Source organism: Akebia trifoliata, chromosome 4 (genome assembly GCF_017979445.1).
Source record: "Akebia trifoliata isolate Shusen 1 chromosome 4, ASM1797944v1, whole genome shotgun sequence".
Classification (NCBI taxonomy): Eukaryota; Viridiplantae; Streptophyta; class Magnoliopsida; order Ranunculales; family Lardizabalaceae; genus Akebia; species Akebia trifoliata.
The window spans coordinates 33,837,081-33,981,259 of record NC_141378.1 but is presented as its reverse complement, the minus strand read 5'-3'; the positions used below and the strand labels follow the sequence as shown (position 1 = coordinate 33,981,259).

Below are 144,179 nucleotides of genomic sequence, written 5' to 3'. Positions count from 1 at the left end.
TGTTTGGAATGAGCTGATTTTTTGTGAGGATGATCTCTGTGATGAGGGGATCATCTTGGCAAAAAATCATCCCATTCCAAAACTTCTAACCCCATCAAAATTGATTTACAAAAATTGGATGGTCTAAAATTTTTAACTTGTAAACATGGGACTAGAAGTTTCATGATGAGCTGATTTTTGGCAAGCATGATCTCCTCACCATAGAGATCATCCTCACAAAAAATCAGCCCATTCCAAACATTTTTGCCCATATAAAACAAAATGGTGTGTCGTAATAACCCGACCTATATATATATAGGGTAGGGTTATTTTAACAAAATCCTAGACAACATTCTAGACAAAGTTTTGTCTTATATGGCTAAAAAGTTTTGGAATGGGTTGATTTTTTGTGAGGATGATCTCCATATTGAGTAGATCATCCTCACAAAAAATCAATTAATCCTGAAACTTCTAACCACATGAAAATTTGTTACAAACTAATGGTAAAAAATTGACGGTTCATGATTCTTCAACTTATAAAGTAGGGTTAGAAATTTCAGAATTGACTGATTTTTGTGAGGATGATTTTCTTATTATAGAGATCATTTTCATAAAAAATCAGCCCATTCCGAAACTTTTAACCCATATAAGACAAAATGTTTTGTCGAAAATGTTGTCTAGGATTTTGTCAAAAGAATGCTACCCATATATATATATATATTTAAAAAATGATTAAAGTAATCTTTTTTAAATATTCTACCTCCTTAAAAAGCAAATTATTTTTCTTATGTTTTTGTTAAAAATAATAATTAAAGCAAATAATTTTTTAAATATTAATAATAACAACTCATATGTCTTAACCACACGTCTTTAATTCTATTATTGGATGCCTTGAGTTATATACAGCTAATAAGTACATCACACACACGTCTCTATATTGAAACCATCGATTGATACTTACGCAAGGCTAGCTTTACAACCTAAAATTTCAAATCTTACTAAGGGTCATTGAGCTCACCTTGTGGCATCCAAAAACATGATCCGATGCCACAATGTTGAAGAGGAAAAAATTCTATGAGCTTTGGAAAATGAATATTTTTTTAATAATTATTTTCCACAATTGAATTTTTATTTTAAATTAGAGAGTTCCAATGAAGATCGATAACAGTCCATTTTCAAAACCATTAATCAAGCCCAATTTGATTTTTTTTTTTTTTTCGGATGTGAGTTGTTTAACAAGTCTAAAGGGTGAAATTTCAAATCTGACCAAGGGTCATTGAGCTCACCTTGTGGCATCCAACAACATGATCCAATGCCACATGTTGTAGTGGACAAAACTCTACGAACTTTAGAAGTTCTATAGTCGTCTACTTTCAAAATCATTGATCGACCCTAAAAAATTATTTTGAATTTGTGTTTTCCATGAAATCTAGAGGGCTATGGTGTTGGATTACCAACGTGGTAATCCATTTGAGCTTAAGGATCCTTAAGAAGAGTTAAAATCTTACTAATTGGTAGGGAAAGTATTTTTCTTAAATCTTTGAACCACGGTAATCTTATTAAATTAGTAAGATTTCAAATCTTACTAAGGGTCATTGGGCCCACATGAATTCTCACATTGGAAATCCAACGCCACAGCCTTCTAGATTTCTTGGAAAAATTCATACTAACAAAAAATAATAATCTTTTTTGGTCTTGATGCAAGGTGTTGAAAATAGATGGTTATCGAACTCCCAAATTTTAAATTAAATTTATATGATGAAAATTAACATGTTTTTTTATATTGAAATTATATTTTTCAAAGTTTTTAGAATTTTTTTCCTCTACAACCCTATGGTAACAACTCAAGTTTTTGGATGCCACAAGACGATGCATTCTGGAAATTTAGCTTATTTGAAATTAATAAGAAAAATATTTTTTATATGAAGAAATAAGGATAGTATGGGTGTTTAATCTTTTAACCTGATGTGGGTCTCATTCCACGATAAAGTACGGTTCGTTTGGAATTTTCAAAACTCTAAAGGAATCATTATAATAAAAATGCATCAGATAAGACTATCAAATAAATCTCTCTACTTGAAATTGATAAGATATTTCTAATCCCAAGTTCGCATATCAAGTAATGTCACTTCGAGGCAAAATGAACTAATGTCCAATTATCATCAAGAAATTTAAACTTTTGAATTATATTTGTTGTATTATAATATCACAATCAAAATGTGTCAACAATTTACTTGGTACAGGGTCAGTTTTAGTTTCTTCATGATTTGCTTTTACTTTAGATCATATGTATCAAACACACAAGTTCAATACAAAAACATGCAATCGATAGAATAATTTATTTTTATCTTTTAATAATAATCATTAACATCTTGCCTATTAAAATTCAAAGCTAAAATTCTTTCTAATTACTTAGGACTATCAACGGATGCTTATTGATTCGGATATAGTAATATCCGAATCCGAATCCGAATCCGAATCCAAAATTTTTATTTGATATCCGAATTCGAATCTGAATCCGACGGATGTTTTAAAACTCTATTCGATTAGAATTCGAATAATTTGTATATTAAAAAAACACAATTTTTCCTTATCCAATTGATTTTTCATTATTAAAAAAAACTATTACATATTATACTATGTATATAATAAAGAAATCAAGTAAAATAATATATATATTATTTTTATAAAAATAAATAAAATAAAATAAAATATATTATATATTATTTCGAATCGGATATTATTAGATTCGAAATGTTAATATCCGTATTTGAATTCAAATCAGATTTGAATTTTCGATTATCCATTGACACTCTTATAATTACTATGTAGATACGTGATTCTCTATTACGATGGCCACGTCTACTATGGTTTGGAGTCGTCACCATTCATATTGTAAGTAGGTGTGAATGGTCACCCGATGCACATGTTTTGAAAAATGTGTCATTTTTAGCACGTAGTGATTTGCAATAGATAAAGTACCGATCAACCTAAGATCGGGGTAAGTGGCTCGGTTGGAGAAAAGGGAAGGTGTTAGACACCCTTTTCTCCCCACCATGTGGTGGTAACCTCAATTCAACTTGGCAATTTTTTTTTGATGAAAATAAAAATAAAACAAAAGTGCCACATGTTGATAAGTTGTACCTTAAGTAGGGGTTTGCTTTTGACTTGATTATATGATCATTCCATTGATGGAAATGGTCCTTATAAACCTTTGCCTTAAGGATTACATGTGATTTGAAAAAAAATTGACTAAGGTTGAGGGTCAATTCTCATGAGTGGAGAAGGAACCACATACCTATTGCCTCAAAATAATTTAAGAATTAAAATCAATTTTATTTTGAAAGTGGTTACAACCCTTATACTTTCGATCGAACCGAAGTCCGATCTACCAAAGACAAGTGAGGGGTAACATTACGTCCTAAGTTTTTCTAAAATAAAATTAAAGAGAATGAGGGGAATAGTAAAAGATGGATATGGAGAGGGTAGAGAGAGAGGGGGGTATATTCTTTTGACCCACCTTGAAGTTTCAAAGTTGCTTTCTTTCTTCTTCTTCTCCTTTGAGTCTTCTTGAGTTCTGAATAGAATATGAGAGTATTGGTTTTAGAAGATTAGTGTGAGAGGAGAGAAAAGATGAGTAGAGAATATATTGAGTGAAGTATTTTTTTTGTGAGACTTGGTAAAAGAGAATTGGTAAGATTTTTGTAATGAGAATTGGGCAGGGGAGAAATTGGTAAGACTTGGTAACCATTTTTGAAAGGGGAGGGGGTATTTATAGGTGTTTGGAGGATATTTTGTGGATATAATGGGGTAAAGTGTGGGAGAGTAGAGAATGACACATGTTTTAAAGGTGGGGGATATGAAATTAGGTGTTGGAAGAGGGGTAATTATGTAATGAAGGTAAATAGGTTGTGTTTTGATCCAAATGGTTTGGATATTATCCAAACCATTTGGGTGGAGTGTTTGGTGAGGTGAGATGATGGGTGTTTAAGAAGGTAGTTGATTGATTGAGTGGTGTTTGGTTTAAGAGAATAGAAGGTATAAGATGGTGGTTGAGTGTTTGGTGAGTTGAGGGGAGTAGGTTTTAATTAGATTTTGGGGGGCTGAGGGAGATGGTGACATATGGTAAAATGTGTGAAGATTAGATGTTTAGATGAATTGATGGGAGAAAATAAGTGTTTGATTTGAGAGGATGGATGCAGATTTAAGTTGTAGAGATGAGTTTATAGGGAATGATGATGATAGATTAATGGGAGGTATGATGATGGTAAGTTAGGGGGAGGTGTGAGTTTGAGGTGTTTGATTTGAGAGAATGGGGGTTTATAGGGAGTAATGAGGGTATGTTAGGGGAGGGTGTGAGTTGATGTGTTGATTTAAGAAAATGAAGGTTTATAAGGAGTAATGAGGGTAGGTTAGGGGAGGGTGTGGGTTGATGTGTTTGATTTGAGAGAATGAAGGTTTATAGGAAGTAATGAAGGTAGGTTAGGGGGAGGTGTGGGTTGGAGGTGTTTGATTTGAGTGAATGGAGGTTTATATGGAGTAATGAGGGTAGTTAAGGGAGGGTGTGTGTTTATGTGATTTTTTAGAGAAAAAGTGATGTGGGTAGTTAATTTTTTAGAGAAAGGTGATGAGGTAGGTAGTTTGATGATGGAGGTGAGAGGGGGTGATGACATGTGTCACCTTTTGATGATAAAAGAGTGATTGGTTGATGTGGGTTGTACTTTATGGGTTAGGGTTGTGGGTTAGATATGAATTGGATATGGGTTTGGGTTTAGGGACATTAGGCTTCGGTTTTAGGATAAGTTTTGGGTTTTAAGAATTGGTTGGGATTATTTTTTATTGGATTTGGGAGGGTGGATACGTTTTAGATTTTTAGATGATATGAGATTAGATTTAGGTTGAGAAATACCTTTTATGTGACTTGCGGGTTCGTGGGCCTTAGATGGGTTTAAGTTTTTTCAAATTTAGAGATGGAGCGGTGAGGGTAGAGGAAGTGATGGGTGTCCCAAGTCTCATTTTAATTTTATCCATTTTTTTTTTTTTTGAGGTTTTGAAATTATTGGATTAATCAAGATGTCACGTATTGGTAAATTAGACTTTTTAGGCTTGTTGGTGAACTTTATTGAAAATTTGACATTTTTTATTTTAGAAGTAGAACGACGAATATTGGGAAAGCGTAGGGTAGGTCGAGTCCTTTTGGTGGGCCCCCTAAATCATTAGGAGGTCTTAGGAGCTTTGATTCGATCAAAATGTCACTTTTCAATGACTTAGGCCCTCAAGGTCCGTTAGCTCATTTATTTGAAAAATTGGTATTTTTGAATCCTTTCAAGTAGGGGCCCGTTCTAATTGGAGGCTTTACATACTATATAATAAATAATTTTAAATAATAAGAAAACAAAAAACTTAATAATTATAGATAGAAAATTACAATCAAATAACTTCAACGGTCGGAAAAAGTTTATCATTTAAAAATAAGTCAATTATTTTAATCAAAAGATTAAGAAAAAATATTAATATAATTATATAATAGTTCATGTGCAACGACATGTGCATTTTCTAGTATATATATAAATTATTGATTCGCCCAAGAAGATCATCTATTGTGAGAGATCTCGAAAATCCCACTACATCATGTATTTCAAAGTATAGGAAATTTTCTCCCTAAAGTTTGAAGATAAATTAAGGCAATGAATTCACAAGTCTAACCAAAACACGTTAGAGAAAAAAACATAACAGACAACGAAGTTTGAATGCCCATATGGCCTTACCTACTATTTAAGATCCCGGGCCATCACGCCGCCTTATAAAAAGGTTTTCTTTTTATTTCTAGATTCCAGTGTTGTACTAGCGAATGACATACTGACACGTGCAACAAGATGGTTTGTTCCCTCAAATTTTGTTTTGAATGATTTTGACATACCCTCCACGTTTAGGTGAATGAATTAGATACCCTGTGTTTTCAAATCATGATATCTCTTGACCATGATCTAATGGAATATACTAATGAAAATGACTTAAATACCCCCTTCTTTGACATGTAACTTAAAAAAAAAAAAAATTATTTTTTCTTCTCAAACCTAATTATCCTTCAACCTTTTAGATGACATTTATTTGTCCACAATAAGATTTTATATATTTCAAACCTTAGGAACAAGATATGATTTTTGAATAAAAATAAGAAATTATGTAGAAAAATAAAGAGTTTTTTTTATTTTTATTTTTTTTCTAACAAGAAACTAGATTACAGTTGAAATGATGGATTGAAACATAGGTTAAATTGATTTAATTTATTTTAGAGGTTGTTGTGCTCCAAGATGACTTATCTTGGAAAGTAATAACAGCACCCCATCTCATCAAACTAATAGCATGACTGCTTAACATCTATGATTTCTAATAAAATAATGAAAAATGACATAAATAGTCTTATCTTCTATGACCCATAACTTAAATCCTTTAATTTTTTTTTTAAATAATTATTTTTTTAGTACAAAAATTCTCACCTCCACATTGAGACTCAAGGCATTGTCAAATCAAATTTGCAAAGAATCCTCGTTTAAGCACTAATGTGAAACTTGTTAAATAAACTCTGATGCAAAGGTTAAAATCGAACTAAATCAATTACCCTAGAATAAATATATATGTACCCCTATTTATGCCTGTGGATCTTCCTTTTTAGGCATTTTTCTATATGCTTCTTTGATTTATTTCCAAGAAAAAGTTAATCATGATTTCTTTCCTAGTTGAACCTAGTTACGATCTTTTTTCCTTTTAAGAATCAATATTGATCAAATCCCTTGATCTTCTACTATCATCCTGGGATTATGGTATGGTACTCTTTCTATCATCCCTCTAAAGTTATTTGAGGACAACTTATGGCGTCTTTCTTTCAGGATGTCTTTCGATAGGTCCTCTAAGGATTATTCTTGGGAATACTACCATTATTCATGTATCTTAAGATTGTTCCTAGAGATTTTGGCATTGCTAGGAAAATTGGATGGTTTTCACTAGTTACAAGTTTCTGCCCACACAATCTTCAACCTCTCTTATTTCTATGTAGAGTTATTTTAATCCATTAAACGCCATAAATCCACACATTTTCAAACTCACATTAATCCTTTATGGAAAATCCTTGATTTTACCATCCGTAATTCTATAAACTTAAAAAAAAAAAAAAATCTTATTTTTAAATTTTTTTGGTTGAGTTTTAGAGAGAAAAATCAAGATTTTTTGGTTAGAAATTAAATAGGGTATTTAAGTCTTTTACCATTATATAAATACGTATCACATATATTTAAAAGCAAAGGACTTTCAAATATTAAGCAAAGAATGGAGGGGCAAGTTAAAGTTATCGAGAGAGGGGGAACCATTTGTCTATCCTTCCTCCTGTATTTACTTCCCACGTGTCTCTTAAACATTAAAATAGTAGAATTTCTTTAAATAATTGTACTCTTATACAAGACCAAGACCAGAGAGACAGAGAGACAGGATTCCCCGATCGATCGTTCCTCGTGATTCTACTTTTTCTCTCTCTATTACTATATATATATATATATATATAAGATCTAAGAGGAAAGAGGAAGAAGAAGAAGAAGATGGCAGGAAGTGATTTGCATAATCCGCTTCTGGAGAGAGAAGCGGATATCGATGAAATTACAAACTGTGGACAGTTTATGAAAGAAGCGATTGCAGAGAACAAGAAGCTATGGTACTTAGCAGGTCCAGCGATCTTCACATCCATCGCTCAGTACTCTCTTGGAGGAATCACACAAGTATTCGCAGGACACCTTACTACACTTGAACTCGACGCTGTTTCCACCGAAAATATGGTCATAGCTGGTCTCGCTTTTGGAATCATGGTAAAACTAACTTTTTTTTACACTTTATAATTAATTTATTTATTAAAATATATAAATCTACATGGATGAAATTACTAAAATAGATTTTTCGTTTAAAATGATGATCCATTAGAAACATCTCAACAAGATCTTTACCGAATCAGGCATTTTTTTTTAGTGATTTGCTGCGTATTTGCCTTTGTGTCCTTGTATTGCTGAATTTGAGTTTAAAGTAAGGACATTATAAAATTATATAACTGTTTTGGTAAAAATAATAATTACGAAAATGGGTATAGAACAGTTTTGGTAAAATATTTAAAAAAAAGACAGTAATACAAATATATTTATGTAAATATGCTAATTACCTTACCGATTTTATCTGACTTATCTTTCTTTGGTATAGAAATATTTATTATTTTATAAAATTAAATTTTTTTAACCATCTATTATTAAAATTAGAGAGCTTCTATTGGCACTCCAACTTTTACTCATTACACCATCTATTAAAAAGTTCAATTGATGAGAACAAGTAAAAGTTGATATTTTTGTTTTTTTTTTAGATTTCTATTAATTAGATTTAAGATTTTATATGGCTTCATCGTAATCGTGTTATAATGCTTTGTGACGTTGAAGTAATAACTTTTGTAAAGATTGCTATAAATAATGAGAATTTCTATTGCCACACCAGCTTTGGGTTAATGTCACACCAACTCTGTGTTGTGCAATTCTGGGTGATTTAAATAAGAATTGGTGTGCCATCAACAAAAGTTGGTGTGGCAATAGAAGTAGCTCTCTACATAATTTAAGAAAGATAGCTGTTATTGTTACATCAACTTTTACTAATACCACACCAATTCACCAAAGAATTGCACACAGTTGCTTTGGTGTTAGTAAAAAAAAGTTGGTGTCGCAATTAGTGTGTAATAAATAACATTTGGGGTGACAATAGGAGCTCTCATAATTTACTCAGTTCTTATCTTTGAATCTCGGCGAATCTTTTGACTTTTTGGGTCACGTGAATTGGATGATCTTAGAAAATCTCTAGAAAGGTCATTATTAGGATAAGTGCAACAATTTTGTTGACCTCTCCTAGAAATTATACCATGCCTCCTTGTACCACATCAATATATAAGCTTGGCTTGGCCCGGCTCATTTAGCCAGACCGTGGCTTATACTCATTTAGCCAGACCGTGGCTTATACTCCTATATCATATCTTATCTCAACTGTACGGATGTACATTCGGGTAGAACCGAACCGAATTATCGAGTAATGCTGAAACTGAAACCAAATCGAAAATTATGGGTTTGGTTTGGGTTTTGTACCAAAGGTAGGATCTAAGATCGAATCGAACTGACAATTTCAAATTCAGTTCGGTTCTGGATTCAGTTTGAATTTTGGTAATTTTCGATTTTTTTTTTTAATAAAACATTATATACATGAGTTACAATAATAACTTATAGGGACAATGATTACAATAACGTATACAGATAATGATTATAAAAGATATATTTTTTGAAAATATGTATCAAAAAGTTCCCTCTAAGAAAACGGACTCTTTAGTACCCAATTTATCAAATACTAGTCTAAAAAGGATTTTTGAACTGAAAACGATTTGATCTATGTATATTAGATTTATTAAAATATATAAATAATTTTAATCAATTAAAACATAATTCTAAAACTCGATTTGAATGTTTATCAAATTGATTCAATTGAAAAATTAGAATTCGACACAAATGAGTCAAATAAAATTATATTTAATTTCATTTTTATTAAATTAAATTAAATATTTTTTTCACAAAAATATTAATAACAAAATAAATTGGTCAAGTTTTTTGTTTGACTCCCTATATTTTTATATCAAACACCTTGTAAAGTTGTTAAAAGGGTATTTCAAGTATTTGTTTTTTTAAACAAAATTTCAAAAGATTCTTAATAGACTAACATTTTATTAAGTGGGACTTAAATGGTTGGTATTCTTTAATAGGGGACTATTAGGTACGTATTCTCAACAAAGAGTCATTCTCCCTAATTTATATAATTTACTTTATATATTTTAAAATATATTTTTACCATAAAATAATTATTTTGGTGTTGTCAATTGTATAATATATAGAATATAAAGATAGAACATTTTGTTTTCTATTTGATAACTATTTATGACAATAAAATAGTTACTTTATCTTTAATTGTACAAATCATATATATATAGAAAGAAAAATGGTTATTGTGTTGTTGCCTATTGTATAAAGTATAAAACATAAAGATACAAACAAAATTTTTTATTTGTAATTATTTATTACTATGAAATAATTAATGTTTTGCTTATTGTATGAAATATAAAATATGAAGATAGAACTTTTTTTTTTAAATATTTGGTAACTATTTATTACATAAAATAGTTACTTTGTTATCAATTTCTAAAAATCCTATATATAAAGAAACTTTCTTTTGATTGGTAAATATTTAGTACTACTAGTCAATGTGACGGACAATTCAAATTGACCATCTCCTCAAATTTCTTAATTCTATATATATATATATATCCCATAGTCTTAAAGATAAGCTAGGGTGAGAATATAATATCACCTATTTAGATATATGTTAGAAATGTTGAGGTAAGCTAGGAAGGAAGGCGGAGAAATATTAGAAATAAAGATTATCCTTATCTTGCTTAGGTATGAAAATGTTGGAAATCCCCTTGGCAAAAATGAAATTAATGCAAAATCTTACCTTTTTTAGTTTTATCATTGTATTAGAATCACGGCCAACTCCAATCTAGCTATCACATTGGCCGCGATGGTCCTAGGTCTCATCCCCCCTCCCCCCTTTTTCATTCTCTTAGTTTTTTTCCCAATAGAAACCCTACACTATAAATTTACAAAACACCTAAGCTGCACATTCTTTTTTTTCTTTTTGATAAATAAATGATTAATGATTAGTAAGGTGAAGTTGAGTTCAAAGAGATTTGAACCTAGGACTTGGGAACAACATTCCACATGTCTTACTAGCTTAACTAAGTTGGCTATTTTTGATAAATTGGATATCATCCTTCGTTAATCAGATAAAGACCAATGGGGAAGGAATGTCAGATCTCCAGGTGTTATAAGTTATGTTGGGCCCACATTTCAGGTTTTTTGTCCCAAAAAAAAGCTTGAACTATGGCCTCAGTTGTGGGCCCAACATGACATATAACACCAGGTTATGGATAAAATCCTTCAGACCCTAACAATGTGGTTAGGGTATCCGGTGACAGCTATCAAGGAGTCGAAAGATTTCACTACTATGATGGTTGATGAGTTCCCTATAGCAGGTCCATGAATAACAAATGAAGGAGAAATGTAAGAGGGTAACCAAAGAAGCCTTACAAACCTGTGTGGAATACAAAAACACGTAAAAGAGTTCCAAGGAGAAACTTGATATCCAAAACAAAAATCTAGATAGTGGAATAATAAAGGTAAAATTATTCAAATCACAAGTACAATTAGCTGATATTTGAATTTTTTTTTCAAAAACTGAAGATAGCCCTTTCATATTAACATAGTGTGAATGGAAACTTTATTAAGACCAATTATAAGTTCCCTTGAAAAAGGGGAAAATATCCACGCTTATAGAAATTTGCTAGCTGGCGTCTTGCATAACACACTTTACTAGTTTCCCTTGATGATAGCTAGGCCAAGGGGAAAGGTGTGTGCACCAATAGGGTACCCCGCCAACGAACATCACATGTCGTACAAATATAGGGTAGCACCTCTGGGTCCCAATAAGACAAGTTAGCTGGTTATTACCCCCATTCCACATTGGCTAATGAGAAGAAGAAGATTCCACTTGGAAAAGGGTCTTCCCCAATGGGCATAGAGGAGGTTGAGGTGGCTCTCCAGATAACCTTGGGGGGAGGCCATATAAGGATCAAGATCCCAGAAGGGTCAGATGAGCCTATAAATATCCCCAGGGTAAGGTGGGAAAAGACTTAGAGAAAAACTAAAGCACTTATCCATGTAATCCCCAATAATTGTATTCAGACCCAATAGATATAGGAAATGTTGTATATGTGAACACCTTTGTAAAGCTCACTTAGTAATTTGATCAAACACTTATTGGGTATTTCACAAAACACCTTATATGCCACACCTTTAAAGACCTTGTTTGATAATGGCAATAAGGGATAACCCAGCTAATAGTAGCAAATGCAAAGAAAATAAACAATCACACAAAGAAAGAGTAAGAACACAATACTCACAACACGAGATTTTACGTGGTTTACCCAAAGGCTATGTTCACGAAGGTATGAGCGTTAGAACTCGATTTCACTATGAAGAAAATGGGGCAAATTAATACAAGGAAACTCCTTTATCACTTAGCTTTACCTTCTTCTAGATCTTAATCTTCTCAAACCTCTCAACCTCTTTGCGCTATTTTTAAGCGCTTATTGCTGAAAAAAAAAATTCAGCACTATTTTGATATTGAAAAAAAGTGCTAAAATGGTAAACACTTCGCTTTTTTGAGTACGGAAAAGTATGCCCTTATACTTAAAAGGATATTACCTCTTATATCCCATGGATAAGTATATAAGCACCCCACAAATTAACAAACTCACACCGGCCAAATTATTTTATCTTATATGGGTTAAAAGTTTTGGAATGAGTTGATTTTTGGTGAGGATGATCTCTACAACGAGGAGATCATCATCACAAAAAATCAGCCCATCCCGAAACTTCTAACCCCATCAAAACAAGTTTAAGAACCGTAAATCATCCATTTTTTTGTTTGAAACGATTTTTGACGTGGTTAGAAGTTTCGGAATGGGCTGAATTTTGGTGAGGATAATCTCTAGACCATATAGATCATCCTCACCAAAAATTTGCTCATTCCAAAAACTTTAAACCATATAAGACAAAAAAAAATTGGTTATGGTGTGGGTTGCCCTTATTAATTCATAGGGTGCTTTTATAATTACACATCCTTCATTTCCATTGAAAATTATTCATCCAAAATTAAGTCCTTTTAATGTTGATTTCAAATTTTGGTGACTTGTATGACATTATTGTTTTTAATTTGAAATGTGTTTGTGGACTTTTACAAATAAAAATTATTATTTATAAATTGAAAATTTGAGTATTACTTATTATTTAAAAATGAATTGTATTTTAATTTTATAAGGAATAATATATTTTATTATGTTTGATAAGAAATAGACATTTGAAACATGCAAACAATGTATAATATGATTGTAAGGGTAAAAAAGACAAATTACCAGTTTCAACAATATGTAACAAACATGATTCAGCATTTAAACAAACAACTTTTTTAGCATTTAAATTCAGCACTTATAAGTTTCAGCACTTAATGCTATTCAGCACTTATTTTTTTCAATTTAACAAACAACACCTTAGACTTTTAGTTACAACAAAAGAAAATAAAACCCCTTGTAGAAGCACTACATAAGTGGGCCACTTACATAAATTACAAGCCCAACTTAAATTACCTTGGATTGACCCAAAAACACACACACTTGGAACGGGCCTAATTGATTTTGAGCCATACTTCAACAGGAAACACATCTTTTCTATCAAAAGATTTGAAAATATTAATCTTGATTGAACTTTTAATCTTAATATAAAGTTGAATGGTGAAATAGGAATCATTTTGCTTACCCCAATATACGAGATAAGGCCCATTTGATGCTAAAGATGACAAAATTTGTGTATGTACTTATTTATTTTTTAATATATTTTTGACTTCTAACCATAGAAATCAAACATCTCTCTTTCATCATGGTTTAAAGTTTCTTATTGTCTCGGCTGATATATTTTCATTGACCTTAAAATATTGAATATTTTGTTTTGTCTCACAATGTTTTGGTCTAGACACTCGGATTTTCCCTTGGACATTGCCTTGAGACGAGATTTTAGAAATTGTACCTCATTCTTGCATCTTTTGATGTTCTTATACTTGTCGTTGCTTTTGTAAATAAAAAATGGTCAAAGTTGTTTTATTTTTCTTAATCTTCATTCCACCTAATTATTCTCTTAATTATCTTTATTTTACCATAAGTTCAATTAACAACAATACTTTTCAAAGGTGTTGGAGGCTTACACCTTGAAGCTCATCCCAGTTTAAAATGCCTCCGAGGCTTTAAGTATAAGCTCTTTCCTAACAATGTATACTGAAATTTTGATTTAACAGCTAGGAATGGGTAGTGCACTTGAAACACTATGCGGGCAAGCATTCGGTGCAAAGCAACTACACATGTTGGGTGTGTACATGCAACGTTCTTGGGTCATCCTCAACGTGATGTGTATTGTCTTGCTACCGATTTACATTTGGGCGACCCCAATTTTGAGGTTCTTTGGTCAAGACCAAGAGATTGCAGAGCTCGCAGGGACCTTCTCACTTTACATGATCCCTCAAATGTTTGCTTATGCATTTAATTTCCCAATACAGAAGTTCTTGCAAGCACAAAGCAAGGTCTTGGCTATGGCATGGGTGTCAGGGGTGGCACTTTTGTTTCATATCTTCTTGTGTTGGCTACTAATAGTGCAATTCAAGCTTGGATTGCCGGGTGCAGCGGCCGCGCTCAATATATCTTGGTGGATTGTGGTGTTTGGTCAGTATGCTTATATAGCTATGGGCAATTGTCCAGGTGCTTGGACTGGATTTAGTTGGAGTGCATTTCAAGACTTGGGTGCATTCGCTCGGCTCTCCGTTGCTTCAGCCATCATGTTGTGGTATGAGGACTCTTTCTCTCTCTCTCTCATACTACAAGCCTCTCAAATAGAAAATATTCAATGATCCTAAATGATCATTTGAACTGTAAGAAAATTTGTTTAAAAAAAATATAGTAGTACGTAAAAATATCCATAAATGGTATGAAAAAAATATTAAGTGAAGAAAAGTAATGTATTCCTTTTTTTTTTTGTTGACAAACATAGGATTTTAGTAACGAAAGAAAGGAGATCGATAGACCTAAAAAGAATGAGAGAAGAATGCTAATAACAAAAGAAAACTGATGTTCACAACAGAATCCAAATGAGGTTACTCCTATGAAGTCTCATTACAAACTCTCGTGACCTCAAAATTCTTAAAGAGTCATGATCTAGAATGGTGTCCCGTTCGTATAACAAAATAAGGTGTCTGCGTGGCACATGTTTATTGAATAATAAACACATTGGTCTGTGTGCCATATAGAAAAATGACTTGGTTAGGAGCCCAATGTGTCTCAAACTCCTACCAAAACATGTCACGTAGACATAGGAACGTGACACCATTCTGGATCCTGATTCATTCTTTAAAGGTCAAAAAGAAGAGGAGACCCATAGCACTTAATTATGATCACATCTTGGATTGATTTCTCCTTCCCTTCAAATATGTGGTTCTTCCTTTCCCTTCAAATGGCACAAAATCCTTTATCTCAATACATGAGAACAATTCATACCAGCAAATCTGCTATGAAGGAGAATCCAAAAGTAATCAAACTCAACAAAATATAGTTTTGAACTATGTTGATAAATGTATCTACTAAAATCTGAATTCTCTTATTTTTGCAGTCTTGAATTCTGGTATTACATGTTCCTTGTGGTGTTAGCCGGAAGCCTTAGGAATGCTCAAGTTGCTGTAGCTGCAATATCCATCTGGTAAACTTGTGATAGAAAGTTTGGTTTGTCGTTCGATTGTTATTTACAAATCATCAGCATATATCTTTGTTAACAATGTTTATGTTCGAATTCATGGCAGCACCAACCTCAATGGATGGGAGTTCATGATCTTCTTAGGGTTTAATGCAGCAATCAGGTACGTGCAAATGCAATATCACCCAACTTCCATCAAAATGATTGTGAATCCTCAACTCCACTTTTCCTTTTGGTCAAGTGGCACAATCAAACCTCATCCCTCTAGGGTTCATTGCTCACCTAATTTCTCATCACAGACTCTCTAACGCTTGCCACGTCAAGCCTAACAAGGCTAATTTTGTAAATTGGGGATACCATTCAATACATGCAGACTCATTAATTTGATTGCTAGATCCTGGATTTTGTGAGAAAAAAAAATTTGGTTCATGGCATGTATCATAGATATACTTTTTTTCTCATGACCAAATTTAAACGGAATTATATTTGCCGTCTTATCAATGTAACCTTCTCACAAGTGTGGAAAAATCACTATAGGATGCTATAGGAAGAAAAAACTCTCCAGAGGATCTGTTCCCCTTGAACGTTTATCCCAACTCTGTTTTCTGGGATTCTACAATCATCTGGGTCCATAGTGACAATATTATCTGATTTTTTGAAAAAGTCACAATTAATTTGCCAATCTTGCAATGGGCATTTTAATCTTGACTTATTCATATAACTTTGAAAAATATATTTTTATATTATTTTTGATAAAAAATTTAGTAATTTTTTGTTTAATATATGAAATATACATTTTTTTACTGTCCATAACTAATAGTGTGTATATATATATCCTCTGACTTCTGCCAGTTTTTACGCATTTTTTCCTACTAGTTGAGAGTAGACTGGAGACAATGGTTATAAAACCTGATATTTCGTCTACTCCTCACCAATACCAAGTTGACTCATCCTAGTCTTGATTCAAACTATAGTCAAATCGTCTTAAAATTATTTTTCATAGATATAACATTCAATTACTAATTATTATTTTTAATATTCTTTTTATATGAAAAGCACATTATCTGGTTTATTCAGCTGAATTTTCTTTAACTCAACTGAAATTTTAAAAATATTGGGCTAGTCATATTAGATCTCAGACAAGTCAATGGGAAAGACGATTCACTGGACGTTCATGAGCAATATTGAGGTGATTCGCTGAACGATTTTTAAAACCATGGTGGAGATTTACATTCATAGTGATAAAGTGTATTATATAACTGATCCATGAATAACAAACTTTTAATGTGAAGTCTCCTTTCTAGTTGTTTTTTTTTTACTCGATTTTATACAGAATTTTTCCCACATCAACCAAGAAAAAAGAAAGTTGAATAAACCTGGTCTCGAGGCAATGTTCTCGACCTCACATGTGCTCCGTGTGTAAAGCATTTGTTTTACTAGAAGCCAATGACATGGATATACCAATCAGTCTGATCTTCGATGTGTAAGTTCAGCATTGTGGGTGGGCCAAAATTTGATGCGATCTGTCCTTGTTACAGTGTGAGGATTTCAAATGAACTTGGAGCTGGAAGGCCAAAAGCAGCAAAGTTTTCTATACTAGTAGTGGTGCTATCTTCAGCATTGATTGGCGTTGTATTCCTTGCTCTTGTCTTGGCTCTTAGAAACGTTTATGCTCTCCCCTTCACCAATAGCCCCGAAGTCGCCAGTGTTGTCTCCAGCCTTGCTGTCATCTTCGCCATCACATTGTTACTCAACAGTGTTCAACCTGTTCTAACAGGTCAGACTCAAAAGCCAACAACACTTTACCTTACTTTTGTTGCTAATTGGGCTGCCAATGGATCATATTATACCTGAAATCTGATCTGTTTCGATCCAATAACTAAGGGTCGGGATCAAGGATAACCAATCCCATAATTTATCGGATCAGTTTTGGATCAATTATCTTCTTATCCGATAAGGACCCAATCCAATATTTTATTTAAATATATGTTGATCGAATTGGGTTGGATAAGGACTGATGTGAAAATATTGATTTTTTGTATCGGATCCGGAATGATACATTTAAATCCGACTGGGCCTAATAAATTCCTTATTAGAAAATTTTCTTCTAAAAATTCGAAAGAATTCGTTGAATAAGTGAGCAGTGAATTATATCTACGAAAGCATTGCTTCAACTTCAATTCCTTATTGAAATTCTTATTAAACATTATTTTATTTTTCATTTCTAAAATATAAACCTTCTAGAGTAAAAATTTTATCCTTCAACCTTAACATTTTATCTTCTTCAACCTTCAAATTTCAAGAACAAGATGAGGTTTTTAGAAAGGTTGAAGACGGTGGGTTTTGAGGAACAAACCCAAAAAATATCATTTGTATAATTCTAGAAATTTTTCTGAATTTTTACCGAAACTTTCATGACATATCTGAATTAATGTATGTGATGCCTCCCGAATAATTACCAAATCCAAACTTGGTTAATTACGATCATTGGTGTTATAATTGATATTAGATCAATGATTTCAGTTTTGTACATTTTGTTGTTGCAGGTGTGGCTGTAGGGGCAGGTTGGCAGTGGTTGGTGGCTTATGTGAATGTGGGGTGTTATTACATCATTGGCCTTCCTCTTGGGTTCTTACTTGGTTCTAAATTGAACATGGGAGTAGAGGTAACCCTCATCAAGCTCACCTCCCTTGCACTTCATCACTAATTATCATGTCTTAAATGCTATTAACATGCTTCGTAAAGCGCTAATATCAGGAATATAGCTATGCTCCTTGTTAAATGTTGAAGCGTCCAAGTGATGCGTAATGTAAATTTTGTATGGGGTGACCTATAACCGATACAAAATTCATGAAAAATTCTCTGAATAAGGGACCGACCGATTAAATAAGTGAATCAAGGACTTAATCAGCAATTTTCCAATTAATCACCACACTCCTTCAACCTCAAAATTCCATCTTCTTCAACCTTCAAATCTTATTTTTGTTATTATATAATTGGTTGAAGTTGGGAAGCACGACCTCATGACCTTGGAAGCATACCTAGGTCGCTGACCCACTGCTACACCTCTCAGGTGGTAAAAATGAAAGCCAAAAACAACCTTCAAATCTCAATAACAAGATAGGGTTCTTAGGGAAGTTGAAGTTGATGGGTTTTTGGGAATAAACTCAAGAACAGTATTTGTATAACCCTGAAATTTCCCCGAATTTTTTTCTGAAACTTCCCCAGATTTATCTTAATTAAACTGAAATGAACTCCATTGAATAATTTCTGAATCCAAACTTGTTACTATGCTACCTGTAATTTCAAATAGTGCAAATGAGATATCCATTGCTTTGGATTGGTTAAGATCCCCTGGTGATTCAAGGATGTTGATTGGATTGGAGGGATCGACGATTAATTGCACTAATTGGATGGATTTGAACATAAAAAATAAAAATAAAAAAAAACTTGTCCTTATAGGACTATACTTTTCATGCATGTTCTTTATCATCTTAATTGAATTATTTTATAAAAGGGGAGTGAATGGGTTTGAATAATTGGGCAGGGTATATGGGCTGGGATGCTCACTGGAGTGGCCTTGCAAACCTTGATCCTTACGGGCATCACTCTCAGCACAAACTGGACCAAAGAGGTCTCTCTCTCTCTCTCTCTCTCTCTCTCTCTCTCTCTCTCTCTCTCTCTCTTTTTCTCATGTTTGCAATCTTCCATTCTCTGTATGCAGGCTGCTTTAGCAGATTCTCGAATTAGGCAATGGGGAGGTTCTGTGATCCCTCAAGTTGAAAGCAACAAGGTAGTGATCAATTTACTTTTGCTCTAAAAATGTTAAGTTATCAATTTCAAGCTATGAGATTATTTACTTGGTAGCTTTTCCTCTTAGATTTTCAAAAAAAGTTGACTGATTAAATCGACGTTTTGCCGATTAATCTCCTCCCTCATTCCCCGGCTTTTCAACTGCAATGTTCTGTCTTCCTCAACCATCAAATCTCAATAACAAGATAAGGTTTTTAGGGAGGCTGAAGTTGATGGCTTCTTAGGAAGAAAACCCAAGAAAAGATAATTTGTATAGTTCCTGAATTCTTTCCAAAACTTTTCTGGATTTATCCGAATTAAATCAAACTGAACCCCTTCCTAACCCAAACTTGGTTACGATGGTGGATGTAGGCCTAGCCAAACGATGTAAATCTTGTGTTTCTTGATTTTTTTTTGTTTGTTTGTTTCATCGCATACGTCGCCAGTTCAAGGGATCAAACAGGTTCCGATTCTCGATACATTGATATTAGAATCAAAGTTGCCTGTTGAGAGCCTTATATAAGAACTCCAACCGGTCTTCAAATCTCTTAATATAGAAATAGAGGCTTCCAAACCAAATTCCAACTGTTCTTCAAAATGAAGCTAATCCGTCTATATGTTCTAGGCATCAAATATAAAGGGGAGAGAGAATATTTGAAGAGCTCATTCTATCTTTGATCATCTTTTTTAAATACCTATTATATCCTCTCTTTTCATCAATGTCATTTTTGACATTTTTTCATGAAATATGTTTTAACTATCATTTTTGTCCCATACCTATTATATTCCCCTTTTTATTTTGTGAGTTGATGAATCGTGTTTTAGAGAATGAATAGAGATTTAAAGAGGTTAGAGTTCAAAGTGGGTTGGAGTCTTCAAATTTGAAGATGTCCATTTGAAGACTTGGATTGGAGATGCTCTGAGGATAGCTTGCACCCAGTCTATAATGACCCTCTGTAGAACCCTTTTTCATCAATGGCAGCTTTTATTTTGTACAACTGAAAGTGAGAAGTATTCTCTTTTAAAAGTGGGTTGAAACTTGTCATCTGGAGAGAACAGGTGGGCAAATATGCTCTCGCCATGTATAAAAAACCTAGCCTCCATGGGAAATGAAATCTGGTGTGTCAGTCCAGAGTACTACCCCCCCTCATATGTATAAAACTAAACTATTTTTGGTTTGAATCTGACAGGATTATAATTCTTCTAATCATGGAGAGGTGCGAGTCTAAGTGAAACGATAAAACGTCCAACTGACCACCATCAAGGACTCAAAGACTAGATTGCAGGAGAGATCACGTGCTTCACATTTTTGTTTCCAATGATGGTGAACACGAATGATATTTCTATTTTGTTTTGATGTTCAAAATTTGATGAAAAGGAGTGTACTTGAAACCTTAATGCATGGATAGGCGACAACATCCTTACTTTGCCACATTAATGAAGCTATGACTCTGCACTGTTATTGTTGCTCACGTGTGATTTTACCCGATACTACTAGACATGGGGGCTTGGAACAAAGAACAACCAAGCGTCAAAGAGGATAGAAAGAGAAATGCACCTTGAGTGAGCTCAGACATCTCAGGTTGCTCACATGGTCTTCAAGAATATTTTTTTCAACCTGATGAACAATGTGTTGCAACAACAGATGGCACCACAAGCAGGCTAGGCTGCCCAAATAATCAAACATCATCATTTTTTGTGGTGCCTTTGATACAATGTAAGGTAGACGGATCGGATCGGATCGGATGCGTGTGTCCCTCTTTTATGTCATCCCATACATCAAATGCATGGATCTTAGGCAAGCTTTCATTGACATAAGTGCATCCCCCTACATCGTTCACTGGTCATTCTCGATGCCATCAGAATCTCTCTTGTGCGATTAAGTAATTCCTTACGTAGGAATCAAAATTTCAGGAGTTCCGTATAAATTTTATAGATCAAATGAACCCTGAGAAGTCATAAATGAGCCCACGTATCCAAATAAAGATCATTGATACATGCCTCATACAACTTTGGTTTGGAGTTTTCAAGGATAAATCCCATCGTCCAACAAGTCTAAGGGATTTACATTAAATATTGAACCCTACACCCAAATAAATGAGATTGACTCACCAATAATTTATAAAATCCTTAAAATTGTATTTAGACTAAATTAACCTTAAATCAACTAATCAAATCTTTAAAGTTAGGGGCTTAGTTGAAAAGTTAATTTATCTTAAGTCTATAAATACCAAACCCTTCCTCAATTTCAAAGGGGGGGGGGGGGGGAGAGAGGACCGGATTCCCTTTCTTTTAGAAGACAGAAGCTCTCCTTTTAGAGAATAAGAAACTCTCAAACCCTTTTTTCTAAAGACAAAGTAAAGTTCTTCATGAGACACTCGAAGTTCAACTAAAGAGAAGATCAATAAGGAATATAATTTATTAGATTTGAACTCAAGATCCGATTAGATCTGTCATTTTTAAGTTTGGATCAGATCCAATATGATATGTGTATTGTCCCGGATCTAATCTAATCAAAACAAACAATATTTTTAGATAAATACTAATCACGTCTGGTTTGATTTAATAAAACCATATATAAACTTAATACACATTGCAAATATAAAAACGAAAAAAAACTATACATATGTTTATATATCATTTATATATTCGAGACGCAATATCAGATTGGGTCCCTATTGGATGGAAAGATGGTTTATCCAAAACCAATATCAACAAGTTAATGGATTGGATCTATATTGGAAACCAAATCCTTGATCATCTGAATGGATTGGTTTTTCAGGTCTAAATGAATCCATTGATAGATAACACGACAAAAAAAATGGAAATTAGGAACGGTTTATAACCGTTCCTAATACAATTTAAAACGGTTCCCAGACTGTCTCTGATCGAGGTCGTTAATGAAAATTTAAGGATTTGGAACGGCTAAAAACCGTTCCAAATTTCCAAGCACTCACAAAAAAATTACTTGAACATCGGAATTTAAGACATCACTTTATAAAACCTGATGTCCTAAATAAGAGACTTTAAACATCGATTGCAAACTGATATCTAAAGTGGTCATAAACTGATATCTACAATATTTTTAAAAAAAATTAGTATTATTATTTTTTTTCTACTCACATTAACAAATCTACTCATTGGGAAACGTTTGGGCTTGAAAACCTTGATCACTGGCTCAGGGATGTGAGCCGGTTCAGCTAACAAGGGAGTTACATTTGGTAGAAGGGAATTTGTTATAGAAAAGATCACCTCAATGATTTGATCCAACTCAATATTCAAAACTTGATTGAACTGGGATTCATTGACGCCATCCCTCGACACACAACACATTATTAATCAACAAATAAGAAAGATAAATAGAATAACTAGAGATAGAAAATTCTATTGTAGTCATTAAGATCAAACAAGTGATAAGAAAATATTATACTAAATACGAATCTTAAGAACAACTTTGACTTTATTGTCATTCCTTATTCTCATCCTTTACAAGAACATATTATTAATCTACTTTGAAATATTTCACAAATGCCAACTGAAAAGTGTAAAAAATAGATAAATAAATAAACAAATAAAAGTAATTGAAAATTATAACCTGGCCAGGCTTCCTTTTCCCTAACTAGTATAGAAGTCCACCAATAGCTCCCTGAAGTTGAAAAAACTCGTGCACCCTCACATCAATCCATATAATAAAACTAAATTGTAGAGCATGATAAAAAAAATAATAATTTGAACAAAAAATCAACTGATTTTAAAAACCTTTTGTTATTAAAATTTGAGAAAAATAAGAGAAACTTAAAAGAACTGTACTTACCGAACTATGCTTTCATCTTCTGTATCAGAAACTTTCTTAAATAAAGAATCTATCATCTCAACCTTCGGTGATTGTGTCCTCACCAATGCTCCATAACGAGAAATCAGTGGCCAATTCCTTGAGCTGACAACCTAAGAATTTGTCCACAAATTGAAAATAGTACCAAAATGTGATTATAATCAGGCATATTCCACGTCTACGGAAATATAAACCGAACCGTGAAAAAATACACAAAATTTACAAACAGACTCGATAACAATAAGTAATAGATGAGCAAGCCAATGTTCATTATGCTACTACACGATGGCAAGACAAAAAAAGGACCTCTTGGGTAACCAAAATCCAAACATTTGGAGGATTTTATCACAACTAATTGCTTTTGGATGGTAAAGTCATGAATTAGTAATCCTCGGAAAAAGGGTTGCTCAATCGGCCACAACCAACGAATATTTGGCTCAGATTAGCATCCATGTGTCCACACACGCAACTACAATATAGACTAAGAGGATACCAAAATAGACTTTTTGTAAACCAAGTGTCCTTACCTGCTGTCACCAACAAAATCACTGGAAACCACGTCATCTTCGGTGTACCCCAAGATTCCCTTCATATTACCTTCAGACTCTTCCCTGAGAACCCAAAATATGATAATATAAAATTAAAAATCAGAACAAAAAATATCCCCCAAACAAATAATTGGTGAAATGCAAGTGCATATGAAACAAACACTAAATTGTTCTTGACAGGCAATAGCATCCTTAAAAAATAAAAAAAAAACAGAAATCTATCCTACGTTTATACGATTTTAACGCCTACTAAATGAAAATCCCTCTTTAACTATTTCATCAAGGATTTCGGAAAGTAAATAATTTTAAATCCCTACATGAATAAATCATTCTAGACCGAGTTAAATGGTTTATCTTGTTTGAAACAAGTTGACTAGTCCGAGACAACTCGGTCTGTTCCATGGACGAGACGAGAGGTCAAACTGAGTTTTGAAACCATGATTGAGTAAGCAGTTTCTCACCCTTGTCTCTCTTCAATAAAGTCATTCAGCTGCTGCTTCAGTTTGACCACCTCTTCCTCCTGTATAACAGACATACCCAAAAAAACAAAAATAGCCCTCAGTAACACAAAAAGGAAAAAAGAAAAATAAATAAAAAATTCTCACAAAATCGCCAAATCTAACCTTTACTAGGGATTCTTCACTGTGGAACTGAGCCTTCTCTGTTATTTTGTGCACTTGTTGAAGATCCAAGAGTGACTAGATTGAAAAGTAGAAGGCAGTAAGCATAGGTAGGAAGATAGTGCACTGGATTTACACGGCACAAAGGACCCTAACACAGTATTCTTCTGTTTACACAAACTAAGTTCAAGATAATGAAGATGAACGAATTTAAGGAATAAGGCATAAGTCATAATCTTACAGCATAGTTGCTCATATCCAACTTTACTCCCAATAAATCACGAATTACATCATGGGTCATGCTCTCCGCAGCAGCTAGTCTAGCATTCAGCATGAAATTCAAATTTAGAACAATGGGTGCCCGTCAAAAGGTGAAAGGAAAGGTCATACCAAGGGGTGTGATCAACTTACCTCTTTCTGTCGACTTGCAGCTAATCCTTCAAGCTCTTTGATTCGAAGCCTCCCCGCAGTAAGCTCCTCATCCTTCTCAGAGTTTATTTGATGTGCTAAGCCCAATCCAATGCATTTAAAAGGGGAACCCGATCCTCTAGACTTTGATGCATTTTTTTCTAGTTTAGTTGATGACGAGTTTGCAAGGTGGGAGGATGCAGGTTCGGGTTTGACTTGTTCAGCCATGGCTTCCAATGCTTTGAACTGGTTTAGAACCGATCAGATTCAGAAAATTAAACAAGGAAAAAATATATCTTGCAATCTTCATTTCGATAAAGCGAAGAGTGATATATGTTGCTCTGTAAATCATTTGATATTTAGGCCCTGCTGGGTACAAAGTAAATCATTTGCAAATGCAAATGATTTCTTAGAATCTAATTTACAGATGTCTGGTTATTTTTTTCATTTAAAATTATTTGCATAAGCCTCTTAAATGATCTGCGGGGCAAAACTTTTGCATTTGCAAATGATTTGCATAGTACCAAGCAAGGTCTTAATGGAAATCATTTAAAATGCCCTTGTCTTCAATTCTTGGCAAAAGACCGCAGAATTTTTTTTTGTTTTCCCTAAAAAGCCATTGTCTTCAACCTCAAGATTTTAAAAAATAGTAGAGATCTAAATGACTCGTTTGTGAACATGAGGCTAAAATGGATAATGCTGAAGTGACATTCTTGGTTTTGGGTGGGGGGAATCATGATGCCCACTCCAGACAATGTTACCCCAGCACGACTCAGCTAAAATTTTATTTTTCAAGGCTTCTTAAATACCACTGTTAAGTAGCTTATAGTGAGTATCGTTGGACCACCTTTTATGGTCAACTACCCAATACCTAGAACATAAAATGTTCCTCAAAACAACTCTCCACCAAACGCACACACACATGTTGGATGTTCATGTAAATCACCATAACTTAAGGTTATGTATTTGATATTTAAAGTGCCGTCCCCCACCATCCCAATCACAAATCAATTGAACTTACCTGTTCTTGAACTAAAAGCTAAAAAGAATTATATTATATGATTATTGAAGAAACACTGTACCTGGATGCTGTAACCAGTGCAGCCACAATATAGTTTTTCATCTGAGATGGCAAGGCACTTAACATGTTTGTTGAAGTTTATGTTCTTTGGAACTCCACCCCACTTATATACCTGCAAACAAAGAATTTGATTAAGGAAGCGTACTTGTTTCAATTGTTCCAACAGCATCCAGACCATTGATGACTAACCTTAATCCAGTTCCTTGAGAAGCAAAGCATGCAAAGCTGGTATTGGCGACCAACTCGTATACTGCCTCTTTCACGTCGTAAATCTGAACACAATGAATTCCTTCTGGTTTGATTTCCCAAACCCATAAATGGTTAAAAATAATTATTATTATTTCGTGTCTATTCCGCCATGTTACGAGGAAGTGATGATTCTTTTTCTTCGTTCCTGTTTCTTGGAATCTCTTGTTTGTAGCATGTATATTAATAACAGATTTATGTGAAGAAATGGAGATGTCTCTATCACACTTTCTCCTCCATATCTGAAACCAACCCCATCTCTCATTCTCTAACCCAAATCATTCATCTTCCCAAACTAAGCAACCTCTCTCCTTCTCTTCTTCTCACTTCCTTCACCGAATCCGCCATTTTAATAAGGCCCTAACTCTATTTTCCTTTCATTTGTTGCTTTTTTTGGAAAATAAAAATGACTCAGTTCTTCCGATCTAAGTCATGGAGATGTCTCTATCACATTTTCCTCATAGATGAAAAATATCAAAATGGTCACTTACCACATCTTGTACCTCCAAATTAGCCAAGGATGTTGATTTCAAGCTTGTGTCTGCCTTCTCCCTGACTGATTAAAATATAGTTAATTAGTGAAAAATAACACAATTAAAGTAGGAAGCCCAATGTTCGATGGCCCCTAATCCATGGCCATTTAAACCATATATCATCATCAAACCGTTACTCCAAATATTTGGGGCCAGCTGAACAATCCATGTCTCCACATTCAATTTTAACTGAAGTTATGTTTTTTATTAAATCAAGTGTCTTCATATCTCCTCTCACTACCTCGATCCATATCCATCTAGTCTTCATCTCACTCTTATAATCATCAATTTATATGGTTCTGTCTTATTGGTCTACAATTCACAAATGCATCTAAACACATGTATATTAACAATACTAGAGTATAGTAGCTTCAATTCTACAAAATTTCCTCTGACAAAGAAATATGAAGTTTAAACAAGATCAAATTGATATACTGAACACATTAAAAACATATTCAAATGAAACAAATGCACGATCATCAATGCTGATTTTCCACACACACAGCAAAAAATATAAATAATCAATAATGAAGTTGAAGGATACATTTCTCAAAATCTTTTTTATCGGCCAAACTTAGCTTCTTATGGGATTGGGAACAACTATATTCAAGGTCAACTTCTTCAAGAACTACATGCTTTATATAACTAACTAATCTCCAACTAATTCTAAATTGGCAGATTGTGGCAACAGAATAATGTATATAAATTGTAACTGAATTATAAAAGATGCATTGCAAATCCAAATAACACATCTAAATTGTAACTGAATAATAAAAGACACATTGGAGTGCAACAAAAAACTGTTGTTGTGGCAATAATAGTTCACTTTTCTTATTAATATTTTTTTAAAGAAAATTAAATTAAAAAATAATAATAAAATAATAAAATTATGAACTAGCACATGGACTCTTAACTTCTTGGTCGACCATTCTTATGGGTTGTTAGACCAGACCTCACTGGTGGGCCCATTACCACATACCCAGATGGATTTCAAGATAGAATAGGTCACCTTGGAAAGATAGTAACATGGGCACCACAACAAAAGGTGTTGGCTCACCCTTCTATTGCTTGTTTCTTAAGCCATTGTGGATGGAACTCAACCATGGAGGGAGTGTGCATGGGAATTCCCTTTATATGTTGGCCCTACTTTTCTGACCAGTTTATTAACAAGAGCTACATCACTGATGTTTGGAGGGCTGGTTTGGGGTTGGAACCAGATGACAATGGGATCATATCAAGGGAATAAAACTCTTGTAAAGAAAATAAATGAGGCTTTTTTCTTGAACCAGTTTATTATAGTCTTTGTATTTCATTGATGATAGTTCGTAACAATAATGACACTAACCTCATTCCTTAACTATAATGAGGCTCTTTTTTTTCCCGCATATTTTGGTTATTGTGCTTGTTGGCATTCCCCCCTGCTAGAGCTTCAAATGTAATTGTTCCTCATGTGCATTACATAAATATAACAAGGTGTGAGCATGTTATTTACAAAGCCAACATTGCTGAGAATAGAAAACCATTGGGAGTTCAATTTTTCAAATACTTCAACATCTAGGATTTTGTTCCAAAAACTGTATGGACCCATCAACTATTCATGTTTTCCAAAAAAACACAAATCAATCAAGGTACCAATGCAGATCCACAAATTTGAAATGCACCCATATCGATACAACGTTACATATGCCATAAAACATACAATACAGGTGGGAATTGAAAAACTGTTACCTGACCAGCAAGAGCTAAAGCATCAGTAACTAAAGAAACAGCCAACCAAACTTGCAAGCAAATTTGATGACCAGCCATAGATAAAGGACCCTGCCATGCAGCCACAAACGTTGCTAATGTCATAGTTATAAGAACAGCCACAGTTCTGCCTATTTGAAAACCACCTACAAAAATGGATTCATATTTCAAATACCATATGCTGCGAAAAGCACAGAGATCTCTGAACTATATAAAATTAATTTTGTATAATTCTCTCGATTTAGCTTTAAATGCTTCTGAAGTGATCTACCAATGTAAGCGAGACTTCTTACGAACTATCATCAATGAAATACAAAGACTATAATATGATACACAGATTGACAAACACCTGAAACAATCTAAGTTGGGTGTCTTTTCCTTTGTTGGATTCAAGTTCACCTTCATCAAAACTAGATATCTTCCTAAAAATATAAGAGTTACCCCTTACACTCTGAATGACTCCGACTTAGTATACATGTGGTAGGTATGAAAAAATGATTAATCGAAGAAAAAAAAGATGGAGATAAGCCTACCAACTCTTTGAGTCGGCAAATGATTTCAACATGCACAACCTCCTCTTCTTTAAAAAAAAAATGGTTCATTTGTTGTTGAATCCATTCTCCTTCGTTGTTGCTCTAAACCAAAACCAACACCCATTCTAAAGGATGAATAAGCACTGACCTATAAAACAAATGAAGTCTCAAAATCAGCAAAAGTTCTCAAATTTTCACGCCAAGCAAATATTGGAAAATATGCTTACCAATGGAAGTTGATGTGTTAACTTGCTAGCAGGCCACAAAATTCCTAGGGGTCCATTACTAAATCTGGATGCATTGGATCGACCTTACCCCTAGTAAGAAGTGTATGAGGAGCACTGCAATCAAGTAAAAAATTCTCCTTAATCATAGTAAGAAGGGGAAAAAAAAGAGCTGCTAGTCGCAGCCCAACTTCTACTAATTACTCCCCAATTTCTTAAATTATTATCACCCCCCAATTAAAGATTAAAACACAATATTCAAACATTGCAAAGGTTTGGCTCAAGTTATTATCTCAACATTATAACACATTCAAACAATTTCAGTAGTTGTTTACAATTAGGATTAAGCCCATATAAAATCCAATACTCAAATATAGAAATCTAACAAAACAAATGAGAGAGCTTCTAATGGCACCCCAACTTTTACTTGTCCTCAACCATTCATTTATTTTTTATATTTTTAATTGGGATGTAATAAGTAAAAAAATTATTAGATGAATTCTGTATTCCATGTGAACTGGATATTAGAACAAAGCCATACCTTCCACGAATAGAATTAAAATCCCCACAAACTAACATTGGAATGTCTGCACTAACGTCAATTTTTTCTAACCCTTTCAAGAGAGTATGGACCTGATACAATAAAAAGGAAACATCTAAGGATGCATATTTAAGTTGAAATATAAGATCCATAAGAAAATATGGACTTCACAGTAGAAAATGTTCAGCTAAGAACCTGCCAGAGCTTAAAATCCATGAGATCTTGATGAACATTTACATGTGTATTCGCCTAAAATATAATGCCGCAAGGAAAATACCAGAAATGGTTACACCATGTTCAGCACTAACAGTGGTCCACTGTACTCATTACTGCTGGTTGACTTAAAGTCAAAGCATGCACCTTGAGAGGAATGTTCTCAATCAATCAACTGAGATAAGGGACAACACCTTCCCCTTTAGTCCCTAGTAGGCATGGGCAAGAAACTAGTTCTCAGATTTTGGAGGCATTTTTATTGTCAAAACTAAAGGACTTTGACAAATCCCCCTTCACATCCACCATCCTAAACACACATGAGATCCTACCCTTTGCAGCCCAAACACACTTGTATCCCTAACTAATAACAGAAAAACTAGAATTATATGTTTCCAAATAGTACATCCGGTGCTTCAAATACTTATTAACAATCGTATGGCCACTTACAGAAATCTATAGCTCTGAAAATATAGATTCGATATATCTTAATCCCTTGTAATATCTAAAAGATAAACTTCTTATATAAATTGGGATATCGATGTCAGGAGAAAACCTAATTGTTAATAATAATCCATTTTCAGAGATGGAACTATAGGTTTACGAAATAGTTCCAATCAAATTATCACTCAAAGAACTACTACAAATCCAGAGAACCACAGCATCAATAGATAAATCCTAATTTCAGATTCTATAGTAATTGAAGAATACATAACCAAAAGCCTTACAAAAACTAATAGATGTGGATTCAAGTCACACAAAAAACACATAAATCACTGCATTCATCAATATCTCAAGCATCTCAAGCATTTAAGATCTAAATTAAAAAAAAAATACACAAAAACAACAAATTTCATCGAATCTGTGACTATTAAAACCTCAGATTTCTCACAGGAACACTCAAATCTGATAACCCCAAATAAAAAATACACCTACCTTTACCAACTGTGCAGAGAGATTTCAAAGAGCTCATAAGCTCTCATTAATGGCGACTGCCGCTCAAAACCTAGAAACAAAATCATTCCAATCCAACTGAGAGAGAGAGAGAGAGAGAGAGAGAGAGAGAGAGAGAGAGAGAGAGAGAGAGATGAGATCGAGGGGGATGAGATAGAGGGAGCGACTGAGAGAGAGACTGAAAGGTCGATTGAAGGAGTGACTGAGAGAGAGAGAGAGAGAGAGAGAGATGAGATCGAGAGGTCGATCGAGGGAGAGACTGAGAGAGAGAGATGAGATCGAGAGGAGATCGAAAGAGCGATTGAGGGAACGACTGTGAGAGTGAGAGATCGAGATCCGTTCTCATATAATGAGACGGGAAATTGGGACATTTAAAATCTGATTAGAACGGTTTTAATAGGTAAAACGGTTTAAATCCGTTTTTAGTTAGAAACGGATAAAATCCGTTTTATTATTTAGTTCCTGATTCACTATTTTCTTGTAGTGCTACCATTTCCTATGCCTCCAAGGCCAAACGCCCCATTGTCACATCTCACCAAGTCAAACAGAATAACCTCACCAATATGTAAGACATCCATAGTGGTTATATATTCAAAAGGTCATTAACGTCGTACTGCCAACACTCGGCAGACTTGAGATCCCACTACCAAACTATAGGTTTATGTCAATTTCACACAATGTAAATCACACAAAAAATCATAATACTTTACTCAATTTTCTTAATTCATGGATATGATTTATGTTGTGTATGTGAACACTTTGTGAAACTCATTTAGTAATTTGATCAAATATCTATTGTGTATTTCACCAAACATCTTGTATACTACATCTTCCAAGAATATCTTGTATGTTACATCTTCCAAGATCTTGTTTGATAATGACAATGAAAGATCAACCACACAAAGAAAAAAGTAAGAACACAATACCCACAACACGAGATCTTATGTAGTCAACCCGAAAGTTACGTCCACAGAGGTATGAGCATTGGAGCTCAATTTCACTATGACGAAAATGCGGCAAATCAATACAAGGAGTCACGTCTATCACTTAGCTTCACCTTCTTCTAGATCTCAATTTTTTTAAACCTCTCAACATCTATTCTCTTGGATATCTTTCTTTCTCTACTCTCTTTTCTAGAAAATACTTAGACTTAGAATTAGATTTCTTACAACAAAAGAAAATCAAATCCCTTTTAGAAACACCACATAAGTGGGCTACTTACATAAGTTACAAGCCCAATCCAAATTAACTTAAATTTACCCAAAAATACATCTATTTGGATTGAGCCTAATTGATTTTGAACCATACTTCAACATTTTATTTCTCCATAATAAAACTTAGACTTATATTGCCCTTTAAAATATAGTAATTGTAACTTAGAAACTTTAGAGATTTGATTTTCTAAAGTAAGTTTTAACCTTCTAACTAATCCAGAATAATTGAATTAATTTAGGGTTTAATTCTAAACTTAGCATCCTGTCTAAGATAGTGAGAAGTGTGGATGTTCACTTTAATACCTCTAATGGGTTTTATTTGTGATATTCTAGTGTACTCACGTTTTTACACTTGATGTCTTTCACCTTACTGAAACTCTAAACTTTTCTACTTTGATTCTTTTGAATATTTCTTTTTCGTTTCAAAGGATCTTTTTCTTTTTTTTTTTCTTCTCATTTTTCACTATTTTTCTAAGAAAAGCAAGCAGTCTTTTTCAAGGTACCCAGTCTAATTCAATGGTTGTTGTTCAAGACATATTCAACCATATTTTGTGTTTCTTCTAATCAGCCAACCAAATGAACAAGAAAGTCAAAGTTTATCAGACCCAATTTTTCCTTATGCTCTAAGTAGAAAAAAGGTAACAAGCTCACTCAATTCAACCTAGACTCCTGGTAACCTTATTAGAATAACTATAAACAAAAGGTAACTTTCTTCTAACTCTTACCTAAGAGAAACATGAATGGAAACTCCAGATCAAAGCTTCCAACCAAAGATTAATTTAGTATTTTTAATTAAGTACTTAAAGATACAAGCTAAGATCTTGAACAAAATACAACAAAGTTGTCAAAATATTTTTTCAAATTTTTATAATTTTTGAATAGAAAATAAAATAAAATAAAATAGAAGAAAATATATGAAAATCTGACCCTCCACCCCCAAATTTAAACATAATATTGTCTTTAATATTTAAGTATGCACATGCAAATACAAAACTTAAATTGACAAAAGGAAATGAAACGGGTTGGATAGCACCTGAAAATGATCATACAGTCTTGTGATATTAACATAATGTCTCCTGAAATGCGACAACACATCACTCACAATTGTCGCAGTGTTGATTGTATTTGTCGTATTAATTATGATCATGTTGTATGATGCCAGAAGCACCACGAAAGATACTGTTATCATAGTCTAGGTAATTAATTATTAAGCTATGTCAGAAAAACACATACCAGTATTTTCAACCTACATTGTATAAACTAGCACAAAACAAAATAATTAAGAAAAAAATTAATTTTAGAACAAAACATGGTAGTACAGCATATAGATAACACAAAAACAACTTCTTAACTAGGCAAAATAAACCTAATAGCATAACGAAAAACTAATAAAAACTTTTAATGACAACATCTAATAAAGTATCTAATCCCTTCTAGATCTGCCACTAGCAGTGGTTGTCTTGAATTCTTTCACTTTCTCGCATTGTTTAGTTGTATCGAGTTGTCACTCTAAACTCTTCTGTCCTCTATACAGCTTGCCTATCTCCTTGAAATTTTTTGTAAATGCTTTATACAGGGGACGTGATTTGACCTCATTCAAAAAGGATGTCCTTAAAATCTGGACTAGATGACTTAGCTTCGCTCGTTCCAACCTCATCAAATTCTTGTCTTGGGCGCTTATAACCATGGGGGCTTTCGTGCTCCTCAAAGTGCTCTAATATCAACTGTCATAAATCTAGGGCACACTCTGCAAAAGACAATGCACCCTTGAATTCTAAAAGTTAGACCATTTCATCTTGGGGTATTAGCATTGTTATTGGCAATCCCATTGGCCTCTCAAGAATCTAACAGACTAAGTGTGTAAAAACTAACGAATGACCCTTCTTCGACTTGATGCAGGCATCGATCAGAATTTTTAATATGAGACGATACATGTAAAAAAGTCGGATCCTTGGTCTGGATCGCATGCATGATGTACATGTGCTTTGCACTAAGCAAAGTATTGTTCTGTGTCTCCAAGATGTTTGATGCCATCCATTGCTAACAGAGATACTAATTAGCTCGAGAGCTCTTCAATAATAATCCTCCACTCTTCTTGCTAATGCCTTGTGACTCAAGACCCAATCGTGTGACAAAGAATTCAAATGGGTGACGCGTCTAGCAAGTTCCATCCTCAACCTCCGTAATTCCTAAGATCGTATTGATATCTTCAAAACCAATGGCAAACATGATGCCACAGAACTCAATGGTAAGCGATGGAATGGCGGGATTGCCTGAAACTAGGAAAGAGTAACATTTTCTGCCCAATTCCTAATAATAAAGTTTGAAATCGATATAGAGCAAATTACTCCATCCTTGCTTGGCAATGGTCTCTTGAAATCACGATCTGTTGTTGCCTTAAAAGTAGGGACCGAAAATAGACTCCTCAAAATAATTTGTTTGGATGAAGCCATAGTATTACTACAAATAGGAGGAAAAAATGATCGACTGTTTAAAATCTGAAGATGATTGGTGATAAGATGACTACTATGTAGTGAATGTTGACTGCGACGCAGTGAATGTGATGAATTTACAAACGCAGTGGCTGCTATTTGATCACAATTTGATGCTGAATGCCTTGATCACTTCAGATTTACACGAACATAGTAGAAAATAAAGATCTGCAAATTGGATCATTGATGTATGTTTATTTGGAAAAATTTGAAAATGAAAAATAGAGAAGATGAGTTAGAAATTAGGACTTGTTATTTATTGTTAGGGTTGATGGGAAATTCCCAAAGTACCCTTGAGTCAAAGGAAAATCCTAAAATAAAATAAACACTAATTACCTACAAGAAAAAATCTAAGGAAAGAAACTATTGAAGAAAATTACTAGTTCATATAGTTTCTGATGGGAATTGCTGAGAATATCGCTTAACGTGATAAGGGATCAACTTGTCACCTTTTAGCATGTAGAACTTGGGTGCAAATTATGGTTTTTCTTTTAGAACATACAACTTTGGTTTCGAACCGGTAACTATTCTCGGTGAGGGAAATGGCCAAGTTCTACGCCTACCTGAAGCGAAAAACTATGGTACTGATCCAAAAATTTCTAAATCTATTAAAAACAAAAATAAACAGAATGTGTTGCTTTCTAGAAGAGCTAAGTTTAACGTCTTCAACCAGACGGAAACTCTATTAATCCTGATAAATCAATTCATCGAGAAAAACTTCTTCTAAGGGTACACATTCGAGATACGGTTTGAGACGTTGGCCATTCACCTTGAAAATGGATCCATCCTTAGAATTAAGAACTTCAACAGTACCATGGTGGTAAATTGTTTGGATGATAAAATGACCAGTCCAACGAGATTTGAGTTTTTCAGAAAAAAAATGGAGTCTGTTATTGTACAACAAAACTTTTTTACCAAATTCAAAATTTCGTCGAAAAATATAATTGTCGTGATACAATTTTGTACCCTCTTTGGAGTGTTTAGCACAATCATAAGAGTTATTTATGATCTCTTCTAATTCATCAAGTTGTAAATTGTGATGTTCACTGACTTTACCTATATCAAAGTTGAACCACTTGATCGTCCAGTATGCTCGATACTCAAGTTCTACTAGAAGATGACAAGCCTTGCCAAAAACTAACTGATAAGGAGATATCCCTATTGGTGTTTTGAAAGCAGTTCGATAAGGCCATAATATGCCATTTAATCTCAAAGACCAATCTTTCTGTGAATGATTGATTGTTTTCTCTAGAATGAACTTGATTTTCCTGTTAGAAATCTTCACTTGTCCTCATGTTTGTGGATGGTAATGTATTGAAATTTTATGAGTTATGAAGCATTTTATCATCAATATGCAAATATTTTATTGTAGAAATACGAGCCGCCATCACTTATGATAGCTTGCGGAGTATCAAATTTTGCTAAGATGGTCTCCTTGACAAAGTTGATTACCACTTTGTGATCATTCATTTTATATGCCATATCTTCTACCCATTTGGATATGTAATCAACTGCAACAAGGATATACTAGAAATCCTAGGAGATAGGAAAAGGATCCCATAAAATCTATGCCCCAAACGTCAAAAATCTCGACGATCAAAATAGGATTCTAAGGCATTTCATTTCTCTTAAAAAAAATTTCTAGTTTCTGACATCGACTACAAGATTTGCTAAACTCGTGGTCATCTCAAAAAATGGTTGGCCAGAAGAAACCTCATTACAAGATTTTTGCAATAGTCTTCTTACCATTGAAGTGCCCTCCACGAGCATGATTATGACAAAATTCTAAGATATTGGCTTACTCACAAATTGGAAGGTAACGTCTAATAATCTAGTTAGGACAGTACTTGAATAAGTATGGTTCATCTTAGAAATATCATTTGGCTTTCGAAAGGAGGCGGAGTTTCTCTTGCCTAGTCATTGAGATTGACAATTAACCTGTAACTAGATAGTTGACAATGTCAGCATACCACGGAACGTTAACATTAGAGATTTGTATAAGTTTCTTATTAGGAAATGATTCAAAAATGGGTAAAGATTCTTCAAACGACTCAGTAAAAATCCTAGATAGGTGCTCAGCTACTACATTTTCTACACCATTTTTGTCTCAGATTTCAATATCAAACTCTTGCAAGAGCAGAATCCAATGGATTAGCCTTGCTTTAGCATACTTCTTAGATAGAAGGTACTTCTAAGCAGCATGGTCTGTATAGACCACGACTTTTGATCTTATTAGGTAGGGACATAATTTATCAACGACATAGACCATTGCTAACATTTCTTTTTCTATTGTAGAATAGTTAATCTAAGCATCACTAAGGGTTTTACTAGTGTATTGGATAACTGAGGATGTTTATCGATTTGCTGACCAAAATAGTGTCAATCGCATAATCCAAAGTGTCGCACATAACCTCAAATGAAACATTCCAATTTGGAGGTTGAATGATGGGTATCAGGGTTAACTCGAACTTAAGCTTGTTAAATGCAAAAAAACATGAGTCTGAGAAGTTAAAAGAAACATCCTTGCTAAGAGTTCACATAAAGACTTCGAGATCTTCCCAAAATCTTTAATGAATCTATGGTAGAAACTTGTATGACCTAAGAATAACCTAATTTCTTTAAAAATTTTAGGAGGTGGTAACTTTTCAATTAAACATACATTCGCTTTATCTACTTCAATCCCTTTTGCAGATACAGTGTGCCATAACACAATTCTAGATGTTACCATAAAATAACATTTTTCCAAATTAAGTACTAGGTTGACTTCTTTACAGTGTACGATGACTAAAGTCAAGTGATGGAGATATTCCTCAAAACTTTATCTGAATACTGAAAATCGTCCATGAACACTTCGAAATATCTTTCTGTCATGTTTAAAAATATACTCATCATACATCGTTGAACAGTAATTGGTGCATTGCACAACTCAAAGGGCATGCGAAGATACGCTAAAGTTTCGCAAGGACAAATAAAAGTTGTTTTCTCCTCATTAGTAGGAGTAATAGGTATTTAGTTGTACCTGGAGTAACCATCCAAGAATCAATAATGAGAATATGTTGTTAGATGCTCTAACATTTGGTCAATGAAAGGTAGCGAAAAGGGATTTATAAGAGTCATTGAGATGAGTTTCCTATAATCGATACACACTCTCCATTTGATTTGGACTCGAGTAGGAATTAATTTATTGTCTTGGTTCATTACTGTAGCCACCTCATTTTTGCACTCACCTGATTAATCAACTCGTCAACCCGATTGTGACGGTTCCCAATGATGGATGGTTATTCCAATGCTCTGTTTATTACCAGATATGTTTTAAAAATTCGGATAAGGTATCTTAAACTAACAAAACTGTAAAAACCACGCTACGCTAGGAAAATATAACTCCAAAAACATAGAAATCATCATTTTACAGATAAAAAGAAGTTTTACGATAAAAATCACTAAAAAATGATCAAATTTTCAAAATACCCCTAACCTCAAAACATCTCTAGAGCCTACAGTACGCTTAGGAAAATCCTTTTAAACACATAAAACAATAAATCAAAATCAAATAAATCATTTCGCTAATTTTCAAAAAATTTGACAAAATTACGAAAATGTCTCTCATAAAGTTCACGATCATTTCACACAAAAATTTTCATAATGGTACAAACTAATATTCCCATTGAATTCACTACGAAAAATCGATTCCAAAACATCCTGGAACATTGAAAAACGACTTAAAACGCAAAAAATCCTCTTCGAGGGCAAAATGGTAATTTTATAATTTTAATAATTAAAAATTTTAAAATTAATAATTAAAACATTAATTAATGTAAAGTGAAATCCTAATTAAAATTAAAATCAATCAAGTAAGACTTAAGTCAAAATCCTAAAGTCAAGTCAATCAAGTAAGACATAAGTCAAAACCCTAAATTCTAGTCAATCAAGTAAGACTTATGTCAAAATCCTAATAAATCTAATAAGACCAAAGTCAAACCCTAACCCTAATAGAATTCTAATTAAACTATAAAACTATCTAAAAGAATTCTAATCAAACACTAACTCTATCTAAAATAATTCTAGTTAAACACTAACTCCATCTAAAATAATTCTAATTAAATACTAACTCTATCTAAAAAAGTACTTAAAAAATTTCTATAAATAGAGAGCCTCTACAACCTAATTTCGTAGGTCAAAATAAATCCTAAGAAAAGTAGGTCAAAAAGTTTCCTTAGCTTCCTTAACATCCATACCCCAACGTTAGCTCAAAAAAATACTTAGAAACCCTTCAAGAACACCCAGAAATCCATAAACAAATCAGAAAAATTCAAATCTAAGAAGGAGGTACTTCGTTTTGGAGATTTGAAGCGAATCCGGTGACAGAACGAAGCAAGGAATATTAATCAAGGGATCTCTCCGCCAGATCTGAGGGAACAAAACCATTGCGTTCATAAAGGTAAATATTTGTTTATTTTTTTATTGTTTAGGTCTTTTGAGCAATGTAGTCTTCTTGAAAAATAGTAGAGACGGGCATTTGCCGGACGGGGTTGGTACCTAACACCTTCCAACCTCGTAATATGATCCTCGGACCCGGAGTTACTTTCTTAGATTAGTGTTGTTGTCTTTTTAGAATCAATACTCGTTTCCTAGACCGTAATAATTAGGTGGCGACTCCCAAACCTCAAAAGTCAAAAGCGGATTCGCACACTATAGACACCCCATTTTTGCATCTGCCTAATTCGACAATTCGTCACCCGATTTTGGTGGATTCATAATGATGAATATAAAAGAACTCGAAGGCTTGTGAGTATTGCTTGATTCTTTCTGTTTCTAGTCTTTTCATCCCCTCTACTCGTCACAACTCGACATAAAAATTTACACACGTTTAGAATCGCTACATCTTACATCCGATTTAGCAAGCACGTACACTTAGGTTAGCTACATAGTTTAACAACTTAGAGACTTCGTTATACTAGGAAAATATAACTTTGGAACTTAGAAATAATCATATAGGGACTGAAAGAAACCTCACGCTGAAATCTCTAAAAATCTGTAAAAATCACAAAAATGATGAAAATACCTTTCATAAATTTTGAATCTCTGAAAAGTCTCGAAAGTACCTCTATTGCACTTAGAATGTGATTTCGAGTCTAACGGGACCCAAATCGATGAAAACAGAGAAATTTGTAAAAATTTGTAAAAAAATCATCAAAATGACGAAAATACCTCTCATAAACTTTTGACCTTCGAAAAATCTCAAAAGTACCTCCATTGCACTCAGAATGTGATTTCGAATCTAACGAGACCCAAATCGATGAAAATAGAGAAATTCAAGAAAAATCATCAAAAATCGTAAAAATGACCAAAACGCCCCTTAACATCTAACTCTAACATAGAGACCTTGATCCCTAGGAAAATAAAATTCAAACAAAAAAATTAAACTAAAATAAAATTCAAATTGAAAATTAAACTAAAATCCAATTAAAATCTAAAATTTAAAATTAATTTAAAATCGTAAAATCAAATTAAATTTCAATACAAAATAAAAATTACATTTAAATTAAAAATCAAGAAACCGATTAAAATACAAAATCAAAATCAAATTAAAAATCAAGTTAAAAATCATTCAACCAATCAAAATGCAAAATTGAATTAAAATTTTAAATCAATCAACCAAATCGACCAATCAAAGTGCAATCAACAAATTAAAATTTAAAGTTAAAATTTAAATTAATCAACCCTTTCAAAATTTAAATTAAAAATTAAGCTCAAATTAAACAATTAAAACTCAAATCGAAATTTAAAATGAACCAAATTGAAATTAAACTAACCAAAATCGGAATAAAAAAAATCCAAAATTCAAGCTCAAATAAAAAATTCAACCAATCACAATTCATTAGTGAGAAATTACAGTAATACGAGTAGTGTGGGATCACCACCTCTCATTCTCCAAAATAAAAAAATTTAAATTAAAAAAAAAAAAGGAGAGAAGAGACATGGGCACTCTCTAACTCTCATATCTTCTTCTCCAAACGTCTACCCCACTCTCTAACTACCCACTCTCCCATCTATCCCATCTCCACCCTCTCTTCCCTCTTTCTCTCACGTTTTATGGGAGAGAACCACTATAAAAAAAAAAAGCAAGATGAACCAAGAGAGGAGGACGTTTTTTGACTGGGCTACCCCATTTAAAAAAAAAAAAAAAACACAGCAGCCTTCCTGCATCTTCTTCTCGATCGTCTTCAGCTTTTTTTCCATCATCTTCAACCTTCTCTGCAACTCTCCAAATAGCCCACCTTCCCACATCTTCTTCCAATCATCCTCAGATCTCTCTCTGCAACTTTCCAAATAGCACACCTTGTAGCCCCCAACTCCATTAAAGCACACACACATAGCCCATCTTCTCCATTAATTTACAGCTCTCCATTCACCCCTTTCACCACGTTTTTTTACAGCCCTTCACATACCCATTTATCACGTTTTTACAGCCCTTCACCATCCCATTTAACACCTCCATTAGCAGCCCCATTTACCATTTCATTTAACATTATTCTCAGCATCATCAACACCTCCATTAGCAGCCCCATTTACCATTCCATTTACCATTATTCTCAACATCATCAACACCTCCATTAACAGCCCCATTTACCATCCTCAACACCTCCATTAGCAGCCCCATTTACCATTACATTTACCATTATTCTCAGCATCATCAACACCTCCATTAGCAGTCCCATTTACCATTATTTTCAGTATCATTATCACCCCCATTAGCAGTCCCATTTACCTTTAGTTTCAACACCATTACAGTCTCCATTAACAGCCCCAACCATCCTCCATTGGCAGTCCCAATCTTGGTCCAAAAACACCATTATCTCCATCAATTGACATACATCTACCCTTCAAACATTTTTTTTCTCTTCTTCCATCATTGAACCTACAACACAGCCCTCATCATCGAAATCCCAACTCTCTCTCACGTTTTCCCCAGTTAAGTGTTCTTCATTGTTGGCAAGAACACATCTTTCTCTACACTCGTCTCTCCGATCTCTATAGCAATGAGTGTTCACGAATCTTCGAATCCCGCCTGAAGGAATTGATTCGCTGTTCTCCGATCAATAGGTAATTTTTTTATTATTTCTATTTTATTTTATTTTATTTTTCATTTCATTTATTTATTCTCGATTTCATTATTTAAATGTCTCCAAATTAATTCATGGATTTTTGGGGCATATGTGGCATTAATGGCAACTTTTAAGTTTCCGAAATATTAATGGAGCGATTCATCCATTTTTAGATTGATTGAATTAACTCGCATATGTCAAGTTGGTGGATCGGCTCATTGGGTGTTCATATTATCAAGTAGATTTATCGATTTTTTTAGCCAATTCGCAAATATTGGAATTGATCAACTCATGAATTTTTGAATACATGAAAAATAAAAATAAAAAATCGATTTTTTCAATTCGCTAATATCAAATTGGGTTAACTCATTAATATTGGAATTGATCCACTCATGAATTTTTGAATACATGAAAAATCAAAAAATCGATTTTCTCAATTCGTTAATATTAAATTGAGTTAACTCATTAATATTGGCATTGATCAACTCATGAATTTTTGAATATATGACAAATTAAGAAATCGATTTTCTCAATGAAAATCAATGAGTCAACTCGCTGATTTTCATGTGCATTGGAAACCGAAATTTCCTATTAAATTGAACAATGAGTTGGCCCACTGATTTTAGGACACGTGGCAACTCAAAAATCGTATTTCTTTGATTAATAATTTGTGAGTTAACTCGCTAATTTTATGATGCACGTGGCAATCCAAAAATCGATTTTCTTTGGTTAAAAATGTATGGGTTGACTCACTGATTTTTAATACACGTGGCAACAAAAAAAAATCGTATTTCTTTGATTAATAATTTGTGAGTAACTCGCTAATTTTATGATGCACGTGGCAATCCAAAAATTGAATTTCTTTAGGTAAAAATTGTGAGTTGACTCATAAATTCTAAAACACGTGGCATTTTAAAAATCGAGTTTCTTTGATAAATGTTGATGGATTTATTTGATTAAAAAAATTTATGGATTCAAAAACTCACTAATTTAATGCACGTGACGGTTCAAAAATCGAATCTCTTTGATAAAATATCGTCAATAAGCCAATTCACTAATCTTATATACGTGGCATTGAAAATCGATTTCATATTGTTTAAAATATGATCGAATTGATCCATTAATTTTTGATGCCATGTATGCCTCATTAAATCGTGGATTTTCTTAATGCGAAATTCGAGAAATCGTGTAATTTTCGTAGCTATAAGATTTGTTTAGTAAATCCGATGCGATTTGATGATGATTGGACCCTAGTTTGACTTTTAGTCCTTGAATGTTGACCGTAGGATATTTTTGGATCGTAGTAGAGACTGATCATCTTGATCTGACGGGTTCGGTGCCAAACACCTTCTGAAACCCGTAACCTAACCCCTTACCCATCTCTCTGATCCGCGGACTAACCCATATCCATTTGGAGTTAATTTTGGTTCCTAGACCTAAACTAGGTGGCGACTCCCTATTTTTTTTAAAATCCTCGAGATACGTAGATCGGACCCATATCTGTTATTTAACGGATGGTCGGGTCGAGGCGATTTCAGTGACGACTTCACTAGGGATTTTAGGATCAAACTTGACCCGATCCAAAACTATCCTTAGGTTGACTTTTTCATCGAGTCAACCCAGTTGACTCAATGAGAATCTTAGATTAGGCTAGATTTTGTCATCTCTTTCATTGGCATGTTATTAGATATGTTTAATTGTTTATCTCTATTGATTGGGTTGATGATTAGATGTATTTAATTTGTATGGTTGGATATTTGCGAAAAATGCCCCGGGCGTACTTTGTCCCTTTGCACACATTCACGAGCATGCATACGCATATTTGCATCATGTCATGTCTTTATAAACCCAGTAGCCAGATCTAAGCTAACCTGGTCCTTCGGGACACGGGGGATGCCCGTGAACGCTACAACTTCAGTACAGTACCTTCAGGTATATCAAACTGGAGCACCACGTACTGCTTGACTAGGTAAAACTAGAATAATATATTAGTGTTTTGGGCTGAAGTGACCTAAGCTTCATCCTAACCTGCCTCAATCATATAGAAAGCCTAGAACTTAGGTACGGTCCTACTAGGCCACGATTCGAATCGATCGTAAGTGCTCCCAGGTTGCTTTTCTCTAAACTAACCCAAAAGGTAAGTGGGTGGACCGATCCACACCGCTCAAATGGAACTCGCAATATCGGTCCAACCCAATAGTTGTAATTGAAAAGTTGTGTTGGCCAATCATTTTCCAACCCCTTAGCCCAATTGGTACGTTGATCTTTTGGATCAATATACGAGCCGATCGAGTTAATTGGTTCAATTAAATGTCAATGAGGTGATATATTATTTTTTTTATCCATTGGGTAGAATCAGTCTGAATGTGGTAACTGAACTTCTTTTTCTGACCAATTCTATTCAACAGATCAGACCTTTCTTTAAATCAAAATGTTTAAATCACATTAAAGATCGTACCAAAAAAATGGACGTGGCTTGTTTTTAAATATGTCAGTAATGAGAGTTAGTTTCTTGGTTAGATGGCTCATGGTGATGTACAATTGTTGATGGAAAGAGCTTTAGATGCGTTCACCATCGTCGAAAAGTACAATTTTGGTGCATATGGACTGCAAAACATATTCTCTCTCAAGTCAATAACTATCAATTGGAACCTCTTATGTGCTGCGGCCAATTTCTGGGACCAGAATTACCACGTATTCCGTTTTGGTTCAGTCACACTTTGTCCAACTCATGAATATTATTGTAATATTATGGGGATAAACACATTGGATTCGATGATTCGCCTTTCATCGAAATCCAAATTCACAAAAGAACTCTCGAAAGGGTTAGGAGTTAAGCAAAAAAAATAAGAAGATTCACAGATTATGGTTTACTGAACATGCGGAGACTCCTAGAAGTACACCAAACTCCTTAACAAGAAAATCCTGGTGATTTCGCTCCAGAATCTCACAGGAGGGCCAGGGATTTTACTTTATGTCTGGGGGTATTGTCAACATATTTTCTGGTTTCATTTAGGATGGGTCATCAGTTACCGGGCTTCTTCGCAGATATTACCGGACAACTTAAAAACAAGGTTAACCCAGTCCCCACAATACTTACCGAGACTTTTGAGGGATTATCAAATGAGAATACACCAGGAGGGGCAGGATTTCGAGGAAGTCCACATTTACTTTATCTGTAGTTATGTATCCGACTTCGCATCGTAGAGTTCCCGCAAATCAAGGAAAGTAAATGGGAAAAATTCACAAGAAAAGAAACATTGGTGGACTTTGCATCCATAGAAGACTGGAAGGACTGGCTCTCAAATTTGACTACACAAGATGTAAATTGGGATAGATTAGGATCAAGAATGGATAAAGGCACCGTGCTTACTTCAAAAGGGTCTGATCATGTAATGCTTACTGGTCTGCTAAATACATCTTTTTATTGTCCAAGGATGATACCAAGACATATAGGATTCCCTTCATGGATCCCAATGTTCCCAAGGAATCGACATCCTATTAAGGAGCTGACTGTGCACTTGGTAGAACACATAGCTACCGCTTGGGATCATCGGTTACTTATTGAATCAGAAGATCAACAAGCATTCAAGAAGCAGAAGAGAGAAGTAGAAGAGCATGTATGGTCCTAGATCGAGTCATCTTTGCTTTAAGAGGAGAGTCTCCTCATTTCTTTTATGTTCGCATTTATCTCATTGGTATGATTTTTAATGAGAAGTCTCTTTTTATAAGGCCCTAATTAACAATAAATCACCTTATTAGACATAAGTTCGACCAGCACAACTCATCAATTATAATAATAAAAACAAATGCTATCAAAAGGGACTAATTCTTAATTCACCTTTGATGGGATTTCAGGATACTATTGCGCCTAAACTTAAGCGTCCGCCACCTGGTTGGAGTCGAGAGTCAGGTCGTTTGGAAAGAACATCAGTGCCAAGTGAACCATCAAAAATGACTTCTGAATTTGAACTCGTGGAAATTCGTAAGATCCTGGTAGTCTTTGCAATGGATATGAACAGGATAAAAATCAAGGTAGAAGTGTTAGAACAGATCCCTAAGTCAACAAGAGACCAGCCTGACGATCAAAGGGTCAAGGGACCGGAAGGTAGCAAAGCTAAGAATCTGGATGGGGTTTATGAGCTTGACGGAAATGAGGAGTATTTTAATGAGAATCCAATGTTAGCCAACAGAATGACTCAGTTGGAAACAGCCGTGAAGAACATAAAAGGGATTGATGAAATCGCGACAGGAATAGAGGCTTTGAATCAAATCCCTAAGATCTGTCTACTCGGGAAGTTTGTCATGCCAGAAATGGAAAAATTCAATGAAGTAGGCTGCGCAAAAACGCATCTCAAGGTATATGTCACCAACATGCGCACAATGGGCCTCAGTGACGAACAGATGACATTATTGTTCCAGCGTACTCTATCAGGATTAGCGCTCCGATGGTTAATGTCCCAAGATTCAACTACAATAGGGACATGGGAAAATATGTCAAGGATGTTCTGGCACCAGTACAAGTACAGCACTGAAATCGAAACTTCTCGAAGGGATTTGGAATCCACTAAGCAGAAGAATAGGGAAACATTTACTGATTTTATTAGTCGCTGGATGGCTAAGGCTACACAGATGTGGGATAGACCATCAGAAAAGGAACAAGTGGCAATCATCTTAAAAAATCTCTCGCAGGGGTATGCTCAGCATTTAGTTGCCCAGTATCTCCCCACATTTGAATCCCTTTTACAAGCTGGAAGCCAACTTGATGATGCTTTTGCTCTCTGGGATCTTTTCCAACTCTTCTACCAAAAAACCTTTCACAAATTCCAAACCCAATGTCAACCATGCCTATATAGCCAACACTTCCACCACCCCAGTTCAATCCCCAGCTTGAACCAATAATCAAGCAAATTCGGGTTGAGCCCCCCTCAATAGTTCGCAAATCTAGGGATGACCCTCATTGTAGCCTTTCAGAAACTATTGAAAAAAGGGCTCATCACCCCTCTCCAGCCTCGACCTTTGCCAAACCCCCTACCAATTTCCCATAACCCTAACGTCTTTTGTGAATTCCATCAAAGCCTTGGTCATCATACTAACCGTTGCATCTCTCTCCGCCATGCCATCCAAAATCTCATCGATGATAAAAAAAAAGTCATCATTCCTACCCCAACACCGCCAAATGTTACTACCAATCCACTACCTGCATATCAGCCTCCGCCAACACTGAATATGGTTTCAAACACCGAACTATCATTCGACCCAATTTCTCTCATCCACACAATCTACGCCAAACTGACCAATTAATCCCTTGTTGGAATAGTTTTCACTGATGAGGTCTATACCACAAGCTATGAGCCATTTGATCTAGTCGAAGATGAGACATATTGTCTCTCCCCACCTCGTTACTATAGCCCATCATATACCAGCCACCTCTTAACACAAATGATCTCGAAAAGCCCATTCTTTGTAACAGATGAAGATCCTTACCTATTGGCCAAAGAAGACGAACCATTTTCACTCTCTTGTGATGAAATCAAGCACATGACAGGAGGAGGAAGAGTCTTTAAGCCACCGAAACTCAATGTTGACAATCCAGCGACCTTGGCAAGGAAGGAAAAAGTAGACCCCATCCAAGAAACCATTGAAGAGGATGATGTCGTGATCAAACAGCTAAAAAAGACAGGCGCCAACATTTTAGTTTGGGGTTTGCTCATGGCCTCCACAGCTCATAGGGAAGCAGTTCTCAAAGCATTAAGCGCAGCCCAAGTTTCCCTCAACACATCTCCAGATCAACTAGCCAGTATAGTAGGGGCAACCTATGCTGAAAATAGTCTATCCGTCTTAGACTCAAATCTCCCGAAAGAAGGGTCGAGCCATACAAAACCGCTGCATATCACCATTGACTGCAACGAAATGAGAGTCCCTTTAGTCTTGGTAGATAATGGAGCACACTAAATGTCTATCCTTTGAAAATCGTAACTTGCCTCGGGTTCAAAACAGAAGACTTCAAACCAACTAGTCAAGGCGTCAGAGCTTATGATAATACGAAAAGGGATGTACTAGGGACTTTGTAGCTACGAATATCCACGGGTATAGCAGAATTCCCTATGGAATTCCAAGTCTTGGATATTCAATCATCATTCAACCTATTACTAGGGAGACCGTGACTGCATCAGATTAAGGTTGTACCTTCTACTTTGCATCAGAAGATTAAATTCATCAAGGACGGTTTAGTGATCACACTTCATGGGGATGCCAAAATTATGAGGATTGTGAACAAAATAAAAACCAAGGATAAATCACTGCCTGAAATTCAACCCGAACAAAAAGAAATACAACCCAGTGGGTTTGAATTTGAAAATATTCATGTTGTTCAGTAGGACGAGTCTGTGAAAGAGCTGGTACCTATCGATAATACGTTCAGTTTTTGTGTGGCCAGCATGTTCAAAATCATGAGATTCTTCCAAGGCATAGGTTTGGGTCGTAGACAACAGGGGATCAAAGTTGCACCAGCCATTCAAGAAGTAGTTGGGACATTTGGATTGGGATACGAACCTACCAAAAAAGACTGGGCCCGATATTGGAAGATAAGGAAAGATAAGGCGAATGCGAAGAGGTAAGGGCATGTCATCGATCTAATCAATATGAAGTCTTATCGTAAAACCCTTAATGGACGCTTTGTGAAAGCAGGGGAAGATTTCCCTTATTGTGGTTTTCCAGAACCTTTCATCGACCACGTCACGGGTACTCGCCAACTAGGATTTGAGATTTTCTTTGGAATGAGTTGGCCTGACAAGGAAGAAGACGAAGCATCTAAAAAACTCGAAGGAGCAGATGATTGGCAGACAATTGTGGATTCACTTAATATTGCTCAGATGTTTCTCGAAGAAGGAAATGTGTCAGTCTTATCAGTCAAGAGTGGTACTCATAACCCACAGTCTGTAATCAAACCTGCAGTCGGGTCTCTTTCCAATTATCATGTAATGAGTCCTTTACTGTATGTCGAGTCTAGTCCTATCACCCCATCTATCTTTAATGAAATAGAAGAAGTTTCTTATTACCCAGTGCAATAATGACTTAACTGATAATCTGATTTCGAAGGATAAATCTTCTGATGAAGAAACTCCTATCGAATTAATTAAACTACTTGAACAAGAAGATGAACGTCGGGCTCAACCTGTAATGGAAGAAACAGAACTAGTCAATCTCGGGACTAAAGATATTCCTCAAGAGATTCAAATTAGAGTCACCTTATCTCTCGAGGAACGCGAAAGGATAGTGGATTTGCTAAGAAAGTTCAAGGACGTATTTGCATGATCGTATGAGGACATGCCAGGAGTAAGTACGGATATTGTTCAACATCGGATTCCATTGCATCCTGATGCTCGGCCAGTAAAGCAGAAACTTCGATGTATGAAGCCAGAATGGACTTTGAAGATTAAAGAAGAGGTCACTAAGCAGATCAATGCTGTATTCTTGGAAATGGTAGAGTACCCAGAATGGATTGCTAATGTAGTCCCAGTTCCCAAAAAAGATGGGAAAGTGAGAATATGCGTGGACTTCAGAGATTTAAATAAGGCCAGTCCAAAAGATAGCTTTTCGTTGCCTCACTAGATGTATTGGTCGATAATACAGCAGGGCACGCCATGCTTTTGTTTATGGATGGATTTTCAGGGTACAACCAGATAAAGATGGACCCTCGCGACATACAAAAGACGTCATTCATCACACAATGGGGAACATTTTGCTATAAAGTCATGCCTTTTGATTTGAAGAACGCTGGGGCTACCTATCAGAGGGTAGTTACGACCTTATTGCACGACATGATACACAAGAAGGTCGAGGTCTATGTGAATGACATGATAGTGAAATCCAAAGAACGATCGAGACACGTCGTTGCACTAGAGAAGTTTCTTACAAGGATCCAAAAATACCAGTTACGCCTTAACCCTCAAAAATGCGTATTTGGAGTGACCTCTGAAAAATTACTTGGATTTGTAGTCAGTCAAAGAGGGATCGAAGTAGACCCCGAAAAAATTAAAGCTATACAAGAATGGCACCTCCTAAGACTGAAAAACAGATTCGGGGGTTCTTATGCAGAATTCAGTATGTTAGCAGATTCATTGCTCAGCTCACTAATGTATGCGAACCTATATTCAAGCTTCTCAAGAAGAACGAGCCGACAGTATGGAATGAGCAATGCCAAAAAACTTTCAAACAAGTTAAGGAATATTTCTTAAATTCGCACATTTTGGTTCCACCTACCCTAGGTGAACCTCTTCTCCTTTACTTGTCAATCACAGAAGAAGCTATGGGATGCATGCTGGCACAGTACGATAAAGACAATCACAAAGAGAGGGCCATCTACTATATCAGCAAGAAGATGTTAGAGTAATAACGAAAGTATTCAGCTCTCGAAAAGACTTGCCTGGCACTAGTATGGGCTACTCAAAGGCTTCGGTACTACATGCTCTCTCATTCTTTCATTCTATTATCTCAGATGGACCCCCTAAAATATCTCTTCGAGATGCCAACATTGATAGGTAGAACTGCACGTAGGTTGTTGTTGTTATCAGAATTCGATATTACGCATGTTACGCAGAAGTTTATCAAGGGAAGAGCGGTAGCAGAATACTTGGCTAGTCACCCAGTGGTAGAAGGAACAAGACCTATCGATCAATTCCCAGATGAAAATATCCTGAACCTTGAAGAAGAATCACGAGATAGAGTATGGCAGTTATAATTTGATGGAGCGACGAATCAGAATGGGTTTGGAATAGGGACAGTCTTGTTCTCTCCTGAAGGATGCTACATCCCGATCGCTACATCTTCCATTAGCGAACACTTGAACAAGTAAATATACTCTTGAAGATCTTACAATAGTAAAGATAACTTCTGATCTTTTTAACTTCAACATTGTCTTCGTCGGCCGTGAGTTCTTGGCTGAAAAATGAATGTTGTGGCTAGAATGGTTCTGCATCTCCTAGTTTCTGTACAAGCTTCCTTTTGAATTTTTCTTCTTGATGGGACCTTTCCTCCTATTTAATGATGCCCTAATTTTTGCTTAGGTTGCCTTTCTAGGTTTTCAACCTAGTAATTTTTTTTTCTCAAAGATGCATTGATTTTTGCCTAGGTAGTCTTTTCAGGTTTTCAACCTAGCAGGCTTTCTTTTTTATGATTATGCCCTAACTTTTGCCTAAGTCGCCTTTTCGATTTTTTGACTTAGTGAGCTTTTCTTTTTTCTCGATGATCTTGAATATTCAACTCGACAGCTTTTTGGTTCCTTACACCTTAATCGAGTCAATTAGCATTTAGGAGGACTTAATATGTGGGCTTAGGACATGGTTTAGAAAGAAAGAGTAAAATGCTTGACTTCCCAAAATGCCCATAGTCTAATATTCTCTTTTTTTGTCATTTTTTCTGTAAATTCTTTTGACTCTTTTTTTTTCTAATGCCCCTAGTTTGGCATTCTCTTCTTTTGAACCTTTAAATAGGGGATTTTCCTTTTGGATGACACTTTTCTTAAGAGAATACTTTTTTTTGCGTGACCGGACCTGAAGTAACTTCTCAGGTTGCCTACATACCCTAAATATTTCTTTTTTCTTTTGGGATCAGGTCAAAATGTTGTTCATACTTAGATTTCCCTCCCGAGGTTGGTTGGTGTGGTTTAGAAAGAAAAGGCTATTGATTTTTTTTAAAGGCTGCGAGAGGCTAAAGAAGGTTATCTTCTTCTTCGTAAGACAAGAAAATGGTTTGACTAAAAGAGGCCTCATTTGGTGAAATGCTAATTGATTTGGTCAAGATTCTAGGAACTCAATGTTTTGATTGCTCTGTCGAGTACGATCTTCTTTTGAGAATGAATATTCTTCAGTCTTCTTTTGTGAAATCGAGTATGATCGAGCTTTCTGTATTCGACTATTCAACTCTTCTAGAACTTGAAAAAATCTTTTATTCTTTTATGAATGAAAACTCTCCTCTCTTGAGTGAAAAACATGGTAAATCCACTTGTAGGTCTTAGCACCTTTGTCGATGGTTTCAACTGCATGATTCTTAACTGATAATCTTTGATTTTGAAAATCACCCTTGACTTTATGTCTTGATTTATTTGGGTGCAATCTATCAATATATCATCATGAGACCATGAAGAACATTGTTGAATTTTTCAAGTAAGTTTATTATTCTCTCATGTTCCCCTGAGGATAATGTAGTACCAATTTGTACTTCTTGAGTGTACTCTTTAACTCCCATATTTATCAAGTTTGATTAGTGAGCTTTGAGTCATTCCTCATGTTAGATTTTATGTTCACATCATTATTGCACGCACGATAATCAAAAGCTTCTTTATATATTGAAAAATAAATAAAAAACATAGACTGAAACACTTGATTAAAGCCCAAAATTTAAAAAAAACTAACGTAACTGAAGTAACCAACTGAATTTAAAGATTGAAGAAAACTGAAGCTAAAAAAGAAGACTTAAAGTGAGGACATCATTCTGAATGGAATGACACAATTATAAGGTTTCTGTCACTTCGGATATCTTCGATATGTGACTTGAACTTGTCCGCTTTTGCTACCTCTTCATGTTTTGATTTGAATCTGTCATATGCAGAACAACTCATTGCTTCAATAATTTCTCTGTTCTTTAGTTTTGCCACTGCCTTAGAGTAGTTGAGCTCATTCTGGCATGGAGAGAACACACTGTTAAGACCAATTGAGTGAATGAAGGAAACTAGGTCAACTGATTTAGATTTAGATATGGATATTAAGTTCAGAGTAGGAGGGAGTTGATTTTGAAAGGTAGGCAAAGGGTTAATCTTAACATTAGGAGTAGTAGAAGCGGGTATGGTAACTTTTCCTTGCTCAATAAGGTCTTGGATAGCATGACAGAGGGTAATGCACCTATCAAGGACATGACCGAACATTTGATGAAATTCACAAAATTACCCATTGTCCAAGTTTGGAAGGAGGAGATTAAATAAAGTCTTAGGTTGCAGTGGTGTCAACAATCCCTTTTTCATTAATTTTTGATAGGCAACATTAAGGGACATTTCAAGATTGGAAAATTGTCTCTTCGACTTAGTTTGTGAGGACTAAGCGACTTGAGGAGATAGTGCGAAAGAGGTGTTGGCCACTTATAAGGAATTGAGACTGGGTTTGAAATGTTTGGATTTTGACTCAGACGAATTACCAAAAAGTCCAGAATAGTAGGCATCTTCAACTTGATTTCCAACCTCAAGGAGGAACTGAAAAGTAGGAAGGTTTTGAGGCATCAAGTACTTGGCATAATTTGGAGTGAGATTCCTGAGGATGATCTTGACTTGTTCCTTCTCTTGAGGTCGGTCCCACAATTGAGCGGCTTTAGCTCTCCATCGAGCAATGAATTCAGTGAAGGTTTTCCCAGACTTCTGTTTGGTAGTTTCTAAATCTTTTCTTGTGAGTTCAATATCTGTGTTGAATGAATACCGACCAATAAACTCTTTCATCAATTCATGCCATGTTCTTACCCAAGATAAGTCCAATGACACTAACCAGCGTAGGCCAGGACCTATAAGGGTTCCTTGAAAAAGTTGAGCCATCTCTTCTTCACTCAGACCATGAGATTGCATTATGGCGACATATACTTTCAAGTGAGTCCTAGGGCATCCAATCCCGTCAAACTTCTCCATATCTGGCATTGTGAACTTCTCTAGCAGACGGACCGTGGGAAACAAGGTTATTGTCCCTAATTCAAGAGTAAGATCGTCGGGATCTTTGATATTCTTCAAAGTAGTTTCAACCTGAGTTATTCGATGAGCTAAGATAAGGTCGACAAGTAATTCATTCTCTTCTTGGTCTTCGACGAGATCAAACACAGCCTGAGGTTTTATAGTTTTTTATTTTTTTCTTTTTAATTTTCAAGGATTCAATTTGTGTTTGGACAGAACAATAATCTGTGCTTGAAAAGATTCTAAAATCTGACGGAGTGCAACTTTATCCATGGTACTCATTTCTTCTTGTGGCAAAGATTGACTACTTGGCAATAGTACTCTGAAACGACGACTTTTTTCACGGACCCAAAGTGGTATAGATGGAGGTTTAGAACGTTTGAGACCAATTATTACCTGAGTGGAAGTACGCCAAGATTAACCATTATTTTAAAAGTTTAATTCATAACCACATAATTAAAATTTTAAGATTAGCTTAAGTCCGGTGGGAAACATTGAATCCAATTGCACTATAAGTCTATAGTGACCAAGAAGGTGAAAAAGGTTAGTCACGGGTCTGCCCCTGATTGGGATAGAACCTTTGATCAGACGAAATAATTTTGACCCTAGGATTGCATCTATTTGGTATAAAATGGTCTGAATCTTTGAAGGTAAAACCAATTAGTCTAACCGGTTTGATGTTGATCAGTTTGATTCATTTGTCGATAGGGTCAATTGACTTACATTTCACACATTGGGTCGGACTGATATTACGGGTCTGGTTTGAACGGTCTGGATCGGTCCACCCACTTACCTGTTGGTAGGATTGATTAGAGCAACCCGGAAACACTCATAGTTGGTTCGGGTCGTGACTTATAGGAAGGTTCCTAAACTCTAGGTTTACTACGTGTAATGCAATTTATCTGGCCACCCTTGTCCAAGTGCACTTATATACCTCTCGAGCGTATTCAATTAGACGGTACGTGGTGACTTGGTTTGATATACCGTATAGGTGATAATCTAAAACTCCAACCCACTTCTCTGAAGTCAAAAACAGCCAGTTTAATCCCTAGTTGAGAGGTGGCGCACAATGCTGAACAGAGGCCCTCTTAAATACCTCTCGTCTAGAATAAATGTAGTCTATCCCCCTCGTACAGTAGGATACAACGGGCAGGATCTTGCTTAGGCACTTATTTTGACCAAGAAGTGCAATTGGTGAACTTGGATTATCTTTGATATACCGTATAGGTACGAGTTTTGGGTTGTAACCTTCATAAATGGTTTAGCATCCCACGAGGGGATCGACCACGTACTAGTACTACGTTGTCAATCGGGACATGTGATTATGCGACTTACAATAGGACAAAAGGTTCAAGTCATCCCAGCATGGGTGTATCGATATACCTTTCAGAGTCACCTGATCAAACGATATTGATGCTCCAGTTTTATATACCCTAAGGTACGTGACTAGAGTTGTGGTTTTCATTAATGACGTCGCATCTCCGAAGAGACCGGGCCACGCACTAGTGCCACGTTGGCTAGAAGGGACATGCAAGCGTGCAATGCAACAAAATAAACGTGCTAGTGATGTGTGCAAAGTAGGGTAGGGTATGCCCGGGGCATTTTCAGATGAATGAGCCTATGGGCCAGATCAGATTATCACAATATGTATTTCAAATATTAAACAAAATACAAATAACATCCATAATATTCAATTCAAGATCAAAGCATGCACATCATAAAGATATATCAGATCATAGTATATCAAATGGGCAATCACAGAATATTCAATCAGATTTAACATTGAAATCGACATAGAATGAATCAAAATAATTTTTTTTTTGTTTTATCTTTATGGTCCAATCAAAGATCATTTTGGGCAACCTTAAACAAGTTGAGATTTCAAAGTATATATTAAGTTAAGAATAGAATGATAATTGTCGAGATAAAAAATTATAATCATTTTTTTTTTAATTATTTTTTATTATTTCTTTTAAGAAAACAAATTGATTTTTATTTTGCTGAGCAACACCAAAAAACTTCTCTCTTATTTGAAGAAATTGATTTTTTTTTTTTTTTTAGAAAAAAAACTTAAAAGAACATTTTTTTTGTATATGTTGCTACCAGCAATGCACAACAACAACAACACAACAACACAACAGTAACAACAACACACAACAGCAACATTTAGAAAAACTGAATTCTGTTTTATATAAAAAAAAACATTTTTTTTTAAGAAATAAAGAAAAACTGAATTCTGTTTTTAAAAAAAAATTGTGCCTTTTTTTTTAAAGAGAAAAATCGAATATTGTTTAAAATAAAAAATTTTGAAACAAAGAGAAATTTTTATTTTTATTTTTATTTTTTTAAAGTTTTTTTTTATTTTAAAAAACATTTTTTTTTAATTAAAAAAAAAATTCTATCAAAGAGCATGTATCCTAAAAAAAATTTAAATAAAAAATTTTAAAAAATAACAATAAATAAATAAAGAGTTTTTTTTTACTTAAAAAAAATATTTATGATCCAACAACCTTCATTCCATTTTACCTCATTATTTTCCTTTAAACCATTAGATTATTTGGGAGTCTCCCAAATCAACCTTTAATTGGGACCACAAAAAAATAAAAATAAAATATCCAAGAATATGCTCTCAAAACTTTTATAGTCAATTTCAACATCATCCATCTTCAATTCATATGTCAATTTGAATATTTTATTTTTTAGGGTCATCCCAAAATGACCCTAGATTGAATCATAAAAAAAATGTGTCAAAACAAAGTATCCAAAATTGAACCAAAGGATACCAATAAAGGATAATACAAACCCAAAAATAATTCAAATAAAAAATGGGTCAACACCCATTTTTTCACATCATCAACCTCTCAATATCCTGCATTATTTAGGATCATCACAAACGACCCTAAGGTAAATCATAGCAAATAATATTCCATATTAATACGCTAAAAAATGATGCGAGAGAATATAATACCATCCCAAAAATAAACGAATCAAATAAACTAAAAAAATAAACAAAACAAACATAAAAAAAACTAGGTCTCAATGGTAATGTTCCCATACTTGGGACTTTTCAAGTTTGATCCTCAATAATTTCCAATGGAGTCGCCACTGAAAGCGCCCTCGATCCGTGAGGTGCGCAAATCCACTTTTGATTTTTTAGGTTTGGGAGTCGCCACATAGTTATTACGGTCTAGGAATCGAATATTGACTCTAAAAGGCAAATAACACTAATCTACGAAAGAAAATACGGGTCTGAAGATCACGTTACAGGGTTGGAAAGTGTTATGCACCAACCCCGCCCGACAAACGCTAGTCTCTACTTTTTGCAAATAAAGCTACATTGTTAAAAGACCTAAATAAATAATAAAAAAATAAGAATGAAAAATACCTAGATGATCACAACGATAGTTCCCTCAGAGCTGACGGAGAGATTCATTTGCTTCGTTTCCGTTACTGGATCCGCTTCGGACCTCAAAAATGTAGTATCTTCTCCTTAGATCTAAGTGCTTTCTAATTTTTTATAGATTTCTGGGTGTTTTTGAAGGCTTTCTAGATGTTTTTTGAGTAAAAGTTGGGGTTTGGTGTTAGGTAAGGAGTTAGGGCTTTAAAATTAGGGTTTGGGGAAGGCTAGGGAGACTTTTTGACCTATTTTTTCTAGGATTTATTTTTTCATACGAAAATATGTTGTAGAGGTCCCTATTTATAGATTTTTTTAGGCACTTTCTAGATAGAGTTAGTGTTTAATTAGAATTCTTTTAGATATAGTTAGTATTAGAATTATTTTAGATAGAGTTAGTATTTAAATTAGAATTATTTTAGATAGAGTTAGTGTTTGATTAGAATTCTATTAAAGTTAAAGTTTGACTTTGGTCTTATTAGATTGATTAGGGTTTTGACTTAAGTCTCATTTGATTGACTAGAATTTAGGGTTTTAACTTAAGTCTTACTTGATTGACTAGATTTTAGGATTTTGACTTAAGTCTTACTTGATTGACTTGACTTAAAAAATTTAATTTTAATTATGATTTCACTTTAAATTAATTAATATTTTAATTATTAATTTCAAAATGATTAATTATTAAAATTATAAAATTATCATTTTGCCCTCGGAGAGGATTTTTTACGTTTTAAGTCGTTTTTCAATGTTTCAAGATGTTTTGAAATCGATTTTTCATCAGGAATTCAATGGAAATATTTGTTTGTACCATTTATAAAAAATTTTGTGCGAAATGGTCGTGAACTTTATGAGGGGCATTTTCGTAATTTTATCAAATTTTATAAAAATTGTTGAAATGATTTATTTAGTTTCGATTTGTTGTTTTATGTGTTTGAAAGGGTTTTCCTAAGCGTAATCTAGGCTCTAGGGATGTTTTGATGTTAGGGATATTTTAGTAATTTGGTCATTTTTTAGTAATTTTTATCGTGAAACTTCTTTTTGTTTGAAAAATGAGGATTTCTATATTTTTTAGGCACATTTTCCTAAGGTAGCGTGGTTTCTACAATTTTGTTTGCTTGAGATACCTCATCCGAATTTCTGAAACATATTTGGTAACAAACAAAACATTGAAATAACCATTCATCATTGGGAACTGTCGCAATCGGGTTGACGAGTTGATTAATCAGGCGAGTACAAAAATGGGGTGTCTACACTAGGTCTCCTTTTAGATAAGGTGAATTAGGGTTTTAACTTAACTCTTATATGATTGACAAGGTTTCTTTAGATTAGGGTTTTAATTAGGATTTTGACTTAAGTTTTATAAGATTGACTTGGTCTTTTAAATTAGGTTTTTTTTTTAATCTTACGTACAATGAAAGAATATATTTTTAAGTTTTGTGGAGAACCCACTAATTATATCTTTAATTATTTGGAGCCTTAGATGGAAGGGTCTTTTAATAAATATTAGGGGGCTCCACTTAAATAAATAGGTAACCATCAACAACTTTTCCTGAAGGCTTAATTGATTAATTTTCTTGGTTCCAATTTTTAAATTAATTTTGTTAAGGTTTCACTTTACAGTAATTAATGTTTTATTTATTAATTTCAAAATTTAAAACTTTTAAAATTGGAAAATTATCGTTTAACTTTTGCATTTTAAGTCATTTTTCGATGTTCTGGGATGTTTTGGAATCAATTTTTTTGTAAGAAATTCAATGGGATTATCGATTTGTGTCACTTATGAAATTTTTTGGCGTGAAATGATTGTCAACCCTAATGAGGGGCATTTTCGTAATTTTGTCGAATTTGATGAAAATTGACGAAATTATTTATTTAATTTAATTTTATTATTTTATGTGTTCGAAAGGGTTTTTCTAAGCATAAGAGGGGCTCTAAGGATGTTTTGATGTTAGGGGTATTTTGATAATTTGATAATTTTTTAGTGATTTTTATCGTAAAACTTCTTTTTATCTGCAAAATGATGATTTCTATATTTTTTGAGGTTATATTTTCCTAGTGTAGTGTGATTTCTATAGTTTTGTTAGTTTGAGATACCTCGTCCGAATTTATGAAACATATCTATGAACAAATAAAGCATTGGAATAATCATCCATTATTGGGAACTGTCGTAATCGGGTTAATGAGTTGGTTAATCAGACGAGTGCAAAATTGGGGTGTCGACATTATGTTTTGTCAATGCCATGGTGTGGGCATTTGACTAACAAGTCATTGAATCTTTCCCAAGTTTTGGAAAATTCTTCAATCGAATGCCTTCTAAAATTTCTAATTGCGACTTTTATTCTCTCGATTTTAGTCACTGGATAAAATTTGACCATGAATTTCTTTGATAGAACATCTCATGAATTTATGGAATTGGAAGATAGAGAGTTCAACCACGTAGTTGCGTGATCCTCGAAGGATAATGGAAACAACATGAGCTTAACACTCTCCTCATCTAAATTTTGGTTTCTAAAGGTTTGACATATAGTCAAGAATCAATTGAGGTGGGTGCACGACTGTTCACGCTATAAACCGTGAGACTTAGGGAGTATGTTTATGGTAGTTGCCCTAATTTCAATTCAGGTGCATTGTTTAATGGTAACGCAATGCATGGAGGTGGGATAGTAGAATTATGAGCGAAAAGTTCATTGAGAGTTCGCTTTCGATCACCCATCATATTTAATGAGGGTCTGTTACGAATTCTATTGATGGTACGCTCGATATCATGATCAAATGGTTCTAATGTGTTACTTATGGGTCATTTACCAATCATGCATTTCATAGAGTATTTTAAACAATCATGAAAAAAAAACTGGACCAAGATAGGTTGCCTAACTCTAGACGGCTCCTAACTAGTTAGAAATTGCATAACTAACCTTTCAATTTGGTTTTATGAAATCAAATTCAGATCATTCAGATTTCCAGATCGGAGACGACACACAATGCATAAGCAAAGGTACTCTTAAATCACCTTCCTTTCTCGAATAGACTGAGTCTATGCCCTTACAAGGGCAAGATCTTACTAGATGCCAGTAAACACCCCATTTTTGCACTCGCTTAATTAATCAACTCGTCAACCCGATTGCGGCGGTTGCCAATGATGGATGAATATTCCAATGTTTTTATTAGTTACAAGATATGTTTCAGAAATTCGGATGAGGTATTTCAAGCGAACAAAACTTTGAAAATCATGTTACGCTAGAAAAATATGATCCAAAAACATAGAAATCATCATTTTGAGAGAAAAAGAAGCTTTAAGAGAAAAATCACTTTAAAATGATCAAATTATCAAAATGCCCTTGACATAAAAACATCCCTAGAGCCTACGTTACACTTAGGAAAATCCTTTCAAACACATAAAACATCAAATTAAAATCAAATAAACTGTTTCGTCAATTTTCACCAAATTTGACAAAATTACAAAAATACCCCTCATAGGGCCCAGGATCATTTCATACCAAAAATCCATAAATGACATAAACCAATATTCTCATTGAATTTCTTACGAAAAATCAATTCCAAAACATCGAAAAATGACCTTAAAACGCAAAAGTCTTCTTTGGAGGTAAAACGATAATTTTTCAACCCTAATAATTTAGAATTTTGAAATTAATAATTAAAACATTAATTGACATAAAGTAAAATCTTAATAAATTTAATTTAATTTTTAAACAATTAAAACCAATTAATTAAGCCCATGGGCCAAATATTAAGTAGTGACCCATTTAAGTAGGAGCCCAACTGACATTTATTAAAGACCCCTCTATCTGGGGGTCCAAATAATTAAAGATATAATTAAAGGGGTTCTTCCAAAAACTTAAAAAATATATTCTTTCATTGTATGTAAGAATGGAAATCCTAATTTAAAATCCTAAATCAAATCCTAATTAAACAACCTAATCTTATCTTAAGAGAAACTAAGTCAAACTAAAAAGTTCCCAAAAAGCTCTATAAATAAGATCTTCCACAACCTAATCTTGCAGGTCAAGAGAAACCCTAGGAAAAAGAGGTCAGAAAAACCCCTCAACCTTCCCAAAATCCTAAATTCGAATTCCCAACTCCCTACCTAACATCCAAACCTCAATTTTTACTTAAAAAACACCAAGAATTTCTCAAAAAACACCTAGAACATCTAGAAAATACTTAGATATAGAAGGAAAGTACTTCATCTTGAAAATCAGAAACAAATCTAGTGATAGAGAAAAAATAGGAAAACTCATACGATGACGCTCTCCGCCAACTCTGAGGTAACCAATTGTCGCAATCACCCAAAGTAACGAAAGTAATATTTTATTTTGATTTTTAGGTCGTTTTTAGCAATATAATAATTTTAGCAAAAGTAGAGACCGGCGTTTGCCGGGCGGGATCGGTGCCTGATACTTTCCAATCCTGTAATATGATCCCCGGACCCTTTCTTTTTCGTAGATTAATACTTTTTTCGATTTTAAGTCATGTTTCGATTCCTAGACCACAAAACTAGGTGGCGACTCCCAAACTACCCAAAAAAGCGGATCCGCAACCCGTGGATCGAGGGGGTTTTCAGTGGCGACTCCGCTAGGGATATTTTGAGGATCAAACTTGAAAAAATCCCAAATTTTGGTACATTACCAAATCAACCTAATTTTTTATATTTTGATTTATTTTTTTATATTTTTATTTTTGTAGTTTTATTGTGGATCATTTGTTTGAATTTTGAGTATGGTATTTTTTATTTCTTTTATGGTCCAATTGAGGACACTTTTTGATGACCCTAAATAATTCAAGATTTCAAAGATTAATATGATAAAGATGGAATGATGGGGGATTGAAATAAGGATCCATGAATGTTTTCTTTTTGAAAAAAAAAAATTTAATCGGTGTTGCTGTGCATGGTATGTGGTTAGTAATTTTTTTTCTATCCCTTTCTCAATCTGCGTGATGAAATGTATCTAAGAAAGAAAAAAAATAAAGGTTTTTTTCTCTTCTCCTTAGATTCTCGTTCTTGTTTTCCAAATCGTTTTTTTAATTATTTTACTGCTTGTGTTATGCTGTAATAGTAGAAACATAAAAAGTGGTTTTCTTAAAAAAAAAAAAAAAGTACTGCAGTTTGTGGTGTGCTTATAGTATAAAAAAAAATTCGATCTGTGTGTGCTGAAGGGACAGCAAAGAATAGAGATGTCTCTCTCTCTCTCTAAAAAACTCGATCAAGGCAACAATAATCTCCAATCCGACAATCTTCTTTCGATCATCAATCGAATTCGTTCATGCAAACTCTTCGATCTGCAATTTACAGTTTCGTTTTTTTTTTTTTGGGGGGGGAGGGTTCTTTTTCATCTTCTTGTAATGTTTTTTCGAAGAAGATCTAGTTTTGGTCTTCAAATCAACAAAAAATAGGGTTTTAGAGTGGCATCTGATTTTGGAGATTTGTGATAAGCTATGGTGTTATCAAACTCAAGTTTCTGAGACTGTTTTGAGTTCTTATCTTCCTGTTTTTGTCGAATTGGTCGCTAGTTGGTGCGATCCATGAAGATTTATTTCTCCAGCAATCGAATGGGCTTCACATGAAAATAAAAGCAGGTTGAAGATACTATAAATCAATCTTCTCTTCCCTCTCTTAATGTCATAGCTGGGAAAAAGATCGAATAGTTGGCATTCAAACTGGGTGAGAATCTCTTTAATTTCATGCAATCATCTTACGGTGGTGATGAAAGCAAAGAATTATGAGAGGCATTTGATTTGTACGGTAAAGATAATAACGTATTATCAGAGTTGCATACGGTGTTAACAAGCTTAGGTGAGAAGTGTTTGATTGAAAATTGCTCTCGGATGTTTAGCTCTGTTGACTTTGATGATAATGGAAATTAAATCTATTTGCAGGAAGAAAAAGACAAAAGAAAATGAGATAAAAATAAAAACAAAAAAAGAGGCATTGTTGGTTATGCTGAGAGTAAGGGGAGAGAGAAAGTTGAAATGTGAGTGGTGTGGTGTGTGTTGCTAGTAGCAACCAACCAAAACAACAACAACAGCAGCAACAACAACAACAACAACAATAAAAACGCAAAAGCAAAAGCAAAAGGGGTGAGGCTATCCTCACCAATTCAGTAATATTTCATATCTTGCTAAAGGCCTTTGATCTCCCCACGTGGCAGCAACACATTTTTTCAAAAAAAAATAGAGATTTACTTGGTAGATTCATTGTTGCATTTGGATTTTTTAAAAAAAAGGGTGGTTTGCTTTTCTCATTAGCTTAGTAAGGTTTCTTTTTTACTAAGAGTCATTGACCTCACCACGTGGCAAAAAAAAAATCATAACTCCTTGTGTTCACAACTATCATTCTATCCTCAATCTAATATTATTTGAAATCTCAAATTGTTTTGGGTCACTCAAAGCGACTCCTGATTGGATCATCGAGAAAGAGTCATTTTTGTTTTGAAACAAATAAAAAAAATAAAAATAAAAATAAAAGTTTTTTCTTGTACCTATTTCATCTATTGGCCTATGATTGATTATTTTTATGCCATAATTTTTGCTTACTTTATATGCCATGATCCTGATTGTTATATATTTTAATGCACATGCCTTGATCTTGATCTCGATGCTATGAATTTGTATTCTCTGATTAAGATTTACGTTATATCCATATGTTGATGGTTTAATAATTTGATCTAGCCCATGGGCCTATTTATCTGAAAAATGCCCTGAGCACACCCCACCCTATTTGGTACACACCACTAGCACGTTTATTTTATTGTATTGCACGCTTGCATGTCCCTTATAGCCAATGTGGCACTAGTGTGTGACCCAGTCTCTTCGGAGATGTGACGTCATTCATGAAAATCACAACTCCAATCACGTACCTTAGGTTATATAAAATTGAGGCATCAGTACCGTTTGATCAGGTGACTCTGAAAGGTATATCGATGCACCTATGCTGGGGTAACCTGAGCCTTTTGTCCTATTGTAAGCTGTACAGTCACATGTCCCAATCGCCAACCTTAGACTCGTACCTATACGTTATATCAAAGCTAATCTAAGTTCACCAACTACAATTCTTGGTTAAAATCAATGCCTAAACGAGATCCTGCCCCAATGTACTACGGTACAAGGGGGATAGACTACGTCTATTTTAGACAATAGGTGACTTAAGAATGTCCTTGCTCAGCATCGTGCGCCACCTCTCAACTGGGGATTAAACTGGCTATTTTTGACTTTAGAGATTTGGGTTGGAGTCTTAGATTATCACTTTGAATACTTACGGTATATCAAACCAAGTCACCACGTACCGTCTGATTGAATACGCTCGAGAGGTATATAGGTGCATTAGGGCAAGGGTGGCTAGATAAATTGCATTGCACGTAGTAAACCTAGAGTCTATGAACCTTCCTATAGGTTACGACCCGAACCGACTATGGGTGTTCTCCTGGGTTGCTCTATTCAATCCAATCAACAAGTAAGTGGGCAGACTGATCCAGATCATTCAAACTAAACTCGCAATATTAGTCCAACCCAATGTGTGAAATGTAAATCAATTGGCCTAATCGACAAATGGATCAAACTGATCAACACCAAATTGGTTGGACGAATTGGTTTTACTTTCAAAGATTCAAACTATTTTATACCAAAAGATTTGATCTTAAGGTCAAATTAATTTGTCTGATCGAAGGTTCTGTCCTAATCAAGGGTAGACTCATGACTAACCTTTTTCACCTTCTTGGTCACCATAGACTTATAATGTATTTGGATTCGATATTTCTTACTGGACTTGGGCAAATTTATATCAAAATTTTAGTCATATGATTAAGAGTTAAACCTTTAAAACTAATAGTTATTCTTGGTTTACTTTCATAATTGATCTTAGATGTTCTAAACTCCCATATATGCCACTTTGGATCCGTCAAAAGAGTCGTCTAGCCAAATTACCAATGTCAAGTCCATGTAGTCTAACCTTGCACCATAGTATTATGTCCATCTACCTAAAAGGACCTCCCCATTTTATAAATAAAGCGTCATTGAGTTTTCATTTAGTTTCAATTCAGTTTTCATCAGTCTTTAAATTCAGTTGGTCATTTCAGTTACGTTAATCTTTCTTTAATTTTTAAGTTTTAGTTGAGTTTGCCAGTCTATGATTTTTTTAATTCCAATAAATAAATAAAACTTTTGATTACCATGCATGCAATAATGATTTGAACATAAAATTTAACATGAGGAATGCCTCAAAGCTTACTAATCAAATTTGATAAATATTGGAGTTAAAGAGTACACTCAAAATGTGCAAATGGGTACTACATTATTCTCAAGGGAACATGAGAGAATAATAAACTTACTTGAGAAGTTCAACAATGTTCCTATATGGTCTCATGAAGATAGATTGCATCAAGGCATAAAGTCGATGGTGACCTTTAAAATCAAATATTATCGATCAAGAATGATGCAGTTGAAACCATCGACAAAGGTATCAAGATTTGTAAGAAGGGATTCATCATGTTTTTCACTCAAAAAGAGAGAGTTCTCTTTCACAAAAGAATAAAAGATTTTCTTGAAGTTCTAGAAGAGCTGAACAGTTAAATACATAGAGCTCAATCACACTTAATTCCATAGAAGAATACTGAAGATTACTTATTCTCAAAAGAAGACTTTACTCGACAGAGCAATCAAGGTATCAAGTTTCCTAAACTTTGACCAATTCAAGTAACATTTTTTCAAAGGAGGTCTTCTTTGGTCGAACCATTTTCCTGTCTTACCAAGAAAAATATGACCTTCTTTAGTCCTTCGCAGTCTCTAAAAAATCAATAGCATCTTCTTTCTATACCATACCAACCAAACTCTGGAGGGAAGTGTAATATGAACTATGTTTTGACCTGATCCCAAAAGAGAAAAGAAATATTTGGGTACGTAGGCAACCTAAGAAGTTACTTCAGGTCCGATCACGTGAAAATATGTATTCTCTTAAGAAAAGTGTCATCTAAAAGAAAAATCCCCTATTAAAACGTTCAAAACAAAATAATGTCAAACTAGGGCATTAGAAAAAAGAGAATAACAAGAATTGACAGAAAAAAAATAATGCCAAACTAGGGGCATTAAAAAAAAGAAGAGTCAAAAGAATTTACAAAAAAAAAATGTCAAACTAGGGGCATTAGAAAAAAAAAAGAATATCATACTAGGGCCATTTTAGGAAAGTTGAACCTTTATACTTTTTCTTTCTAAACCATGTCCTTAGCTTACCTATTAAGTCCTCTTGAATGCTAATTGACTTGGTTAAGGTGCAGGGAATCAAGAAGTTGTCGAGTTGAATATTCAAGATCATCTAAAAAATAAGAAAAGCCTGCTAGGTTGAAAACTTGAAAAGACGACCTAAACAAAATTAGGGTACACAAAAAAGAAAAAATCCCATTGAGAAGAAAAATTCAAAAGGGAGTTGTCGAGTTGATTATTCAAGATCATCAAGAAAAAAGAGAAGTCCGCTAAGGCGAAAATCCGAAAAGACGAGTTAGGCAAAAGTTTGGGCATAACCATAAAAAAAAACTTACTAGGTTGAAAACCTGAAAATGCAACCTAGACAAAAATCAAGGCATCATCAGAAAAAGAAAAACAAAGCCCACTAGATTGAAATTCTGAAGAGGCGATCTAGGCAAAAATTAGGACATCATCAAATAGGTCTCATCAAGAAGAAAAAATTAGAAGGAAACTTGTACAGAAACTAGGAAATGCAGAACCATTCAAGCCACAACATTCGAAGAAAACAATATTGAAGTCGAAGAAACTCAGAAGTCATCTTGAGCATATCAAATCTTTAAGAGTGTTTACTTGTCCAAGTATTCGCTAAAGAAAAGTGTAGAACTATCGGCTACTTTGAAGAGAAAGATCTTCTATTCCAATAATTATCAAGATTTTGAGTCCAACTCAAGCATTTTTCAAAGGAAATTAAAAAAAAATGATCAAATTCCTTATTGCACATATGATAATCTTGAGAGTCTTGAGGAATGTCGATTCTTCTATCTGTCATATATCAGAGTCCATAGTTGCTCGTTCATATTTGTCAAGTGCAATCCATTCCATCAGTTTCGTAGTCAAGTTCTAGTTAAAGCCAACCTTGAAACTAGGGGTATTTTTTGAAAGATATTGTGACTCCAAAGTTTTGTTCTTGATCACCTGATAAAAAGGAAAATCTTATAAAAGCTTAAAAGTCCGACAAAGTCCAACGATAATTATGAATCCAGATGCATGATAAGCTAATAAAGGCCTAATCTTTCAAAATTTGAGCTCGATAATACTGAATCTTTAACTAATTCAAGCCCGATAAGTTCGAGTCTGAGAAATGAGACTCTGACTTTTTTTGAATCATAGAATGAATTAATAGGATTTGTTTAAGTTCCTATAAACCTTAGCTAAAGTTAGAGAAACGAGACTTCAGCTTTGTTTGAGTCATAGAATGAATTAACAGGATTGTTTAAGTTCCTGTAAACCTAAGTTCGAGTCTGAGAAATGAGACTCCAACTTTTTGAATCATAGAATGAATTAATGGGATTGTTTAAGTTCCTGTAAACCTTAGTTAGTCTCTAAGAAACGAGACTCCAGCTTTTTTTGAATCATAAAATGAATTAACAGGATTGTTTAAGTTCCTGTAAACCTCAGTCAGAGTCCGAAAAATGAGACTTCAGCTTTGTCTGAATCATAGAATGAATTAACATAATTGTTTAAGTTCATATAAACCTTAGTCAGAGTCCAAGAAACGAGACTTCAGCTTTGTTTGAATCATAGAATGAATTAACAAGATTATTTAAATTCCTGTAAACCTTAGCCAGAGTCCGAGAAACGAGATTCCAATTTTGTTTGAATCATATAATGAATTAGCGAGATTGTTTAAGTTCCTGTAAACCTCAGTTCGAGTCCGAGAAATGAGTCTCCAACTTGAATAGGATTTTTAAGCTCTTACAAACCTTAACCCGAGAAACATGACTCCAATAAGCTTGAGTCTGATAAACGAGACTCAAATATTTTCGAACTCTAAAGAAGAATTTCAATAGGATTTAATGAAGTTTCTACATCACCTATCTCGTTATTCAAACTTACCATAATTCAATATTGTGTGATTGTCTTCATTGCATATGTGCATTTCCATTTGGATCATTATCGTCAGCGAGAGAAGATCTCTAAGACCTGACATTTATGGTTATCGAAGAGAGTTTATTCTCAATGATCCAATAAAATACTCATTAATCATCACACCATTGCACAACACATGCACTTTTGATTAATCAGGGATAATTTTCCAAAATTCAGGGATCTAACATCGCCAGTGATAGTTCAAGTTCGAGGATCTGACAAATTTTTAGTTCGGGGAGAGTTCTACCCTCAAGGATCCGAACATCTTGACGAATTGTTAAATCGGACTACAAAATGAACTGTCACTAGCTTTGGCATTCTAATATCACACTAACTACCAAAAGAGATTTGTTATCTAGTTTGCTTCAACCCTCCGTCAAAGAGGGGCATGATGCCAAATATAATCAAGAAGTACAATCGACATAACTTGAAGCGAATTTCTCCTATTGAGTTTGTGAGTCTTATAGTAAAGTCTAATTGATTTTAATTAGTTTGATTGGATGCCTAGTGAGTTGATTTTTCTAATTAAAGCAAATAATTCATAATGACCTCCAGTCATTATCTTATGGTGCCATCCCTAGAAAAAAAGTGCCCTTCATTAAACTTAATTAACTATTCTAAGTATGTGTAAAGTGGAAAATAGCAGACAAAGACAAGTAGTAACCCACTAGCAATGAAAAGCGTGTGTGTATCTAATTTACCTCCCATACTAGACAGGGTGATGATAGGTTAGTCGACTTAGGCCACTAATTCCAGTTTTGGTGTGCGAACCTAAGGAGCTGTGACAATATCGTAGAATTGTCGTCCTTCCTTAGTCTATTACAATCCAAGCCTTCTTGGATAATTAATGAACTAATGAAAGTTTTACAACGTTCCTAATACAAATAGATATAAAACAGAAAGGAAACCTAACTAAAATATAAACTCAACTAGATGGAATGAATCTTGGATCTAATGGATTAAACTTGATATTTTTGCCCACCAATTCTCCAACCTACAAAAGAAATAGAATGTTAAAAATTGAACAAAATGAAAAGGACAAAACAAAAATTGAACCTACTACTACAATCCAGAAGCAAAAAAAATAAGAGTTGTGTTAAAATTTAAAGACTCAACTCTCTAAACTCAATGTGGCGCAATGAACAGTTCATTGCATCACATTGAAATCTCGGGATCTATGTTTGAAATTTTCACACAGATCTTAAATTTTCTCACTAATTGCAATGAACAGAGATTTTTTATTATTTTTTAAAAAAATTGGATCGTCAAAAAATAGAAATAGAAATGAAAAAAAAGAGAAAAGAACAATAAAAATTAACTTCAACTAACATAGAAAAATTACACATTTTCTCGGTAGCGATGTCAAAATTCTACTACCGTTGTTGTCATCTCATCTGAAATTAATATTTACACTCTCCTTAACTCATGTGCAAGTAAGGAATTGAACCCAAGAGAAAGAGGGGATGTTACCAAGTTAGCAAGAAATAAAGTTAATCTAAGTTACAAAAATAAAAATAACGTCAATTTTAGGGGTCACCTCAGGCTAAAAATGTAAATTTTTGTTAAAGACAGAATTTATAGAAATTGACCACACCATTAGATTCGGAACAAAAAATTAGACAAAATAGAGTATTCATTCATTACTTTTGGAGTCCGGATGGTAAAGTTATCATCGATTAAAATAATAGGCAAAATACTAATATCATCCCAAGATTTTTTTACTGGGAGCGATCTAGTCATGAATCCCAACTCTCTAATTTCATTACTCCACCATTGTGTATTATGTATATGTTGCCTTATTTTGATATATAAAATGAAATGCATGTTAAATATTTCCATTTGATCAATTAGATTTGTATATAAAGAAAATGTTATAATAAGTACTGTTGATTGATGTAATGTCAGTTTTAAAATATTTAGTTGCTCATCCCTGACTATATGTACCATTTTATCGTAATTTTTTTGTCCCGACTGGGAACGACCGGCCACAAAATCAGGAACTAAAAACCAGAGACGGACCGAACTTTGACGCGGATGATTTTTGAAACCGGCCCGGTGATTTCGAAGATCTCGACGTGCTCGTCTCTTCTCCCTTCTACGGCGAAAGGTGGTTTGACCCCGAAATCGATGAAAACCGAGGTCGAAGTGACGAAAATCTCCGTATAAAAATACGGCTGATTTTTGACTATACGGGGTGAAAAAGACGAGAAAACGGAAAAAATTTAGGTGGGTTATGTAGAGAATGAGACGACGGGCGTTTCTCCCTTCTACGTCGGAAAGCGATTTGACCCCGAGACGGACGAAATCCGAGGTCAAAGTTTCGAAATTTCCGTATCCAAATACGGCTGATTTTTGACGATATCGGTTGAAATAGAAAGTGAAACAAAGAAAGGTTGGGTGGGTTTTGTAGAGAACGTAGCTGCGGACCTTTTTCTCTTCTGCGGCGATCGTCGAAAGTAGACCGTTTGTGAAAGATCTATGGTAGAAGATTGGAAGAAAAAAACAATTTTTTTTTTCATTTATTATGTCGCACTGTTTGGGTGGGTTGGAGGAGACGAAGGTTTTTAAAAAAATTAAATTTTTTTTTTTTTTATATATAAAATTTGGGACGAGTTTGGTATTTCGCTTATTGTTTTGATCGATGATAACTTAATCATCCGAACTCCAAAACTGACAAATGAATATTCTATTTCACCTAATTTTTCGTTCCGGATCTAATGGTATAGTCAATTTCTACAAATTATGTCTCAAAAAAATTTTTACGTTTTTGGCCTGATGTGACCCTTAAACTTGATGTCGTTTTCGTTTTTGGTGATAATTCGACTTCCTGATCTCCAAAAATGACAAATAAATAATCTATGTTGAATAATTTTTCGTTATGAACCCAATGGTATGATCGAATTTTAAAAATTATTCCTCTAAAAAAAAGTCACTGTTTTAGCCTGGTCCGACCCGGTAATCGAGGATTTTGCAACTTTTATATTCGGACTCGCATTTGAGCGTGCTTACAGGCTAAACTATGTTTTTCGATCATTTTGAATATAATGGTGAGGTCAGATTCCATAAAAAATGATCAGAAACATCCTAAAATTTTACTCCTAAGTCCTACTTTCAAGATTTTTCTCAAAATTTCACTATTTATTTTTCCTCGAGATACAAATCAGAAATTCGGGGTTTTACATTCTCCCCCCCTTAATAAAAATTTTGTCCTCGAAATTAAAATCATACCTTATCGAGCTATGTCGCGATTCCACTAACATGACATGTATTATAAACAACACCTATTTTCGATTACCATCTATTCTTAGTCTCAAATCAATCTCATTTATAACTCATAGACTTATGTCTCCCATAGTCCGTCAACCCAACAAATTCATTAATTAATCACTCTATTTCAAACTCATACTCCAAGTAATCCATTATTTGTATAATCTTAAGATAACAATCAATTCACCTTGTATTACTTCCCCACCAATGTCTATCAACAACAATCTTTTCACATCTTCTCTATTCTTTATCTTTACTTCTCTCATCAATTACATCGTCTATTATGTTTTACTCATAATTATCATGTATATTACTCCCAAAAGCATAGTCTTACCGCAATACACCACTATCCTTATATTCGATTCGATATTACATTTTTACTTATTGCGATATTTCCTCAAAGCCTCTGTCATAACCTTTATAATTTAAAATCTTACTCAAGGGGATAAATCCTACATTTATTTTCTCACAATTCCATTAAGTCACCATTAATGCAACATTGTCACAAGATTATTCTTTCTCACATTTTACATCGGCCCACCTCTTAACTTATACTCTACTAAATCTCTTTAGGATGGATGTGGGCACAGGCAGGTGGTAGTCGCTGCTTTTACGGAATCATTATCTCTACTTATAGCGCTTTTGTTTCGAGGAATGAAAAGGAGTCACGATCGAAATCTCGAAGTGAGTGTTTGTCTGTATAAGGCATTAATCACATAATGAGAACGAGAATAATAAATTCCTCTACTGGAAAGCGATCGTGAAAGGAGAAGGCAAAAGAAGAGTTAGAACCGACATCGGTGATAGAAAGATAAAGGGAAAAGATGATCTATCTTTTTAAAGGAGGAGAATCGATTCAAGAAGTCGTACAGCAAGAGCTGTTTTATCTAATAGTTCAGTTGTTAGGCCTCCCAAAGGTATAAATAATTTCATTACTTGACCTGTGTCAGTGGTTTCTAGCTCTAGCAAGTGTGCAAACTCTTCACAAAATCATATAATCTAGAAGAATCATTATTGAATAAAACTCCACGTTCTAACATTATAATTAGAAACTGTACCTTCCAAAACTTCGTTGGAGACAGGTACTTTCTCCTGGGTCACAATCCTTGCTCGCGACTTTGATAAAGGGCATTATTTCCTACTATGTTCCACCTGACAACACGCGTAACATGTTAACAATCTTGTCTTCGTAGATCTTTATGGAGTAGGCAGTTAGTAGACTAGGGTCTATAGACTTTGAACATGTCTTGTTGATTCCTTTGGCCCTCTTGGTATCATTGGAGCTCCAAGTGCTCTAAAACTCGACGATTGGGCAACTCTACAACTTGATAGTGGAGGAGTTCTATATTGTGGATACACGGATCCAGGGAAGATTAGCCTCAAATACATCGGCCTCTTGGCCGGATCTGATCTAGGAAGAAAAGAAATTTAAGGTCAACTCATTTGTCCCTTGGAGGTCTGAAACTCTATCTCCTCTCATTCTATCCTTTAAGTTCGATTTACCGTATCTCTATAATTGATAATCTCAATCATCGATCTCCTGGCCCTTAGGTAAGTTTATAGTCCTCTAAAGAATTTACGGGCCTTCTACAGATCTGTCAGGATAAGCTCGGGAGCATATCGTGACAACCTAATGTACATCATATCTTAGTCTCTGTAATTGATAGATTACCCTGCACTAATCTCAAAAACTCTTAGTATTTGATTTCTCGAGTAATCTCAGATATAAATCTATCGAGAAATATCCTCTCGAAGTTTACCCACTCAAACGATCTATTTCCCAATACATTCATCTCAAAATGTTACTAATAATTGGTATCCTCGTCCAACTAGAATGTAATCGACCATCACCCACTGATCTCTTGGACATTACAAGTAGGGATTTATTTTTGACTTGATCATAGGATCATCTCATAGATGGAGATGATCCTTATAGATCCTTAGCCTTGAGGTCCATTCATTCTAAGTCATCTAAAATAAAATGAAGGGGAGAGGGGATAATAGAAGAGGGATGAGGAGAGGGTAGAGAGGAGAGGGGGGTATAGAGTCTTGAACCCACTTTGAAGTTTCTCTTCTCTTCTTTCTTTCTTCTTCTATGTCTTCTTGAGTCCTTAGTAGACTTATGAGTGAAATTCCCTTTTGAAGATAATATGAGAGAGTAATAGAGATAAGTAGAGAAAATAGATTTTTTTCTTAGTGAAACTTGGTAACCATTTTTGGGAAGAGGAGGGGGGTATTTATAGATGTTTGAGGGGTGCTTAGGGGTATAATGGGGTGAAAGGTTAGGAGAATGGGTAATGACATTCTTTTTTAAAGATGGGGGTATGAAATTTGGAGTGGGATTGAGGGTAGTTTTGTAATGAATGAAAATGGGTAAAGTTTAGATCCAAATGGTTTGGATCATACCCAAATCCATTTGGGTAGAGTGTTTGATGGGGTGAGATGAGTGATGATTGATGGGGGATGGGGGCGTAAGGGAGTTATTTAGAGAATGAGTGTTAGGTTGGTTGAAGAGGTGAAGTGTGTAGATTTAGGAGAATGAGTTATGTAAGAGGTTGGTAGATTGATTTTTGGGAGGATTAAGGGGGTGAAGACATGTGGCAAACATGATGAGAGAGTGAGGTAATGAGATTGGTTGATTGATTGATGGTGGTTGTTTGATTAGAAAATAGGGTATGGGTTAGTTAGTTGATGATGAGGGAGGTATGGGTTGAGATGATTTTGTTGGAGTGTTTTAAGGAAAGTGATGGATAGAGATATGGGTTGTGATGTGGGTGGTTGATGGTGTTAGAGAATGATGATAGGTTAGGGTGTGTAGGGTATGGGTTGTGATGTGGGTGGTTGATGATGTTAGAGAATGTGGATATGTTAGATTAGGGTAGGGTATGGGTTGAGGCAATTTTAGAGGGAAGTGATGTGGGTTAGATGAATTGTTTAGAGAATGATGATGGGGATAGGTGATTAAATGAGGGAGGTGAAAGGGGATGATGACATGTGTCCTCTTTTAATGTTGAGAGGGTGATTGGTTGATGTAGATAGTGGTTAATGGGTTAGGGTTGTGGGTTGGATAATGAATGGGGTATGGATAGTGGATTGTGGGCTTTTAATGTATTGGACTTGGATTTTAGGAGGGTTGTATGTTATTTTGACTTTGATGGGGTTTGTTTTGGGTTGGATTTTTGAGGGTAAGTTCGTTTTAGAGTTTAGATGATATGGGATCGATTTTAGGTTGAGGGTAAGGTGATAAATTATTTTAGGAAAGAGTTGAGGTCTTGTGGACTTTGAATGGGCTTAGGGTGTTTGCGGATTCGGAGGTGGAGCGGTGGAAGGTAGATGGGGGTAGGCATCCCAAGTCTCACATTTTTTAAGTTTTTAATTTTTTGAGATTTTTGCAATCATTGATTTGATCAAAAATGTCACGTGTTGGCGAATCGGGCTTTTTAGGCCCGTTAGAGAATTTTATCGACCAATCGGGTATTCTTCGATGCGAAGGCGGAGCGGTGAGGGTTAGATAAGTGTATGATGGGTCCGATTCCTTTGGTGTGTCCCCTAGACCATTGGGAGGTCCTAGGGGCATCAGTTCAATCCAAATGCCATTTTTCAGTTATTTGGGCCCTTGAGACCCGTTGGCCAATTTTGTCGAAAGTCAATGTTTTGAGTGGAACGGGATAGATGGGAGGATGTCTAGCCTTTTCATGTGGGCCCATTAGACCCTTAAGGGGTCTTAGGGACATCGATTTTGACAAAAGTGCCACATTTCAATGATTTGGGCTTTTGAGGCCCGTTGGTCAAGTTTATTGGAAAAACTACTATTTTTGGGCCTTTTCGAGCATGGGCTCGTTCAAATTGGGGTGTCTACAATGACGATGAATTAAAGTTGCTCTCATTATTCTTCTCATCTCTTCTTTCTTCTATTTCGAAGATCATCCTCTCTCCTATCTCCATGATTCGATTCTAACAAATTTTTGGCGTGGAAATACAAGTTCTCCAATAATATTGCAATGGTGATGGCTATGAAGAGAGAGAGAGAGAGAGAGAATCGTGCTAGTTCGTTAATGGCGACGAAGAAGACAAATGTTTGGGGCAAATAATTTGTGAAAGAGAGAGAAGAAGTGAGTATAGTGTTTTGTTTTTTATGTTTAAAACTTAAATTTGATTTTTGGGGAGGGAGGTGATTATAATTTACAAGGGTTTAATTTGTAAATAAGATAAATGTTTTGTGCATACAGCTGTATATAAAAAACATAACCATCCCAATCATCTCTCATCACACAGCTGGAAATCTTTGTTTTCACTTGTGTTCCACGAACGATCCTCGTATGTATATATATGGCAAATCATGGGGACATAAGTAAAAATTTATGTAAAAATAATGTAGTAATAATCATTTTAAAATATGGGTTAAAAGTTTCGGATTGAGGTGATTTTTTGTGGGGATGATTTCTATGATGAGAAGATCATCATTAAAAAAATCAGTCTAATCTAAAACTTCTAACCCCATCAAAAGTGATTTAGAATGCGGACCATCTATTTTTTACCAATAATTTGTGAACCACCTTTGATAGATTTAGAAGTTTCAAATTTGATTGACTTTTTGTGAGGATTATCTTCTCATCATAAAGATAATCCTCACAAAAAATCAGTTTAATCCAAAACTTCTAACTCATATTTTGAAAAATGATTATTTTTACATATGTCCAATGATCTGCCCTTATATATATATATATATATATATATATATTACACATACACATATAGAATAAAAATAATTCATAGATGAGACTAGAGTGTGATCATTCAACGTTGATGGCGATTCAATCATTGGTGACAAATGAATCAACAATGGCCGACGATGTGTAGTTGATGATGACAGTGGTGGCTGGTGGGTTTTAGATTGAGACTAGATGCTTGGATGATGAGCAACACCGACACGATGACTTTCTGCCGGTCAACAGTGTGATGTAGATCTTGGCTTTGCTTAGTTGCTTGCTTCAAATAAGAGGGAAGTTCTAGAGTCTAAATAGAGTAACTTGAAAGAGGCAAAGCCAAAGATAAGACTAAAAGTGAATCGAATAAATTGGGATTTTCTCATAAATGAATATTTATAGATAGTTGAGATTTTTGATATGACAAATTTAACCCTTTATTCCGACTGTTGCATGTAATATTTCAAGTAATTTACAAGAAACTAAATAAACAACTATCTATGTTTTTAAAATACTATAGTGGGTTGGGTCACCAAATAGGCTTAAATTAAAAATCCAATCAGGCCCCATAATGAAACGAGTTTAACCTGACCCGATAATTAAATGGACTCAATTATTATACCCAAATCCGGTCCAAGGAAGGTTGGGCTGAGTTGGATTCAGCCAAAGCCTGGCCCATTAACAATCCTATTCGTTGACGTAGGTTTTCTATAAGTTGAGATTCAACGGATTAATTATAGATTGAAGATGATAGATTTTGAGAAGAACAAAGTCAAGGGGGCTGATCATCAATTTGAAAACATACGAGGTGACTAAAATATTCACTAAAACATGGAGGGGTAGGTCAAGCTACATATCAGTCTTACTCTTACAGCCTCTTTCGAAGTTGGACTTCCTCTTCTGTGTCTTCCCAGTCCCCACATGTATGATGTATCCCTGTCTCTTGATCACTCACTCACCATAAATTCTCCATTCCAGAATTCAAAAACGAAACACGCGCGCACACACACATTCTCTCTCTCCAAAATCTCCGCTAAGTTTAGTGATAACCTCTAAATATGGCGGCGTTTACTCTGTGGCAGCCCCAAGAAGAAGGCCTGAATGAGATCTGTGGATTACTGGAACAACACATCTCTCCAACTTCTGATAAACCTCAGATTTGGCAGCAACTTCAGCACTATAGTCAGTTTCCCGATTTTAACAACTATCTCGCTTTCATCCTCGCTCATGCCCAGGTATTTCAAATTTCAATTACCTGATTATGTTAGATTGAACTTAGTTGAGTTTTTTTTTTTTTAAATTGGTTGCAGGGGAGGAATTGTTTCTTGTTCTTTGGTAAGTTTTTGGTAGGGTTTATGAGAACAGTTGAATGGCTCGTGTTGTTGAGATTGATAATTGGGTGTGTTGTTGGTCGTGGACTGAATGAATTGTTATTGATAGATGATGTCTGTGTATTGGGTTCATGGTTTTTAAATCCCCGTTTCATTTCACTAAAGACAGTCATTGAAGATTTCTCGAAACCATGATTTTATTTATTGATTTTTATTTTTTGGTGGGGATGTGGGGTTCGTTATGATTTGGGTGTTTATTTACTATTTTTCAGTTTGTTTCGAGCTTTTTTTTTTTTTTTTCCAAGTTCTAGAAGTATTTGAGACTTATTCTCATTACCATATGGAAACATTAGAAGCAATATATGGAAGCATTAGAAGCAAAATACTTATCTATATATAGGGAAATGTTCAGCACCAAACATTTTGGCAAAACATTTTTCAAAACATGGGTCAGAAGTTTCGGAATTAGCTGATTTTTTGTGAGGATGATCTCTATGATGAGGAGATCATCCTCACCAAAAATCAGCCCGTTCTGAAACTTCTAACCCTATCAAAAGTGGTTTACAAAAATCGGACGGTCCACGATTCTTCAACTTGTAAATTAGGGTTAGAAGTTTTGGAATGAGCTGATTTTTGGTGAGGATAATCTTTTCATCATAGAGATCATCCTCACAAAAAATCAGCCCATTCCAAAACTTCTAACCCATGTTTTGAAAAATGTTTGGCACAATGTTTAGCTTTCTTTAGGGTTAGGATCCAGGGAGCGGTTCAACGGCCCTAAAGTTTGCCAAACATTGTGTCAAACATTTTTCAAAACGTGGGTTAGAAACTTTGGAATGAGCTGATTTTTTGTGAGGATGATGTCTACGGTGAAGAGATCATCCTCACAAAAAATCAGCCTATTCCAAAACTTCTAACCCCATCAAAAGTGATTTACAAAAATTTGACGGTCCACGATTCTTCAATTTGTAAACTAGGGTTAGAAATTTCAAAATGCGCTGATTTTTGGAGAGGATGATCTCTTCACCGTAGAGATCATCCTCACAAAAAATCATTCCAAAGCTTCTAACCCATGTTTTGAAAAATGTTTGGCAAACTTTAGGGCTGCTGAACCGCTCCCTAGGATCCATGTACATATATATATTTGCTCATATATCTACAACGTGTTTTGTCCTATGTGGGCTAAAAGCTTCAGATTGAACTGATTTTTGGTGAGGATGATCTCTATGACAAGGAGATCGTCATCACCAAAAATCAGCTAATTCTAAAACTTCTATCCCCATATTTATGAGTTGAAGAATTGTGGACCGTCCATTTTTTGTAAACCACTTTTGACGAGGTTAAAAGTTTCAGATTGAGCTGATTTTTGGTGAGGATTATCTCCTCATCATAGAGATCATCCTCACCAAAAATTAGCTCAATCCAAAACTTTTAGCCCACATAGGACAAAACACGTTGTAGATATATAAGTAGATATATGTGTACACGGATCCTAATCCATATATATATATATATATATTAGAAGCAATTTTTTTTTTTTGATCGGTAAAGATGATTTATTGATAAGAAAACAGGAGGTTGAGGTGACCAACCCAAAAACAAGAGGACTGACAAAACAACATAGAAAAGAAAAAACGAAACAAACAGAGCTCGACCACCGAATTAGACTCGCTGTAATGAGCACACCCTGTCCGAACGCACAACAAAGTCTTCAAAGAAGACCCTCGTGAAATCCTTATAAAGTTTACTCCAAGAAAACATGATCTCAAAAGCAAAAAGAATAATTTCTTCCATCGTAGAAACTTTTCCCTCAAAGATGCAACGATTGCGGTCTTTCCAGATACCTCAATAGATTACAAATGGTGCCAAGAACCAAAGAATCCGTTTAGAGAATGAGAATGATGCTCCCCACGCCAACCAAGACTCCAAAATCGACTTGACTGAACGAGGAAAACAGCCCTCTATCCCGAATAACGAAATAAAGTGCGACCAAATGTAATGAGCCACCCGACAGTGGATGAATAAGTGATTCACCGATTCACCGATTCCGCCTGAGACCTACACATACAACATTGGTTTGGCGAGATAAACCCTCTTCTGATCAATTGGTCTAGAATTGGAAGTCTCCCTAAAATCGCCATCCAAAGGAAAATCGAAATCTTCGGAGGTATCTTGCCACCCTAGACAAAATGTAGGGTAAAGCCACTGAACTACTTGGTGCAATGCTGGCATACAACGATTTAACTGTGAACTTCTGACGTAGCGGAAGCGTGTGAATAAATAGATTCGATAGATTTTGTTCAATGGAACACTCAAAATCAATTTGAATCAATAGATTCAATTGATAAACAAGCAAAAGCTTGAAAGAAAATAAAGTATAAAACTAAAAAAATAATTAAAAGAGAAAAGATAATTGAATTCATTATTGATTTTTGGATCTGGAGCTCTTTATATAGATAACTCCATCATAATAACTTGTAATCTACTAAAATACTAAAAATTAATATTCCTAACCTATCTATAACATAATATTAACTTTCTATTCCTATTAGAACTCAAATTGGAGACTTCTAAGCACTTCTAATCATAGTCTAAATAATAAAAACGAATTTAAAACAAATTAGAAACTAACAAGGAATTGTACTCCTAACATAATTATGAAATATAAATCCTATTAGAAGTAGAAATAGAAATCCTACTAGAAGTAGAAATAGAAATACTAGTAAAGCTCTAACTAGGATTGTAGATGTCCTACATCAGGCTCCCTTTCTTTGAAAAAACTCGTCCCTGAGTTTGGTGTAAGAGTAGAAAAATCATTCTCTGAAAAATAAGGATAGATGTCTTTCACATTGAATGTCGGGGATATGTGCATATTATCAGGTAAATCCACTACATAAGCGTTATCGTTTATTTTCTTCAAGATACGAAGGGGCCCAATTTTCTTTAGCTTGGTCTTGTTGTAAGTACCAGCGGGGAAGCGATCTTTACTAAGATAACCATGACCAAGTCTCCTTCTTCATAGCTCTTGAATCGTCTATGCTTATCGGCATTTGATTTATACTATTTATTAGAAGCTTCAATGTTTTTCTTCACTTGTCCGTGGAGCTTGTGAAGGTTTTCAATCATATCATTGACCGTTACATTGGAGTTGGGGAGAGAAGGAAGTTGTACTAAGTCCAAAGTATGATTAGGCGCTTTGGAATAGACTATGTGGAATGGTGCGTAGCCTGTAGAGCGATTAGGGACTGAATTATAAGTGAATTCAGTTTGTGCAAGTGCCAAGTCCCATTGTCTAGGTTTGTCATCGGAAAGGCACCGAATCAAGTTGCCAAGAGTACGGTTCACAACTTCTATTTGTCCGTCCGTTTGAGGATGGGCTGCGTTTGAAAACTTAAGTTCAGTTTTCAATCTTGCCCATAAAGTTTTCCAAAACCAACTCAAAAACTTAGAGTCATGATCTGAAGTGATGGTCTTGGGGATGCCATGTAGACGTACGACTTCACGAAAGAAGAGGTTGGCTATATTTACTGCATCATGAGTTTTGTGGCAAGGGATAAAATGTGTCATCTTAGAAAAGTAATCAACAACAACGAAAGTGGAATCGTTGCTTCGTTGTGTTCGAGGTAGTCCAAGCACAAAATCCATTGAAAGATTTTTCCAAGGGCCATTAGGGACTGGTAAAAGTGTGTATAAACCAGTGTTTTTTGCTTGTCATTTCCCTTTTTGGCATATAAGGCATCGACGGACAAAATCTTCAACATCTTTCTTGAGGGACTTCCAAAAGTACCGTTCTTCCACAAGTGCAATGGTCTTGTCCTGTCCAAAGTATCCTGAGAGTCCGCCACCATGTAACTCTTTGATAAGATGCTCCCGAGTAGAACCATTGGGAATGCATAACCTTGTTCCTTTAAAGAGGAACCCATCTTGAACCACAAAGTCTGAAGTACCTTGCTGTCCCGAGTTGCACTTTTCCCACATAACTTGGAATTCTGGGTCGTTAACGTAGAGTTCTTTGAGGAAGTTGAAGCCTATTACATTGCTCCTTATAGTTATGAGCAAATAATCTCTATTTTGCGAGGCATGAGAAGGATTATGACTTAGTGCGTCAACAACTTTATTGTTGAGGCTAGATTTATGTTGAATAGTGAAGTTGAACTCTTAATGCAAGGTGATCCATTAAGAATGCATGCGGCTGGTCGGACTTTGATTTTGGATGAATTTCAAGGCTTGGTGGTCCGAATAGAGCATAAATTCATTTTGGATCAAGTAATGCTTCCACTTTCTAAGAGCACGAACAATGGCATAGAATTTGAGTTCATATGTACTCCACTTTTGCCTTGCCTCCGTTAGCTTCTCACTAAGGAATTCAATAGGCTTTCCTTCTTGAGATAAAAGAGCTCCTACTCCATGTATGAAAGCGTCACAATGAACTTCAAATAGTTTTTCAAAACAAGGAAGTGCCAAAATAGGGGCGGAAGTAAGTTTAGCCTTGAAGAGATGAAAGCTAGCTTTGGCATCATCGGTCCAAGTAAATTTTTTGTTCTTCCATGTGTCAGTTAAAGGTGCTGCGATGGAGTTAAAGTCTTTGATGAAACGCCGATAGAAGGATGCTAACCCATGAAAACTTCGAGCTTCGGAGGCTGATTTTGGAGAAGGCCAATCCCTTATGGTTGCAATTTTAGTTTCATCCACGTGTATGCGCTCTTTGGAGACTATGTAACCCAAGAAAAGTACCGAAGACGTGAAAAAGTGGCATTTATTTAAATTAATGTAAAGATAATTGGCTTTGAGAGCCTAAAAAATAGTCTGTAAATGCAGAAGGTGCTTCGAATCAGATTTGGAATAGATTAAGATATCATCAAAATAGACCACAACGAACTTACCAATGAAGGGTTGTAGTACTTGGTTCATGAGACACATAAAAGTGCTAGGCGCATTTGATAAATCAAACGGCATAACTAGCTATTCATACAAGCCATCCTTGGTCTTAAAGGCTGTTTTCCATTCATCTCCGTGTCGGATCTGTATTTGATGGTAGCCACTTTTCAAGTCGAATTTGGAGAAGATGGTTGAACCCGTTAGCATGTCGAACATGTCATTAAGCCATGGAATCGGAAGTGATACCTTATAGTAATTTTGTTCACCGCACGACTATCAATATACATTCTCCATGTACCATCCTTCTTAAGTACCAATAAAGCTGGAACCACGCATGGACTAAGACTCGGTTGAATGAGACCCTCGAAAAGTAAGTCTTCCACTTGTTCCTTTAATATGTCATGCTCTTTTGGACTCATCATATAATGGGGCAGATTTGGGAGACTTGCACCGGGCACCAAATCGATGTGGTGTTGTATATTTCTCATGGGAGGCAATGAATCTGACAAAGTCTGAAGAAAGAACACAAGAAAATTCTTCAAGAAGAGGTTGCACTTGAGGAGGAACTTGAGTAGGAGGGTCATGATTTGAAGGTTATACTACCACTGCGAACACTTGGCTTGCTTCTTTTAAGTCCTCATTGATGTTGGGAGAAAGAAAACATGTTCTCTTCTCCTTGACTAGGTAGGAAGCCTTGGGCTTGGTATAGGAAGGATGTGGGATCACTTTGACACCATTATGCATGAAAAAATAGGTGTTGGCTTTGCCTCGGTAGGTGACATCATTATCATGAAGCCAAGGCTTTCCTAAGAGGATGTGGCATGCTCTCATTGGGACGATATCACAAATAACATCATCCTTATATTGTCCAATGTTAAAAGGAAGATAGCATTGATTTGACACATTCTTCTTGCACTCATCATCCACCCAACCTATAGAATAAGGTGTAGGGTGTTGCGTAGTAGGTAGCTTGAGTGCATCGACCATGTAGCTTGAAATTATATTTTCTGAATTTCCACTATCTATAATTAATTGACACAACTTGTCTTGCACCTTGCATGTAGTTCGGAAAAGACTATGTCTAGTTGAAGGAGCAACATGTTGTACAGACAATAAGTTGCGAATAACACAACTTAGATGTTCACCTTCGTCCTCCTCATAAGCCTCAAAGAAGATAGTCGCATCATTATCAACATAGTGGTCATCTTCGTTATTTTCATAATCAGCCTCGGCTACTAATGTGTGATTCCTCCGGCACACTTTGGAGGTATGACCTATTTTTCTGTACTTAAAACACTTATTTTGCTTTGGGTGTGCATAGGGATTAGGTTGGTGAGGTTTATGATGTGGAAGTGAAGCTTGAGAGGTGGAAGCATAAGAATTAGGTTGGTGGGTTTTAGGATGTGAAGGTGGAGCTTGAGAGGTGGAAGCATGGTTGTTGTCATAAGGGGGTTGATTGTGGGATAGATAAGGTTGATGAGATGGAAGGGCAGATTGTGGATAGTTAGACCTCCGATTGTTGGTATAAGAAGTACGAGAAGAAGTATGAGAATCAAACATAAAGGATTCTACCTTTAGGGCATTGTTTGTAGCTGCGTGCAAGCTTGTGAATTGATGCGTAGCCAATTTCTCTTGAATTCTTCTATTCAACCCATTGATGAAATGCCCAATAGTTTGGTCTTCATTCTCTTGAAGTTCATTCCTTGAGAGAAGTTGAGAGAAGTCATCAACATATTCTTGTACACTTTGAGACCCTTGCTTACAATTTTGTAGGTTGATGAATAAGGTTTGGATGTAATCCGGTGGTAAGTATCGTTGCTTAAGCAATTGCTTCATGGCTGGCCATGATTGAACTTGCCAAAAGCCTTGACGTAGTCGATCTCGTTGGAGATGGTCCCACCAAGAGGAGGTTGCCCCGGTTAGCTTAAAAGCCACAAGTTTGTCCATCTTATCCATCGAAATTTCTATGTACCCGAAGAATTGTTCAACATTGGAGATCCAATCAAGAAAGTCCTCAATGTGCAAGAGCCCATTGAAGGTAGGAATATCCGCCTTAAGCCTATAGTCAAAAGACCGCTCTTGTTGCCCATTATTGCGAGGATGGGAGGGTGCGTAATGCATGAACACGCGTTCAACCTCTTCAAAATCATGGAAGGACTGATTTGTGGGTAGGTGATGATGGGCCCGTCTTGCATTGGCTTTGCAATATGGAGGTGGGTGAGTGTGGGAAGGGTTAGTAAGAAGTCTATCATGGTTAAAATGGGGATGTTTAGTTGGGGGAGGGGTAGTATAAGGATCCAATTCATCTATGTAATCCATATATGGGGCTGTTATGGTCGTTGAAGGTTCATTGAGGTTATTTGATGGGTTTTGAGGGTTAGGAGAAACGTTTTGTGGGGGTGGATATATGGCTATTGGAGGGTGAGGGATTTTATTTTGAGGGTATAGGAGTGATGTAGTATGGTGAGAAGGTTGAGGGAGGGTGGTCTGAGGTGTGGGAAGTGGTACGGTTTGGGCAAAACCAAAATTATGGGTAAGGTTTTGGTTTTGAGGGAATTCGGCTTCTCTAGAAGAGTTTCTAGGGGTTGAATTATGAGGGGAATTATGGGAGGGATGGTGGGAATCCTTTGGGTCTTCTTCTCCAAAAGTTTTCTTACCTTTTTCCTTCTCAATGGTATTAAGAACCATGCCTTGAACACGGGACTCTAACATAGCCATAATTTTGTTGGTGATTCTTTATTCAAACTTCTCCAATTTGGCTTCCAGTTGAGTTTCTAGATAAGATTCTGTGATAAAATCACTTTCACCATCCATCTTTTGTGGATCGTAGCAAGAGCTCTGATACCACTTGACGTAGCGGAAGCATGTGAATCAATAGATTCGATAGATTGTGTTCAATGGAATACTCAAAATCAATTTGAATCAATAGATTCAATTGATAAACAAGCAAAAGCTTAAAAGAAAATAAAGTATAAAACTAAAAAAAGTAATTAAAAGAGAAAAGATAATTGAATTCATTATTGATTTTCGGATTTGGAGCTCTTTATATAGATAACTCCATCATAACAACTTGTAATTCTACTGAAATAATAAAAATTAATATTCTTAACTTATCTATAATATAATATTAACTTTCTAATCCTATTAGAACTCAAATTGGAGACTTCTAAGCACTTCTAATTGTAGTCTAAATAATAAAAAAGAATTTAAAACAAATTAGAAACTAACAAGGAATTGTACTCCTAACATAATTATGAAATATAAATCCTATTAGAAGTAGAAATAGAAATCCTACTAGAAGTAGAAATAAAAATACTAGTAAAGCTTCAACTAGGATTGTAGATGTCTTACATCAACTTCCCATCCCGGGTGCCAACTCACAGTTTCTTATCTGTCAAGGAATTCTGCTCATAGCTATCCTCCACCATAGCGATAAGCGTGTCCAGCTCCCAATCATTGAAAGTTCTTCTGAACCCAAAATCCCAGTTTATCGCGTCGCTATGCACTCTCTTGAAGACATAAATGACTTGGTTCTTCTTCAAAGCTAACTCTAATAGATCCGGGAAAGCGTCCTTAAGAGGGCCATTCTCACATCACTAGTCCTCCCAGAATCTCACCTTAGTTCTACTCCCAACCTGGCATTTCACTCTGTACTTAATTGCCGGAAGTTTTTTAAGGATACCCTTCCAAAGTCCGCATCCCAAAACACTTCTTGCTGGATCGCTTTCCCATCTGTTCCCACTTACACCATATTTGTTCACGATTACCTTCCTCCAAAGACTATCCCCCTCCTCATTGAAACTCCAAAGCCACTTCCCCAACAGAGTCGAGTTCATATATCCAAATTTGCAAATACCCAATCCCCTATTTTTCTTGGGCAAATATAACTTACTCCAACGCATCTAATGATGTCTTCTCAAATCATCCTTGCCATGCCATAGAAAATTCTAGTAGATTCTTTTTAACTGAATTTTCACATATCTAGGCAATGAAAAAAGAGACACAGTATAGATGGGGATGCTCGCCAAGGCACTTTTAATTAGGGTGATCTTCCCTTCTTTAGTTAGGAACTTCGTTTTCCAAATACTAAGTCTCTTTCTCATCCTTTCTACCACTGGCTCCCAAATTTCCTTGCTAGTGTAACCCATCCCCAACGGAAGTCCCAGATAAGTAGATGGAAGGTCCCCTGTTTGAAAACCAATCGAGGTCGCCACTATTTCCAACCTTCCTCCTCACCTACTGCGAACAACTTACTTTTACGAAGATCTACTGGGATGCCAGTTATTGCCTTGAAACACCAAAGGATACTGCTAAAAAACTCAACTGTCTTGTGGAATAATCCAAAAAGATTAAGGTGTCATCTGCAAACTGGAGATGAGACACTACATGACTACCCACCCTAGTAGAATAACCGGAAAGCTCCCCCACATCCACTGCTTTGGAAAGTATCCTTCCCAAGGCCTCCATGACTATCACAAAAAGGAAGGGCGACAACGGATCTCCCTGGCGAAGACCCCTCGAGCTTATGAAAAATCCAGTTGAGGAACCATTAACCAAGATTGAAAACGTGAAAGTTGAAATGCATTTTATGACCCATCTAACCCACCTTTCGCCACACCCCATCCTCCTTAGCAGATGTTTCACCAAATTCCAGTTCACATGGTCGTAAGCTTTTTCTAAATCAACTTTACACACTATCCCTGAAATACTAGCTTTTCTACGAGAATCGATGCATTCATTTGCTATAAGAACCCCATCTAAAATCTGTCTCCCTGAAACATAGGCTCCTTGAGCCGGACCAATGATATCTCTCAACACAGTCTTAAACCTGGAAGATAAGACTTTCGAAATAATTTTGTAAACTGAGCTCACCAAACTGATCGGTCTAAGCTCCCTGATGTCTTCTGTCCCCGACGCCTTAGGAATCAAAGCAAGGAAGGTGCAATTAGAACTCAAATCTAGGAAACCTTCCCTGTAGAAATCCTCGATGGTCGCCATCACATCTTCTCTTACTGTCTCCCAGCAGGCTTTGAAGAAACCTAAAGAGAATCCATCTGGTCTCGGAGCCTTGTCACTCGCCAGACCACGCACCACTCCCCACACTTTTTCTACGTCAAACGGTCTTTCAAGCCACCTTTGTTGTTCTAGGGATATGCTGTCAAAGTGTAAGGAATCTAATGAGGGCTTGTCCACAAATTCCTCCGTGTACAAATTGCTGTAGAAATTCACCACCCCCTCACACACCCCCTTTTCTCCTACCTTCCACACATCATTTACTTTAAGCTTCGAAATGAAATTTACCCGGTTATTAAAATTCGCTGTGCGATGGAAAAAAGATGTATTTTTGTCCCCCTCCTTGAGCCACCGAACTCTTGACCTCTGTTTCCAAATTATTTCCTCCATTGCGGCTAGTTTTTGAAATGCAACTTTAAGATTCACTCGTTTTAGCTTCTCCTCGGCACCTAGACCTCCTCTCTCTTCTCTACCCTCCAACTCCTGTAATTCCAGCAACACGATATTTTTCCTATCTTGCACAGACCCAAATGTATCCTTATTCCAGATTTTCAACTTTTCCTTGATAGGCTTCAGTTTTAGCCTCAACACTTTTCCTGGCCTATCATCAAATGAAAGTTCGTTCCACCAAGCATCGATCATCTCCTCAAAACCTTGTTGCTCTAACTACATATTCTCGAATCTGAAGGGCCTAGGCCTATTCCTCCACGTCTCGGCCACCAAAGAAATAGGACAATGGTTAGACACTAGATTTGGCCATTTATCCTGAATGATCTTACCAAAGTGTTCTTCCCAATCCAACGAGACTAGAAAACGGTCCAATTTGCTAAGCTTCGGATTCACCTGATTATTGGACCACGTGAACCTTCCCCACAGAGCGGAAGATCAAACATCTCGTTGCGCTCAACAAAATCCGAGAACTTGCGCATCTGCGGAGTGAAACTAGACCCCTTCACTCTTCTCGAACGAGAATCAGATGGCATTGAAATCTCCCCCCATAGCCCATGGTCTGTTCCATCGCTCCTTAATGTCATCTAGTTCTTCCCAAAATTGGTTCCGCTCTCTAGCTAAAGTTGGTCCATACACCCCTGAGAAAACCCAAGTGAAATCCTCTCCAATCAACATGCATAACACTGACACCGAAAATGCCCCAACAAGATTGTCCTCCACCACCACTGACTTCCTATTCCATAATAAAATGATGCCACCCGAAGCCCCCCAAGATGGAAGAACGCACCACCCAACTGATTTAATTCCCCAAATCTCCTTGATCACCCTGTCGTCCACCATATCTAACTTCGATTATATGAGAAAGAATATTTTGTTCATGGTTTAAAAACTCGTCTGATACCAAGAAGGCTCAGGCGAGTCATCATGGTCTTGGAGGCAATTGGCATGATAGTCAATGTGAATCTTCCGTCACATTGACTTGTCCGAAATCCGAGATGACTTGTCCTATAGATTGAAAATATCGTTCGAGTTTTCATAAACTTGGCTGAATCAACTGGTTTTTGTGTCTTTGATATAAAATGATTTTTTTTGTTATATATAAAAATAAGAATCTTGTGACTATGTGTACTTTTGATGTATTGCCTCAAAATTTAGACTGTATATATTCATATACAACGAGTTAAACCCATTTAAAACCATGTTCATCTCCCATAAATTTTGAACTGTAGATAAATATTTTTACATAGATAAACTGTTTGACTTGTCTGAGATGAGATGATTCAACTTGGTATTGATGGAGTGTGTGACGAGACAAGGTACCCGGTTTTAAAACCATGTTCTTCTCTCATAAATTTTCTTTCATTGCCTCAAAATTTAGATGTTTGGTTGAACTTTATGAGCACTTTATTTTTGTCGTTGTGATTTTAAAGTACTAAATTTGTTTTCTATTTTAGATTTCATTTGCATTTATAATTATATCAATGCCATCTGTCTATATGTTAAACATGCTGGGGGCCTGTCTATGCGTGATCTCGCACTTATGTTAAAAAAAAATACTCATCCTTGGTTTTTTGCTTATACAACCATACTTGCACATATCTTTTGACACAAAACACTACCTTGTCTTGTATGCAAACACACTTTGTTTCCTGATGTGTATGTGGTTCAGTAATGGTTTAGCTTGCAATGGAATGCTTGTTTGTGGTTCTCAATTTTTTTGCATCTGGAATTTCTTATCTCTTGGAGTATTTGGCTCTTTTGAGGGAGAAAATTGCTATTTGATTGCTTATCAATATTATGAATCATTATATTGATTACATAATTGGTACTTTTACTTTTGGTGTTAACATCTTCTTTTCCTTTGTCAATCAGGGTGCATCAATAGAAATACGACAAGCAGCCGGTCTGCTTTTGAAGAATAATCTGAGGACCGCTTTCAAATCCATGGGGCATTCATACCAACAATATATAAAATCAGAGTTGTTGCCTTGTTTAGGAGCAGCTGATAGGCACATTAGGTCTACAGTTGGGACAATTATAAGTGTTATCGTACAACAAGGGCGAGTTTTTGGCTGGCCAGAGCTGTTGCAAGCCCTTCTACATTGCTTGGAAAGCAATGAATTGGATTGTATGGAAGGTGCAATGGATGCTTTGTACAAGGTTTGTGCCGCTCTCAAGATCACTGGATTTTTTTTTTTTTTTTAAACTTTTTGAAAGAAAGAATGACTTTGAAGCTGGGGTGCAAATTTCAAATCCTTTTGACATGCATTATTTTTATATTTTAATGGGAACGTGGGATACCATGGGAGTCTTGGAAATGAATAGGCACATTTGCACAGGATTTTGATGTCAAAAGCTTTGGTTTGTTAGTAGAAAAGCATATAATTTTTCTTTTTAATATGATTGGGATGCATCGGCCACCTTTTGTCAGTAGAAACTCACTAATATAATATCATAATATACCTTTTAGGGCCGACTTTAGTTAGTTGAAAGGGATTTGGGATCCCCCTAGGCCTCTGAATCACTGGACGGTCTGTACCCATAGCAGTCTGTCTTGATGCAGGCATTGGATTGAAGGTCAACAAAGTCAACCAATGGTTCAGTGTCTGACACTTGCTTATATACTTGCTATTGATGACACGCCGCTCCCTCTCTCATTTCTTGGTTGTCCCTAATTGTTAAGGGCAAGAGCACTGATCGCCACTCTTGTTGCCTTGTCTGATTCCTAGGATGTGGCTTCTCTCATTCCACCAATCTTTTACCTTGGCTCCCCTCTAGTGTGAGATTCTAATATTTTTCTAGGTGCCGCCATTGCCTAGGGCGCTGAGAGCATCAGCTTTGGGTCACCTGCTCATTTGCTATCGCTTCCCTGTTTGACTTTGGGAATAATTGAAACTAAAAGAAAAGGATTAATTAATTAATTAGCCCTAATCAGGCTTAAAAGGTATTACAAAATCATAATAGAGGAAAAGACTAAAAAGGACATAGACTTATTCTAACACTCCCCCTCAAGTTGGTGCGTGAATGTCAACAACACCCAACTTGGACAGAACACCTTCAAAGGTATTTTTACTAACACCTTTAGTAAGAACATCAACAAGTTGTTGAGATGTAGGAACAAAGGGAGTACAAATTTGTCCAGAAATAATATTTTCTCTAATAAAATGACGATCAACTTCGATATGCTTCGTTTTGTCATGTTGAACTGGATTTGCCACTATGTTAATAGCTGACTTGTTATCGCAATATAGTAAGAATGGGACTGGCACAAGAAGACACAAGTCAGCTAATAAGATCTTGAGCCACAACAACTCACACACTCCAAGTGCCATAGCTCTGTATTCAGACTCAGCACTCGATCGAGAAACCACATCCTGCTTCTTACTGCGCCAAGTTACCAAGTTACCACCAACTTTAGTACAGTACCTAGAAGTAGAACGTCTATCAGTCACTGAACCAGCATAGTCTGCATCTGTCCATGCCTCAACACGCAAATGGCCATGATTACTGAACAAAATACCTCGACCAGGACATCCCTTCAGATATCTAAGAATACGATAGACTGCAGTAAGATGAGATGTTCGAGGCGAGTGCATAAATTGACTTACAACACTAACAGCATAAGCAATATCTGGACGAGTCATAGACAAATAAATCAATTTTCCCACAAGTCGTTGATACTGCCCAATATCCGACACACACTCCCCCTCGGAATCAGCCAACCTGTGATTCTGCTCAATAGGAGTATCAGCGGGACGAGAACCAAGCTGACCGGAGTCAGTGAGTAAATCAAGGACATACTTTCGCTGAGAAACAAAGATACTAGATCGGGACAGCGCCACCTCAATACCTAGAAAATAGCGAAGATGCCCAAGATCCTTAATCTCAAATTGACGGCCTAAGTAAGTTTTTACCTCAGTAATACCAGCCATATCATCTCCAGTAAGAACAATATCGTTAACATAAACAATCAGAGCAACAGTTTTTCCTTGGGAGTGACGCAAGAAAAGGGTGTGATCAGCAGAGCTCTGATGGAAGCCAAACTGATACGTGGCTTTAGTAAAACGCTCAGACCATGCACGGGGAGACTGTTTCAGACCATAAAGAGAACGGGGAAGACGACAGACATGTGTAGGAGAGGCAGATGTAAGAAACCCAGGAGGTTGGACCATATAAACCTCTTCCTGAAGATCACCATTGAGAAACGCATTCTTGACATCTAACTGATAGAGATGCCAATTTTTGATAGCAGCAACAGAAAGAAGAATGCGAATGGTGGTCATTTTGGCAACCGGAGCAAATGTCTCCTGATAATCAATGTCATAAGTTTGAGCATAACCTTTGGCCACCAGACGAGCCTTATACCTAGCAATAGAACCATCTGGATTATGCTTAAGTGTGAAAACCCAACGGCATCCCACAGCTTTCCTTCCAGGCGGGAGAGGAACAAGTTCCCAAGTCTGAATCTTTTCAAGAGCATTCAACTCATCAATCATAACTGCTCGCCACTCAGGATGGGCAATAGCATCTGCAACAGTAGTAGGAAGAGAAACAGCAGATACAGAGGCAAGAAAACTCCGATAGGAGGGTGATAGTTCAGAATCAGATACATAATTAGAAATATGATAAGTACAAGTGCGTTTACCCTTACGAGTGGCAATAGGACGATCATCACAAGGAACAGAAGGTGACGGATCTGAAGGCAAAGAGGCGAGCTGGTCTAGCATAGAAGTGATGGTAGTATCGCGTGGACGCCGAGAGTAAACCTGCAGAGGAGGAGATGACACACTTACAGGGGGTGGAGAGAAAGGTACAGGTAAAGGAAGAGGAAAGGTAACAGGAAGGGGATCATCCGGGGAATCGAGAGGAAACCACTCAGACTGAGTGCCAACTAACCCAGTGTAGTATGGGGTGTGCTCAAAGAAGGAAACATCCCGAGAAATGAAACGCCGTCGAGAAGGAGGATGGTAACATCGATAACCTTTCTAGGTAGAGGAATAACCCAAAAATATACATTTTACAGCCTTAGGATCAAGTTTAGTACGAGTTTGGTCAAGAATTTGAACAAAACACACGCACCCAAACACACGTGGAGAAAGAGGAAACAGGGGACGATCTTGATCGAGCTGAGAAAGAGGCGTGGCAAACTGAAGAACGCGGGAGGGGGTGCGATTAATAAGGTAAACAACAGTAAGAACAACATCGGCCCAATAAGATTGTGGCACGTTCATACCAATAGAGATGGCACGAGCTAACTCTAGAATATGACGATTTTTTCTTTCTGAACGACCATTCTGTTGAGGGGTCTTAACATTAGACATTTGATGCTCAATGCCAGACTCTAAACAAAGTTTTAAGACCTCGCTATAGGTGTACTCAGTACCATGATCAGAACGGAAAGTCTTGACGGTACGACCAAACTGGGTATGAACCATAGCAAGAAATTGCTTAAAGATTCCACAAACTTCACTCTTGTGTTTCATAAGATAGAACCCAAGTGGTACGACTATAGTCATCAATGAATAAGACAAAGTAACGAAAACCAATACTGGAGGGGACCGGAGAGGGACCCCACACATCAGAATGAATTAGGTCAAATATAGCAGGTGCAACAATATTCATACTAACAGGATGGGAAGAACGCACATGTTTAACTAATTGGCAAGTTTCACAAGAAAAATCAAGCAAATTGTTATTATTAAATAAAATAAGAAACATGTGTTTCAAATATCCAAAAGAAATATGGCCTAAACGTAAGTGCCAACGCATTACAAGAGCCTTATTAGATTGACTACTACAACTAATCTGGGAAACAGAATGGGTGCTAGGTAAACCAGGGACGTCCAAGAGATACAGTCCATTTTCTTCACGTCCAGTGCCAATCGTCCTCTTCGACTCCAGATCCTGAAAGATACAATAAGAGGGATAAAAAATTACACTGCAATTCAAAGTTTTGGTAATACTACTAACAGATATAAGATTAGTAGTGAGTTGAGGAACATGCAGTGTGTTAGTCAAAGATAAAGAAGATGTAATAGGAAAATAATTTTGACCAGCTATAGAAAACAAAGAACCATCAGCAAGGCGAACCTTGCGATGACCAGAACAAACACTATAAGTTTTGAATAGGGATGACATACCGGTCATGTTATCGGAGGCACCAGAATCAATGATCCATGGTGAGGAAGTGGTGGAAACACTGTGTGCAGATGCTAAAGTACCTGAGTGAGCGAATGTAGAGACCGGCTGAGATGAAGTCTCTATCTAATTGAAGAATTTCATGAACTTGTCAAGCTCAGCCTGGGATAGAGATACCAAATCTGATGAGGATGTATTAGCTGAAGGAGGTGGTGAATCAACAGTCGACTGAGAAACTACATGAGCTGAAGATCGTTGAGACTGTTGTCGTTGCTGATTAGGACGACCATGAAGTGCATAACATCGAGACTTCACATGACCCAACTTTCCGCAATGATCACACTTATGTCGTTGACGGGTAGACATAGTCCCACTGGGGTTTTGTGGAGTTGATAGGCGAGCAAGCATAACAGAATGATCTCCCGAAGAATGAGGTAGGACAACTGCGCAACGACTCTCATCAGCCAAAACATAAGAATATGTGGTCTGTAAAGACGGAAACGGATCCATACCCAACAAATGAACTCTTGCATACTCAAACTCATCCCGAAGACCAGCTAAAAATTGAAAAACCCGATTCTTATCCAGAATCGAAGAATATAACGTCTCGTCAAAAGAGTCCTTCCAGGCATAAGATGAGGAATAGAACGACAACTCTTCCCACCGAGCACGTAACTGTGATATATAGGTGGTAACTGAAGAGTCTCCTTGTGAAAGATAAGAAATCTCACGTTCCAAGTTGAAAATCCGAACATTGTTCTGACGTTGCGAGTAAATGCTATTTGCGGAATCCCATATCTGTTTTGCTGTCGAGGAAAACATAAAACCAGCCGCAATGTGTGGTTGCATAGAAGTAACCAGCCATGAACGGACCATATAATCATTAGCAAACCAATGGGAGTAAGAGTTGTCAGTCTGTGAAGGTTGTTTGTCCGCTCTTATGAGATAACCGATCTTTCTTTTTCCATCAATGAACATTTCAACTGATCGTGCCCAGAGGAGATAATTAGGGCCATCTAATTTCACTGTAGTAATCTGAATACCTGGAAAATCGGTTGAGTGAGAAAGTGGACCGCTCAATCCATTACTATTACCAGTGATCGAGGACGAGGATGTCTCAGAAGCCATCGAATAATCCGAATACTATGGTTGGAAACGAGTTCAAGTAAGATGAGGACACAACTCCCTAGGATAAAGTGACCGCAACACCCATGAAATCTAATTAAACACTGCTATGGGTTATCCAAGTAGTTAATCTCGCAAGTGTAGAGTCTCTAGGAGTAATATTGCTGGTAGAACAGTCCCAAATAACATCCTGCTGTAATCATAGACCTTCATAGATGTTCAAAACAACTGCCGCCATCCTCATATGACCCTGACGATGATCGAATCAATAAGGAACAATCACCTGCTGTGATTTAGGAGCCCAGATGGCCACCCACAAGTGTCGCACGAACTGGAGCAGCTTTATAATAGCAATCTGCTGTTTCGTACAGAACAGGGAGATCACCTACTGTGATTTAGGAGTCCAGATGGCCACCCACAGGTGTCGCACCAACTAGAGCAGCTACCTATTGGTGTCGCCTGCTCAGAATCATACACCTGCTGTGATCGCAGGGCTCAAACAGCCACTCACCAACGTCGTACGAGGCAGACTGTGATCGCAAGAGTTGAAAGAAGCTGCTTTAAGAGTCGCAAGGCTCGAAGACATCCACTTTGGGTGTCGCAAGGCTTAAACAAAGCCACTACAGGCATTGTAATCGTCAAACAGCGTTACTGCTGTGAACACAGCCTGATCGTAGGCTCTGAATGAGTATAAACTTCCTATCGCATGATGCAATAGGGTTGTACAGTGACTGAGAACCCCCGTAGGGGTGATATGAACTGAAGACGAGTGTGTGTGTGTTGTTTTAACAAAGATTAGTCAATGGATTTGTCGCAGAAGGAGTGAAAGATCGATGGAGGTAGAGAGAGAGAGAGAGAGAGGCTCTGATACCAAATTGAAACTAAGAGAAAAGGATTAATTAATTAATTAGCCCTAATCAGGCTTAAAAGGTATTACAAAATCATAATAGAGGAAAAGACTAAAAAGGACATCTATAGACTTATTCTAACAGGAATGCTAATGAGGCTTGCCAGTTGCCCCTTGTGTGCTGCCATGCGGATGATTATGATGATGTGATGGCCCCAAGCGGGGAGGCCACTCACACCTATCCACAACGTACGATTTAGAAAATCGACTTTTTTCATTCATATTAATGGGTGAGTTCTTTTGAGATTCTTGCAGACTGCTTGGGTCACTTTTACAAGGGAAAGGTTGGATTGTTTAGGTGTTTGTTTCTTCTTCAAGAGTTAATTTAGGTCTATGTTGGAAAAATACCAATCAGCATGGAGAAAATGTTAAAGATGTATTTTGTTTAGGCTGAGATTTCTATCTTCAAGACTAACTGGAACGATATATTGGCATTTTTTTTGTTATATCTCAATTTTTCTTGTACTGGTTCAGTTCAGACGTTTCAGTTTTATATATTTATTTACAACTAGGATGTACCTCAATACCTTGGCTTTAAACCATGCCAAGGGATTGCAAAGGAAATTGAAGGAATTAAAGAAATTTGCAATGGGTATTTGTAGTTATCAGATTATTGCATCACAATGTCACATCCTTTTATGGGGGAAATTTTTTAGCATTCTTGTTGAGAAACACATTCATAAGGATTCCCTTTCTTTTGTTTTGATGTCTTTTTGTGTTGTATCCTAGATCTGCGAGGACATTCCCCAAGAGCTTGATTTAGATGTACCTGGATTAGCTGAACGTCCCATCAATGTATTCTTGCCCAGATTATTACAGGTGACTAATGCCCTTTTGTTTTCTAGGATTGCATGTTGTATGGTCTCCTAGCATGCTATTTCTATTGATTTGGTGGTTTTATTGTCATTGCCTTCTAATGAAGTTTGTCCAAAAGCCCTGATTTGATTTTTTGTTCTTGAATCAGTTTTTCCAGTCACCACATGCCTCTCTTAGAAAGCTTTCATTGGGTTCTGTAAATCAATTCATCATGTTTATGCCCACAGTAAGTGTCTGGTAATTTTTTTCTCAGACTTTGTTGGACCTAAATTTAATATTATTGTTGGAAGTATCAGGATTCACTTCTTTGTAATTGTGGTGCAGGCTTTACATCTATCAATGGATCAATACCTTCAGGGTTTGTTTTTTCTATGCCATGATCCTGCTGCAGAGGTGCGAAAATTGGTGAGTAGATTCAGTGCATCTTTTTGCCAATCACAAAATTTTGGATAAGGCTTTGATTATGATGATTCAGTGAGCTTTTTTACCTAAGATATGCAACTGACTCCCCTCACAGTATGCTTAAGTAAGATATTTTATGATTAAGATAATTAATATTTGCTGGTAATACCATGTTGGCAGTCTACTGTGTTTATAAGTCTAGTAGGTGCTTTGGTTATCCTTTATTGTTTGATTGGTGTGATCTATAAAGGATGTGGGCACACAAAGGAAATCAGACTGGATTAAACCTGCATGCAGTTCAATGGCAAAAAAGAGAATGTAGAGATCAAAGAGAAGATGCCATCTACCAAAAAAAGAAAAGAAGGAGAGAAGAATCTGATTATTGGTCTTTATCGATAATGGTTTTAGGAAAAGAAAATCTTGTATTATACAGCTATTTGGAAAGGATGGAAGCCCTTGGGAGAATGGTTTCTAGGGTGGGGGTGGGGTGGGGGGGTGCTTTGGAAGGTTTTGAAGGATTAAGAATCTTACATTTGCAGTTTGCCAATGATACCTTGAAAACAGTGTTACATTGATACTTCTTTTGAATGTTTGCCTGCTGACACCTGTTGCCACTTGGACAGTCCTCAACATGGCATGAGGCACGATGCTTATGGCCCGGTATGAAAAAAAGGTCATGTGATACCGAGACAGTAAAATTAAGTGTCTGTTAGGAAAAACTATGTGAAATACCACAACTTACAAAAATGATTGGATCCTTAAAATTTTCGTCATTTCGTCAAGTACGTTTTCCAACCAGCTCTCTAAGTTTTCCTTGTAGTTGTGTTTCATTAACACATGCTTCGTATTTTACATATCAAGCTATTTCCACATCTTAATTGTTTTGTCTTCTTACAATATGCTCTCTCTATTTTTATGGGAGTAATAGGTGATGATGTAAGTATGATCTCTAAACTAGTTTGGTTCATGTTCATGCATGTTTTATTCTTTTTGTAAGATTGTATTGCCGTTTTTGAGTCTTCATATGTTGGGGTGCCAAATACCTATTCGACACCTTGACACTTGGCACCGTGCCACTTGTTAAGGGTACCACTACTTGGAAGCCTTTGAGGTTCTAAACGGTTAAAAATATCATGTATGCAGTTCTCTTACAGTACCTTACTCTTTGTGGGGGCTTCTTAGCTTGAATTAAGGATCTCAAGAGGTTTATTTTGTTGTTTCGATACTATATTAGGGTTAAACATTTTTTGGAGAAGAGTAATTTCTTTGAAGTTGGAGATATAGATAATTCATAGGTACCGTGGAAAATTTAGACTTTGACTTTTTTGAAAAACTTCTTGCTAGCTGCAATGTTTGATGGGCTATTGAGGCTTTGTAGATTTATATAGAACTTTATTTATCATTGCAATTGACTATTATCTATTCATTTGCTGCATTTGTAATGCACAGGTTTGTGCAGCATTCATTCAGATAATTGAAGCTCATCCAGCTTTCTTGGAGGTGGGCGTATTTGTTTTTTTTCTTTTGAGTTTATACCTTCTATTTCTTGTTGTATGTTTCCTTATCTTTTATTGGGCTTGTATTATATGTTGCAAACTGAGGTTTTGTCTGAGTATTTTCTTCACAATTGTAAGCCCGGACATGTAGAGTTTGAGAGAGATGGCCCTAGTTAAAATTGAATGGTGAATGAGGTTCATGTAGCTGACCTCAAATAGTTGGTATATGGCTATGATGATCATGATGGTCTTATATTTAATTATCAAATTTTGAATGGGATTATGAGTTATGATATCATGTTTTATGTGTCTTTTAATGTTTATGTAATTCTGTTCTTAAGCAATGTTTGACATCATACTGCAGCCACATTTGCGAAATGTTATGGAATACATGTTGCAAGCCAGTAAGGACACTGATGATGAAGTTGCTCTCGAAGCTTGTGAATTTTGGTACTCCTTTGTTAATTGCTTTATATTTAAATGTTAATGTTCACATTTTTGTAGTGAGCAAGTGAGCGATTTGGAAGTAATTTATAGTAAGCAATGCTTTTAAATGGAGAGTTGTAGCAAGCCTCACGCACTAGAAATAAAAATAAAATGAACAAGAAAATTAGGAAAGACTATGAAAAAACATGGATCTATTTCATATGGGAGGATTGTTGTGTTTATTGTTATTTGACCTAGAATAGCTTCTTATTATTTTTCTAAGGTTAAGAGGAAAAAAGAGAATATATTGAATTTTGTATTGGACGGGAACCGCAAATCGCAACAACTAATATAATTATATAAGCACAAGAAGTGCATGTTTTTGACACAAGTCATTAGATAATGTGTAAAATGTGTGAAGAATATGCCGTTTTTGAAGCCTCAATGGTTGAGGCCATAGTCACCAAGTCGAGGTTTGGGAAAACGTCGAAAAAAATGAAAAAATCAAGAAAAAATCGAAATAGTGTCAATATTTTTTTTTCTACTAAGTGATGTTGTCATTTATATCATCAAATACTATTTTAAACTTAAGAATAAATGGTCTTTGAAAAAGCCCTTTTAAAATAGCTTGCTCGGAAAAAAAAAAAATCACATTTTTCTTGTTTAAATTGCGACTTTTTCAAAAAGTCGTGATTTAATCGCCAGTCTTTAAAATCACGATTTAAACACGAATTTTTGAAAAAGTCGGCGACTTTGATGACTATGGTTGAGGCTATGCCTCATGATATTTTTTTGATAATTATAAATTTATTAATAGGAGAGAAAAACAAATACAAACGGTGGTCGAGGTGACCAACCACAAGAAAAGCTAATGGTTACAAAGAGAGTCCCATCTAAAGATGAAGCCCTCAAAAAATACACCCTTATAGAGAAATTCTTATAAGGGTTTCTTGGTTATTTCTAATCTTCCAAGGGTTCTTTTGTTATTAGTAACACTCTTATGATGTTAATATATATATGAGTGAGAGAGAGAATAAAACAGCTCTCTCTTCATCTCTTTTCTTCTTCTCCACAAAAACCCTAATCCTAAAACTCTCAAATCTACTTGGTATCAGAGCTCAAGATCACCAAGGACCTTAGATACAAATTTAAAGAAAAAGGAGAGAGACAAGAAGACTTTCTTACTTGCTGCGTCTAATGACGTCAGCAGCCGGCTTGCTGACGTCATCTGACGCTGTTTTCGTCGGATATTTTGACATTTTCTGATTGTTTCTAAGAGAGGGTGATTTTAGAGAATTTTAGGAACAAGTTTCATGCGATTTGGAGTTGTTTTGAGCAAGTTATGATGTTTTTAGTGAAAAATTAACAAAAATGATGGAAATTCAGGATCTGTCATTTTCTCTCCGTTTGTTCATTTCGATTACTTGTTTCTGAGTTTGGACTTGAGTAGTTTGGTCGTTTTTTTTATGAGGAATCTAATGGTGGTGGCCGTTGATCGATTGGTCAAATATTGAAGTTTCGGTGATCCTTTCTTTGGACCCCTTTTCTGTTTTTTTCGCTGAAAATAGTGCTTTTTATGCAAATCTGATTTCTTGTGGTATTTTCTGATATGGATTGACTTGTTCTCCATATTCTAATGCTTGCCATGTGTTGTTAAAGAGGATAATAAGTGTGTTTCTCCATTGGGTGAAGTGTACATCAACTTCGGATATCTAGTGGAGTGTATTTCGTGCTCACAAGGTGTTTGTTGTTTTTTTTTTCGAAAGTTTCTTTACAATGTCTGAGATTAGTCAGTCTTCGAATGTGTCTTTGAATGGTGAAGGGAGTATGAGTAATCCTCAAAGTATTGCTCCTAATCTTCAGATCACTACAGTGAAGCTAGATGGTCATAATTTCCTTGCTTGGTCTAAATAGGCCATACTATACATTAAAGGAAAAGGCAAAATGGGATATTTGACTGGTAGGTTACCAATTCTTGATTCTGAAGATCTAACCTTTGACAGATGGGATGCAGAGAATGTTATTGTTATGTCTTGGTTACTCCATTCTATGCAACCCGACATTAGCAGTAATTACTTATTTTTGCAAACCGTCAAGGAAATATAGGATGCAGTTACAAAGACATTCAAAAGTAGGCAACACAGCTCGTGTGTATGAGTTGCGCCATAGTATTTGGCAGATGAGGCAAGGTGATAAGTCCTTGTCTACATATTACTCCACTCTCCGACGTTTATGGGAAGAGTTGGATCATTATCAGACATTTCGGGCCCATTGTTCTATCGATGCTATTGCGTATAAGAAGTTGGTTGAAGAAAATCGTGTATTTGAGTTACTTGCCGGTTAAAACTCCGAGTACGAACAAGTCAGGGTTCAAATTCTAGGAAAGAAGCCTCTTCCATCATTAACTACAGTATATTCCTATTTGCATCGTGAGGAGTGTCGTCGTAATGCTATCCTCCAACCTACCATTCATGAGAGATCAGCCTTAGCCTCGATGTCCCAAAGAGGAGGTCGCAATAGCAGTCGTGCTCGAGGCGGTGGTTGTTCAGGGACAGCTGTTGATGATAATGATAAGTTGAAATGTGACAATTGTGGTCGTACTCGCCATACTAAGGATACTTGTTGGGATCTTCATGGCCGTCCATCACATAGAGGTTCATTCGCCATTGGCCGAGGAGGTAGTCGTTACAATAGTGGAAGGGGTTCAAGTGCTCTTTCTATTACTTCCATGGAGATATTAGAGCCTATTCCAATTCTAACACCGGCATCTGATAGTATTAACCTCTCTCGGGGTGAGACTGAGGCTTTTCGGCGTTTTATGGCTCAATTGGAGCCTCTTAGTATGGCTTTTACATCTGCGATCGCTTACTCAGGTACGTCGGCCTCAGCCTTCAGTGCATCTATTTCCACTCCTAACAACTCTTGGGTTATTGATTCAGGGGCATCGGATCATATCACTGGTATGTCTTCATTTTTTTCATCCTATCATATATGTTCTGGTAGGGACAAAGTAAAAGTTGCCGGTGGTTCTTATTCTTCTATTGCTGGCAAGGGTAGTGTTATTGTTCATCCATCTATGACCTTATTATCTGTTCTTCATGTTCCTAATTTTGCTTTAAACCTCTTTTCTGTGAGTTATATCACAAAATCATTAAATTATAGTGTCACTTTTTTTCCTTCTCATTGTGTTTTCCAGGACTTGGATACGAGGAGAATGATTGGTACGGGGCATGAGGAAGGAGGACTTTATATTTTGGATCCCCCATCACGTGTTGCTACCTCAGTCCAGAAGCTTCCATCTACTGTTCGGAGTGGCCATCGTTTTGAGGAGTTATTACAGTGGCATAGGCGCCTTGGCCATCCCTATTTTTTATTGCTTAAACGATTGTTTCCTCAATTATTTTGTTCTATTTCTGTGTCAGATCTTCAGTGTGAGATGTGTGAATTTGCTAAACATTGTTGAACCTCTTATCCTGCCAGTGGTAACAAAAGCAGTTCACCTTTTTCTCTTGTTCATTCTGATGTGTGGGGACCTTCCCCAGTTACCTCATTACGTGGTTTTCGTTATTTCGTTACATTTGTGGATGATTTTTCTCGTGTTACTTTGGTTTACTTACTCAAAGCTAAAAGTGATGTGTATTCTGTATTTAAACTCTTTCACAAAATGATTGAAATACAATTTTGTGTAAAAATTAAAGTCTTTAGATCTGATAATGGTGGAGAATACATGTTTGATGGTCTTGCTTCATTTTTTAGTGAGCATGGTATCATTCACCAAACCACTTGTGTAAGTACTCCTCAACAAAATGGCGTGGCTGAGAGAAAAAATCGTCACTTATTGGAAGTTACTAGAGTTCTCTTATTTACTATGAATGTACCGAAAGTGTTTTGGTCGGATACTCTCGTAACTGCTACGTTTCTTATTAATCGCATGCCTTCGCGTGTCTTGGGATTTAAAATTCCCGTTGACGTTTTGTCTTCTCCTGATAAGGTGTTTCTCATTCCCTCCAAAGTCTTTGGGTGTGTGTGTTTTGTTCATGTCTCTCGAGCTGACCGCACCAAACTTGACCCTAAAGCCATCAAATGTGTCTTTCTTGGGTATCCTTCTAATAAAAAGGGTTATAAATGTTATCATCCCCCTTCTCGTAAATATTTTGTATTTATGGATGTAACATTTTTTGAGTCTACCTCCTTTTATTCCTCTTGGAACACATTTCTCCAGGGGGAGACAAATGAAAGTAGAGAAATGTTTTTTCCCCAAGAGTTGTTGTCTTGTCCTCTTCCTCTTCCCTCTGACAATGTTGATAGTGGTCATAATAGTGGTGATGATGGCCAGGGGGAGATTCCTATTATACAGGAGAAAGAATTACAAGTTGGCAATAATAATGGCCAGGGAGAGATTCCTATTATACAAGAAGAGAAAGAATTACTTACTTATTCTTGACGTGACAAAGGCACTAAAGAGAGTCCTCATGAGCCCAACTAAGAATCCTCCCCAAATCCATCCATCAAAGGTAATATCCTTGTTCCTGAAGTTGATAATTCTAATATTCCCATTGCAATTAGAAAAGGTGTTCGGTCATGTACTCGACATCCTATCTCCAATTTTGTTTCATATGATGCTTTGTCTTCCTCCTATCGTGCTTTTGCTATTGCGTTGTCCTCAATATCTGTTCCTCGTAGTGTTGTTGATGCCTTATCTCAACCAAGTTGGAAAAAGGCAATGGAGGAGGAAATGCAGGCCCTTGAGAAGAATAATACTTGGGATATGGTTGTTTTTCCTAGAGGAAAGAAACCAGTGGGATCTAAATGGATCTTTACTGTGAAGCATCGCCCAAATGGATCAGTGGATAGGTATAAAGCCAGACTTGTTGCCAAGGGTTACACTCAAACTTATGGCATTGACTACTGCGAAACATTTGCTTCGGTAGCAAAAATGAACTCTATTAGAGTGTTGTTATCCCTTGCAGCCAATCAAGATTGTCCATTGCTACAATTTGATGTGAAGAATGTTTTTCTGCATGGTGACTTGAAAGAAGAAGTGTATATGGTACCTCTTCCTGGTTTTAAATGTCCAACTATTGAAGGGAAAGTGTGTAGACTAAAAAAGGCGTTATATGGCTTGAAACAGTCTCCTAGAGCATGGTTTGAAAAGTTTCACTGTGCCATGGTGGGGTATGGTTACAAGCAGAGTCAAGCTGACCACACATTATTCATTAAACATTCCAATGAGAAAATTACTGCTCTCATAGTCTATGTTGACGACATTGTAGTGACTGGTAATAACTATGATGAAATGAAAAAATTAAAATACCAGTTAGCAAAGGAGTTTGAGATTAAGGACATGTGTAAATTGAAATACTTTCTTGGGATTGAAGTTGCTAAATCAAATAAGGGTATTTTCATCTCGCAGCGGAAGTATGTTATGGATCTCCTTCATGAGACAGGTATGATGGGTTGCAAGCCTTGTAATACTCCCATTGAGTCAAACCATAGGCTTCGTGAGTCTAATGGTGAACCCTGCATTGGTGTTGAGAGATATCAGAGACTTGTGGGCCGGCTTATTTATCTTACCTTAACCCACCCATATATTGCTTATGCAATTAGTGTGGTAAGCCAGTTTATGCATGCACCAACTACAACTCATTTAGATGCTACTTATAGAATCCTAAGGTACTTAAAATCCACTCCTGGACAGGGTTTATTATATGGTTGTCATGGTAGTTTGCGTGTTGAAGCCTTAGTAGATGCAGATTGGGCAGAATTAGTGTCAGATCGTCGTTCCACCTCTGGATATTGTGCATTTGTTGGGGGTAATCTTGTTTCTTGGAGAAGTAAGAAACAGACAGTGGTTGCAAGATCCAGTGCAGAAGCTGAGTTTAGGTCTATGGCTCATGGGATGTGCGAGCTTCTATGACTTCAAATCCTCTTAACCGAATTGAACTTTCCTATTCATGGGCCGATGAGTTTGTATTGTGACAATAAGGCAGCCATTAGTATTGCTCATAACCCAGTTCAACATGATAGAACTAAACCCATTGAGGTAGATAGGCACTTCATCAAAGAAAAGTTGCTGTCTGGACACATTTGTACTCCATTCGTGCAAACTGAAGATCAGTTGGCTGACATCCTTACTAAGGGGCTGGGTAGTTTACATTTTCATAGCATTGTTAACAAGTTGGGCATGAAAAATATATATGCACCAACTTGAGGGGGAGTGTAGAAATTCTTATAAGGGTTTCTTGGTTATTTCTAATATTCCAAGGGTTCTTTTGTTATTAGTAACACTCTTATGATGTTAATATATATATGAGTGAGAGAGAATAAAACAACTCTCTCTTCATCTCTTTTCTTCTTCTCCACAAAAACCCTAATCCTAAAACTCTCAAATCTACTCCTTAAACTCCGGACATAACTTACACAATAATACATCAAACCCAAGACACCCAATACCAAATCATGAACCGAAGAAGTCACCCCTTTAAAGATTCTTCTATTCCTTTCCAGCCATAATCCCCAAGTAATAGTGAAAGGAAGAAATCTCTAAAGAGTTCTCTTTCTTCTCATGAATAAGGAGCAATCCCAACTTTGGAATAAGGATAACAACGAATTTGTCAACACATTGAAAACTTTGAAAAGACCGAAGAAGTGGGACCAAATGGAATAAGATAGTTGGCAATGCATCAAAATGTGGTCCACACTTTCACCATTCGAATTGCAAAGATAACAATAATTTGGACTCACAAATCCTCAATTAATTAAATGACTAAGGGTGAGTAACTTGTCAAGGGTTGCTAACCATATGAACAACCGCACTTTTGAGGGAGCCTTCAAACCCCAAATGAATTTGAAGAGGAATTATAGAGAAGGATTGGTAGGAGTGATCATTCCTATGGCAAACGAACTTACAGAAAAATTTAAACTTTTAGTTTGGATCCACACCCTCGCATCGTCTTCCGTAGTCGCCCATTGAATATGATTAAGCTGAGTTGTTAAATCTTGTAGATCTTGAAGTCCCCAATCGTTAAAATCCCTCCTACAACCCAGGTCCTAGTCAGGCTTGCTTCCCTCGAGATTCAAAATGGCTCATGAGATTAAATACTTTCTTAGTAAAACTCAGGGCATTTTGGTGAAACCTCAAATGCCTTTTAAAACGCTGGTGATTGCAAGTCCTAAGATTGTAGAACACATGCACACACACACACACACACATTCTTTTATTTTGCAGGGTTTCAGGGTGATGATGTGTTGAGAATTCCAATATTATACACTTTGATTTTTTGATAATATGTTCAGATTTTTGTTCCAAACTCCCAACTTACGGTAGAGATTAGACTCTTCTGGTAGAGTTTCATATCTGGAATTTCTCCTTTTAGATTGTAAGCTGAGTTACATTCTTCTGTTTCTTCATTCGATCGACAACGAAATTTCGCTTGAGCACTAGTGTGCTGAATTATGATGCATGGTTACCAAGGTTTGCCAAAACTTCCAATAATCCTAATAGGAGATATAGCCCCTTAGTGCATGCGAACCTGGTGATTGACTGCAGAAAAAATGGGAGATAAATGGATACTCTAATTATACATTATACTAGATGGTGGCATCTGCAAATGCATATGTATGAAAATGGCTTATTTGTAATTTAAAAGATTGTGAGGAAGATGATCATAGGTAATGGGATGGTACAAGAGAAGGGGGCTTTATTGTACACTCAATGTATATGGCTGAAATATCGAATTCGACTATCTTTTTCTCTGCTTCCTCGATTTGGGGTACAAAGTTTCCCTCCAAAATTTCAATCTTTGCATGGCAAACATCGTTTGGTTAACAACTCATTAAAAGAGGTTTCCAAATGCCAAATTATTGTGTTTTGTGCATGAGAAATCTAGAAACGGTTGGCCATATCTTTATGCATTGTGAAATAGCAAATTGGTTGTTGTTCATAATCTTAGCCTTTTTGGTATGGAAGGTTGTTTACCATGTACAACTCGGGAGCTTTTCGATTTGTGGCTGTTTTGGGTCTTTCTTCTCGTCGTTCAAAGCAAATCTTGTGGAGTCAATTGCCATTTGCCGTTTATTGGGGTCTATGGAAGGAAAAGAATAAGCAGATTTTTTAAGGAAATGAGCCATCTTTTGAAGAGCTCTAGTTTAATGTGTTGGCGTTACTTTTTGATCGGGGATAGGTTTTTCAAGAGTTTAAGGGCATTTTCTTTGAAGATTTTGTTGTTCAATGAGATCTCGTTTGTAACTTGGGAGATTAGTTGTTGCTTTTGTGGTTTTCTTTGTTTTTCCCTCAATTTTGATACACATTGTAATTTTGGGACTTCTCTCATCCCCCTGTCTAATGAAATTTTAACTTATCACCAAAAAAAAAATGATTGAAGGGTTTTTGAAGATTACATAGCAAAAAGGGATATTTCTGTAATTTTGAAACTAACCAACGTGATCACAGCATCTTGGGTTTCAATTTTCTTGATTTTTGACCAAAATGATCCTGATTTTATTAAATTTAAATGTAAAGGTGGGGGCATCTATGAGAACCAAATTTTGAACCACTTTACTTGGTCTTCTCTCATTATAATATTAAAGATAAGCTCGTATGAATTAAACTCCAGAAATCATTGGATGCATGTAAATAATTTTTTTTTGTAAATATTGTATAAGCTCTATAACCTTAATAGGTAATAATATTTGAAGATTTAAGTCATAAAATTTGATTCCTCTGGTGGGACTACCGATGGTGTGGAGAGGTCTCCTTTAGAGTAGAATATGCTACTTCCTGTATCCTTGTGATTTCAAAATATTTACTTTCTAATGTTGATTGTGATTGTCAGGTCAGCATATTGTGAAGCGCCTTTAAATCCTGACAGCTTAAGAGATTTCTTGCCACATCTAATTCCTGTATTGCCAGAACCCATCCAATGAGCTCACTATATTTTTATTTTATTTTTTCTTTCTGACAATGTTTTGTTTATTTCCAGAGTTGTTATAATTTATTTATGCTTCTGCCAAATCTTCTTCAGGTTCTGTTGTCAAACATGATTTATGCTGAAGATGATGAATCAATTGTTGATGCTGAGGTTAGCTTCTTTGGGTCATTCTCATGTTTCCTGAATTATTCTGAAAAGAGGATTTGTGCAGTTTGCTTTGATAACCTTCCATTTCATTATGTACTTTCAGGAGGATGAGTCCTTCCCAGATAGAGACCAGGTTCAAAATTTTCGTTGCCATCTTCTTATGTTCTTCTTGATTTAAATTTTCCTTCAATGTAACTTAGGAAGTTCTATAGCAAAAGCCTTTGCATTTCAGGATCTGAAGCCTCGTTTTCATGCATCACGATTTCATGGAGCAGATAATGCAGAGGATGATGTATACTTCCAACTCTGCTATTTAATTATTTTGGTTCTGGTGATCCATAGCTTAATAACTGTTGTGTTTTAGTGTGTTAAAAAATATGTCGCTAAATTGGATTATTTTGGTTATCTGTTGGGGTTTGACATTTACAGGATGACGACATAGTCAACATTTGGAATCTAAGGAAATGCAGTGCAGCAGCCTTAGATATCCTGTCAAATGTGTACGGTGATGACATTCTTCCAATGTTGATGCCTTTAGTTCAGGTAATTGTTTTAGTCCTGTCATAGTAGAGGAGACTCTGATTGTGACATACGAACCTTTGGTGTTCTCTTGGTCTAAATTGCAATATTTCAAAATTCCAATACAGCTTTTGGGAGGTGTGTTTTTGGCAAATTCTTCTACATCTAACCTTTCCCATCCCACCTTAGATGCTGTCTCTTCTCCCTTTTTAACTACTTGAAGGTTACTTTGTTGGTCCTTATTTTTTATCAAACTACTAAAAACATGATGAAGTAAAATGTTAATTCAGATACTACGGGTGTATAGTTGTGATTTTATTTACTTAGGGAAAAATAGCCATTATTTATATCTTTTGTGGTTTAGAGGTATACTAGAGTTCACTCGTGCCTACGGCACGGGCATCCTCTTTGGGGTTAAAGGGGTAAAAATAGAAAAGTAATGAAGTTGGAGGGGTTGGGGTTAAGGGTGGAGAGGTTTTATTAAGAAAGGGGGTAGAGGGGCATAGGCATCCTCTTTGGGTTAAAAGGGGCAAGAGAGGAAGATACTAAGGTTAGAGTAGGTACAATTGAAAAAGGGGATAAAAGAGGTAATATAGAAAAATTGGAGGGATATTATTAAAAAAAAGAGGGGGAGGGGGGGGGGGGGGGGGGGGGGGAGGAGAGAAAAAAGAAAGATGATAAAATTGAAGGGGGTGAAGAGGAAAGGCAATAAAGTAGGGTAGTGAGGACCCCAATCCACTGCAGCTAGAGTGGGACATTTATCCCCTACAAACTGTAGCAGTGGGACCTGCCGTTGTTTTTTATTATATCGATATTTGTTCCTCTACTGAAGCTTTTCTCCTTGATCTTTACATTCCATAAGTTCTTTTTATGCTAATGTGACTTATTAGTTATAGCACTTTTTCAAACTTAAGCTGGTACACTTTTTGGCATCTTTTGATGCTATTTGTATTCATTGTGTTTCTGATATTGTCAAACTTTTGCAGGCTAAGGTAGCCACTACTGATGATGTGGCCTGGAAGGAAAGAGAAGCTGCTGTTTTAGCACTTGGTGCCATATCTGAGGGATGCATTAATGGTCTTTACCCTCATTTGCCTGAGGTAAGTAATGAACAAGTTCTGAAGCAATAGGATAGATATTATGAAAGGAAGTTGTTACACAGATGATATTCATGAAGTTGATTCCTATATCTTGACCAGATTGGCATTTTGTAGATCTGATATTACTTTTCTATAAAATTAGAGAGCTTCTATCGTCACACCAACTTTTACTAATGCCACTCCAAGATGTGTGCTAATCCTTTGGTGATTTACATATGAATTGGGGTGGTTGTGTTAACATAAGGCTGTGTAGCAATAGAATCTCTCTAAATTATCCTCCATTATCATGCATGGGTTCTTGCTAGTTCTTATTGGTGCTTCTATTTGATCTTCCTAATTATTTACTTGTTTGATCCTGTTTCTTCTTCTTTAGTTATACTGAGTGTGTTAGTTTTGACATTGTAAAATTTAGTTACATCTTCAATTGTTTTTTTTCCTGTTTGATTGCTCTTAATATTTTTTCCCTAGATACTGGATTTGTGGATTGGATGTGCTTAGAATCTAGTCCTGTGGCTCCCTCCCTTAACTGCTCTTTGATAGACAAATAATTTACCTATTTAATCAGTGAATTCATTATCTTTATGTGCAGATTGTGCCATTTCTCATCCCTCTTTTAGATGATAAATTTCCTCTTATACGAAGCATCACCTGTTGGACACTATCTCGTTATATCAAATTCATTGTTCAGGTACAATTAAATATTTTTTCCATTGGTTTTTTTTCCTTTCCTTTCTTTTCACTAGACTAAATTCTCTTTCCTTTTTCTTTTCAATTATTTTTTCTTGCTTTATGCTTTTCTGTTGCCTTTCTTGGAAGAAGGCTATGGACTTGGGCACTCAATTTTATTTTCTTATTTGGTTCTGAATTTTATATTATTATTATGAAACCATTTTTCCAATTAGCAAAGTAGGTACAATTATGCTTCTTGAAAAGTAGAACAACAAAAGCAAATGAAGCAATGGAAGTAGGGAGCATATGAGTGTGGCTGTTTGTGTTGTGTTTGCATGCGCATCTACATGTGTGTGTTTTAGTACTACATGAATGAAGGGCTGTCAAACGATATGAGAAAAAACTGAAACCTCTGTTCCATTTAAAAATTGGAAATCACGTAGGTTTTAAAATCAGTCAAGTTAACCGAGTGAACTTGTCTAATTTTTTTCAAACCAGGTCAATGTAGATGCAGAAGAGGATCTGGCAAAGAAGAACCTAAGCAACTACACTTGGAATATATTTATTTTTTCCAATTAAATCCGAATCCTTCACAGCATATTCCCATCGTGTATTGGTTAATACAAGACCACGAGAACAAGGCTGGCTTCACCTTGAAGAGAATATTTCTCAACATTACACCCCATGTACTCGGTCTTGGTTCTATTTATTTTAAAGCCCTTGGACTCAAGAACCTCTTTTCATATTCTAGTTTTGTGTTGACTTCCTCTCTAGTTCCATCAACTAACATTACATCTATAAATACCATAATTAAGATTCATGCTCATGATTATGGGTAGTTACTTCATTTATTGATAGGTCATTTCTATGATTCCATCTATTAATAAATACTTCAAGAATCGAAGCTTGATTTCCAGAAAACCCAATTAGAATTTCTTGTTGTACTCAATTTCATGGTGGAATTATTTCTTTTTTTGTCTTTGCTTGTGACTAAATCTAAGAGGACATGATTCATGTTGCTAACCAAAAATAGTTGGCGTAGATTTAATAGTTTGAGAAGGAGAATAGAAGAAGATATTGGAGAAACGTGGGAGGAGTCGAATTGACTCCAACCCTATATATCATAACCAAATAATAAAAATAAAATAAAAGGACAATACTAACCCTACTAATAATACCTTATTACTCCTAACACTCCCCCTCAATCTGGAAAATATATATCATATAATCCCAACTTGTTACTAATATAATTGACCCTACTACAACCCAATGTCCTAGTAAACAAATTAGCAAGTTGATCTTTGGACTTCACATAGAGAATAGCAATTTCACCATTCAGGAGTTTATCAGAAACAAAGTGATAATCAATTCAATATGTTTCGTCTTCTCATGAAACACAGGATTAGAAGCTATGTGTATGGTTGTCTGGTTATCACAAAAGAGACTCATAGATAATTCTACTATAAAACCTATCTCCTGAAGAAAATATCTCAACTAGGTAAGCTCACAAGACAAGACGTGTGTGACATTGCTTGCTCTGTACTCAGCCTCAGCACTAGATCTAACAACAACTGTTTGTTTCTCATTTTTCCATGTTACAAGATTACCACTCAAGAATGTACAATACCCTGTGGTGGATCTCATACCTGAAGGAGAACCTGCCTAGTCTGCATCTGTGTATCCTTCTATGTGAGTATGACCATTGACTTCTATAACAAACCACGTCCTGGGAAATCTTTCAAGTACCTAACAATACGTTGCAATGCTACTCAATGCGGTACTTTAAGAGCTTCCATAAACTAATTAACAATACTTACAACAAATGAAATGTCTGGTCTACTAATGGTGAGGTAGTTCAACTTCCCAACAAGTCTCCTATACTTACTAGGATCATCAAAAAGATTTCCTTGATCAATAGTCAACTTCTGTTTTGGATCCATGGGAGTATCCACAGGTTTAGATCCAAGTAAACCAGTCTTATATAATAAATCTAGGGTATATTTCCTTTGTGAAAGACTAATGCCACCAGCTGAATGTGCAACCTCAATACCAAGAAAGTATCTTAGCTTATCTAAATCCTTAATATGAAACTTTTGCTGTAGAAATGACTTTAATTTCTCAATTCCAACATCACTGTCTATCAATACAATATCATCCACATATACAATTAGAAGAATATGCTCACTAGTAGAATGAGAATGAAAAATAAAGTGGTCTATCTGACACTTTTACATCTCAAACTTAAGAACTGCATTACTGAATTTTTCAAACCATGTTCTCGAGGACTGTTTCAAACCATAGAGCACCTTACTGAGCTTACATACTTTACTAACCTCCCCCTAAGCAATAAACCTAGGTGGTTGCTCCATATATACATTTTCTTGCAAATCACCCTGTAAAAATGCATTATTCACATCAAGTTGGTATATGGACCACCTAAACATAGCAGCTAAAGCAATAATAATACAAACGGAAGCAATTTTAGCCATTGGGGAAAACATTTTAGCATAATCAATTCCATACGTTTGTGTATAACCCTTTGCAATCAGACTCATCTTCAATCTATCAACTGTGCCATCAAGGTCGAACTTAACAACACAAACCCATCTACATCCCACCATTTTCTTTCTAGGAGCAAGAGAGACAAGATTCCATGTATCATTGCTATGAAGGGCTGTCATTTCCTCTTTTATTGTTGTCCTCCAACCCGGATGAGATAAGGCATCTTGAAAAAACTTAGGAACGTAAAGAGAGGGCATTGATAAAATAAAAGCAGACAAAGAAGAAGATAATGACGCATATGACACAAAGTTAATAATGGGATGTTAGTAACACAAGAACGAGTACTTTTACGCTAAGCAATAGGTAACTCAGTTGGAACTAGAGCTAGAGAAGGAACTGGATCTACAGATGAAGAAAAGATTGGCATTGCTAGTGTTGTAGTGGTCCTCCTGTAGTACACTTTAAGAGGTGGAGCAATAGGAACAGAAACGGGAATAGGCAATGTAAGATGAGTAATTCTAATGTCATTAGAAGATATGTTAGAAAAATATGGGACAGATTCAAAGAATGTAACATCCGTACATGCAAAATATTTACGTAAAGTAGGACTATGACATTTATAGCCCTTCTATGTATGTGAATAGCCAAGGAATTCACATTTTAAACTTTTTGGATCTAATTCATCCTGATCAAGTCCCAAAAAATGAACAAAACAACACATCTAAAGACTTGTGAAGTAAGATGAAAAGAAGGACTATCAGGAAATAATACCTTGTGTAGAGTTTTACTCTCGAGAATAGGAGTAGGTACCCTATTGATAAGATAGCAAGTAATGAGAACAACTTCTAATAGATGTCAATTTTTGCGTTCAGTAATCCCATTTTGTTGAGGGCTGCTATGCACACAAGAAGACTGATGAATAATTTTATGGGAGTGAAGATATGTAACATAATGACCAAGAAAATACTCCTTAGCATTATCAAAATGCAAAATGCAAATAGGCATACCAAACTGAGTTTTTATTTCCTTATGAAATTGTTTAAAAATTATAAACAATTTTAAATGATCTTTCATTAAAAACAACCAAGTTATTCTTGAGAAATCATCCACAAAAGTAACAAAATACTTAAAATCAAGGTACGATGAAACTCTTGCAGGTCCCCACACATTAGAATGAACTAACGAAAATGACTAGATACTCTACTACTTATACTAGACGGAAAAGAAACACGATGATGTTTACTTAACTGACACTCTTCACTATCAAATAAAAACTCACGACTCAAACTAGGAATTAAACTACGTAGAATTTGAGAAAACGGGTGACCGAACCTGCAATGCCATTGAAAAGAGTTGGAAGATGGATGGAGTGTTGTACTAGCACAAACATGATCCAGATATTATAGACTTCCTAGTTCACACTTGTCACCAATCTTCTTTAGATCCTGAAAAACACAATGGTCGGCGAAAAGGTTACCGAGCATTGTAATTTATGTCAGTTGACTAATAGATAAAAAGGCTAAAAGGTAATTTAGGGACATAGAACACAGAAGACAAAGAAATCTCAGGATGGGGTTGAGATGTACCCAACTCAACAACTCTAGAAAATGAACCATTAACTAATTTAACATTTTGACAGGTAGAGGAATGAAAAAAAGACAACAAACTAGAGTTACTTGTCATATGGTTTGATGCACCAAAGTCAATTATCCAAGAACTAGATGTGGACAATCAACAAGTGGATGTCATATCTGTTTGGGCTAAAGTAGCAGTGGAGGAAGAAGGTTGAGTAGATCTAGCAATGAGTTTTTCATACTCTTCCTTGGAAAAAATAATGGATTCCTTCTCCACAAGTTGGTCAGAAGTAGTAGAAATAGGTGTATGATTTGAATCTTGAACTAATGATGATACCTGATGAGCTGGTTTGCCATGTAAATCCCAGCAATTGTCTAATGTACGTCCATCAAGGCCACAATGGGTACACTCACGGGTTCTATGGCCTCCACCTCGACCTCCCCCTGAATCTCTATTACCCTTACCACCTTTACCACGACTTCCACGATCTCCAGGAACTGCTAAAGCTGATCGATCACCACTAATATTGCCACTATCTGATAATGTGGCTCTCTTAAGTCGAGAGAAAACATCTGTAAGAGATGGAAGATCCTGACTACTTGAATCTGAGATCTAATTGCCTTGTACTCTAGTCGGAGAGAAGAGAATAATCAAATAACATCCATATCTTCCCTCTATTTTTGCATCATGCAGATATCACTAGTAATAGGTTGGTACTGATTAAGTTCTTCACACATTTGCACCATAGAGGCAAAAACTTGCTCTATAGTCTTATCATCTTGCAATAGAGAAAAGACTCCTGTGTGAGCTCACAAACCCGGGTGATGTTATTTGATCCAAAATACATGTATTTCACTCATTCCCATACACCTTTTGCGGTTTCAAAGAACATAAAGTTTGTACTCATCTGTGGTTACATATTGTTCCACAACCATGTCACAATCTGAGCATCTTCTTGCTCCCATACATCTATCACATTTGGATCTTTGGAAGTAGGTTTATCTGTTAGCAAGTGACTACATTTTCCTTTTGCCTCCAAAAACACCTCTGCTGTTTTAGACATTGAATGTAATTGCTTCCATCAAGTCTAATGGAAGTCATTTGAAGCCCTACAGGGTCTTGAGAAATCCCCATATTCGTTTTCTACTCCATAAATCAACCACAAGAACACAATATAGGTTGTACTTGCAGGTGCCTATTAGTTTAGTTCGTAAATCTTTGGGTGATGATACGATAGACTTGGGTTCTTCAATTCCTGGCAGCACTAAGTTATATCTCATTAAAAACAGGTTTACCAAACAAAATAATGAAAGATAGGCAGTGCTTAATTATCATTATTATTACTATTATTATTAGATAAGTGAATCCCATCTGTGTATTTTATACCTGAGTTCACATTGGTACGGTTTGTTGGTGGTCTTTAAACATCTTATGTGATTAGTTCTCTAGAATGGGAGCATGCTTTTCTTCTATAACATTCACTGTTTTAGAATTTTCTTGTTTTTTCTTTTAATTTTCTTCAATAATAAAAATTTTCCCCTAAAATTTTGAATTTTTTTTGCGCATTTTCTTTCTTGCTTTATTCAGGGAATTGACCATCAAGTAGCCCGTGAACAATTTGACAAAGTTCTTATGGGTCTTTTACAAAGAATATTAGATACTAACAAGCGGGTGCAAGAGGCTGCATGTTCAGCCTTTGCCACACTTGAAGAGGTTTCTTCTGTCACTATAGTTAAATAATTACTTTCTTTTTCCCCATAGTTTAGTTCTAAACTATGGCTTTACTAAATGTCAGGAAGCTGCGGAAGTGCTGGCACCACGCTTAGAAATTATTTTGAAGCATCTCTTGTGTGCTTTTGGGAGATATCAGGTTTTCAATGGCCCTTCATGTATTTAATTCTGCATTTTGTTATTGTGATGAAATGCACTACAGTTTAATTGACTATAGATATACATGCCAATGTGTCAACTGCCAACCCATTTTCACGGTTCTTATACTAGGTTTCCTTTACTCTGTGTTTTACTGAATTATCTTCAGAAGCGAAACCTCCGGATTGTGTATGATGCAATTGGTACTTTAGCAGATGCTGTTGGTGCAGAGCTTAATCAGGTACAATATCTGTTTTATTTTATTTATTTACTAGAGTTCCCCGTGCCTACGGCACGGGCATCCTCTTTGGGGTTAAGGGGGTTAAATTGGAAAAATAATAAAGTTGGAGAGGTATATTAAATTTTTTTTGGGGGTTAACAGGGTAAAAGAGGAAAAATAATGAAGATGGAGAGATATTATTGAGAAATTGGGTAAAGGGGCAGGGTAAAAGAGGAAAGATAATAAAGTTAGAAGGGGCACTATTGAAAAGAGGGTAAAAGAGTAAAGATAGTAAAATGGGAGGGTTACTATTTAAAAAGGGGGGAGGGAGGAGAGGAAAGATATTAAAGTTGAAGGGGTGAAGACAAAAAGAGCGTAGTGTGGACCCCACTCCACTGTAGCTGGAGTGGGGTCTACAGTTGTGTTTTATTATATAGATTTTTTGGCTCAAGGTGATGTATGTTAATTTTCCCTCCTATGGAATTATTTGACACCTTGACACTGATTCTGTGTCCAAATGATTTTGCAGCCCAGTTATCTTGATATTTTGATGCCTCCATTAATATCAAAATGGCAGCAACTATCAAATTCAGACAAAGAACTTTTTCCATTGCTTGAGTGCTTTAACTCTATTGCACAGGTATGTTCTGTTTAGTCTTTCTTGTGTTTTAACTTATGCTATTCATGTGCAAGGCATTGTAGTTTTCTTCCTTGTTGGAGCAAGTACGTCAGATTCTATAAAATAAACAAGATATTGGGAAACTATTATGAAGGTCAATGAGCTTCCTAAACCATGTAAGTTGTCAAGGCATGTCTAGGATCAAAGTTGTACAATGAACAAAATGGCATTCAAAAAAGCACTAATTGTCTTTGGTAAAGGGAATTATGAGTGCCATATTTTACTCAAAATTATTCTTGACGAATCAGAATTTTGGATTTTAAATACCTTTTGTGAACACTTCGAGAAACATCTAAAGATAATTGGACAACTAACCTCATACGTATAAACCTGATTTTTATTTTATTTTTAGTTTTTAAATTGTGCATTTCTTCACATTACCATTAAAGTAGTTTATTGCTGAACAGGACATTTAGGCAGCAGATTTTGATTATAGGCTCTGCCAGTAGCATATATTGTTCAATTGTTGATACTTCCATTGATATGCATTATATATTGTTGTAAGACATCCTTTATCCAAATCATAAAATTATTTTCTTGATATTGGTCTGGTGGTTTTTCTGTATTTGATGCAGATATATAATTTTTCTAAAAAACAAGCTTGAATCTTAAATGTTTTTATAAGAAAACTAGAGAAGGCAAGCAACAATAAGTACAACTATCAAAAGCTTATGAGTTACCTTAAAAGAAACAAAACAGAAGAAAATCCTGCAAAAGGAATCCTTACAAAGGATCCTGAAATAGAACTTTATGTACCTTAGCCCATTAGAAAAAAACCTGTCGCTCTTAAACCAAGCTCGATGAAGCAAATACAATCTTAACAATCAGCTTAATAAATTTCATAGTTTACTAAATTTCTCATTTTTGAGTTTTAGCAATAGGGCTAATTCAAATTAGGAAGCATTTGACTAACCACTGACTATTTGTTAGTCTATTTTATGTGGAATTTTTGGAACAATAATGCTTATACCTGGCACTATTTTAGCACAAATAGATTTATTTTGGTAAATTGCCTCATTTTCCTTTGCAAAGGAAATAACTTAGTTTGAGAAAAATACCTGCAGTTTTTATTTTTATTTTAAACATTTCCTACTAACAGCTATTAGTTTATATAATATGCCCCCTCTCCCTCCCATGCAGTCTTCCTCTGTCTTTGTTCATTGGAAAATGTTGATTATTCTATAGTTTGTAGACTAAATGAAAATAGAAATAGCTAAGAGTAATTTTTTCTACCTGTTTCAGGCATTAGGTCCTGGATTTTCTCAGTTTGCAGAACTTGTATTTCAAAGGTGCATAAACCTTATCCAGACACAACAATTGGCAAAGGTTCTAACAGATTTTACGTTTTCATGATTTTCTGTATTTTTAGTTGATATTTCATGGATGATCATCGCTTATTTATTCTTGTATAAAGTTTGTAACTCCAAACATTCACTTGATGGAAGTTTTAATTTCCAATTCTGTTCACCCCTATTGATGCTCTCTTGGCAGGTTGATCCCGTGTCAGCTGGAGTTCAATATGACAAAGAGTTTATTGTGTGTTCTTTGGACTTGCTCTCGGGGCTTGCAGAAGGTCTTGGTAGTGGGATAGAGAGTTTGGTAGCCCCCTTTTCCAGAATGTTCTCAATATGGACTACGAGTGTTTATGCCTGTTTTATATATGTGCCTGCTCCAAAGTTGCGTGTTTATTTTTTATTTTCTAGAAGCTTCTTAAACTTTCTTAATGGTTTTATGAAATTTAAAGGCCAGTGGAAATAATAATGAACAAAAGAAAACAGGAACAAAGAATGGAAAATACCTATTATGACCCTACTAATAACTGTAGTCCCCAAGTCAGAGTATGGGTTTAAAATGGTGAGGAAAACTTTGAAAAAAAGGGGATATATATATCTAGGGATGCGGTTACCTGGACCGAAGTAACAAAAATAAGACACGTGTACTCTAATTAACTAGAGTCCAATCACTCTAGTTAACTATCTCTTCCCTTTTTTCTCTCTCCTATCCTCGTCTCTCGCTCTCTTACCCCCTTTTTTTTCTCCTTATTTCCTTATCTACTTATTGCTCTAGAAATAGAAACCATCTTCTCCGAAGTTTCAAAATAGTTCAGGCTTGTTTTGTTCCTCCCAAAATGAATCAGAAATTATCTTCTTCGTTTTTATTTTTTTATAATTATTTTCACTAAAATTTCAATCCAAAGAACAAAAACTCACAATAGAAGAAAAATCATAACTGACTATTTTAGTTTTTTTGCCATTGCCTATCATTTGATTCGACTGGGTTTCAGAGATTGAGCAACTCATGTTTCAAGAAGTTGAAAAGACTTTCCTTACTAACAACTCACATTTTAAGAAGTTGAAATTCCTCACAGCATCAATTGTGGCATCCAAAACATGATCCGATACCACAAGGTTGTAGATGAAAAAATTTTAAGAACTTTGAAAATACAATTTGGAAAAAGTGTTATTTTTCACCTTTAAAATTTAATTTTAAGTTTAGGACTTAGGTAGCTGTCCATTTTCAAATTCTGGATCAAGATAAAAAAGATTTGGTTTTTGAATTTTCTTTTTTAATTAGAGTTTTTTTCATGAAACCTAGGAGGCTGTGGTGTTGGATTGCCAATATGATAATCCATGTGGGATCAAGATCCTTAGTAAGATTTGAAATCTTACTAAGTTAGACTACTTTAGCCTAACTCTAATCTGTTTTTGTTTAAGTAGGGTATTTGAAACAGATAAGGAATCTGTACACGTAACAATGAAGTTTTTTTTAATTATTTATTAAATAAGGTAACAATTAAACCCACGATTTTCTCTAATCAGGGTTAACATCTAACTACTTTTTCATAACACGTGTAACCTTTTTAGTTCTTCGGTCCAGGCTTAGCCTGGTCCTTTGGATCACGCAATCTTTTTCCATATATATATATATATATATATATATATATATATATATATATATATATGGGGAATGCTAATGTCCAAGACCTCATGGGGACATTAGCATTGTCCAACACTTTTTTTTCCAAAAATACCCCTCCTAATTGTCTTCTAGTAAAAAAACAAGGGCATGTTAGTCTTTTACACAGTAAATACATTTATTATGCTATTAATAAATGCATTGATTATGTTGGCATTGATGGCCAAATCATTTACTACAAAAAAATTATTTAATTCAAAATACTTAAATGTTCAAAGCATTTATTATGTAAACAAGCATTTCTAGTGTAAAAGACCAATACACCCTTGTCTTTTTCACTAAATGACAAAACGAGGAGGGGCATTATTGGAATAAAAAGTATTGGACATTGCTAACGTCCCCATGAGGTCTTGGGCGTTAGCATTCCCCTATATATATATAAATAAATAAATTATCAAAATGTATAATACATTGTACATTTATTTTAAACTTTTAAGTTTATAATATTTTTTTTATAACATCAAATCCCACTTAGAACTACATCTATGAATCATCAAAATATTATAATATGTGTCAAATCTTGGAATTAATTTCATTCATGAATCAAATCACAAACAAGTAAACAACCATTGGTGTTTATAAACGCACAAAAAATAAACATAGGCCTACAAAACAACAAAAGTTTAGATAATTCAAAACAAAAAGGACACCAATCATGAATCCAAGTTAGGATTCATTAATTGATCGAAATCATCAAATTGCCTAGAATTTTCGTTCTCATTCTCCCAATCATGATCTTCATCTCCAACATTATCTTCTTTAGGTGGTGCATTTGAGAATGTTATGATATTCTCAAGCTTGATTGGTTCTTTATCTTCTGTTTATTTAATTTCCTTTTTCTTCTCAAAATGCATGTTCATTCAAATAAAAATCAAGATATTGCCTCAAATCTATATCTCAAAAGTGTGCACACTATAGAATCTATAGCGTATGCAATAACGAACAATCTCCCTTTAAGGGGGTTTTCATATTCTACGCCTTCCATGATGATCAATGAAGAAAAAAAAGGAAAAAAAAGAAGAAGATTTAATATGCCCCCACATTTTTTGTGACTTATTTTGTAGGTTGCACACAACAATTTGAGGGACCTACTTCTTCAGTGTTGCATGGATGATGCTTTTGATGTCCGGCAAAGTTCCCTTGCACTTCTAGGAGACCTTGCAAGAGTAAAATACAATTATTTTTGTTTGAGTTTTAAATTTCATGGTATCTGTAATCTAAATTGTCTTCATGTTTATAGTATGTCAACCTTTGTAGTTATTTGTGACCAGGCATGTCCCGCTCTTTTGCATCCCCGTATATCTGAATTTCTTGATATTGCAGTCAAGCAACTGGTAGGTATATCCCATTTTATTTATTTTTAATTCAAAACCTTATTTTGGTTTTTTAAGTTGCACATATATTCTCTGTGCAGAATGCTCCTGAGATAGAGACTGTTTCTGTGGCAAATAATGCTTGTTGGGCAATTGGAGAATTAGCCATTAAGGTCAGTTTATTTTTTGACATTGTAGCCCAACAAAACTAGACCAAATTGTTCCGTGGTTCTAGGTTCAATCTGTAGAGTATATTCATATTCAGTTGATTCTACTATGACAAAAACAAAAAGGTAGAAATACTTGAAATTGACACAATTTGAACATTTCAAGTCAATTAAAGTTAAAAATACGGTGTATCATTTCAATTCAATTGAAGTTAAAAATATGGAGTAGCGTTGAGCAGTTATTGGTACACAATTATGGTCCTTTGTTCACAAAAAGGTTGCTTTGTGATGGACTATGGTTTTTAACCACATTAGAAAACCAAAGCCTAGACCACGCTGGAGAGGAGAGAGAGTGACAAGAGAGACGGTCAACTTTGCAGCTCACTTCTTGCTACTGGACCTTGTTTGTTCTCAGGAAGTATGCTACAATTTACTGGCAATAAGAAGGCGATATTACACTATTAGGATACTTATAATAAACTTATTGGAAATATTAGGATAGATAGTTAGTTATAGTATTATTAATATTAGTTTATTTCGGTTTATTTCTCTGTAAGAGCTTTTATGTCTATTCCCTTTTTATTTATTATAAATATATACCAAGCTCTCATTATGAGACTTGATTTTTCTCTTCTAAAATTCTTCTTGGTATCAGAGCCAAAAAGAAACCTAACCCCCTAATTCCTTCACTCACTTATTCCAATCACCTAATAGTAGCCTCATTCGGAGTTCATCCCCTTTGGGGGCCCTTTACATGCTGCAATAGAGGTTTGCGCTGTGATTATTTTTTTTTCTCTTGGCAATCAGCCCTTGACCTGTTGGGTGTATGTCAATTAGCCCCAAAGATCTCTTAAAATCAGTCTTCAGGCTCACACACATCTCTTCAACAGAATCAGTAGGCCAACTTTAGATCAAAATCTGCTTTGCAACAACAGCAATAAATTTCTATAGGCCTGAAAACAACCTGCAATCAGATATAGGTGCTTTACAGTAACCTACGAAAGCATCAATAGGCTCATACCTGTGTTACGACTCAACCTACAAGCACTATAGTGCTCTGCGACAACAATAGTAAGGTTCTCCAGGCCTGAAAACAACCTGCAATCAGATCTAGGTGCTTTACAGTAACCTGCGAAAGCATCAACAAGTTCATACCTGTGTTATGACTCAACCTGCATGCTCTAGAGTGCTTGCGATCAGATCTAAATAACCTATAGTGACCTGCGACAGCAAGAGTAAGGTTCTACAGACCTGAATACAACCTGCGACAGCAATAGTAAGGTTCTATAGACCTGAATATAGCTTGCGAACAGATCTAGATAACCTATAGTGACCTACGACAGTTGTAGTAGGTACTTATCTGAGTTTCGATTCTGTCTACATGCTCTAGAATACCTTGCGATAGCAACAGTAGATCTTCACAGGTCTGTATTTTACTTTCGTTCAGCCTACGACTCTCTGGACTAACTGCTTCAACAACTCCTTTGGTTGGGTCAACCTCACAACAGCAGTAGAGGCTGTTTTTTGGCGTTGCCGACAGCAATCAGTAGGCTTCTTTGAACTTAGACAGTTCGTATACAGGAGATCTCCCTTCAATCCAAAGTTTTTACCTATTCCTAGTGTGCAATGACTACGACTCACGAGACTAAGGAATCCAACACCACTCTTCGGGCTAATTTCTCCATTTAGCGTATCACCAATGCCCCACTAGATGGTCGTAACTTTCAGAGTTGGTCCCGGTCTGTACAGCTTTATTTGGGTAGTCAAGGAAAATCTGGTTGGCTGTTAGGCAGTATTCCTAAGCCACCTCCCACTGATCTCAAATTTGAACAATGGGAAATCGATAATTGCACTATTCTTGGTTGGTATTCAATTCCATGGAACAACGCATCTACACTATGTTTATGTATCATGAGACTGTCTCTTCTTTGTGGTCAGCTCTCACTCAGACATATGCACATGCTCGTAATGACTCAAGGATTTATGAACTTTACCTGGATATTGCTCAAGCTACTAAAGGAAATTAGAGTGTTGCAGTTTTTTTTGGATTCCTTCAGTCTCGTTGGGAGGAACTCTCGATGAGTCTATGGCTGAGTTATCTGCAGAGGCAGCTGGGTATGTGGTCAAGAGGATAGCTCGACATCAGACATACCAGTTCTTCATGGGTTTACGCCTTGAGTTTGAGGCACTGCGGACCCAAATCCTTAATACCACGCCTTTACCTTCATTATTTGAGACATTCGCGACTATTGATAGCGATGAGCGTCGTCGCCGGGTCATTCCCTCTCAGACTCAGTCCTCTGTCCCTATCTCCACTCCAGATACAGATCAGATGGCTCTTGCAGCCAATTCCGATTTTTCTAATTCCCGTACTCAAGGATCCGGGAATCGAGGCCGTGGGAGCCGTGGACGTGACAAAGGAAGTGGTCTTACTTGTAGTCATTGTGGGAAGATTGACCATGAGAAGGCCCGCTACTTTCAACTCTACCCTCACCTGTTGAGATCTTCTGGGGGACAGCCTCGTGCTGCTGTTGTGGAATCTACCTCTGTTGATCATGCTTCGCTTGGTACTATTGATTTGCAACATCTTCAGACACAGATTACAGCTATTGTACAGGATCAGCTCCAGGCTCAGACTCCCTCATCCTCAACAGTTACATCTGTTGCCACTCCTCCAGGTACCTCTTCTGCATTTCATGCCACTCAGTCTGGCTCTGCTCCTCTGACCTGGGTCATTGATTCTGGTGCATCTGATCACATGACCGGTGAGTCCAATTACTTTATTTCTTCTATTTTTCCTACAACTCATAAGGAGATTCGTCTTGCTGATGGGTCCCTTACCCCTGTTCACAGTAAGGGTACTATACCTCTAACCCCTGGTTTTCCTCTGGAATCTGTTATCTACATTTCACACTTATCTCTTAACCTTCTGTCTGTTAGTAGTATTACAAAATCGCTTAACTGTTCTGTAACCTTTTTTCCTACTCACTGTGTCTTTCAGGACCTAACTTCGAGGAGGATTTTTGGCAAGGAATATGAGAGGGATGGGTTGTACCTGTTTGAAGCTCCACCTACTGCTGCCCCAGTTTATGTGCTCCCACTCAATGGAACTCATACTTTCTCTTTTCAGACTTTAGACTTATGGCATGCTCGCTTAGGACATGCTAATTTTCAGCATTTATGTTCATTATTTCCTACTTTAAAACAATCTTGTCTTGGACATAAATTTCAGTGCTCTGTGTGTGAGCTTTCTAAATACACATGTACCTCTTATATTCCTCGCATGCATCGAGTTAATGCTATTTTTGATTTGATTCATTCTGATGTGTGGGGGCCTTCCTCTATTACTGCTTTTAATGGTCATAAATATTATGTTACATTCATTGATGACTATTCTCGTTGTACATGGGTGTATTTAATGCGTTCTCGTTCTGAGGTCCTACCTATTTTTGTTAATTTCCTTAAAATGATTCAAACTCAATACAACATTACTGTCAAATCTCTTAGAACAGATAATGCCGGGGAATATATCTCTGATGGGATTCGCTCCCATCTCCATGAGCGTGGTATGCTTCATCAGTTAGCCTGCCCATACACTCCTGAGCAAAACGAGGTGGTGGAACGTAAGAATCGCCACCTCATGAACATCGTCCGTTGTCTTCTACGAGGGATGCATGTTCCCAAGTCATATTGGAATATGGCAGTTCTTACTGCTACATTTCTCCTGAATCGTGTTCCAAGTCGCACTTTAGGTGGACGGGTGCCTCTTCATGTTCTTCGACCTGGTAGCACTCTCTTCTCTCTTACACCTAGAGTTTTTGGGTGTACTTGTTTTGTTCAGGATAGAACTCCTCATCGCACCAAACTAGATGACAAAGCTACCCGTTGTGTCTTCTTGGGTTATTCTTCTATGTTAAAGGGGTATCGGTGCTATGATTCCCTCTCTCATCGTATTATTCATTCCCTGGATGTCACATTTTTTGAAAATGTTCCCTATTTTTGAACTTCTTCTTCTTTGCAGGACTTTTCTCCTTTGCAGGATTCTTCTCCAATAGTGCTACTATCTCCAGTTTTCTCTTCATCTTCATCTTTACCACCGCCACTGCAAGTCTACTCTTGTCGCCCACCCCCCTCTCAAACTTTGCTAACCTCCTCCTTGGACTCAGGTATATTTCCTTCTACGTTTACGCCTACTCATTTTATTTCTGACTCTTACTTACCTATTGCACTTCGTAAAGGTAAGCGAGGGTGTGTTACTGATCACCCTATCACTCAGTTTGTTTCTTATCAGGGTCTTTTTCCTTCCTATCGAGCCTATCTTGCCACCAAAGACTCTATTCGAGTTTCTCAGTCTGTATCTGAGGCCTTACGTGATCCTATGTGGACTAGAGCCATGATTACTGAGATGAATGCATTGCAGAAGAATCATACATGGGATCTTGTTTCTCTTCTTTCTGGGAAGCAGACTGTTGGTTGTAAATGGGTCTTCACAGTCAAGTATCTCGCAGATGGTACTGTTGATCGCTACAAGGCTCGACTTGTCGCTAAGGGATTTACGCAGACTCCGGGAAAGGACTTTGGAGCCACCTTTACTCCTGTAGCCAAACTATCTATTGTCTGTTTACTTATCTCTTTAGCGGCCTGTCATTCATGACCCCTTCACCAACTTGATGTGAAGAATGTCTTTCTTAATGGTGATCTGACAGAGGTCATTTATATGGATCCCCCTCTTGGATTTTGTCTTCAGGGGGAGTATTCTGGGAAAGTATGTCGCATTCTTAAATCTCTGTATGGCCTAAAACAATCCCCGCGAGCCTGGTTCCAACGTTTTTCTGAGGTTGTTTTATCTATGGGTTTTTCCAGATGCCACTTTGACCATACTTGCTTTATTCGACGAGGAGTAGATGGCCGCAATACCATAGTCTTGGTTTATGTGGATGATATTATAGTAACTGGAGATGATGCACAATGGATTGACAGGGTTAAGCGACAGTTGGGTAGTGCTTTTGAGGTTAAGGACTTAGGTCCTCTCAAGTACTTTTTGGGGTTAGAGATAGCCCGCTCATGCCGTGGTATTTCGTTATCTCAACGTAAATATACACTGGATCTTCTTCAGGACACTGGTATGCTTGGTTGTTGTCCCGCCTTTTCCCCAATGGATCAGAATCATCGCCTTCATGCTGAATCTGGGGAACTTTTATCTGATCCTTCATCTTATCAGAGACTCGTAGGCCGTTTGATTTATCTTACTAACACTAGACCAGATTTGACCTTCGCAGTTAGTGTAGTCAGTCAGTTTATGCATACTCCGCGTACCTCTCATCTTGATGCCGTGTATCGTATCCTTCGTTACTTGAAGTCTCGCCCTGGTCTAGGCTTATTTTATTCATCTACTGCTCAGCCACATCTGTCATGTTTCACTGATGCTGATTATGCGGGTTCTCTTACAGATAGAAGATATACATCTGGTTTATGTACTTTCTATGGTGGTAACCTTATCTCGTGGAAAACTAAGAAACAGAGTGTAGTTTCTCGTTCCTCTGTTGAAACTGAGTATCGTGCTATGGCCCTTGGCACATGTGAGCTTCTTTAGCTTAGATCTTTGCTAACAGAGTTGGGATTTCCTACTGTTGGTTCCTGCTCGTTATTCTGTTACAACAAGTCTGCTATCATGCTTGCATCTGACTCAATCCTTCACGAAAGGACTAAGCACATCGAGGTTGATGTTCACTTTCTCAAGGAGAATGTTCGATCTGGTGCACTTAAGACAATCTTTGTTTCTTCTTCAGACCAACTAGCCGATATGCTTACAAAGTATGTTGGACCTTCTGTCACAAACTCTCATCTCGCCAAGCTGGGCCTAGTTGATATATTTGCTCCAGCTTGAGGGGGAGTATTGGAAATATTAGGATAGATAATTAGTTCTAGTATTATTAATATTAGTTTATTTCGGTTTATTTCTCTGTAAGGGCATTATGTCTATTCCCTTTTTATTTATTATAAATATATACCAAACTCTCATTATGAGACTTGATTTTTCTCTTCTAAAATTCTTCTAAACTTAAGTACATGCATGATACAACGGTGCTAAAACCTTTTCTCAAGACATTTTCTAAACGATTGGGATCCTTCCTAGGCTTCAATTAGTTAGTATTCCAAACCCTAAACCCTAATATCAAAGAGGCATGTCCAGATTCTCGTTTCTCCACAATGGGCTGCTATGGTTTTAATTGATCGTTGATGATCATGCATGTATAAGATGCATTCAAGCTTCTACTACTTTCAGACGGATACTTGTTTGCAGATAATACTTAATGCATCGAAGCAGAAAATTCTTTTTACCCAAGTTGAAGTTTAGTTCTAGTTTAAACTCCTTTGAGAGGATCTTAGTTGATCTGTGAATCTCTCTTGAGAGATGATTATTATTATTGATGCTTATCAGAAAAAGTCTGTTTGGTAGCAAATTTGCGTGAGTTCATTGAAAAGCAACGTGAAATGAAAATTGAGTCAATTATTTGGCTTTCTTTATTTTTGATAAAGCAACCAGTTTCCACTATCCTGTTCCAAATAACATTTATCAATTGAGGTCTTGGGATAAAAATAGAGAGCTTATATTGCTACACCAACTTTTGCTAATGCCACCCAATATGTGTGCTAATTCTTTGGTGATTTATATATGAATTGGGGTGGCGTTAGCAAAAGTTGGTGTGACAATAGAATCTCTCTAAAAGTATTCTTAAAGGCCTCAACATGCCTTTGATGCGCGTACATATCATTTCTATAATCATAGGTATGTAAGATTTAAAAATCTTGTGTTGAGACATCATCTCAGTCAGAAAAAAAACCAAGACTGTCTCAGCTGGGACAATCCCAAAACATTAAGTGTCCGGGACCAATGTTTTCAGACGCTAAGGCGTGAGGCGAAGCATTGGGATCTCCAATGCCTCAAGGTGTAAGCCTCATGCGCATGAATTTTAAAAAAAATAAATAGTATAAATATATAAATAATTAAATAAGAAATAAGATAATATTTCTAATTTTAAAATTCCAAGTTTCAATCCCCATACTCAAATTCAAGTTTCAATCCCCTATAATTAAGAGTTGATAGCCAAATAATCAATGCTAAGCACGTCCATGATCCACTATTATAATAAATAAAATTAAAAAGTTCACGTCCACCACTAACAAGTAATCTCAAGAGCTGATCACTTTCAATCTTCTTCCATATGAAATGCTTCTACGACATCCATATCATCGTTTTCTTGATTTGATCATGTGGTATCATTTTTTACAACATCCATGACAATTTGTTTACTAGTATTGAAAGTATTGGTGTATAAAATACTTAAATGAAATTTTAAAATAAATAGATTTACAATTGAGGCTTACGCCTCAGCAAAAATACTTGTGCCTCAGTTGAGGCGTACACCTTTTATACGCCTTAGATGTTTGGTCACCTCACCCTAACGCCTCGGCACCCTTTTGGTGCGCCTTGCGTTGAAAACTCTGTTTGAGGCCAATGTTTTTTTCCAGTCTCAGCCGAAACATCCCAAGGTGGTACAAAACTTTAAACCATGGGTTCGACCATATGAAGCTGATTTTTGTTTTTATTTGTTTTTAACACTCTTGTGATTGAACTATTTGCATGGGATTATACAATGTACTTTATTTATTGGAAGTAATGATTATGAGCAGTGTTAAACTTTTTATTTCAGGTTCATCAAGAAATTTCTCCAATTGTGATGACAGTTATCTCATGCCTAGTACCAATCCTTCAACATGCGGAGGTGATTGTCTTACATTTTTTTGCATCAGTTACAATGGATTTTTCTTGGCTTTGTGTTATCTTTATCGGTGTTTCTTGATACTAAGCAGGGACTCAACAAGTCACTCCTAGAAAATTGTGCCATCACTCTTGGGAGACTCGCTTGGGTATGTCCAGAAATTGTATCACCACATATGGAACATTTCATGCAATCATGGTGTACTGCTTTATCCATGTAAGATAACTTGTTTTACTTCCACTCGCAATGAATGGGTCTTTGATGTTGATTTCCTTGTGCGAAAAGTTCCTGCACTGCGATTTATCCATAGGGAGGAAGTTTTTACTATTTTGTTTTGAGGATGGGCTCCGGTGAATCATGAAGAATGACTGCATTGGAACACACATTATCTTAACCGAGTAAATGTTGAGTTTAGTCCCACATAGGACACTCACTGCCTTGTCTCTCCTTATAAGCTCCTAGGCCTCTCCGCTCATTGCCAATTGGTTTTCAGTTGGACCCCCAAATTTATCATGGTATCAAAGCGGGCTTTTCTCTCCTCCACGCCACCCAATTCATATCTCCATGTGCTTTGGCCCAGTCCGGCCCACAAATGCGAGGGTGTGTTGAGTTTAGTCCCACATAGGACACTCATTACCTTCTCTCCCCTTATAAGCTGCTTGGGCCTCTCCCCTCATTGCCAATTGGTTTTGAGTTGCACCTCCAAATTTATCAGTAAACATGAAATCAAACGGTTGGGATTTACATGTTTATAGATAACACAAATCTCAAGGATACTTATTTTAAGGATAAATCTCAATTGTTCGATTTTATGTTTACGTGGTTGGGATCATGGTTTTTTTGTCCATGAGTCAACGGATCCCAACCTTTTTTTTTTTTTTAATTTTTAAATTAGTGCAAAAAATCTAGTGTTGTATGGTAGTGTTTGGATGTACAGATGGCGTTGCTAGTAGTTGTGGTGCACATGTACAAGGTTGGACCCATCATTTGATGGATCCAACCTCAGAGGTATCATTAATGGTAGACAAGTTGTTCATTTAGAAGATTGGGCCCACCATATGATTTATCCAACCTAGTAGATCTCCTCAACAAATATTTATCATACTAGATGTTAATTAAAAATATTTATCAGTGTTGTGAATTTGCACAACTTGGTAGTTCATACTAAATGTATGTATATAGAAGGTTGTCTGACTAGGAACTCTTTCACAATGATTGAAGAATATCCTTCAATGGTAGTTGGTAATTCATTAATTGATTAGGAAGAACTTGGGCAAGCTGTGGACTCATTCTTCAAACATGATCTCATAGATTTCGATTTTTGTTCAATATTTGGAATTTTCTAATATAGTCCCCTCTAGAAAAAGGTTATTATTAGGGTTGTTAAATGTGTGCTCCATTCCAACATAATTTGCATTGAGCTCAATTTTCTTTTCTATGCAAGGTTTCATTCCTTCAAACATTTTTTTTTGTTATTGAATTGTGGTAGGATACGTGATGATATTGAGAAAGAGGAAGCCTTCCGGGGTCTATGTGCAATGGTATGCATGTGCTTTTTATTTTTATTTTCTTAAAACACTATGTAGTTGTGATAGTAACTACAACTTACATTTATTTGCAAACCCTTTTAAAAAAATGGAAAAAGTAATATAGCAACTTGTACAGGTTAGAGCAAATCCATCGGGCGCTTTGAGTTCACTTATTTACATGTGTAAAGCTATTGCAAGTTGGCATGTAAGAATAGTGTATCCTTCAACATTCAATTGACAATTTTGAAAATGTTGCCAACTTCATTTGACTTTCTGATTTCCTGTCAGGAGATAAGGAGTGAGGATCTACGTAATGAAGTTAGTCAAGTGTTGAATGGGTATAAGCAGGTTGGATTTCTTCTCAGCACAACATCCAAATTGGTTTCTTTTTGTGTGGAATGAACTTTTAAAATTATTCCTTAATTGCAATCTAAGTATTGGAAATAATATAGTTTATTATTAGTTTTCTATTTATTTCTATGTAAGGACATTTATGTCCATTCACACATTGGTTAATATAAATATCTGTCAAGCTCATTATGAGACCTTGCAATTACTTTTCTACAATTCTTCTTGGTATCAAAGCCCTAGAAGACCCATCGACCCCCCTTGGGTTCCCCTCTTCGGTTTTTTGGATCTTGAAGTCTCTTCTCTTTTCTTCTCTTCCTTCATCAATACCTTTAAATCTTGAGACCTAATAACCTAGCAGTAACTTCGTTAGAAGGTCTCCCCTTTGGGGGTTTTTTCTCTTTCGATTCATATTCCCTTAATCGCATGTTGCGATATGAAGTTTATCAGTTTTTTATATGTTGCAATAACTCTTTGCACTGTGTTTCTACCCTATGATAGGGTTTTCTGCCTTTCATAGGCCGTTTGGTTCAATTTTTGCCCTACGTTAGGGTTTATGTTTGCGTTTAGCCTGTTGAAGTGTTGTTGGATGCCTGCGATAGGGTATTTGCCCTTGCTGATATGAATTTTTATCAATTTTTTATATGTTGCAATAACTCTTAGCACTGTGTTTCTACCCTATGATAGGGTTTTCTGCCTTTCATAGGCTGTTTGGTTCAATTTCTGCCCTACGTTAGGGTTTATGTTTGTGTTTAGCCTGTTGAAGTGTTGTTGGGTGCCTGCGATAGGGTATTTGCCCTTGTTGCTGCTCCACAAAAGTGTTGTTGGGTGGTCTGCGATAGTAACTAGGGTTGTGTGAAGCCTTGCAATAGCAACAAGGCGTTGTTGGATGGTCTACGACAACACAGGGTTGTGTGGAGCCCTGAGACAGCAACAAACCGCACTGTTGGGCAGTTTGAAGCCTTGCAACAACAAGGCGTTGTTGGGTGGTCTGCGACAACAACTAGGGTTGGTGTTTTGTGGCCTGTGACAACTAGGGTGGAATTTGTGGCCTATGAACACAACAAGGTGCTGTTTGGTGGTTTGCGACAGTGATGTTGCTAGGTCTACTAGTTTTTTGACTGCAACAGATTTTTCTCTGATTTTCTGGTCTAGTAGGTTGCCCTTTACCTCGTGGTTTATTCATTCTTGGGTTGAGATTACAAGAGATTTCCCTTCAAACCAAAGTTACTACTTTCTTGTTCATAGTGAGCAATGTCATTGCATCAAAAGACCAAAGATTCCAATACTATTCTTGGGAAAATTCCTCAGCCAACGTATTACCAGTGCCGTTATTAGATGGTTAGAATTTTCACTCCTAGTCTCAGTCTGTGAGACTTTATTTGGGTAGTAGAGGTAAATTTGGATGGCTTTTGGGCACCACTAATAAGTCACTCACTGATCCCAAAATTGAACAATGGGAGATCGACAACTCATTATTCTTGGATGGCTATTTAATTTCATGGAGTAGCGCATCCATACCATGTTTATGTACCATGAGACTGTCTCATCTTTGTGGTCAGTCCTTACTTGGACATATGCGCATGCTAGGAATGACTTAAGGATTTATGAGCTTTATCGAGACATTGCCCAAGCTACCCAATGTATTTAAGAGTCTCGTTGGGAGGAGCTCTCTCATTATGAGTCTATGGTTGAGTTGTCTGTAGGGGTAGCCGGATATGTGGTAATAAGGATTGATTGACAGTAGACATATTTGTTTCTCATTGGTTTATGTCCTGAGTTTGAGGCACTTTGAACCCAGATTCTTAACACCACTCCCTTACCTTCTTTATTTGAGACATTTACAACCATTGATAATGATGAGCGTTGTCGTTGTATAGTTCTTTCTCAAATTTAGGCCCTTGGTATTCTTTCTGCTCTATCTACAGATCATATGACTCTAACAGTCAATTTGAGTCTTTCTGACTCATGCTCAGGGATCTGGGGGTCGTGGTAAGGGGAGTGGTCTTACTTGCAACCATTGTGGGAAGATAGGCCATGAAAAGACCCATCATTTTCAGTTCTATCCCCATCTATTGCAATCTTCAACCACTCATTTGGGGCATTCTATTCCCCGTGTTGTTGTGGAGTCATCATCAGTTCCTCCCATTGATCTTCCTGTTTCCCTTGGCATTATTGATTTGTAACAACTTCATACTTAGATCGCTACTATTGTACGAGATCAGATCCATGCTCATATTTACTCATCTTCAACTGTGGCTTTAGTTACCACGCCTCCAGGTATATCATCTTCATTTCATGTCACTTAGTCTGGTTCTGCCCCTGACATAGGTAATTGATTTTGGTACTTCTAATCACATGATTGGTGAGTTTAGCCATTTTACTTCTATTTTTCTTGCTACTCATAGGGAGGCTTGCTTCGCTGATGGGTTTCTTACACCTATTCACAGCAAAGGTACCATGCCTGTATCATTTGGTTTTTCCTTTGACTCTATGCTTCATGTTCCTCATCTATCTCTTAACTTGTTGTCTATGAGTAGTATTACCAAATCTTTAAATTGCTCAGTAACCTTTTTTCCTACTCATTGTATTTTTTAGGACTTGACTTCAAGAAGGATTTTTGGCAAGGGTTATGAGAGTAATGGGTTGTACTTGTTTGGATCTCAGCCTACTATTGCTCTGGCTTCTGTATTTCCACTCTCTAGGGCCATATTTTTTCTTCTCAATCTTTAAATTTGTGGCATGCTCACTTAGAACATGCTAATTTTCAGCACTTATGTTTTTTATTTCCTACTTTAAAAAATTCTTGTGTCTAGTGATTTATGTGTAAGCTTTCTAAACACTCACGTACTTCATATATTCTTCGTATGCATCAGTTTAATACAATGTTTGTTTTAGTTCATTCTGATATGTGGGGGCCTTCCCTTGTAACTGCTTTTATTAGTCATCGATATTATGTTACATTTAGAAGTGACTATTCTTGTTGTACTTAGGTGTATCTGATGCGTTTTCGTTCTGAGGTGCTTCCTATTTTTGTTAATTTTCTTAAAATGATTTAAACTCAATACAACATCACTATAAAATCTCTTAGGTCTGACAATGGTTGGGACTATATTTCTAATGGGATTCGTTCTCACCTCTATGAGCATGGTATGCTTCACCAGTTGACTTGTCCTTACACTCTTGAGCTGAATAAGGTGGCGGAACGCAAGAACCGCCGCCTGATGAACATTATCTACGGCTTTCTTCGAGGAGTGTATATTCCTAAGTTATATTGGAATATGACAGTCCTCACTACGGCTTTCTTGCTTAATTGGGTTTCGAATCGCACCTTAGGGGGACAGGTGCCTCTTTTTGTTCGCCCTGAGAGCACTTTTTTCCCTATTATACCCAGTGTCTTTGGGTGCATTTGTTTTGTTTAGAACATGACCCCCTCGTCGCACGAAGTTAGATGACAAAGTCATTTGGTGTCTTCTTGGATTATTTGTCTATGTCAAAAGAGTATCGGTGTTTTCATCTTGTTTCTCATCGTGTTATATATATTCTCTAGATGTCACTTTTTTTAAAATGTTCCCTACTTTCGTGCCACATCTTCTTTGCAAGACTTTTTTCCTTTGCATGATCCTTCTCCTATGGTGCTACCATCTCTGGTCTTCTCTTTATTTTCGTTGACGCTTCGGGTTTACTCTTGTCGTCCTCACCCCTCTCCAACCTTACCAACCTCCTCCTTGGACTCAAGTTTATCCTTTTCTACACCTAATCCTATCCCTTATATTTTTTACTCTCACTTGCCTATTGCACTTTACAAAGGTAAGCGGAGGTGTGTTACTGATCATCCTATAACCAGTTTATTTTTTATCTGGGACTCTCTTCTTATTAGGTCTACCTTACCGTCACTGATTCTATTCAAGTTCTTCGGTCTATATCAGAGGCTCTACGAGATCCTCAGTCAATTGGAGTCATGATTGTTGAGATATATGTTTGGCAGAAGAATCACACTTGTGAGCTTGTTCCCCTTCCCTTTGGAGAGCGGACTGTTAGTTGTAAATGGGTTTTCACTCAAATATCTCATGGATGTCACTGTTGATCGGTACAAGGCATGCCTAGTTGTTAAGGGATTTACGCAGACTTTAGAAAAGAATTTTGGTACTACAATTAGTCTTGTAGCTAAACTTTCCACTGTTTGCCTCCCCACTTTAGCTGCATGTTACTCGTGGTCTCTTCACCAACTCGATGTGAAGAACACCTTTCCGAATGGTGATTTGACTGAAGTTATCTATATGGACCCCCCCTCCTAGGTTTTATCTTCAGGGAAAGTTTTGGGTCCCCTCAAGTACTTCTTGGGGATAGAAGTGGTCCGCTCCCGTCGTGATATTTCATTATCTCAACGCAAATACACATTGGATCTTCTTCAAGATACTGATATGCTTGGTTATCGTCCTGCTTTCTCTCCTATGGATTAGAATCATCGCCTTTATACCGAATCTAATGATCTATTATCTGATCCTTCTTATCAAAAACTCATAAGCCGTCTGATTTATCTGACTAACACTAGATCGGATTTGACCTTTGCGGTTAGTGTGGTCAATCAGTTCATGCATACTTCGTGCACTTCTCATCTTGATGTTTTATCTTATTCTTCACTACTTGAAGTCGCTTCCTGGTCTTGGGCTTTTTTACTCGTCTAGTGTTCAACCTCATTTGCCCTACTTCACTGATGTAGTCTGATCTCGTGGAAAAGTAAGAAATATGGTGGTTTCCCGTTCTTCTACTGAAGCCAAGTATCATGTTATGTCCCTTGGCACATGTGAGCTTATTTGGTTTCGATCTTTGCTGATGGAGTTAGGATTCCTGTTTCTGGTTCTTCCACTTTGTTTTGTGACAATAAGTATTTTATCATATTTGTTTCTGACTCAGTTTTTCACGAAAGAACTGAGCATATATAGGTTGATATTCACTTTCTCAGGGAGAAAGTTCGATTTGTCGCTCTTCAAATAGTTTTTGTATCTTCTTCAGATTAGCTTGTCAATATGCTTACGAAGTTTGTTGGTTCTTCTATCACTAACTCATCTTGTCACACTGGGCTTAGTTGATATATTTGCCCTAGCTTGAGAGGGAATATGAGAAAGAATGTAGTTTATTATTAGTTTTCTATTTATTTTTATGTAAGGGCATTTATGTCCATCCACACATTATTTAATATAAATATCTGCCAAGCTCTCATTATGAGACTTGATAATTACTTTTCTACAATTCTTTTCTAAGTAACAATTTTTTCCATTAGTCCTCTCACAATCCTCAAAAATTTAATTGGACATTTTTTTTGTAATAATCTTATATATATTCTCTGATCGTCATTAGTTAAATGAATCTTGTTCCTCCACTCCACTCTTTCTATTGCCGAATCTTCTATTATATTCATATCTTGCTTTCCCTATCTCAATCCACCTTTTTTTTTATATCTTCCTCTCACTCTTTTAGACCTTTCTACTCAATATTTCTTCTAATTGGAGGGGGGTCATAATCAGTTTTTGTTTAACCTGCCCTGACAATCTCAATCGACTCTCTTATTTTATCGCTTATCTGATCTACTACATTTATCATTTTAGCTTTCCTAGTCTCTCCCATCTATTCATGCATCTCGACTTGAATTAGTGTTCTTTCCATAGTTTTCTAAAAATTCATATAAATTTCTTAATCATGGATTTAAAATATAAAATTAGTATTAGTTTTTATTTTTAATATTCAAATAATATATTTAAACACGTTGCTTTCATAAATTGAGGTTAAAGGATTTTTTTTAATCGTCAAAAAATAAAACTAGCTTGGTAGACTACCATCTTTAGATTAGTAAAGATTACAATGGTGAGAATTTTTTTTACTATGATAATAATGCTTAGCTTGAGTTTATTGTGTCGAAGAATGATAACAACATCATTAACATTTTGAACTAATATTTGTGCAGACGCTTAGGAATGGAGCATGGGAGCAATGCATGTCTGCCTTGGAGCCCTCAGTGAGAGACAAATTGTTAAAATATAAAGTTTAGGGTCTGATAAAAAAGTAATGTGAGTTTCCTGAGGGTGGATGTTCCAGTATTCATGCTTCAGAGTATTGGTGTATTGGCACTTGGGTATTGTTTCCAATTGTTCGTCATTGGATACAAATTTTTATTAGCAAATGCCAAGGTGTGGCTGGAGTTTAGGAAGAAAGGCAAAATTATTTCTCTAGGCTGTAGAGCAAAGCCTGAAAGCTATTGCAACCTCATCCATACTTCCAAGATACTAGCTTGAAACAGTATTTGATTTGAAAAACCATGGAAAGGTGGGTCAAAGTTATGGGGTGGGTACATATCCAGAGGTGCAGTTTTTCAAGCACTTAAGGAGACAAGCACAAAGCACTTCGGAGACAGGTACATAATTCTAGTTTGTAACGCACATTCCATCTTCAGGATTTTCTTTTCATGTCATAGGGTTTTTTGGTTTTGCTCTGATTTTATTATATAAAAAATATATACATATAGGGAGATTTATTTAGTAAGAGAAGTTTTGTTAAAATGTCGGCGTTGACTGTTAACAAGGGAGCTATTGGTGTAGGAGTTTGTGGGATTTAAATGATTAAACGTTTCGGTATTGTAGTTCTGGATTTCAATACTTGATGATAAAATATTTAGTAATGATTTTTCTTGCGATCTGTCAATCTTATTTAAGGATTTTGCTGGTGTTGTCGTGACAGAGGAGAAGTTTCTTAGATTTGTAGTTAGGGTTGTTCTTATGACCTCTGGTAGAGCCGATGCAGTAGCTACACGAAGATAAAAAAACAGAAAAAGAAAAATAACACTTGTAGACTCTTTAAGATAAGATATATGAGGTGTGTTACCTACTTTGGCAAAGCTGGCACCTTTGAAATGTTATTTCTTTTCTCCCTTCGATTCTTGGTAGATGAACAGCAGGTCTTTGGTATTGCCACTCGTAGACTTTTTACCTACTCTTCAAGTTGGCATCTTCTATGTAACAACATTGATCGATCCAAGATCTTTGGCAAATATCGTCTATTTACCTACTTTGGCAAATATGGTTTGATTTGAGTTGGACTATCTGAATCTCGAGCACCCCAATCAGAAAGATGGTGGTGGAGCACTTGGATAGTTGTTGGGGTAGGCAGAGCTGTCAAAAAATAAAAAATAAAATTGAACAGCCCAACTGTTCTTCCACCTGTCTCGTTGGTTTTTGCTCCAAAGGTGTGAAGTCTTTGTAATGAGAGAGACGGTAACCATCGAAGCCAGTTAAACACAATTCAACTACCACCGGTACATGTATTGTTGGATGGGAGTGTCCCATGTCTTGGGTACCGTTTGGGGTCATTTTTAAGGACACGACATCCACCAAAAGGATTGAGAGTTTTGAAATTTGTGTTTGGTTAAGGTCTCAGCTTCTGCTTCCAAGTATACCTATATTCATTTCACTGCTCCCTCGGAAAGTCCTGCGTGCAACTTGTTGTGTCGAGGGTCAACCGGACCCTGAAGGGTGGCCCCAAGGAATTCATTTTTTCATAAACACTAAACTTACCCTTACTGAGGAGATTATAAAAAAAAAATATTATTAATATTCTGTGTTACTTGAAAACCTAATTATGAAAAAAAAAAAGGGCAACTTACCATGATTTTGTACTTTTAATATAGACATGGCTCAAAATTGATGGTGATAATTTTTTTTAAGCATTAGCAATTCGGAGGGAGTTGAATGAAAAACATAGGTGGTGTTTGGATAAGACTTCTCAAGTAGTTCTGCTCCTGCGGAGAGTTAAATGTGTTTGGTTAAAAAAGTTTCACGTCCTTTTGCCTCTGCGCAGGTGCTAAAAGCTCTCCAGCAAAAAAGTAACAAAAAGGTGCTCCTAAGATTGCTCTTGCAGGAGTAATATTTATCGTAAAAAAATGGCTCCTAATGACCTTTGTGCCCCTCATATATTTATGAAATTCCACACATGCCCCTTCTTTAATTACACAAATTCATCATCTTCTCCATTAATGCCTCTCTTTTCTAATTTCCATTTCTAGATGCCACAACTTCCATTGTCGTGTTCTCCTTCCCCGTCGTCAGAAATGTTATTTTTATTTTGAAATAAAATAGAAATCGGTGACGAATAGGTGCTTCCATGATCTCTATCGATTGTACAAATTAAAGATGTGTTCCATGGCAATCAATTTCTTTCAAAGTTTCCCTTTGAACTTCTAACTAATTTTGTTTAGACATTTCAGATTTGAATTAATTTGTTCGTCTTTGATGTTACTCTATCCCATGGCAATCAATTCATTTGAAACAAGTAATTGTTTTAAAAAATTTTGTTTATTCTTCCATCAAAATTAATTTTTTTAATAATCTCATATGTGCAAAATGTACTCTGCTATTTTCGTCTCTTTTGTCCTCCAAACTTGAAGGTCTCTATATAATGGAAGTAGTAAAGATTGGATTTTGTTTTGATTCAAACTTGTAGCTAAAAATCTCTCATAATAAAATTCGAACACATGGGTTTATTTTTTTAGTATTATAGGTAATTTTAGTTGTTTCAGTTAAGCTTTGTAGGAAATGCCCTTCTCAAGAAAGATCTTTTCATTATATATGAAATTCTCTACTATAAAAAATGGACCCAAAAATAAAATTAGTAACACTTTCAATATAAGGGCATTCTAGTCTTTTTTTGAAAGTTAGAATAATTTTCAAATGTAATTCTAGCATAGAAGTACTTCGTAGAGTTTTATTCCCAAAAATGCATATCTTGTTCCAAAGTACTTTAACTCCTTTATAGAGTACTTCAACTCCAACTCTTTGGCGGAGTACTTCTCACTCCGGTATCCACAAAGGTCCATAGCTTCACCTAAAGTCTTGTGAAACATAATAGGCTCCTTCCCTTCCCAGGAATGGTTGAATGAAGTTATCTCAAGCAATTAATTTCAAATAAATAAAGCAATTAAATTTTTTTTTTTTTGAGGACTATGGATCCCCTTACCAATACTTTCTTAATTAATGATCAATCTTTGCTAAGGAGGTTGAATCTTGTTATTTAAAAACAAACACTTTTGTCAAGGGGGAAATTGTAACAAAGTTGAACAAGTAAATTTTGTCAGGAGTTGTTTCAACTTTAGGGGAGTATTTGGAAAATAATGATTGGGTTTGAGGTGTGCAAGCCAAGTAAAACACTCAAAATTTTAATATTATCATCAAATATCTAGAGAAGAAGCATGTTCACCAAACTGCCAAAGCTCTAGATCTCCCGAAAAGCACTTCTAAACATTTTCGACCATTTTAGCAATCGTGATTTTTGTAGAAGTGATTAATAGGAGAAGTACTTCTAGAGCCATTTTGGTTGTCCTAGTGTCACGACTGTGTTCTTTTGAAGTGAGGTCGTACAATACTTAGGGTGCTAATTCACAAGTAAACCTGTAAAAAAATATCTCACACAAAAAACGTAACTAGCAACACACAAGAGAACAGGGGCAACACGAGACAAAGTCTGGAGGCAACTTTGTTGATGTGGTAAGCAATTACACGGAATAACACATTACAAAAGTAAATAAAATGTGTTACAAGCAACTAATGATCTATGATATGCAGGACACCATGTAACTTGGGCAAGGGTTCAAAGTCAACGTGGGTATAGGAAGGGTGTCTTTGGTCCCAATCCCCAACCTACACCCATATTGACTTTGAGCCCTCACCCAAGTTACTTGACGTCCCGCATGTCATAACTCACTAGTTGCTTGTAACACATTTTATTTGCTTTTGTAACGTGTTACTTCGTGCAATTGTATATTATTAAAAAAAAGTTGCCTCCGGATTTTGTCTCGTATTGCCCCCGTTCTCTTGTGTTGCTAGTTATATTTTGTTTGCGTAAGATATTTTTGATAGGCTTGCTTGCAGGTTATCACCTCAAGCGCCGCACGACCTCGCTTCAAAAGAACATGGTTGTGACATCTAGCCACCTTAGTAATAGTTTTAAATCATATGCCAAAAAATAGTAGGAGACATTGATGCTTGTTCCTCAAACAATTGTAGACAATATTGGGTAGTAATCTTAGTGGTAGCAATGGATACATATTAGAGTTGTTGAATACTGTTAATTTCATCATTAATGAGAGACACATATACATAGTGGTTGTTGGAGGAGCTGCTTCTCTCAGCTGCAGCCTTTTCGAGTCTCTCCCACTTGTGGTTCCTCTTCATTTCTACTTGTCCAGCCTGGGCTTTCCGGAGGTTGAACTCTTCGAGGCTCTTGGAGTAAAGATTTGGTTCCATTTCTTCCAGCATCATCTTCACACTTGAAGTTAGTTGACGTACACTTTTGCTCCAATGCCACTTGAGGTTCTTCTCAATACCTTCTACTACAATCGGAAAAACATCTTCCATTGCCTGTGATACCATCCTTACGAAGTTCTCGTTGTTCCACACATACAATGCTCGCTCTGCAACCTAACGGGATAAAAAGGCTTAGATATATATGTGTTTCAGATGTCAATTATTTATTTATTTTGCTAGGTAAGCAAGATTAGTGGTCAGTAATTACTAGGTGAAGGTTGGTTTTGAACCCAATTCATGGTTTCAAGATAGACTTCAACCAACTTAGAAAGCTGACACCTTGAGATGTCAACCAATATATTTTTATATTAGTAGATTAAATTGCTAGTTTAACAACAAATAAACAAAAAAAAAAAAAAAATACGGGTTTGTTTGTAATTTAATTCTTTGTGGGTTGAACCCCATTGAAAAACACAAATTAATATATAACAGTATAGTACTATACCCTTATACACAAATTGGGGTAATTTTTATATGGATGGGGTTTCCTTGACTCAAGAAATGACACAAGATATTGACTATGTAAAGACAAAATCCAACTCTTGAGACTTGATGCTTATCTCAACAGGACATATCCCGATTATAATTATATCAAAGATAATTTTCAATCATTGGATTTTGTGTTTATACGGTCAAGATCTTATCATTTCTTGGGTCAACGGAACCAACCCTTTTTATATTTTGGATTTTGGGTCTTGACGAATTTCAAAATTTGGGAAGTTGGAGAGAAAAGACAGGAGAAATCTAGATTTGAATTTCTCAGTTAGTGAATCGTCGTCATCTCATCAGTGGACATAAATGCTGCTCAACCACTATTGATTTAAGTTGTTGTATTTTTGTGTGATATTTCTTTCCCACAGTTGAAGCAGCATGCATCATAATCATCTTCAAAAATCAGATATTAAAGAAGCTTGATTATAGAAAAAGACTGAAAACATGAAAGTTTAGAAGAAGCAATCATGAATTATATTTACCTGTGAGTTCCAACTGTTCAAACACCTAGCTATCCGAGTGCATAAAGGCCCAGCCAAGTTTCTATACTGCTCTTGATCTATATTCTCCATCAATTCTTCCAATTCTCCAAGAAGTAAAATCTCCTTCTGACAATTAGTGATAGGCCAATGCCTGAGAATCCCTTTAACAACAATACCACCAAGCACAGGTTCCTTCTGCACAAATTGTGAAACACAATAAGCCAACTGCCTATGATAAGCCTGCATCCCTTTAGGCTTGTGAAGAGGTACCAGAACTCTCATTAAGAATGAATTGTGTTCTTCCTTCAGAGGTACGATTAATCCGTTAATAATACTTCCCCATATCTCAAGTAACTCCGCAATCCCACAGTGACGGTCTGTCTCAAATACAAAGTGCAAGAACACATCGTTCATCGATTTCCGCATGGAAGATCGGTAGAATGTGAACTTAGAGTATATCCGATGGTAGACGTTCTTTAAGCTATCGCGTTCACGTGGGTCCTCGGATTGAAATAGGGAGAGAAGGTTGAGAAGGAAAGGATGATCTATGTAACCACGTAGAGTCTTGGGGTCAGAATTGAGGATTAGTCGAAGGAGGATGTTGTAAACGATTTGGAGGTGTGACCATGCGGGCGTAGGGGAAGTCATTGGGTCCTCATCATCGGGAAAATCGGCTCCAATGGAGACATTTGAAGGAGGTGGGAGCGGTCTAAAGAGGTTGGTGGAGATCATGGAGATGAGAGGCGATATAATTTGATCATCCAATGGTTTCTTTGAGGATTTTATAATTGATAAGAGTTGAGTGAGCTTGAGACGCTTGAGATCTTGTTGTGATGGTGACTCCAATGGATCAATGAAAGTGAAGATGAAGGTGCAGTAGGAGATGATGGAGAGAAGTTGTTCATTTTCTGATTCAAAAGAAGATTGCTTGGTATTATGGTTGTTGATGTTATTGCCATTGTTGTTGTTTTTGGAATCTAAATCAAAAAGATATTGAAGGGTTGTAGATTTTTTATTTGAAGAGGCTTTTGGGATATTTCTTTGAACACCCATCTCTACTTTGTTTCTCCTCTCTCTCCTTCTTCTTGTGTGCTTAATGCTTTGAGTGTTTTTTTTTTTCAAAAGGATTGAGAAGTGTTGGATTATTCTATTTATCTTTTAATAAGTCGGGGGTTGCAAGAGAGTCCAAAAAGACAGCGATGTTATATAGGAGAGAGGTGTCGTGAATTCCGATAATAGAGGAAAGAGAAGTATTTGTCCGTTTGTTTGTTTGTTTGGTTGTTAGTGAAAATATATACTTCACAGCATTGAGACAGGTAGATTTAACTGGTATCATTGCCACGTGGAGGGGAGGTCATTTGTTATTCACTCTTGCTCCCCATCTATGGGTCAATGCCACGTGGAATTTCTTGATTATTTGCTCAACTTCATTGCAACCCTTTTGGCCAGTAATATATAAAAAAATTTCTCCATTTGTGTGTAGATTTGAAAAAAGAGCTTTCCTAGAGATGAGTACCTCTATACTATGGATCAATTTTTTCCTAGGGATATATTTAGTTGGAACCATGGTTTTAAATCTCATCCAAGACTCAGATGACTCACTCGATTCATCTTAATCTCGTTCAGCAAATATTCACATCATCTCATGAGATAAACAAGATGACTATGACGATATTTTGAAAATCTCAACTAAATCAAACAGGATTTTGGTTAAATAATTATTATTTTTTAGAATCTAAATACTTATTATATGATTAAACATCTTCTAATCTACCTTATTTTATTAAAATATCATAATTATTTTAATTTAAATATATGTAAATCAA

At 36.0% G+C, this 144,179-nt stretch overlaps 4 protein-coding genes across 20 annotated transcripts; 2 read left to right on the top strand and 2 right to left on the bottom strand.

The window, feature by feature from the left end:
- The first annotated feature begins 7,373 nt into the window (after positions 1-7,373).
- Positions 7,374-20,707, top strand: LOC147404775 (protein DETOXIFICATION 33-like). The gene is made up of 9 exons (XM_086440851.1): positions 7,374-7,835; positions 14,002-14,543; positions 15,363-15,449; positions 15,550-15,606; positions 16,982-17,220; positions 17,990-18,108; positions 18,991-19,077; positions 19,168-19,236; positions 20,426-20,707. The coding sequence occupies exons 1-9, from the start codon at positions 7,572-7,574 to the stop codon at positions 20,462-20,464; spliced, it is 1,503 nt and encodes a 500-aa protein (XP_086296977.1). The 5' UTR covers positions 7,374-7,571; the 3' UTR covers positions 20,465-20,707.
- Positions 20,708-22,644: 1,937 nt separating this feature from the next.
- On the bottom strand, positions 22,645-31,175 carry LOC147404774 (kinesin-like protein KIN-12C). Of its 14 annotated transcripts, none has more exons than XR_015177929.1 (14): positions 30,694-31,175; positions 29,743-29,969; positions 29,548-29,639; positions 29,010-29,123; positions 26,462-28,930; positions 25,914-25,996; positions 25,726-25,836; positions 24,647-24,889; positions 24,477-24,555; positions 24,239-24,313; positions 24,077-24,135; positions 23,595-23,678; positions 23,050-23,180; positions 22,645-22,881 (listed from the first exon to the last, which is right to left on the bottom strand). XR_015177929.1 is itself a non-coding variant. In XM_086440850.1 (13 exons), exons 9-13 carry the CDS (start codon positions 24,534-24,536, stop codon positions 23,153-23,155), a joined length of 306 nt encoding a protein of 101 aa, XP_086296976.1. In that variant the 5' UTR covers positions 24,537-24,555; positions 24,647-24,889; positions 25,726-25,836; positions 25,914-25,996; positions 26,462-28,930; positions 29,010-29,123; positions 29,548-29,639; positions 29,743-29,969; positions 30,694-31,175; the 3' UTR covers positions 22,645-23,152. The 14 variants fall into 14 exon arrangements, 1 of the variants encoding a protein (XP_086296976.1); XR_015177926.1 differs by having other exon boundaries at positions 22,645-23,180; positions 26,462-26,526; positions 27,849-28,930; positions 30,694-31,163; XR_015177923.1 differs by having other exon boundaries at positions 22,645-23,180; positions 26,462-26,526; positions 28,232-28,930; positions 30,694-31,163.
- Positions 31,176-76,574: 45,399 nt separating this feature from the next.
- On the top strand, positions 76,575-137,720 carry LOC147404773 (transportin-1-like). Of its 4 annotated transcripts, XM_086440848.1 has the most exons (30): positions 76,575-76,953; positions 77,029-77,053; positions 89,263-89,550; positions 96,290-96,379; positions 96,525-96,602; positions 96,701-96,781; positions 98,228-98,278; positions 98,639-98,724; positions 107,535-107,601; positions 107,724-107,780; positions 107,881-107,910; positions 108,010-108,069; positions 108,207-108,320; positions 109,283-109,396; positions 109,986-110,084; positions 115,730-115,855; positions 115,938-116,012; positions 116,181-116,252; positions 116,761-116,871; positions 118,153-118,236; positions 118,402-118,509; positions 120,951-121,052; positions 121,158-121,220; positions 121,301-121,372; positions 129,082-129,153; positions 129,242-129,366; positions 130,640-130,691; positions 130,816-130,884; positions 130,968-131,027; positions 136,993-137,720. In XM_086440848.1, exons 1-30 carry the CDS (start codon positions 76,820-76,822, stop codon positions 137,074-137,076), a joined length of 2,649 nt encoding a protein of 882 aa, XP_086296974.1. In that variant the 5' UTR covers positions 76,575-76,819; the 3' UTR covers positions 137,077-137,720. The 4 variants fall into 4 exon arrangements, 2 of the variants coding, with proteins under 2 accessions (XP_086296974.1, XP_086296973.1); XM_086440847.1 differs by lacking the exon at positions 77,029-77,053 and having other exon boundaries at positions 76,576-76,953; XR_015177915.1 differs by lacking the exons at positions 77,029-77,053; positions 136,993-137,720 and having other exon boundaries at positions 129,242-129,298; positions 130,968-130,988.
- Positions 137,721-141,064: 3,344 nt separating this feature from the next.
- On the bottom strand, positions 141,065-143,442 carry LOC147404772 (serine/threonine protein phosphatase 2A 57 kDa regulatory subunit B' beta isoform-like). The gene is made up of 2 exons (XM_086437767.1): positions 142,354-143,442; positions 141,065-141,493 (listed from the first exon to the last, which is right to left on the bottom strand). The coding sequence occupies exons 1-2, from the start codon at positions 143,404-143,406 to the stop codon at positions 141,122-141,124; spliced, it is 1,425 nt and encodes a 474-aa protein (XP_086293893.1). The 5' UTR covers positions 143,407-143,442; the 3' UTR covers positions 141,065-141,121.
- Positions 143,443-144,179: the final 737 nt, after the last annotated feature.

What these genes read in the sequence shown, in the direction of transcription:
- LOC147404775 (XM_086440851.1), top strand. Translation starts at nt 7,572, where the DNA reads ATGGCAGGAAGTGATTTGCATAATCCGCTTCTGGAGAGAGAAGCGGAT. An exon ending in AATTGAACATGGGAGTAGAG is followed by an intron (nt 18,109 to 18,990) that starts GTAACCCTCATC and finishes ATAATTGGGCAG; the next exon opens with GGTATATGGGCTGGGATGCT. An exon ending in CTCAAGTTGAAAGCAACAAG is followed by an intron (nt 19,237 to 20,425) that starts GTAGTGATCAAT and finishes TGAATCTGACAG; the next exon opens with GATTATAATTCTTCTAATCA.
- LOC147404774 (XM_086440850.1), bottom strand. Translation starts at nt 24,536, where the DNA reads ATGACCCATGATGTAATTCGTGATTTATTGGGAGTAAAGTTGGATATG. An exon ending in GTGAAGAATCCCTAGTAAAG is followed by an intron (nt 24,136 to 24,238) that starts GTTAGATTTGGC and finishes TCTGTTATACAG; the next exon opens with GAGGAAGAGGTGGTCAAACT. An exon ending in GATTTTGTTGGTGACAGCAG is followed by an intron (nt 23,181 to 23,594) that starts GTAAGGACACTT and finishes ACAAATTCTTAG; the next exon opens with GTTGTCAGCTCAAGGAATTG.
- LOC147404773 (XM_086440847.1), top strand. Translation starts at nt 76,777, where the DNA reads ATGGCGGCGTTTACTCTGTGGCAGCCCCAAGAAGAAGGCCTGAATGAG. An exon ending in CAGATAATGCAGAGGATGAT is followed by an intron (nt 108,070 to 108,206) that starts GTATACTTCCAA and finishes TGACATTTACAG; the next exon opens with GATGACGACATAGTCAACAT. An exon ending in TTGGTGCAGAGCTTAATCAG is followed by an intron (nt 116,253 to 116,760) that starts GTACAATATCTG and finishes ATGATTTTGCAG; the next exon opens with CCCAGTTATCTTGATATTTT.
- LOC147404772 (XM_086437767.1), bottom strand. Translation starts at nt 143,406, where the DNA reads ATGGGTGTTCAAAGAAATATCCCAAAAGCCTCTTCAAATAAAAAATCT. An exon ending in TGAACAGTTGGAACTCACAG is followed by an intron (nt 141,494 to 142,353) that starts GTAAATATAATT and finishes TTATCCCGTTAG; the next exon opens with GTTGCAGAGCGAGCATTGTA.